Source organism: Mixophyes fleayi, chromosome 1 (genome assembly GCF_038048845.1).
Source record: "Mixophyes fleayi isolate aMixFle1 chromosome 1, aMixFle1.hap1, whole genome shotgun sequence".
Classification (NCBI taxonomy): domain Eukaryota; kingdom Metazoa; phylum Chordata; class Amphibia; order Anura; family Limnodynastidae; genus Mixophyes; species Mixophyes fleayi.
Genome location: NC_134402.1, coordinates 105,672,098 through 105,816,276, shown reverse-complemented (window position 1 = coordinate 105,816,276; position 144,179 = coordinate 105,672,098). Strand labels below are relative to the sequence as shown.

At 39.4% G+C, this 144,179-nt stretch overlaps 1 protein-coding gene across 1 annotated transcript; it reads left to right on the top strand.

Moving 5' to 3' along the window:
• The first annotated feature begins 84,989 nt into the window (after positions 1-84,989).
• Positions 84,990-136,449, top strand: EDNRA (endothelin receptor type A). The gene is made up of 8 exons (XM_075198995.1): positions 84,990-85,182; positions 90,457-90,908; positions 114,497-114,624; positions 120,986-121,184; positions 128,245-128,397; positions 129,744-129,877; positions 132,373-132,481; positions 133,449-136,449. Exons 2-8 carry the CDS (start codon positions 90,519-90,521, stop codon positions 133,584-133,586), a joined length of 1,251 nt encoding a protein of 416 aa, XP_075055096.1. The 5' UTR covers positions 84,990-85,182; positions 90,457-90,518; the 3' UTR covers positions 133,587-136,449.
• Positions 136,450-144,179: the final 7,730 nt, after the last annotated feature.

Sequence of the window (144,179 nt, the reverse complement as noted above, 5' to 3'; positions counted from 1 at the left end):
CAGGACACTTTTATTCCAGCATTAAAATGAAAGGAAATTTACAAAACTCAGTAACTCCTGGGGCTATAAAGATGAAACAAAATTATATTACAGGATTATATTATGTATATATTTTGCCATCATTAGGTAAACATATAATACAAACAACCTTACATGGAGAAAAGCTTTGCACAGTTGATACATTCCCAGGACCAAGTTATTGACAAGAGACTTTCAATCACAATCATAACAAATAGAAGTTACTGGACCTACAGAGCAGCTGGGAAAGCAAAGGATTATTCCATCATGCGGCTGATGAGTAATCGGCTAATTAATGGACTTTAATTACATACAGTACTTGGTGAAATAAAGAAGGCTTTTCCTGTTATGTCTACAATTAATAAGAGGTAATAATGCAGCATTCTTGTTGGCATTTACTCAATGTCATTTAACACTATTAGTGTAGCTTTATTTGAAGATTTTGGGGTTAATGTAAACACTGTTTTGCACAACTTGTTTTATTATTGCACATAAAATGGAGCCGTTGTGGCGTTTGATTTCATTAATACAGTGACAAATTACATACAATGTGTATTTTTTTACCCTTTGGAGTTAAGAAGTATGGTAGACAGCAGCAGCCTCAGTGAAATACAATCTCTAAAGGAAGAAGATAAAGCGTGATATTTTCATTTCTTTACTGAACTTAAACTTTGGATATTGGAGAAAAAAAGAAAATGGAGGGGGGGGGCGGAGCATAAGCACATCATAATTGGTGCACTACAGTGTAATGGAATCTTTGCAATAGAAGTTATATCAATGTAGATAATGAAATCATCAAGCGTGATATTTTTATAAATATTTTTATTTTCATAAAATAAACCCAAAATCATGAGGGTCCATGTTTGCCCTATTCTCCAGGCAGCAGTGCATGGAGAATTTTAATTCCAAGTTGTTCTCTTGTTAGTGTCTTGGAAAGGTAATTGGAAAATTGATTGATTGGAAGACCCAGAGCAAGACCTTATGATTTTGCTAGATGGGGAGCCTTCTTTAAAACAACATTATATCTGTAATTATGTAAAGCAAAGACTGATTCACTGAAGATATGATGTGTTGGAGCAGCAACGGACAACAGGTGGTATGCGTTCCTTTTGTGGCCCACCAATTTTTCTCTTACGACCCTCCAGCCGGCTGCTCCCGATCTTATTAGAACAGGGACAGCTGACTTCCGCATCACATGACCTCCTCTGCACAGTGCAGAGAGGTCACATGGCATACCTGGCGGAGAAGGGAAGGCATTATGCTCTCCCTTCTTCTTGTGTGTAGCTCCTGCTGCCCTCCAGCTACTTCATGTTCCCTTCATTGTGTTAGAAGTTACTGAGAATAATTTTGTAAACCAGTGAACTTTAAATGTAAATGTTTAAGTTTTAAAATTATTCTATTTGGACACGTAATGTGCTATCGTGTAGCAAACATCTATCCATTTTAAAGCATTGCTACTATTTAATATTTACTGGTAAAATATTAAAAAGTACTGAACACTAAGTAATTGATAACCCAGACCCGATTAAATAAACACAAAGAAATTACCGAGTAGAAAATAACACAGCAGATTTAATAAAACCTACCAACAGAATAATGTAAGCTCCAATGGGGTTGGGACTGATGTGACTGAGTTCTCTGTACAGCGTTGCGGAATTAGTGGCGCTATATAAATAACTGATGATGATGATAATGTAAGTTCCCAGATAATACAGTAAATTATTATTATATAATATAATGTTTCTGTGGGGTTCCAGAACCATAAGTAACACTTATCGCTCTGAATACCAATTCTCCTCTGCCACTGCACTAATAATATTAAATTGCAGCCATAATTAACTTTGTATTGTCGCAAACAGCATTAAAAAGGAACACTCTACACCACAATAAGCTTTATGTTAATCAATAGGTTTCAGATTTGGAGGGGCTGAAAACCCAACAAAACCTCTGTAACTATACCATGCCAAGTCCTGTTTTACTATTCACATCTTCAATTAAAAATACCCACATTTCCCAAGTGTCTACAGTATACATAAAGGCTGCTTTAATGTATCTACATATCAACAAAATGATTAAGCTGTGAAAGCTAATCTGTCTTTCTAGCCCTGTTAAATACCCTTCTGATAAGATTTGCAATTCTCCATGGTATCTAATACCATCCAGTACATAGAAATATTGAAACATAGAATTTGACAGCGAATAATAACCACTTGGCCCTTCTAGTCTGCCAAATTTTTATCCTATGATAACCTCAAACCTTATTTGATCCCTTATTCTTTATAAGGATATTCTTATGCCTATCCCAAGCATGTTTAAACTGCTCTACTGTATTAACCTCTACCACCTCTGATGGGAGGCTATTCCACTTATCCGCTACCCTTTCTGTGAAGTAGTTTTTCCACAAATTTCCTCTGCACCCACTTCCCTCCAGTTTCAGTGCATGTCCTCGTGTTCTAGTACTTCTCTTTCTTTGAAGTATGTTTCCCTCATGTACCTTGTTCAAACCCTTGATATATTTGAAAGTTTCTATCATGTTCCCCCTTTCCCTTCTCTGCTCCAAACTATACATCAGGCCTGTCCAACCTGCGGCCCTCCAGGTGTTGTGAAACTACAAGTCCCAGCATGCCCTTCCAGCTATCAACTGGTTGTCTACCGGCAAAGCATGCTGGGTCTTGTAGTTTAACAACATCTGGAGGGCTGCAGGTTGGACAGGCCTGCTATACTTATTAAGTTCTTTTAGTCTTTCCGGGTAAGTTTTGTGCTGTAGGTCATGCACCATTTTAGTTGCCCTTCTTTGTACAGTTTCTAATGTATTTGTATCCTTCTGGAGATATGGCCTCCAGAACTGAACACAATATTCTAGATGAGGCTGTACCAATGACCTATACAGTGGCATTATTACTTCTTTCTTTCTGCTACTGATTCCTCTCCCTATGCAACCAACCATCTGACTTCCCTTCCTCATTGCTTTGTTGCATTGCTTATCTGCCTTTAATCACCTGAAATAGTGACTCCTAGATCCCTTTCCTCCTCAGTAGTATCCATTATAGTGCCATTAATATTATATTTAGCCTTTGGGTTTTTGAGACCCAAGTGCATAATTTTGCATTTTTTGGCATTAAACTGTTGTTGCCACTTTCTTGACCATTCCTCTAGTCTACCTAGATCACCAATCATTTGTTTTAACCCTCCTGGTGTGTCTACCCTGTTGCATATCTTTGTGTCTGCAAAAAGGCATACTTTCCCTTCAATACCATTTGCAATGTCTCCAATAAAGATATTAAAAAGCACTGGTCCAAGTACAGATCCTTAGGGGGTATTCAATTGTTAGCGAGACGGGTGAAAATCCTGCGCTCGAAAAAATATTACCGTTAATACGGTAATTTGTGCATAAATACCGTTAATATGGTAATTTACTCGCTGGATTTCAGCTCGCAGCTCAGGGAGTAATTACCGTATTAACGGTAATATTTTTCGAGCGTGGGATTTTCATCCGTCTCACTAACAATTGAATACCCCCCTAAGGGTACTCCACTGGTAACATTTCCCTGTGAATGTACTCCATTTACTATAACTCTCTGTTTTCTATCCTGTGATTAACATTTTATCGATTCCACCATCTTTGAATCCAATCCCAAGTTTTCAAATTTATTTAACAGTCTGCAATGAGGGACAGTGTCAAAAGTCTTACTAAAATCTAGATAAGCTATATCTACAGCCCCTCCTTGATCTATTACTTTAGTCACCCAGTCAAAAAAGTCAATAAGATTTGTTTGACATGATCTCCCCCCAGTAAATCCATGCTGTTTGGGATCCTATAAGTTACTGGATTTGAGATATTCTACAACTCTTTATTTTAAGAGTGTTTCTATCAATTTCCCTACTACTGATGTAAGGCTCACTGGTCTGTAGTTGCTCGCCTCTTCCTTGCTTCCACATCTGTGTAGTGGGACTACATTTGCTCTTTTCCAGTCCTCTGGAATTACTCCTGTAGTTAGTGACTGATTGAATAATTCTGTTAATGGTGTTACCAACACCCCTTTAAGCTCTCTTAGTATCCTTGGATGTATCCCATCTAGCCCCATTGATTTATCCACTTTCAGTTTTGAGATGTCAGTTAGGACCTTCTCCTCTGTAAATATACTTGTTTCTACCTAATTTTTATGAGTATACTTGCAACTTAACTGTGATCCCTTCCCCGCTCTTTCTGTAGTGAACACTGAGCAAAAATAATTATTAAGATGATCTGCTATTACCTTGTTTCCCTTAACAAGACTCTCACTGTTTTTCTTCTTTCACTTATATACCGAAAAAAAGTATTTCCCCCTTTACCCACTGACTGGGCCATATTCTCTTCAGCTTGTGCCTTTGCACATCTGATTACCTTCTTAACCTCCTTCTGTCTAGCAAGATACACCTCTTTGTCTTCATTATTATGAGTCTGCTTATATTTCCTAAAGGCCATCTTTTTTTCTTTCACAATACTTGCTACTTTTTTTGCAAACCACACTGGCTTCCCTTTCTTTGTACTTATCTTAACCCTTTTGATACAAAGGTCTGTTGCTTTAAGTATTGCACTTTTAAATGTTTCCCACCTCTCCTGCTCTCCTTTCAAGTTCTTCCACTCTGCCAAAGAGTCACTTACACATTTTCCCATCTCTACAAAGTCAGCCTTCCTAAAATCTAACATCTTTGTTTTTGTGTGGTATGAGTTGGTCTCTGTCTTTATACTAAACCATACTGTTTGATGCTCGCTGGATCCTAGGTTCTCACCCACATTTACATCAGATATTCTGTCACCATTCGTAAGAATTAAGTCTAATATTGCATCTTTGCGAGTGGCCTCCCTCACCATTTGCTTGAGGGATGCTGCTTGCAATAAATTCAGAATGTCCTTCTCCCATGATTATTACCTCTCCTTTTAAAGCCATCTTATTGATGTCCTGCAGTAAGTTCCTGTCCAGTTCTTCTTCCTGACCTGGTGGTCTATAGATCACCCCACTACGAAGAAGTGCTCTGTTCCTGACTGCAGTATCTCCTACCAGCATTACCAAGTGCTCTGTTCCTGACTGCAGTATTTCCTACCAGCATTACCAAGTGCTCTGTTCCTGACAGCAGTAATTTCTACCAGCATTACCAGGTGCTCTGTTCCTGACTGCAGTATCTCTTACCATCACTAACAAGTGCTCTGTTCCTGACTGCTGTATCTCCTACCAAGTGCCTCCTCCTGCATCCATCTCATGCACTTCACTGTGGGTTCAGTCTCCCATTGATTGCTTCACCGGGTGCCAGTTCTGAGCCTCCTGTGTTTCATTCCAGCTGTACGTTCCCTGTAGCGGGTTCCAGATCTGTGCACTCGTGTTAAGGTCTCAGTCCTGGGTGTCCCATTACCGATTCCAGCCCTGAGTTTGCTGCTGCAGATACCAGTCATGAGCTCTATGGTTCAGAGTACAGTTCTGGGGTTTTTGTCTCAGGTCACCAGTACCCACAGAACCCATGTTACTCTTCCGCAGTAGAGCAGGAGATTCCTAAAGGCTTCCAGCTTCAATTTCTACTGTGCCACCTAAGCCCAAGGGTCCTGATCAAATCTCAAAAATCTAGTGTTCGTAACATATACTATATAACTTGTTATGCTCAACATGGAACTAATGGCTAGACAATTGGTTAATACAAAAAGAAAATGAAAAACAAATGATTATTTAGCTCTAAACGTTCAGCCTATTTTATGGTACAGCAAAACTTCATTGACCAGATTATAACAGCTCCAAATCAAAATCATTATATAGCTCCAATGTCTTACATTATAAGGCCAGCATAATAGTTAGACTAATATTTAGACATATTATACAGCCTTAAATGACCATTATACCGCCCCAGCCTGGCACATAAATATAATATACACATTACCAAACATATATTGTATAAAGTCACACCTGTTTTTTACAGCTACAGATGGATAAAGTTTATATTAGAGATGCTCAAGTTTTTGGAGTTAGTTCGAAATTTGTTAATTGAACTTATATTTGGTTAAGCCAATCTCGAAAATATAGAAATGTGTCTTTGGTTTGACCACCGTATTATGTATTTTATAACTGCTAAGATTTTGAAGTTTTAGTTTGTAGCTCACAGTTAAAAGACATTCAAATAAATTATAAAATGTTTGGGTTCCACCACATTTGTGCACGTTCATACATAGTTGAGCTTGTTTAAGCATAAATTGCTACATTTTATGGTGTTCTAATTTATTTATTTTTAAATATAGAACATCAAACTTTCTGTATTTGAGTTTGAAGTTTGAATTTGTCAATTCCAAACAAAAATACTGTCCAAGGTTCAAACATGGTTAAACCCATCTATATTATAAATTCTTTTGAAACAATTTTGAGCATCTCTGTCTTGTATTTGACAAACTGGGGGTCTATGACTTGGCGCATAGACTGAACTTTGGCTTCTTCACTACTCTTGATAAGCACAGGAGCAGTTAGCAATAAAGTCTGAGCACAGTTTGTGGCACAATGGGAGTGTATTCCATGGTTTTGGAGGGAGGGAGTCTGATTGTGCCACCTGTCTAAACAAATATTTCCCCCCTCTCCCTTACTGCTCTATGCTATTCTGCTGCTAGTCCCAATATGTCTGCAATAGTATATCCCCAGTCCTCTACTTGTTCCTCAGTGTGTAGGTGCTGCTAGGGCAGCCATGTGGCATTATTGCGTCACAGTGACCATCACTAATTGGATGGAGTGGTGACGGTGTGTACATAATTTTTTTCTACTTAGCCGTCCCCCACACATCTAATAGGAAAAAATGAACATTGCATCATTGACAGCTCATTGGGGCAGAATAATTTGAAAGACAAGTGCACAAATAGTTGGTAAATAAATAAAATGAAGTAGCATGAGTTAGTTTAATTTGCTAAGGAACACAGCCATTAGGTTCTGGACAAATGCTGAAGATTTGTACAACATCCACTCCTATAGAATGATGACTGACTATAGCTAGTTTACATATCTTAGCATCTAATCTGCTTTAGGCAACACTTTTCTTGTGTTTTCCGTTACATACTTGTAAACTCATATAATGAAAGGGAAGGGGTCTTGGAAAATAGACTCTAGAGTGTAATCCATGTGTCTTTTCTTAGTTATATATGAATTATACTTTACTGTAGCTGCTTAAAAGTAAAACTATTTGGTATTTCTTCACCCAGACCAGTGAATTAAAGTCATTTGGCTGCAGTCACTACATTGAGCTCCATATAAACATATTAAGTTAGTCTGAGTACTGTCTGATGGCAGAAGTGAGCAATAAAATGGAAAGATTACATTTATCTTTGTCACAATACAATTACTCTAATGAAAAAAATCAAGCCTACTGTGCATCCTGCCAAACAAACCACTAACATTATTTATTCATGATAAAATATAGTTTAATACAGTTACAGTAATTTTTTTAATTTTAGAAAAATGTAATAAAACAAAATAATAATGCAGCATCACAATACACTATTATTATGTATTAAATATAATTTTATTTGCTCTAATAGCAGTTCACTAAAGATAATGCACACGGTAGGAAAACAAAGCTGGCACTTTCTGAGAGCACCACCAGCTGAAATATTTTGTAATTATTTATCTTCACTTTATTGAATAAATACTGTCTGGCAAGTTCAGTAATTCCTCAGTGTACAGTTTGTTTGAGGTTTTGAATCGATTCACAAAACAAGGAAGCTTGCCTGCATTTTGGACAAATTACTTTTTCACTAGAATCCTGACATGCACCGGTGGTACAGCGTAAACATATAATTTTATATTTAAAATTAGACAAATAATGCAACATACACCTCTCTGAGTTTATTCAGTAACAAAGTGGAAATGTGCAGTAACTAATAGCAATCAATTAGCAATTAGCAATTATCTTTAATTAGACACATTAGACAATACCGATAATTTCCCAAAGTGAAAATGTACAAACTCGCAGTGCAAATGTTCTTTTGTGATGTCACACACCTGCTTTTGTACAATTTCATCTAGTTTTATGGGCAGATGGATGGACAGGTGGTCCAAGAAAGCGGTATCTGTGGGGGTGGAAAATATTGCACTGTATGGGAGGAAGTGAGCGGATCAGGAGCATTCCTTGCTGAGTATGGATTACGATCCTGAGAGTGCACTACCCACTTCATTTTGCACAATATGATTATTTTAATGAGATAAAGGGGTGAAGAGAGCACAATTGGCGGTAGTCCCTCCTTTGTAGGAGGGATCACAGTCTTTTTGACTGGCGTGGTGGAGATTGGGTCTCATAATTTCAATGGGATATATATATATATATATATATATATATATAGACACACACGTTGTATATCCACAGTGCCAGGTGCACTTTGACCAGGGGAGGGCTGGCGAATTTTGCCCCGGGGGACAACTCTCCATTTAGCATCCTATTTTAGAGGGAAAAAATGGAGGTGGCCCAGTGACCCAGTCCAAAATAACCCACTGTGGGACTGACCCAAGGGGCAGATGCCCCCCTGCCCCCCAGCCCAGCCTGCCCCGAGTCTTTGACACAATGTAATAAAGACATTCAAACACAAAAATAAGTAATAAAAACAGTCTCTTCACCGTGCAGATTAGCAGAAAAATGAACCACTCAAATGAATTAAGAGTCCTAAAGTGTTAGTAAGTTTGACTGATAAGATGTTTCACTGTTCCTCCATGTGAATTTTTAAGTGGATCTGCAAACAAACAGAGCTATCACGCAGCTTGATTTTTCTGTCGTTTCATGGACTGGGAAGTTGACATGTACCTTGAAATGCGCTAGATGGACAAGTGGGCACATTTTTATTGTGTAGTAAAAGAGCCTAAATGCCCGAATGCTTGCTCTTGGTAATTATTATACATTTTTTAACATATTATTGTAATAAAAATAGAAATAAAAAAATGTGTGCTGCTATAAGATAACTTTACGGTAACAGTCACTGAAGGTAAAACACATACAAGTTTCTGATTGCCCCATTGTTCAATGTGTATTACTAAGATATATGCATTTGTACAGTATCTTCCTTTGATTAGTTGACTGGAGAATTTACCCTGACCAGACAAAATTGCACTTTATTGGATGCATTCTTTTTATTGGTAAAAGCTTTTTTCTTGGTCTCCTCAAACAATTTCATATTGTATAAATATCCTTTTTTTTATGAGCATATTATACAGTAGGTTCAAGCAAAGTAGAAAAAATTGCACTTTTCAATGACTGTCTCCATAGTTACTGCAATTCGTGTAGCCCCCCACCATCTAGTCATCTGGCTCTCCTGAGTGCAGATATACCAAATATGTGTATATTATTCAAGGTCTTATATATTAATATGGTTCAGATAAATTTTTATTTTAAAACTTTTTTTATTTGGGGGGTGAAGAATTTTAGTTGGGTTTGGGATAACACATGCAACATGACATTTACGTATTGCTGCATGAGTATTGACACCTAATCAAAAGCATTTGTTTCATGCAATGGTCATGATTATGGCCTAATCAGGCATTAGGAAAATAATATATTAATATGGTCAGGATTACTTCCAAACGTATCTGAGAAGTCACTAAACTGGGGGTTTTGGATGCTAAATCTAAAATGGTCTGTGTCCTGTTACACAACTAGTTATATTTTGGAGATACCTGAAACCCAGCTGTAAGATAAGAGTATTAACATGCCATGCGTGGTTTATGGTACAGCCCAGATGCTGTGAATACAAAGATCACTAGTTGTGGTCACTCCCAGTGCATTATATATTGTATAGGATAATTACATAAATGAAAACAATACTTTTCATAGTTCTTATTTGAGAAGACCACTGAACATAATTGTAATCAGTGAAAAGAGCTGCATACAATTTGTCATCCATAAATGACAGCTTGATATGGAACATAGAAGAATAACATAACTTCCCAAGGAAACCATATTTCATTATGATGTTTCCTATGTATGTGTGTAAACTCATATTCTATATATTTATGTAATATTATATGTCTATAATGTTCCCAAAGAAAGATATCCTGATTATAAAGTTTCTGGCCTCAAGTATTCGAATAAAAAGGTTGTAAAACTGATTAGCATACCACACTGTTCTTTCATTAACCTAACGAAGAAGTGATATTTTGCGCAAGAAGGGAATGTTTAAAATTGCTAACGATGATGTTAGAGAAAAACTAATGATGTTAAAAACTGTCAGTTCTTGAGGCTCAGTCTTTCTACTGATGAATTGTCCAGTCATTCTCACATTACCCAGTTGGCAGAATTTGTGAGTGTACTATGATTGTTTCTGTTTTTATTCCTGTTTTATTTTAGATAATACTGTTTTACGTGTGCATTGCTGTATGTTCGTCTCCCTGGGAGGGGGGGCACTGGTCTGAGGCACCCAGTAAGTGAAGGAAAGAGCGCAGCATGGGCAGGAGATGTTTCTTGATGTTCTGGACACAGACTGATTTCACCTTAACTGGCGTATTATGATCTGATACAGGATGCTGAACAGCAGAGAGCAGCCCCCTCTCACGGCAGCTTCTGTTTCTTTACCATCATGCACAACTGTCAAAAAGTGCATAGACTGGCTGCTCTATGTGTCTCCACTACTTCAGATTCCTTATTGTACTAAGTGGGTAATGTGACTGGATGGATTTACTTTGCCACCCGGTCTGTTGGGGGGGAGAAGGATGAAGGGATCTTCTTCTTACACAGTTTACCGACCCACTCCTAATGGTGTCGCCTTGCCACAAGACACTTCCTGACTGCGAATGCCAACTGCGCAACAGTTGTAGGAGAATCTCACTGCCACCACTAGTCTCCTTCATGGCATCCAGATACACTTTCTTCTGGGTAATTGGTATAGCTGCTGCAGTGCTTCTTTGCAATGTATTTCCTCCTGACCATTTACTATGGATCAGGACTGCTGGGTTGTGGGCAGAGCGTTTACACAGAAATGTTGGGTTCAACATAGGACAGCCGGGGAACAGATTAGAATGTAAACTCTTATCTATACGTCACAGGATATAGCAGGCAATAGGCATTAGGCAGAATTTTGAAGCAGTGATGTTTTATTGCTCAAATGTCCTTACACGGACAAAACACAGTAGTTAAAGGTACTAATGATCTTCCAGAAGTTCAGATGATATACTACTACAGTTGAAATACAAAATACAGCTCTTATATACTGTTTTTCACTCACATGTTGGCATGAGACAACCCAGACCCCTAATCCTAGCTGGCACCACAAGGTCTGAGATATCACATCCGATTAGCATTAGAATGCAATATATTCTCTGAACTTGGATTTAATGTAATATAAACTTAACAAACTTAATATCAATCTGTGATCTCCTAAATCACTAGCTATTACATTATTCAAATAGTTTTTCTATCTCTCTAAGACTCAGGATGAAAGGCCAACGCCTTTCTCTTTGAGCATGTTCATTGACACACTAGATTGTCGGCTCGTGTGCACAACATTTTGGTATATGTGTTGCAGTCAAGCAGCAGGATCACTGACACTACAGTGACATTAGCCTTATGTGTGCAAAAATGCATGAGGCTAACATGGAGTGAAACAGTAGTGTAAGGGATGTTTCTGTGCAACGAGAAAACCCCCTAAGTGTTCGGCTGTAATCCATAACAATGTTCTTTTAACTAGTCTATTAATCATTGTTTAAAAAAATGTATACATTTCTAATGGTCCTAATGATGATGACTTCTATTTACAGTTTTGCACAGTGCACCTCTGGAGATGTATCTGCCTTTTCACGCCATGAGGTGCACTTCTAGATTTCAGATGTGTCTTACAAGAGCAGTGAGGAGTCACACACCTTAAAGTGCACTGGACAGACCATCTAATTGGACTGGTGCAAAAATATTACTTTTGTGCTGCGCATTGTGATTATACTCAGATTTCTGCAAATCAAGATTCAAAAGACAGTAAGATATATTATAGAAGAGCAAATAAATGCGGACCGACACGACTTATTTCTTTACATAAGTGCACCAACCTTTCTCGCTATCACATTTCAAAATGCACTATTATAGTACTTCTCGGCCCAGGGAGCTGTACCTGGAAAATGTTTAAATATGTAATTATGGTGGGTGTACAAGAGAGGTGTGAGCTAAATGGGTGTAACCTAAAATGATAATTTTTTTATATCGTAATACATCTTTTTTATACATTTTATTAACAGCATCTAGGCAAACATACAAAGTGAAAAGACAAAGGTGCTTCCTTCGCAGAGGGTAAGATAAAGAAGTAAGGTGCTATATAATATAACTAAACAAGTATAACTACAAACACACTTTTTACATACAAAAAGACTGCAGGATTTCAGATGCCTGGTTTTAATTTTAAGTGGTGAAAGAAAAAGAGAGAAGGAGGAAGGGGAGAGGGGTACAAGAGGAAGGGGACCTCTTGAGCAGTGAAGTGTTGATAGAGGATTGGTAGCCCAAGGCAGATTTCTTCATAGAGAAGATTGGAATTAAAGGACAGGACAGGGGATATTGTTAAGTTGCCAAGGGCTCCAGATTTTGTAGAATGATACAAATAAGTTCCTTAAAATACTGGTTATAAGCTCTCATATGTGTACCAGATTTTTTCCATAGCACAGATATACTTGGAGGGGTTTGACTTTACTAAGAACTGGCTATTAAACAAGTGGCTGCCAAAATGTATGTATTTTATCCTCAAATGCACCATGTGGTTTCTTAGATTGTACAAGAAAATTACATTTATTTTATTTCAGGACAAACAGGGATTTCTAGCAAATTAGAATACGTATATGTAACCCCTGGGGATGCTGCAGTTGGACTTGAGCACCCAGGGGCTACTAATCACAATTGCATCAGTAAGAAAAGAGATGGACATTGTCATTTACCAGTTCAGGAAGAGAAACATCTCCCACAAGGCTACTGTGAAAAGGGGGCGGGGCCTAACAAGACTGAGAAACCCCAGGGCAGGAGTTGGAGGGAGGATCAGCCTAAAAGAGACTGAGCTGTGTGACAAGACCGGATAAGGTGACCATAAACATAAGGGCAGTGGATTGATGGTCTGAGCAGAGAGAACAGACAGTCTTGAGAGATATCAGAGCAGAGGGGAGTGGTGAAACAGAACCTGCTGGGAAGTCCCAGTTTAAAGCTGTAGGAGGAGGTTTGCATGCACCTCTGAAAAAGGACATTTTGGAGGGAATCAAGTTCAGACCCTGGGACACACACTCGTGCATATAAGTAACTGGTTAATTTACCTATCTGTTATAGGTTAAGTGGGGTTTGGACTATATCTGGCCACAAGGGCTGAAGAGTCAGGGATAGAGAGGTGGGCAGGTAAATGTACAACAAGTGTTGTTTAATCAGCATTTGAGCTTATATCATAAGGTGATCCCTCTGGTGTTAACATAAAGATGTGGAACTCAAGTCCCAGGATACAAATAAGAAAGGATACAAGTTGAGGATTTTACAGTTGTTGCTACAGGAGGGTTTGCATACTGTGACAGGGCTGCCAAGAAGAATTCAGGGCCCGGGTACAACAAATTCATGGGGCCCCCCTCATATTCAAGTAAGCCCCAAAATTTTTTTGCGCCGCCTTACGGCGGCGCAAAACAATTTAGGTGTATGATCATACATTCAGGGGCGTGGCTAGCCAAACAGCGGTGCAAAAATTTTGGGAGGTGTGGTCATGCATTTGGGGGCGTGGCAAACGTGCCATTGGGGCGTGGCTAACATAAAAACCACTAGGCTCTCAATTCGCCGGAGCGTCACATATGTTCAAGCACTCCTGACTTTCAGGACATCTACCACCACAGTGTAGTATACAAACAACGCAGTGTGTACACAAACAGTTCAGTCTTGGCCTACACCTTACATTGGGCACAACATTCACCAAAAATTGGTATTGTCCCTACTAGAATCACAACATTTCACACACTGTGCTGCTCTCTCCTACCTGTTCTTCTCACTTTCTCCACCTGTGGCTGCTGGTTTCTTTAGTTGTGGCTTGTCCGGATCCAGGAATGTTGAAGGACCTATTTTGAAAAAAAAATGGCTACATTTAGAAAATTACAGCCAGCCCCGGCGTTAAATCAATAGCACCCACAATTAATAATTAGGCCTTCCTCCAGCCCCAACATTAAAATAATACTATTCACATTTAATAAATAAACTTCCTGCAAATAGCCCCAGCAGTACCTATTTCTTGCAACCATCACTGCCATTAAATAATTCAGTCACATTTAATAAATAGACCTCATTCTCCCTAAACTCACCCCAACATTCAATAGCCCCCAAAACTTTTTTTCTCCTCTGTTCCTCTCTCCTTTTTTTCCTCCACTGTTCCTCTTTCCCACTTTTTTTCCTCCTCTGTTCCTCTTTCCCACTATTTTTTCCTCCACTCTTCCTCTTTCCTACTTTTTTTTCTCATCTGTTCCTCTCTCCTTTTTTTCCTCCACTGTTCCTCTTTCCCACATTTTTTTCTCCTCTGTTCCTCTCTCCTTTTTTTTCTCCTCTGTTCCTCTTTCCCACTTTTTTTCCTCATCTGTTCCTCTTTCCCACTTTTTTTTCTCCTCTGTTCCTCTTTCCCACTATTTTTTCCTCCACTCTTCCTCTTTCCTACTTTTTTTCTCATCTGTTCCTCTCTCCCACTTTTTTTCCCTCCTCTGTTCCTCTTTCCCACTTTTTTTTCTCCTCTGTTCCTCTTTCCCACTATTTTTTCCTCCACTCTTCCTCTTTCCTACTTTTTTTCTCATCTGTTCCTCTCTCCCACTTTTTTTCCCTCCTCTGTTCCTCTTTCCCACTTTTTTTCCTCCTTTGTTCCTCTCTCCCACTTTTTTTTCCTCCTCTGTTCCTCTTTCCCACTTTTTTTTCTCCTCTGTTCCTCTCTCCTTTTTTTTCTCCTCTGTTCCTCTTTCCCACTTTTTTTTTAATTCCTCTGTGGCTCTCTGCTTTTTTTCCCTCCTCTGTTTTTCTCTCCCCTTTCTTTATAGTACTGTCCATCTCTGTTTTCCTCCCCTAGCCTCTCCGTTTCTTTACTTACCTTTTGTCAACTTCTTTCCTTTCTTTTCTTCTCTTCTGTCAACTTCTTTCCTTTCTTTTCTTCTATCTCCTCTTCTGTCTTCTTTCTTCATGCTGGCTGCAGCGTTCCTCACTGACTGACGGGCGTGACTTGATGACGTCACGCCCGGCAGTCAGTGTGAATGGAGAAGAGGAGAGGAGGGACACGGCGCCGCGCGATCACGTGAGTATCGTTTTTTTTCTTTTTCTTTTTTTCTTCCAGCTCCCCCCACCAACGAATAACCCCCCCCCGCCCCCCCCCCCCCCCCCCCCGCGGGAAAAAAAATAAAAATAAATAAAAATCGCAAAAAAGAAAATTATAAAAAAAAAAAAAAAATTTAATTAGCGGCGAGGGCCCGGCCCGGGCCCCCTGGCATGGCCGGGCCCGGGTAAAATGTACCCGCTCCCCCCCCCTCTCGGCGGCCCTGTACTGTGACTGCTGTAGCTTACTGCAAGCGATTTAAAGACCTCTAAAAGCTGCAAACTGGGCACATTCTGATTCCATGCCATGCTGGCATCCACACAGAAGGGTCATAACTTGCAGTGCAGTGCTCCATCTGTGTGATGTGTTTGAGTGCTGCCAGTGTGTGTGTTTGGCAGTATATGGTAAAATATAAGTAACTATATAGGCAATTACCCCTTGAGATAATTCCAGTATCAGGAGCCAATAAGGTTAACAATTTGGGAACCTCCTGGAAATTTCAGGAGAGTGGGCAAGTATGATTTTAAAAGCTTTTAACACCAGGTATTTAAAAGCTGCTAATGGTGGCAGCTAGCATAGCAGTGGGGGCTGGATTTTATACACAGTGCAAACAATGCCCTGTAAACTGTAGATAAGGAAGATCCCTACGTAATTTTGTATTGCAATTAGCCGGGGTGCATATTAGCAGCAGTGGGATGTACCTGGCAGAACAGGGCGACCAAAAATTGGATGTCAGCTGCTGAGCACCCTGACCAATCAGAATGAATTCCAGTGAATTTGTAAGTTGCCCCCTTACTGCCCGCTACTTAGAACATGCCCTGAAGGTGAGTAATGCAACGACAAAAAATCTTCCCCATGTACTTCTTCAAGCTATTGAAATGTTTGCATATATATTTCTGAGTTTTAACTAAACAAAGCAAATGCTTTCATTTAGGTAAAGTTTTCCTTTTTTAAAAAGGGCCATTACCGTAAACCCTACTTTTAAAAATATTTACAGTTTTGCTTCTTTACAAAGAAATCGTACATTACTGAATAGTCTCACAGTAACTAATGTAAATAATGAGGTTCCACAAATGTATAACTTTTCATAACTAACATAATAGTTTATTTTTATAACGAGAATGTAAGAGATAGAATTCAATCAGCATATTAAAAACACACTAACAATAATATAACAAGAGCTGTTGGCATGATAAAAATAAATGGCTTCAATGAAACCAAAACACTTATTAATCACTGAGAACATACACATTGACATGTGATTAATGGGCAGCCATTAAATTAACATTGTTATGTGTTGAAAAAGTAAATAAATTCCTGGTCATGTAATCTTGGACCAAGTACTTGATAAACTACCATGTCAAGACTAGTTAGAGTGGTTATGCTTCATTAACAACACTAGTATTTGTGGGCCCCATCAAGCTTTAAGTGCTGTAAAATGTGAAAGAAACATATGTTATTGTTCACCTGGTGCAGAAGACCTTCCTACCAGTAGTGACACTGAATGAAAACTACTATCTGCACCTACAGTATATGGTATATTTGATTTACAAATTATTAGGGTAAATATGCAAAGTATGTATGTATTCTATCAGGTAATATAGCACAAAAGCATTAATATAGCATATTTATAAACTTAATGCAGATACATACAAAAACGCCCTTGCGTCACCAGCCCTTATTGTAGGGACGTTTTATCAATTTAGTGGGCCTGTGTGCCCCCTCCCCCATATTAAGGAACAGGAGAGAAGGGAAGGGGGAGAGCAGTGAAGAGAGAAGGGAATGAGCAGAGATGAAAAGCAAGGGAACCAGCCAGACCATTAGGGAGCTTCAGCAGATATCAGCTCCCAACCCAGATAGCCTGTCTACTAGGAGAGAGTGTTACTTATTGTGGAGTGCAGGCTGTTGGGGGCAGCCGTGATGTGGTTTCGCAGCTGTTGTTCTTGTAGCTGATTGATTTGGTGAGGTCGTGGTTCATGGAATCAGGGTTGTCTTCAGGCGTTAAACAAACGGTCAGGTGCAGGGCGACACAGTATAGGGATAGCCTGTGTGGCAAGATGAAGGAGACAGTGGTGCAGGACCTAACTATAGGGAAGAGGAGAGAGAAATGCTAAAATGGAAGTAGGTAACTAGGAGAGTGAGATAAGAGAGGGTATATGAATGGGGGAGCAAGGAGTGGGGATAGAGGGAGGATGTGAGTCTATATAGGGTGGTATGAAACCAAAAGAGGTTCCTAAAAGGTACAGGTAAGGTGAGGAGATAGACCCTTTGGTGTGAGAGTTTTAAGTTTGTATATACATTTGTTTTTTAGTCTGGAAAAAATCTTTTGTATGTCCCCTTTCCGTTCTGTGTATATTCCTACGAATTGGAAGTTGTCAATTTTGTTATGCACTGTTTGGAAGTGTTCAACTAGATTTTGTGTTGTTTTGTTTTTTTGGATGTTGTTCATGGTTTCGAGCATCCTGACATTTAGCTATCTCGCTGTACATCCGACATATTGTAGGTTACAGGGGCATGTGATGAAGTAGACAACGTTGGTAGATTTGCAGTTCATGGTTTTTGTTATTTGGGTTAGTTCTCCTGTTGATGTGGATGTAAATGTGTTGCATATTTGTTGAATGATTCACAATCTTTGGTTCTATGTGATACTGATTTACATAATGATTCACATTAGGCATTATGTATTCTCATTGCCTCTATTTTCCAACCATGCATTTAGAACCAATAATTTACTAGTATACACATAATTCAAGTGCAACAGTTCTAATAATCTTGCAGTCCTGCCTGGCAGATTGGCAGCCTTCAGTGGTGCCCTTCTCATCTCTCACAAACTCTCATATTTGCAGTACTCAGACTATGTTGTCTGTCTTCCACAGCAGCTCTAGTAGTCAAGTACTGTGTAGACTCAGCTTCTCTGACCAGCTTCAGTACTCTTAAACATGTAGCAAGCACATTTGTTGGGTGTTTCCCTACCCTTTGCAGACTCCTGGGCCCCATCCTTCCTCCTAATGTAAGCACTTACATGCTCTCTTTCACTCCCATCCATGCTGTGATTATGCTTTAGTAAGTATAGAATTCTTACACATTAATTGGATGCAGTTGATATTTACAAAGTCAAGTGTGTTGTCAGCACTGAATTATATATAAAGAAATCATCATTGTCTACACATTATTGGAGAGAGTGAGATCATTTATAGAAGACCACACACAGACATTTCATTCATGTTATCCTAAAACATAATACCTTTTCCTAGTACATTCCTTATTGAGTCTGTCAAGAACGTTTTTGTTTTCTAATTTTAGTTAAAGCACTTTTCTTACAATGCCATACAAATTGCTTTGATGCTGACATTGTATTCAACTCTGAAGTCATTAAGCGAGTCTTTCAGGGTCATCTGGTACAATTTTCCATATCCTTACACTTGCCTTTTTAACACTGAATTGTACTTGGGGTTTACATTATTGGACAAGTGTGTTCAACATTATGAATAAATAAAAATTGATTATTTCATTTTTTTGTTGCAGTAGTTTTCCTATATTGTGATTACAAATAATTGAATCAGTTGAGCAAAGCTAAAACCAAACATTTCAACATTATATGCTCTAGCAGTAATATGCAAAATAGCAAATGTAAAATATACATATACTGTACATAAACTGCTTTTGTTATTTTTGCAGTACAGTAGTGAAGGTCTTCTATACTGATGCTCATTTCAGGCACTGCAACAATCAATACTTCCTTTACTTATTTGAATAAATATAGATGTCAAAACATTACTACATTGACATTTTTAAAGTGAAAGACTAGTAATATTTTTTAGAAAGGTGGAATGTCTTTCACTTGGACAAATGGAAGACTAAATGCTCCTGAGGAGGTCACATTAGTCCCACCTAACATAATCCTCTATGTGAATGCTATGGTGTGGCAAGATATACTCAGTACACTCGGTGTACTCCATAACAGGAGCCTAATCACAGCAGTTGTTGAAACACAAGGCTCTCATAAGTACTTGCCTGCACTACACTGACTGGAAACTTCAAAATCGTTGTTACTGCACTGTCTATCCTAATAGTAAAAACAATTTCATGACAATAAAATTGTCTTGCAATTGTTTTTTTTTACAATTTGGCTACTTTTAATACAATGGTGAGGAGTTTGTATGTTCTCCCAGTGTTTGCGTGGGTTTCCTCCAGGTGCTCCGGTTTCCTCCCACATTCCAAAAAAATACTGGTAGGTTAATTGGCTGCTAACAAATTGACCCTAGTCTGTCTGTCTCTTTGTGTGTGTTAGGGAATTAGACTGTAAGCCCCAATGGGGCAGGGGCTGATGTGAGTGAGTTCTCTGTACAGCTCTGCGGACTTAGTGGCGCTATATAAATAAATGGTGATGATGATGATGAATGGTAATACAACAGAAGATACAGTGGGACTGATTCATCTTTAGACCTAAGTCCTGTTCTATGCCTTATCTTGCGTGAAATTGCTCTGTGCAACGGAGCTTATGCCAGTGAATGTCATTGCATGCAATTCATGTCCAAATGAAAATGACATTTCCGACTACCTACGACTTGCAGGGCGGGACAAGGGAGGGAAGGGGCGGACACACGTAGGCAATGTACAGTAAGGATGTGCCGAGGTTGCGCACATGCACATTCATCTGATTCAAGTTCTCGCCATTTCATGCCCATCTTTTTTAAATGGAAATTGCATTCACATTGAGTTCCAAGATGTATCAGGCCCTGCATGTAGATTATATGTTGAAGAAAATGGAGAGCTATTATCAAACAGAATCTAAAGTACTATAAACAGTACAACAAATTATAATCAATATGTGATGTATAGCCAGTCCTAAAAGCAGGTATAATACTAGTAAGAAGATAGGAGATTGATGTGGATGACTAAGGACTCAGCAAAACAATCTGCATAGGGTTTAGAAGTCAATCAGTCACAGCTGCCAAGTTCTGACAACTGATGTATACCACGAAGAGTCGTGTAGGTTTTATTATAAAGGAAATATAATGGATTTCTGCTCTGTGCTTTGGAAGGAAGCCTGTAAAATATTTAAAACACATTACACTTTGTGCACAGTAAGTAGAAATCAGAATGTGTTATTATTATTATTATTATTATTACTATTATTGTTGAATTTTTTTTTTCAGACACTTTTATGAACAATCTTTTTTTAAGTATGTAGGTATTAAATGGTGATGAGTGACCTAAAAAATTGTCTCTACTCCTGAAACCAAGTGTCCATTTTTCTACCTTTTTGGGGAACAGGGGTCCAAGCAAGGGGCATGAGTACTTTGTTAGGATTATCTGTATGGTGAACAGCTAGCTCTAGACTATCATCAAGATATGGGGCCTGATTCATTGAGGAACTTAAATTAAGAAGTTTCTTATTTAAGTCTTGCATTGTAACCATGTTCGGCTTCAGAAAAAACTGTTAAGGGTCCCTGTTGTTTTGTATGAAGAGAGAGGGATGGGCTCCATGCAAAAGGCCCAGTCTGGGTCTTCTGGTCTGCAGGCTCACAGCAGACTAATTAGGAGCTGTAACTGAGTGATGTCTGTAAAATACTGCAGCTCTCCTTCAATTTCTCTCTCAGACCTGGGGAGGAAGTTATTTGCCTCCTGAGAGACTCTGCTGTGGGGAGCAATAATACGTGTTTGATTTGTGTGTGGGACATAGGGTCCTTCACCCTTGAAAAGGGGTCTACGTGAAATGTGTAGTGTGTGCTGGACAGGCAAGGTTTTTATTTATGTTTTTGTTTATTTGAATGTGCTACAAAAACTGACTGAGGTCAGTTACACGAAAAATAATGGAGTTGTATGACTTTATTGCTGTTGTCTGCTGCCATCTACCCCAGGAGATGGTACCTAGTCCCCTCACATGGTCACAATTGTTTCAAAACAAGTTAAATCTCTTTGTCTTTCTTCAGGAGGTAGGGACATAATGAAATGTCTCATTTGAAAATATTAAAAATGTTATTGTGTAAAGATGGCCAGTTTTCATGTATATTAAGATTTTAGAAAAATCTTATTACCATTTGAATTCATCATTTTAAGTGGGGGTTGTAAGTTTGAGGGAAAGTCAATAATGCCCCATCTAAGGAAGATAGAAAAAATATAGAGAACAATTTAAATTGAGATATACATGAGGCCTACAATTTTAAATGATATTTAAGAAAAGGGACTAAGTTAATTTGAGTGGGGTTTTTTGTTTTAGAAACATCAAATAAAGGTGTAAGAAAATTTAAGTTAAGGAAATTAGGTTATTGGAGAATCTGCCATTATATATACATTTCTGGAAAGCTACACTATATGGACAAAAGCAGTCGGATGCTTGACCATTACACCAACAGGGACTGTAATGACATTGTATTCAAATACATATACTTTGATAAGGAGTTGGTCCTCCTTTTGCAGCAATAACAGCTTCTACTCTTCTTGGAAGACTTTCCCCAAGATTTTGGAGTGTTTCTGTGGGAATTTGTGTCCATTCATTCTGTAGAGCATTTTTGAGGTCAGGCACTGATGTTGGACGAGAAGGCCTGGCTCGCAATCTCTGTTCCAGTTCATCCCAAAGGTGTTCGATGGGGTTGAGGTCAGGACTCTGCGCAGTCAAGTTCTTCCACACCAAACTCATCGAACCATGTCATTGTAGTACTTGCTTTGTGCACTGGGGCACAGTCATGTTGGAATAGAAAAGGTCTTTCCCCAAACTGTTGCAACAAAGTTGGAAGCATAGCATTGTCCAAAATGACTTGGTGTGCTGAAGCATTAATAGTGCCCTTCACTGGAGATAAGGGGGGTAGCCCAAACCCTGAAAAATAGCATCATACCATTATCCTTCCTCCACCAAACTTCACAGTTGGCATAATGCAATCAGGCAGGCAACACTCTCCTGGCATCCGCCAAACTCAGACTCAAACATCTGACTGCCAAACAGAGAAGCGTGATTCGTCACTCAACAGAACACGTTTCCACTGCTCCACAGTTCAGTGTCAGTGTGCTTTACAGCACTCCATCCGATGCTTGGCATTGGTCTTGGTGATGTGAGGCTTGCATGCAGCTGCTCGGCCATGGAAAACCATTCCACTAAGCTCCCGCCGCACAGTTTTTGTGCTTACCTTAATGCCAGTGGAAATTCGGAAGTCTTCAGCTATGGAATCAGCAGATTGTTGGTGACTTTTACGTACAATGCGCCTTAGCAGTCGTTGACCCCGCTCTCTGTGATTTTATGCGTTCTTCCTCTTTGTGGCTGAGTTGCTGTTGTTCCTAAATACTTCCAATTTCTAATAATATCATTTACAGTTGACCGTGGAATATCCAGCAGGGATGAAATTTCACGAACTGTCTTATTGGAAAGGTGGCATCCTGTCACTAAGCTCTTTAGAACGACCCATTTTATATCACAAATGTTTGCAAATGGAGACTGCATGGCTAGGTGCTTGATTTTATACAGCTCTGGCTACGAGTCTGATTGAAACACCTTAATTCAAAAATTAACAGTTGTGGTCAAATACTTTTGCCCATATAGTGTATTAGAACCTCTTTAAAAACTATATACATAACATTCATAGGAAGGGGGATATAGGAGAACAGGATATGGGTCTTATGGGTTTGGATAGGGTCAATAAATGGGATTATCTTTGACCTAAGCTAAAAGCACAGAAAAAACATTTGTGTTGATAACATAGCTAACTGACTGTTTTAAGAAAAATAGTCAGAAAAGTTGTTCTAGGTCATGAATTGTACACATTGTACTTATTGAAAAATAATAAATAAGAACTTTAGTTTTTACAGCAAGTGTTACTAGGCACAAATAGCTTAATTCAGGCTTCTAAGATAGAAATGATAAAGAGGGCTTTTGTGTTAAATAAGATGGACTTGGCTTACATTAAACAATGTAAAAGAGGAAACAATGTAAAAGAGGAGGTAGGTAAATAAATGCTAGCAGAAGTAGCCCTAGTAGCTTGTTCTATGAGAGAATTATCAGAATAAAGCTTTTAAAAAACAACTTGCAACTAACTTAGTGTCATAGTAAAGATTAACAGGTGAGTTAAATTGGCCGCATTACTGCCAAAAGTAACACAGCCTGCGCTCTATTACCGATAATACAGTAATTTTAAACCAGATTTCCCTGAGCCACGACAGAAATCAGCATTAAACACTACCATACTAACGATAAAATTGCGCACTATTACCGTAGTAACGGTAATAGTGCGCAGGTCACATTACTTTGGAAGCAACGCGGCCAATTGAATTCCCCCCTAATAGTGCAAGAAATGTAGTTGACTTGTTTGAAACATAAAAGTATTCAAAAGTTGTGCTCAAATATTAAGTTATTTGTTATGTGCTTAATGTGATAAACTGGTAACCACATTATTAATTATAAACTGTGATAATAAAAAAAATGACACATCTAGAGTGAAAGTGATTAGATATTATCAGAGATTATAGTGTGAATTAAGGGGCCTTTAGTTATAACTAAGAAAGCCCTTGAGAAAGGTACAAAACAAATTTAACTGTATTATTTAGGATGATTTCACTCTTGTGTTGGTCAGTAGTCATCAGGACTTTAGACATGATAGACACTGGGACATGTCCTTTCTTTGTAACTTGGTAGTACATTCTCTGTTAGGCCTCAGGCTGTCAGGCCTTTCAGGGGGCCCTGCTGAATTCTAAGTAGTCTGTGGCACCTCTGGGCTTAAACTAGGGAGATCTGGACTAATAAAACAGCTATTTTTTTAAGTGTGTGTCCTATGTAGAAGTTACAGCAGATTGTGTGTCTAGGGTGTATGAGGTCTCTCTTGAGGAGTCAGCTTGTAATGCCTGGTTAGACCACTAGGCCATGCCTGTGGTGAGAAGTACTTTGGTACCCACTGATTTCAGGATGAATGGTTGGATTCTGTTTTGGGCACTGCCATCTCTGACGATTTCAGGGCCAGCTATGGTGGGTGGATCCACCACTATCTAATCCTCTGGCATGGTGTCACAAAACTAAATACGCCTCAGTCTTATATTGCTGCTTTTGGCCTGTTCAGATTATTTTTCTAGAGAGATGTATAAAATCGGTAGCACAACAGGGATCCGTGGGCTGAAGGAGTCACTTCTACATATGTCTTCGTCCTCAGGAGGAGGTGGCAGCCCCAACAAGAGGATTGTGGCCTTTCAATAATTCAATCTGACAGGATGATCTCCAAAGTGAAAACACAGCTTCTTTACTCTATAGGGTGTAACAGTAAAATCTATGTATATTATCAGGTGATTCTCTGTAGGAAGGTCTACATTTGGTATTGTGGTTATCACTAAGTTGCTACATATATATGCAACCTTGTTAGGATGGACTGAGCAGCACCACAGATAGGTGATGGCCACCGGATTTTCTAAGTCCACCAAACTTACTGTTTTTAATATTTTAAAGGACATAGCAGTCAGCTATTGTTCATCTGAAATGGTGGATAACATATTTTGCATTCACGTACTGTTACAGATGGAGCTATATTCTTCTGGGCAAACAGCATGATTTAAGCCTTATAGCAAGGTGTGATGTTCATGCTGCCCACCCCGGGAGGCCTTGCACTCACATATTCTTCATTCCAACAAGCACTGGATTGTGGCATTTGGGTCCATTTGTGTGATCTGTTACATGTATACTGTATGCAATTTTACAATTGTATGTTAGGTTTAGAGACCAACTGACCAAACCAGACAAAAGTCCAGAACTTCAAGGGGCAGTTCCTATTTCCAGAGGCCACCTTGCATACAGAGTTTAAATATTTGGAATCGCAAAATGCTCGGACAAAGTACTAAAGTATTTAAATATTTGAAAAGTGTTTAATGTGATAAACTGGTAACTACTTTACTTCTTATAATCTGTGATAAGTAAAAGAAATGTAAGTCATCATCATCATCATTTATTTCTATAGCACCATATAAGTTGGGCCTGTATTGCTGTTTACCTATATATGGCATTGCTACTATATGTTATTGCAAATAATTGCAGTAAACCTGATATTACATTACATATATGCTTGCTTCACTGTTCACTTATTTCACTGTAGATGTATTATTGTTATTTGGTATTTAATTCATGTTTAGTAGCGTGTAGGGACTCTAATTATTGAGTTACAGTATATGTTTTTATTTTACCATAGCAGCTGCACACTCTTATAGACTTGTTTACTTGAAACAACCTGTTTTGCAGGCACACTGCTTGAATCACTTTTGTAGTAATTGTGTAAGAAGAAGAAAAGAAAGGAAGCATAAAATAATGGGAGAAGAAAATGTAAACTTGAGTAATCAAAACCAAGTGGATTTCATGCCGAGACAAGCAGCTCCACAGTCTATTGATCGACCATGAAGTCACAAGAGCATTTACTTGCAGTACACTGATGGTTCGTAGGATAAGCTTCTATTTGCAATCAACTGATGAACTACTTTAGAAAAGCAAAAATGAATCTATAATTGTATTTCTCCATGATTTAACATTTACATTTTTTTTTTATTTAATTCATGTTGTAAATGAGCTGGTTGGGTGTCATGACCTTAGTAGAGGATGAAATCATTCCAACAAAACACACTTCCTTTCTTCTTTCTTTCTAGCAACTGAAATTTATGCTAGTGTCTCAAGGGGTGACATATTAATGTCTATCTGTGGTGAATCTAAGATCACCTCAATTTTGTACAATCAGGTATGAGAAAAACAGAAATAAATACTTTATTTCTCCCTCTAACTAAACTGGAATGGGGCAAAACTTATGTAAAAATATCACCCCATCAGTTGGTAAAGCAGAATGTAGGGACAAAATGTCTCGTTGAGAAATCTTAAGGATCATTTTAGGGATCTCTGCTTCAACGTCTCATATATTTTGCTTGTGCACCAACAGAAAAAAGTGGCAAGAAACTGTTATATCAAATACGATAGTCATTCTAGGTTCTGCTGTAAAACTGAAGATACCAGTTTGACCTTGATAGCCATTACCTCATCCATAGTGTTGCGTTCTGTTGACTTGAGGACCCCATTCCAGAGGCATTAGGGGCCTGATTCAGAGTGAGACATACAGCCGTTTGTGTAGCGTATCTTTGCATTTTTTTTGCACTGCACATGCTCAGAAGGTGACACAACTATGGCTATTCAGACCTGTGACTTTTTGGCACTTGTAACTCCTTGTGTCTGAAGAGGCGTGACAGGCGAAGGGGTGTTCTAAAGTAAGAGCATGTTTGAGCAATTGAGTGTGTATTCAGAACAAGCAAACTGCTTGTAATTAGAGGTTTGCAAGTGATTCGCAGGCGCTTATCGAGACTTTTTTTGTATTTCTGTCAGGAAGTTGTTCTTGCTGTATTATCTGGGTTACTTTAGTTTAAATGATGCTTCAGAGCAATTGCTGTTGTATCATATTGGGTTATATTTAATTAGCCATGATGTTCCACTGAGCATTGTGGCTATACTCATTTTCAGGTACTACGCTACCTCAACATCATAAATTTTTTCTGGCACCTCTATGGGGGAAATCCACAACATTACATCGCAGCAGAGACCTTCATGACCGTTACGGAGGCACTCCGTGGCTAATTGAATACCTCCTATATAGTCAAAAGTGTTTGTACATGTTTGCAAGTTGGACGTAAGTGTCTGAGGGGTGTGTCTGTTGAGGACGCATCTGCTACCCATTCAGACCTAGAAGCATCTTCAACTCTGAATACAGTGTACATACACATACACTTGCCTACAGCTTTTTCAAGTTAAGCTTTACACTTGTATTCCACTCTGAATAAGAACCTAGGTGTCCAACTGTTCTTGCACTTGTCTGTTCCTATCTTGTTGGGCTATTCCATAGTAGCACAACTATATGAAGAGGTAAGTGTGTTCCTCTTTACTTTTATAGCTTTGATGCATTTGAACCACTGCACATGAATCATAACTGCACAGTGACGTCAATGAGGTTTGCTTTTAAACTGCCACTTTCAGTAATATCTTGACTAGGCCACAGGTGTACTGAGCTAGTAAACACTAAAGATCATTTACAAAATGGTCCCTCATTGGAAATGTTCCACAAGTTCCATCATTATGACATAATGGTATTTTGTTTATGTTATGGCTAACGACTACCGACATAAACTTTTAGAACTGATGGTAAGAGGTTCACCTATAGCAGTGGCCTTTTGCCTTGAAGAGCTAGCCGCACTCTCAGGTACTCGGATATCCCTGAGTCTTAACTCTAGCATAGTAAAATGTGCAGCTGCTGTAGCGCAGAGGTAGGAGGCAGAAAACCAGAACACAGCAGACAGACACCAGGTACAGGACAAAATGTTGTGGATCAGAGGCTAGCAGGTTTGTCTGGGACAGGCCAAAAGTTCAGTGCATGTTGCAAGCAAGGAGAATTCAAAAGACAAAGCCAAGTGTCAGGAGCAATCAGAGATCAAGCAGGGTCCAAAAACAAGCCAAGGGTCACTATAGTAATCGATCAGAATCTGGGCAGAGTATCTGCAGGAACCTGGAGCAAGTATGTATGGCACAAACGCAATAACCATCAGGAAAGCTAAAGCCTCCTTGCCTTAGACACAAAAGTGGGCTAATCACAAAGCACAGCAAGAACCTGCTATAATCATCCTCAGGAAGATGTAAATAAATTAAACTATGCTGTGCACGAGTGCCTGGCTGTTAGCTTGCCCGGCGCAACGGCAGTACAAAGACCATCCTGGTTGCCCTGGCAACAGCCGGAATGCAGAGGCCAGATGTGACTTCCCGGCAACCAGGGCAAGAGCCGGGATGCGCCGTAACGGCTAGCATAGTGGCTAATTACAGTTTAATGGAATGAGAAATGAGCTGCCAGTGGATTAGGTTGTTCATATATGAAGACTAATTTTATGTGGCGTCCTCAGGTTTTTAAGCCTTGTAAAATGACCAGAAACTTACAACAATCTAAATGTTGTAGAGAAGGCACCATGGAGCAAGCACTGGTTGAAGTGGAAATTTAGAAGTGGCGGTAGGGAAATTTAGAAATGGCTGAAAAATATAATGGGAATGTACACCTCCACTTCGATCACTGGGTGAAAGTATGACACAAAATAGGCACAGTTCACCTAGATTTGCAGGTGTAAACCAATATATTTAAGAGAAGGAAATTAAAATAATTGCCACTTTGAAAAAATTAACCATGAATTTGGGTGAAACGAGCAGTATATTGGGTAGCCATTAAACTCTGCCCTGAGTTATCACACATATCTTGCTGGTGGCAAAGTCAGTCCATGTCTTAAAAGCCCTTTTATATAAAATCGGCATACATGCTTGGACACAGACTCTCACAGGCAAAGTGATATCTGTTTTAGATCTTTATACCTGGCAGACTGATCATTTCAAGAACACAAATGGTAATTTTCAAAGCTGCAAAAATGTTTCCTGGGGTGACGGTTTGTGATACTCTGCTCCTATTTTTGAAAAAATTTACCAATTTTAAAAAAGCCCATGGATTAGCAAGCATCTGCGTTGAGTGCCAAAGCTTGTATTTTCTGGTGAAAATTGCTGTTTGAAACTTGGATTATTGGGGTGTTGCTTGCTGAACCAACATGCTAAAACAAGATTTAATGTTGCTCCAAAGAATGGAGAGCGTACATTCATGAAATGTTCCTAGGTCAGGGGGTGCCACAGAGCCCTTTTCACATCTAGAGAGGTATTGAATTTTGGTCAATTGCATGTCTTTTGCATTTTTCAGATACACATAGTATGGGACGTCACTTTTATAGGAACAATTCTACCAAATATTTACATGTCTGACAATGACATAAAGACAGTCATAAAGTCACCTCACTCTCATTACTTATTTAAGGCTTAAATGAAGGTCAGATGAGCACTATTTTATGAAAATAAAGGAAATGTGAAATTACTGAAGGTGGAAGGTTCTAACATGATAGCAAGCAGGACTTTGAAGTGAAATATTTATTCCCACCACCATGCATGGACTCACAATCCTGATAAAGGACACACTGATTGTTTGTTGGGGGAAAGTTCACCAGAGCAAAATGGGGTGTGCACTATGTCTTTACAGTGGACAAATAAGCACATTTGGAATGTGCTGTGTGTGCTAGTCTATTGTTATTGGGTGAGTCTTACTGTATTTCTCGTTACTTTCAAAGTATATACAACAAGAAAAGGAAACAAAATAACCAGCCCAGCACTAAACATCCATTATTGAAAAAGTTAATCTAAGGGATAGATTTCCTAAAGTTTCTAAAAAGGAAAAATGGAGGTGTTACCCGTTGCAACCAATCAGATTCTAGCTATCATTTTCTAGAATGTACTAGATAACTGATAGCTAGAAGCTGAATGGGTGCTATTGGAATACCTTCACTTCTCCTTTTTAGAAGTTTTAGCAAATCTATCCCTAAATGTTTGATTGTAGTAGGTCAGAGCTAAATATCCTGATTTTACTTTTAATTAATCTGTAAGAACCGGTTTATTTAACATGCAATAGTACAGTTACTTATGTACTAGTGTTATATTATGTGCCATAATTATACAATCATTTTTTATTTTATGCTGATGAAAAAATGTTTTGATCTTGTATGTGTTTGTCATTCTGTTTTTGTGTTGAGAGTTAAATAAATTCACAGTGCTTGGTAGGACCATATTATCAATAGGACTCAACTGACTGCAATGAAATATACAAGCTCCATCAGCCAACTTACTGTCACGAGCCGCGGCGGTACTCACAGCCGCCGCGGCTCGCTTCCTGTCCGTCACCATGACGACCGGGACGTCACTTCCCTCCAACTCCCGACAACGGCCGGACGCCTCCTCAGCGCCGCGTCTCGGCGGCCGGGCGCACATGCGCACTAGAGGCAAGTAATCATATTCAGCCTGTGTCTGAATTAGCAGGTATTAGCCTGCAAGTGGGGATTTCAGGGCTAAGCCCTGATTGGTCTTTCTAAAAGTATCTGGCAATTAGCCTGCAAGTGTGGGACAGGTTCTGATTGGCTCTTGGCTGTATTTAAGGCAATGAGGTCTGCTGCCTCATTGCCGGTTATAGCTTCTGTTCCAGTCTGCTGACCTGCTCTGTGCCTTGTTCCTGTCTCTTGAAAATCCTATTGACTACCCGTGTATGACCCCTTGCCTGGATTTGGACCCTGCCTGTGTTTCTCGTGACCTTGACCTCTGGCTTGTATACCGACCATCCTGTCTGCTCGTGACCCCTGACCCCGGCTTGTTTATTGGATCTGCTATCTGCTGCCGGCCCTGGACCTCTGCTTGGACTCCACTCCGCTTGCTTGGGTTCTCCCCAGCCGGTACACACTTCACGACCCTCTGTCAGTCTGCAGCCCAGTCTGTCCCCACCATCAGGGGCTCCAGTGAACACCTGACTGGCAGAGTAGATTCCGGGTTGTGTTGTGCCGGCTGGAGGGGTTCCTAACACTTACCTTTTCTTTTGATCAAAATAAAAAGTACAAACATTTTATTAATTCAATCTATTTTTAAAACTTTGCATAGCTACAAATTAAATGCGTGCACGTAACATAAGAAAAACACTGGAATCCAGCCGACCAAGGAATGGTAAGGTAAGCATAAGGAAATGGACAGTGTATGAGGACACCAGCATGTACCTAGTAAAAAGTAGCAGATGTAGCACATGTAAAACAAGAAGTATTGCAAGCTGCCACAATTAAATTACTATCTGCTGACAAGGGAGTAATTTAGAGCCCTAAAGGCATCTGATTCCATAAAAAACATCCAGCTTCAAAAGGCTATTGGTTTGTGCCATAAGTTCCTCTATCCTCATAATGTTGAATACTACATAGGGCCATTCTGTCATGGAGAAAGGAACATGTGGTCAACAGTGGTGCAGGGTCCACCACCTCTCCACTTCCTTTATCAGTTGGAGTATCATAGGGCTCAATCCAGGGCCCTCTGCTCTTCTCTCTCTCTCTTTCTGTATATATATATATATATATATATATATATATATGCGTATATATATATATATATATATATATATATATATATATGCTGATCGATATACCTGGCGTCGCCCGAGTTGAAATCTTCAAGTTATTAAATTATCAATGAGTTGGATGTAATTGTCAACATTTTAAAAACAATTAGCACCTTAACAGCTTTTCCAACACACCTATGAGGTGGCTGCCCAGTGTCGGTTTTGTTTTTCTATTAATTGTTATCCAAATCCATGCAGTGAAAAGCCCAGAACATGCTTCCCAGTTCAAAGGGAGGTCTAACCGGGACCTCAACCCCCTAGTATGCCTTCTGGGATCCAATGTTACCAGTCTGTGATGTTTTTGTCCAAATTCTGAACAGCGTACACCAATGGGAGTCCGACTGGGACCCTAATCCCCAAAAACCTTAGCAGGATCCAAATGGACCACCTCTCATTGATTTCATCCCAATCAGTGCAGGGGTGTCAGAATGCATAACAGGACAGACAAACAAACCAAATCCATCTGTTACGGTCACTGAAGGAAATTATCAATCAGGATTGGTGCAAGCCTTCCTGAGGCACGGAGTTTAATGGACCTGCAGCCCTCAGGATAAGCCCCTGATATGATAGAGGGAGGGTAGATGCAGCTGGATAAACCTAGGCAGGTACAGAGGTCGTGGTCAATATACCAAGCCAGGTTGCATACTTTCTGAAGTACACAGAGCTGAGGACAACCCAGAAAGAGAGGTCAGTAAACAAGCCGGTCGGATTCACACTGAAGAAAGCAGCACAAGGTTTTATCCAAGAATGTAGTCAGACAAGCCAGGAGAAATTCACTAGGAGCCGAGAACCAGAAAGCACAGCGGGTGTCAGGAGCAGGAATTAGCAACCTGTTGCTCTGACACAGACAGTGTGTCGGAGTGAATCTTATATAGTGCAGGGAGTTTTAAACTATCCACCCAGAGTCACATGATTGCAGCACCAAGCAGGAAGTAAACAAGAGAGTGCTGTGATCAGGAGCATTGAGCAGGTAAATTTCTCAGACCATCCAGTGGAAGGCCCAGAACAGAAACATGGGTCTCCCTCTCTGATGCTGCTTCCACTGCTGCACTCTCCCATGGGACTCTCTCCTTCTCCCACACTCCCCATCCTGGGGACCACCAAGTAGGTGGTGTAGGTGTCTTACTCTCTCCTGGTTACACCTTTAGTGTTATTACCCCTGAACCCTCCCTCTCCCTTTCCTTTCCACTATTGAAGTTCACTCCATCTGCCTCTTGTTCCCTCTCCACCTGTCATCTATCATGCCGTTGGCCCCTCTTCACAGTTTGTTGATAATTTCGCTGCCTGGCTTTCCCATTTCATCTCTTCTGATCTTCCCTCTATTATCATTGGGGATTTTAACATCCTTAGCGACTCTCCTATTACAACTGCTGCCTCTAAACTGCTAGATCTCACTTCCTCATGGCCTCTTTCATTGGACAACTTGTGGACTCTTCCAATGGACAACTTCCGCCTACAACCGCGATGGTCACTCCCTGGACCTAGTATTCTCCCATCTATGTGACATCTCCAACTTCTCCAATTCTGTCCTCCCCCTCTATGATTACCATCTCCTTTCCTTTACCCACTTTTTACCCCCTGTCCCCCGTCTCCCACCCAAAGTTGCTCACACGCTGCATCCCATCAACAGCATTTACCCCATCATGTTTGCGTCCTAGCTCGAAACCTTACTCGCTCCCATTTCTTCCCTATCATTACCCAATGCTGCTGTCTCTCTTTACAACAACACACTCTCTCACCTCCACCTCCTCCTTCATCGTCCATTAGCGTTCTTGACACGATGCCACCTACTTCAAAGACAAATTTGACTCTATCCACAATTATATCTGTTCTTGTCAAACTCCCCCACCTGTCCTATCTATCACTCACTCTGCCACCCTTGACTCCTACCTGTTATGATCTTACCTGTTACCCGCTCCGCTGCGCTGTCGGTGATGTCTGGCAGCTTGTCCTCTCCGGCGGTTAGCGCTCCCTCTGATCGCGCCTCTGCACTTCCGGGTTCTCACAGTGGTGGTCATGTGACTCCTGGGCGGGAAATTCAAAAATTACATATTCTCTGCTCTGACACGCTATCTGTGTCAGAGCAATGTGTTTCCTGTTCCTGGCTATCTCTCCCTGTGTACCTGACTCCTGTGATCCTGCTCCCTGTGTGCTCCTACATTTCTTCAGACTCCTGTGTACCGACCTGGCTGCGTCCTGACTATTCTTTGGCTAATCCCTGGCACCGTGTATTGGACTGACCCCCCGTGTACCGACTTGGCAGTGTTCCTGGCTACTCTCTGGATTTCTCTCTGGCACCGTATATCTGATGATCTCCTGTGTACCGACCCGGCTGTGTTTCGACTACTCTTGGACTCATCTCCTGTTTAAGGCATACAACAGATACCATGCACCAAGCCAGCTTCCGCTTCAGACCTTCAGACCCTGGAATTCACGGTTAGTGCGTTATTATTTGCACCACCCTGTCATATTTTCTGCTGTCTATCCATCACTTAGAGCCTTTTCCCTTACGTCAGTAGGCTAACCTGGGGACCGCGACCTGCGGTTCTTCGGCAGCAAAGCCCATCCTACCTTGCGGTGGTTCTTGGTGAAGACCGGAAGGCCGTTAGACTCCGCGCCCTAGATAGGCCTGCGAAAATACTGACTAAGGTACCTGAACCATAACACTACCGTTGTGTAACTGTGCCTTAGATCTTCTCTCTTCTCTCCTTCTTTTCTACAACTTGTCTTCTTGATCCTGTCCACTCCAAGTTCCACCTTGTTTATCTCTTTAACCTCTCTCTCTCCACTGGTATTTTCCCCTCGGTCTTTAAGCATGCTCTCATCTCCCCTATTCTCAAGAAACCCTCCATTGACCGATCCTCTCTCTCCAACTATCGCCCCATATCTCTGCTTTACTTTGCTTCTAAAATTCTCGAAAGACTTGTCTTCAAACGTCTGACTCACTTTCTCTCTTCCCACTCTCTTTTTCACCCTCTCCAGTCTGGCTTCTGTCCCCTTCACTCAACTGAAACTGCTCCCAATAAAGTAACAAATGATTCACTCTCAGCTAAGTCCAAAGGTCACTTCTCCCTCCTCGCACTCCTCAACTTCTCTGCTGCTTTGACACAGTCGATCATTCTCATTTCCTCACCACTTTTCACTCCCTAGGTCTTTGCGAAAGAGCTCTCTCCTGGTTTGCCTCCTACCTCTCTGGTCATTCTTTTAGCGTGTCTGCTTCCGACTCCCCCCCCCCCTCTTCCCCTTTCTATTGGAGCACTAACTTTGGCCATCTGCTCTTCACTCTCTACACCACCTCTCTCGGTGAACTTATTCAATCAATTGATCTCCAAAACCACCTCTATGCTGATGACCGCAAATCTGTCTTTCCTCCCCTGACCTCTCTCATGCCTTCCTAACCCAGGTATCTAGCTGTCTCTCTGCTGTCACTACTTGGATGTCACAGTGCTTCCTGAAACTCAGCCTCTCCAAATCTGAGATTATTATCTTTCCTCCTACCAATGTTGCTATCCCTCTCAATATCTCCCTCTTGGTTGACAACATTACTCTTTCTCCTGTCACCCAAGCTCGCTGCCTTGGAGTCACCCTTGACTCAGCCCTCAGCTTTACCCCTCATATTCAGTCCCTCACCAAATCCTGCCACTTCCTCCTCCGTAACATTGTGAAAATCCATCCCTTCTTCTCTCAGCAAGCCATCAAAATCTTGGTCCATTCACTCATCATTTCTCGTCTCAACTATTGCAACCTTCTGCACACTGGCCTTCCTGACTCTCACGTGTCTGACCTTCAAACCATACAGAATGCTGCAGCTAATGTTCCGCTCCCACTGCACCGCTTCTCCTCCACTGTATATCTTTTCATTGGCTCCCTATCCATTTCAGAATTCAGTTCAAACTCCTTACCCTCACTTACAAAGCCTTTACCAATGTTTCTCCCCTTTACATCTCTGACCTTGTCTCAAGGTACATACCTACCCGCCCACTCTGCTCTGCCTCTGACCTCTGCCTCAATTTATCTCTCATTACCTCCTCCCATGCTCGCCTCCATGATTCCTGCCGTGCTGCTCCTAATCTTTAGAACTACCTACCCTATCTCACTCGACTCCCCCCCAAACCATAGTCCTTTAAACGCTCACTCAAAATCTTTTAAAACTCACCTATCCTACCACCTCCTAACCGTTCTATCCATCACCTCCTCTTCCTCGTCTGCCATCTTCATTTTCTCCCAGTTGGTCTTACTGTCTCTCAACATCCCTCCCTCTAGAATGGAAGCTCTCATGGGCAGGGTCCTCTTTACCTATTGTCACACGTCTGTCTTCTCCCTGAATTCTTTGTTCGTCCCATCATATCTTTTGCTGCACTCTGTGTGAGTCCCATAGCATTATTCACACTCATCTGTGCTACTTATATGTATTACCTCATCTATTTGTTACTTGCTTCTGTATCCAGAATCTGTGGTGCCTTATAAATAAATAAATAATAAATAATAATAATAATAACAAATAGACTACAATCAATAGCTAAAAAACAGCTAAATAGGTTAGGGTGGTTAACCACTGGTGTTCAAACACTGTACCTGACTTGCATTAGTCACACAAAGTGCCATGCATGCAAACACATCTAAAAACAAACCCATTCAATTCTTTGTGTTCATACTCATTTGCCTTCATACTTCTATCTGCATGGGTTTTTGTTGCAGCAAGGTTTGGTAAAAAACAAACACTGCTATCGCCGGTGAACTTCCAACAGTAAAAGATTGCCTTTGCATGAGAACGCATATTTAGCAAGTATCATGGCTTGATCTGTACCACTGCAATACCTATTCTTTTATCGCCTTCTCAGGCATTGAGCCTGCTTACCACTGTCATGGCTAAGGCTAACCCTGCCTACACTTGTTTTGGTTCAGGGAACATGAAGCCACTTTCAGAAATATTTCCAGGGCCACTGGAAAAAGATCCCAAACTGTCCTAGGTTGCTTGTATACCCAGGCTGAGTGACATCACAAAGCCATTGATGTAAGGCAATCACATGATATGCCTAATGAAAGCAGTTAAATCTCAAACTGTTTGCTTTTTTAGTAGCTGAATGAAGGGAAAAAATATTCCAGCTTATGACATTTTAATGTATATAAATACTTTTACATATTAGATACTAGTGAATAATACTAATTTGTATTGCCAGCAATAATTGTTTTTGCAGCCAAATATGAATTTCATGCATTATGTACAAGTACATGGTAGTTGCTGAAGCTGAAGAACAATTTCAGTTAACAGTAATGAGCAGTGATGCAAACCTGTTGGTGATTTTGTTACTCGAAGATAATTCAAAATTTTCAGTATTTTAAGTACATGGAAAGAACATTGTATTGTAGTAAGATAATGAGAATAAGATACTATTTTATAATGTTTCATTGTATGCTTCTAATAATACACAGTGCTGGATCACCACAAGGGACCTTCCTATTTAATTCAAGCTATAGTATAATGCCAGGTGGTAATAAACTGACCAGGTGTACCTGTGAAATGGAAGTGATGATTAGTTTACAAAAACATGTGATCAAATTACTAAACCTTCCAAGCAAGTTAATCCTATATCAACATTTACATTTGCAACAATATTACTAGGATAATATAGTTCCTCACGTGCTTTCTTTCAACAGTGCATCAAGAAGGGTAATAGCACCCACTTCAAAACCAGTTAGCCCTATGGTTAATCCAGCCCTGGGCGGTGGTAATCATTATGTTGATTATGCTAGCTCTGACAATAGGTATAGCGACACTAAAATGCAGATGAATTGAATCCCGAAATGTAGGAAATACATACTTACTATAAAAGAGGCAGACAATATTTCTGACACGCCTCATATAAATACCGAAAGGAGAAAATGCCGGATGTGTGATTTTCGTAATTTAAAATGGTGATAGTCAGATTGCCGGTATTAAGGAGTCAATTCCAGGACCTGCCATTTGTATAATGTAGAACCCCTAACCCTAACTCTAATCCTAACCCTGATCCCAACCCTAACCATAACCCTAAACCTAAACCTAACCGTAACCCTAAATCTAACTCTTTTTAGATTATACAGGTGGTGGGTCCTGGCATTGCCCCCTTAATAGCGGCATCTGACTATCGTTATTTTAAATGACGAAAATCTTACTTCCAGCATTTTCTTCTTTCGGGATTTATATGAGGCCTGTCAGAAATGTTGTCTGTCTCTTTTATAGTAAATATGTATTTCCTACATTTCGGGATTCAATTCATCTGCATTTTAGTGTCGCTATACCTATTGTCAGAGCTAGCGTAATCAAAATAATGATTACCACCGCCCAGGGCCGGATTAACCATAGGGCTAACTGGGCTACAGCCCAGGGGCCTCGGGCATCCAGGGGGCCCTTGAAAGTGCTCAGCAGCAGTATTGATCGGTCGGGGGCGCCCCTAGCCCGATCGGTGCACTTTCACTGCAGTACTTCCCCGGCGCTCTGTAGTCTCCTTACTGAGGAGATCTCGTGAGTCTCACTCTCACGAGATCTCCTCAGTAAAGAGTGTACAGCGCGCCGGAGAAGGAGGTTAGTGTCGGGGGGGCGGCTCGGCTCACTGAGGAAGGGGGCCCTCACAGGGGAATGGAGGCCCCCTTAGCCCAGGGGCCTCCATTCCCTTAATCCGGCCCTGCCACCACCATGTACAGCAGTAGGGAGATGATTGATCTTGTGTCACTGCTATACATGCCACCTCATAGAAAATGTGCTAAATAAGAGTATTATTTATCCATACAGTTTCTGCTATTTTGGAGAATTAGTTTTATTGACAGCAATCGAATAAAACTAATGTTTATCTCATGTGGCTAAAACTTTACATATATTTGCATGTGTGCGAATCAGATTTATACACCAAAACACTTTAATTACATGAAACCTCCTGCAAAGTATATTTCTACACAACATATGGATTTCTGTCAACAAAGAAAGCTGCAACACTTTTAATCACGTTTCAGGTCAGTACATAACAAATGTGACTCTTGCACGTGATGCATTTATAATTATTTGCAGGTTTCCTGTGTGACATTTAAACATATGTTGAGCAATTATACTCATGGTGATTTATAGAAAACAACTTTACAAGACAGGAAGAAATGAATTCTGATTCTTTTCTACAATGCATGGGATATAACGATACATTTTCTTTATTTATTTTATACTATGTTTTATCGGCTGTTCAATGTAAAACTTTGCCTTGAACGGTAAAACACCTGGATAGTCTTAAACAGAACACAGGATATATCTGTAAACAATAAAGGTATATGTAATAATGTATCATAGATTATTTTCTATGCAAATAGTAAATATCTAAAATGTTCTCAACCTGAAATCATAACATATTTATATTTTTTCCAAGCCAACACTAGCTACAAATTACTAAACAGTTACAATCCCAGAATGCTTTGTATCCTCGTTCATAAAAAACCAACTTCCATTGAATCCAGAGCTACAGCAAAACCATCTTATCCAGCATAAATGAATAGGAAAGTGAAAATGTTGTAAAAAAAATATTACACTTAGATTGTAAGCTTTTCAGGTCAGAAACTTCTTTCCCATTGTATCACGATGTCTGTGCTCTCAAACTGTTTGTCATACATGCAGTAAGGTGTTGGGGCATTATTTGGTGCCAAATAAACTTATGTCAATATGCATACAATGGAAAATAGTAAATTTTAATATAAGTTTATTTTATTTTTAAAAGTCCAACAAATCATTTAGGCACAAACCATTGAAAAGAAATAGGAGCTGCAGGTTCTAACGGAATAGAGCCCCCTAGTGACCAAATTATCATGAAACACTACCTTGCTTGCTTGACATTAACTGCAATAGCATGTGAACAAAGCATCTCTTAAATACACTAGAGGCCCCTTTTACAAGATAAATATTGTTTGCAGTGTAAAGGGCTTTTACTGTCAAGTTCCTCTTTGGAAAGATACCTGCTGGACATTAAAGTGCATCAACACTCTCTGTAGTCCTAGGGGTAAATTTATCAAGCTGCGGGTTTGAAAAGTGGAGATGTTGCATATAGCAACCAATCAGATTCTAATTGTCATTTTGTAGAATGTACTAAATAAATGATAAATAAAATCTGATTGGCTATAGGCAACATCTCCACTTCTTCAAAACCATTTTGATAAATTTACCCCCTAGTGTTGTTTCTAGTGTCCTTGTGTTGCTATTGTTTTAATTTTCTGTAAAGTATTTTCAAATAATTAATTCTGTTTAAAAAAATGTTCTCCATTCTGGAATGGTTTGCCACTGAAGGTTTGCTAGGCAAGTTCCATGCCCAAATTTAAGTTTCAGCTTAAGTCTCACTTCATTGACTTCGCAAGTTAGAACTGCTGCACTGAATGCATGAAAAATTCACTTATTCACTCTAGTGTGTCTGTATGCTTTCCTTTTTACATAGATTGTATGCTCTTTCAATTAATTCACTGTAAACCGCCGCAGCATATGATTGGACTAGGCAAATATTCTCTAAAGTGAGTGTGTAGATGCAATTCCACTGCTAATATGGCTTGTATTTCAGACTAATAATGCTTGTATTTCAGGCTTATTTTATACACACATCTAACACTTGCCATCCAGTGTGCTCGGAGAGTGCAGATCAGGGGTATTCTCGTGCAAGTGCAGACTCAAGTTAAGTATATCCCTTTAGGATGAATCTTATTTTGGGTTACAGGTATCTTTGTAATATGTTCCTTACCAAACATTAATTCTACACCTATAACAGATAGGTGTAACTTTTCAGTTGATGATGATGATTGGTATATAATTGCTCTAGATACAGCTATATGCGAGATTTAAGGCCTCATTCACTAATGAACATAAATGCTGAAACATGCCACTTTGTATAAAATTGCTCTGCACATTCTCAGGAACGGACTGTATACAAGTGCATTCAATTCATGTTGGAACGCAAAGGACACTTTAAACAGCCTACGATTTCAAGGGCAGAATGTGGGAGGGAAGGGTCGTATGCACAGAGGCAATGTACAGTAAGGCATACTTGCCAACTCCGGAAGAGTGTGACAATCTCCCTGATCTCCCTGAATTCTGTTCAAACGCCGCGATTCATCGTGAATTGCCAAAATGATGCGATTTTCGGGGCCCCGCCCTCTACACGCCCACCTCCCCCTGGCAGCTCCCGGAAGAACAATATTAAATATTGGCAAGTATGCAGTAAGGGCGCACTAAGGTTGAGCGCATACACATCCATCTGATTCAAGCTCTGGGCAACTCTCAGGTACGTGATTTTTAGCCGTATTACTTGCACCTGCTACCGGTAAAGACTGATATTGATGACGGTCCCATAAGCATGGCAAAACATGTGTTTGCATGCAAGAGCAATTGTATAAATGCATTTTATGTACAGTAGGCATTAATAACATCCTGATAAATGTATTTCATGTATAAAAAAGAAATAATTTTTTCAATGTATTTTCATGAATTGTTATATTATTAACAGGAGTTAATGTATTTCAGCTTTTTTTTCTCTGCATTCTCATGGGGCTTTCTATTGCACATAAGCATTGTTCTTATCCTGAAGTATGTTGTATCTGTCTGCATATAGCAAATGCTATATAGACAGAGCATACGTAGATCTGTATTGAACAAGATCTTGAGATCCTCTTCTTGTTGAACATGGGCATACCTGCTTGCTTGTTTCGTCCATTTTAAAAAGGCGCAAATTGCGTTCACTTTGCGTCCCTTCATGAATCAGGCCCTAAGTGTGCAGTTGCATATTTGAGCATACACAAACTGCCAATATTTTCCTTGACACTCTAAACCATACCCACAGTGTAGCGAAAGCACTGTAATCCCTTTTTATTCTTCAAATGAAACAGAAAAGCAACTTATTTTTTGGTAGTAGTCCTTGCAAAATATAATACAGCATAAAAATACACTGCATAATGTGTAGGAGAACCTATGAGAACACTCAAGCAAAATCAATATTTATAAAGAGTACTTCTTTCTAAATGTAGACAATGTAAGTTTAGGTTGATTTAGATGTGATATTTTAGCAAAGGATAAGTATGGATGTCTTTTCAGTCACACTGAGCCAGAGTTTTATTGTCGCTTTGCACATTTAATCAAAATACTGCATCAATCAGTCTAACAGCATCACACCAGCAAGCACATGTAAAGTGATTTGTGATTTGTAACTTTTAAGGTGAAGCTATGATAAACAAGGACTCTTTTACGTATCTCTGGAAATTACATACAGGTTCATGCTGGTAGGTGTAAAACTATTATGTCCTTCCATGATGTGATAGTAGCTTGACAATTTAATAGAAATGGATGATCATCCATTTCAGCTACGTCTTTTATTATTATTATTATTATTATCATTTATTTGTTAGGCGCCACAAGGTTTCTGCAGCGCCGCACATAGTACAAACAGTAGACTATACAGGGTATAACAGTACAGAACAATAAACAAAAGTACCAATACTTCAGAAACTCCAGGCAGGCAGATGCAATAGACACGGAGCAGAAGAACGGGTAAGGAGACAGGAGGGAAGAGGGCCCTGCTCAAGCGAGCTTACATCCTAAGGGAGGGTTAAACAGACCAGGCACAAGAGGAGCCAGTTGAGGGAATGGGAGAGAGGGGAGAATGAGTGGAGGAGATGGGGGTTAAGTGGATGCTTGGTAGGCTTTGAGAAAGAGGTGAGTTTTGAGTGCACGTTTGAAGGAGCACAGAGTAGGAGAGAGGCGGATGGAGCGAGGGAGGTCATTCCAGTGAAGGGGGCTGCACGGGAAAAGTCCTGGATTCTGGAATGGGAAGAGGTGATCAGAGTGGAGGAGAGGCGGCGGTCATTGGCCGAGTGCAGGGAGACCTCACTGGGATTTAAAATATCCACTCTAACGCATACAACTATTGATATCGCATATTCTAAACTAGGACAGTGATGTTTTTATTTTTGGAAGGGTTGTGCAAAGGTCATCTGTTAAAAAAATTGTATATGCCTTCCATATGGTTACTGTTACTGCATAGGTGAAAGTGAATTTAATTTAATTTTTTAAATTTGGTAATGTGTTTTATGTTAGATACATAGCTTGGAAAATGAAGTGCTTCTTTATACCTCTATACCTTACAGTATGAGCGATCAAAGCCCACAGATGACATGCGGTGGTGACATTATTCCTACATACAAAACAAACAATGTTTTACATTAATTCTGTTTTTCTCTCTGCCACCATTCCACAATATTTTTTATTTGCAACGGTATATTATTTTATATATTGAAGTGGTACATCACAAGGATACAGAGAAGTATATCATGGAATCACAAAAGTGTGTAGACACAGCAAACCAGAATATCTGAACCTGAAGACATGAAGAATAGATTACCTTTACATTTTACAATGGGAAAGGAGGGATTGGGGAAAGGGGAGTGAGTGTATGATAAAGCAGAGAGGATGCTTGGTGGGGCCCCAGATCCAACGAGGGAGAGATATGGTTGTACCTGGAATTAGGAAGGTATAAGCCAGAAAATCTAGTGGATATGAAACCTCAAATGAAACATTAAAATTACCTACCCATGGGAGCCAAACTCTATAAAATGATACTTCAGAGTTACAGAAGCTGCTTTTGATGCACGCAATGTAGTAGGCATTCCATAGCCAGTTGATCATAGAAGCAAACACAAGGGGTGGAGATGTGTCCAGGAGGTATTTTGGGGCATGTTGCTAGGACATGCAGGCTCTTTTTGTAATAATGTACTTTGAATCCATCTGGACCAGGGATGGAAGCTGTTTTTAGAGTCTTAATGACTTGGGATCTCATTTGGGCATAATATCAGCATGAATGAAAGATAGTTAAGTTTGCAAAAACTGGGACAGCCTGCACAAAATTAGGTCAATGGTATATGCTAGTTTACAAGAGCTTTTTCTGAGAAAAGGGTGCTCAGCTGGTCATTGAGGGAGGATAATTGTCAGGCTGTTTGGATGCTGCTGATGCTTGGTGGTGAAGGTATTTATTGGTGATTCTATGGATGTTACTTTCTCTTTGGTGTGCTTTCTCCAAGCCGCATCATTGTCAATTCGTTTACTTTGAACTGTAGCTTTACGAGCAAGAAAAACGGCAGCAAAGGATGTCACAAAAAAGGGACATATTGAAAAGGTACACAGGTCAGGAGCAATTTGCAGTAAACTCATTAAACTGACTGTGAACAACATAAACCTTTACAGGTACACAAGGTGACAGAAAATGAGTCAGACTCAACTGACAGTCAGGAATCAGAAAAAGTTTTATCCTGTCTTGAATTACACATTAGAGGGTTTTGCAAGTGAACCATATGTGTTTATTTACATGTCAGAGAAAGTGTATTATAAATTCATGGCACTTAGCCCCTCCCCACATCACCTTGACAAAGACTCATTTAAAGAGTTGAAACGTGTTGGGTAAGTGAGGCTGTGCGGGACTTAATCCGGACTAGTAGATTATTGATTGAGAGTGACACGGACTAGTAGAGTATTGATTGAGAGTGACATTCTGGGAGCTCGTTTATTTCCCCATATTTTGGAACATTATACTGTATGTACTTCTTTTTGGAACATTATATGTACCTTTTTCTCCGTTTGTTATATGGTGTACATTAGAAGAGGAAAAAGAGGTGATTAGGAGCGTGGAAGGATTTGTTGGATGCCAGAATAGAATTTTTATATGAACAAACTGTACCTGCGTATATCATTGTGCATGTGAGAGATTGTATTGCTTGATACATCCTTTATAAGTCTATTTTAGTTCCTATGTCTTGACACATAAAGTTCTTACTATTTTCACATTGTTAGTTTTAATACCATTGGAGGCACTTGGTTGGTGATGCATTGTGTGAAAGTTGGCTGCATTCCAGCACCAGGTGGAAGTATATATTTATTATTGAACAGAAGAGGAGCAGATAATAAAGGCACTCAAATGTGAAAATAAAGAATGTCACTATATGTGGGATACAGTGGGGCAAAAATTTCAAAACCCTACTCTATACCACCCTCATTGACAATGCCCCTATAGCCGCTGGGAATGATTTACCAAATGGCAGCTACTGTCACAGGAGATAGTGGTAATCTCAGAGTATTTAAAGAATCTATTTTATTTTATGATTCTTTCAATAAAGACACTCACCAAGCTCAGGTATTCCAGTTCTAATGACAGTGATATTTGAGCTGAAGAAATATGTTTACAAGCTCGTAATTGCAAGGATTTTGAATATTCTTGGTGGCCACCATCGGCAACAGGACATGTATCATTGACAAGACTCCCACTGCTGGCAATCACTGGTCTGTGTTTAGGACTTGGTGCCGCCAGCTCTATCATGGTTTTTAGGTATGGAGTTTTATGATTAGTCCTGGTTACACTGTTTGCAATAATACATCTGCTTAATAAGATTTCAAAACAAGAGCAGGGATATACCCTGCTACCACTAATTATTGGAGTATTTATCAGGATATTCAGCCCTTTTTGTGCTTTGTGCTGAATTTATGTTTTTTTTTAATAATATATTTAAAAAAAAAATATTTTAAATTAATGTTTCTCAACCCAATTATTTGTAATAGTAAATTCTGCCAATACATTATGTCACATCTTGGTAGAAGAAAGCTATTAGATTCTATAATAGAGATATATATTTTTCTTTAAATTGTATATATTTTTATCACATTTTTATGGAACTATTTAGCGCTGTTCAGTTTTTGTTTGTCTTTTCTCTGTATGAAATGATGTCACCAAAAATGCACTACTAACCGACTAATAAATATGAAGATTTCTACTCTGTGTTAAAATAAATATGTTGCATATAAATCAGTTTGAATTTCTTTTGGCATGGTTTTGTGAAAATTTGGCACAAAAAAGTAGTTTGTGAGATGAGAGGTTTGACTTTTACAGCGCACAAAAAAAAATAAAAATACTGGATATATTTGTTGTCATGTTCAAATCTGCAAAATAAAATAATTATTTAAAGGATATCTATTTCTACTTGTGTTTTGCCCTCAGCTGTTTCTACTTTATGAAGTACAATACAAAGAAAGAGCTGAATAACTCTTCAATCAATACATAAAGATTATTTTTCATAATGGCTAAATCAATGGAGTCAATAAAAAATAAAAATAAAATATTGTATCTCTATTGATCGCTATTCATTTTATTTATATAAATCAAGAATATACACTGTACTCTGTAAGTAGGGATTACTTTTATTTTGTTTTTCTATACACATTTGAGCAAAAGATTTTTTTCCTGCACAGACAATTATAGCTCTAGGAATAAACAAATATCAAAAGTAGGAGATATCATATTGATTCCTTAGGAATTTTTAAATAAACTCCATACAACACATGAGCAGTGTCATACATAATTAAACAAAAAAAGCATTTTATACAAAAACAATATTTCATAAAATTGCAATAGAAATGTTAAAACGTGCAATTTATTTCTCAAAACCTGTTTTATAATAATAACAATGAAGCATACTTTTAATATAAGGATATTAGACATCCCACTAAAGTTCTGTAACCTTTGTAAATGTGCCATAGTAATAAAGTCATTGTCAGGTTTTTAATAGTCATCTTTTTAATAGTACAAAGAGTCCAGCTGCAAGGAAAAAAAGAGTTAAATTAAAAGCAAAAGCGAGGGCTTAGAAAGCTAAACTGTGCACAGGGATGCTATAAACGTCAAGGGGTATATTTACTAAACTGCGGGTTTGAAAAAGTTGGAGATGTTACCTAAAGCAACCAATCAGATTCTAGTTATCATTTATTTAGTACAATCTACAAAATGACAGCTAGAGTCTGATTGGTTGCTATAGGCAACATTTGCACTTTTTCAAACCCGCAGTTTAATAAATATACCCCCAAGTGTGATAAGGTTTTACTGCAATGAAGCAATTGTGCAAGGAAGAAACAATTTATAAGGTTATGGACACTGTAACCTTCCAGATGAGCAATCTGGAAATGTTAAAACTGAATACAGCAAGGTAATGACAACCAAGCCTACACAGAGGCACAGATTTGTAGCTAAATAAAGCATTTAATCGCTATATTTGCTTCTATTATAATCAAAGTGGATCATGGGTTCCTTTCACACAAGAGTTTATTGTTCCACAGGAGATTTGTTTGCTCTAATAAACAATAATGAGAGAGAGGCAGTAGTTCAAAAACAAAAAGAATGGATTTTTTTTTTATTTGTAACAGCAGTGATAAAACAGGGTATAGATAACACATAAACCAATATATGAAATAGCAAAAATAGGCAATAACAGAACTTCTATGAGAGGCTATGCAGGGTCCCTCCAGCCAGTCTGCAGGGACTGAGAGTTTGTAGATGTTCAAGCAAGTCCTTAATAGTAAATAGTTTAATTAAAACAATGTATTTATTTTTTTGTAGGGTGATATAGGTATCTCTCAATACCCACGCACAGATAGGCTTAGTAAGAGAGGACACCGGTGAAGGGGACATGATGGGGGCACGGGGGTGGGGGTGAACTATTATGAGATAATAAATGTGGTACATAATTTATAATTCAAGCGGGGTTGATTTGTGTGATGACTTCTGCACTCAGAGAGTTATGAGGTTCCTGTAAGGTTCCTGTTGTGTGGAGATATCAGGAATCCCAGATTTTGTGGAAGGTTTTAGCTGTGTCCTGTAGAAGACTAGTTATGTATTCCATGGAGGCTGCATTCCAGATTCTATTGGTAACAACATTCATGGAAGGTTGCCATGTTTTCTTCCAGTTTCTAGCGATTTGGAATTAGGCTGGTTTGCAAATATGGCAAATCAGTTTATCCAAATATTTAGTTATTAATCTAATTGGTTGACACATTAAAATGATCAGTATGTCTTTGGGTTGATGAATATTGGTAATTTGTTTGCTGAAATATAATACATTATCTCAGAATCTAGAGATTATTGTACAGACCCAAATATGTGTAGGAATTGCCTCCTTTGTCTGCAAGTCCTCCTACATAAATTGGATGTTTGGGGAATCATGTACCATCTGGTGTAGTTTTTGTAATTGTTCTCCTTTATGGCTGTGTTGATTGAGGACTTTGCTACAAGCTGATGTATGCGCGACCAACCTTCCTGACCAAGAGAGGTCCAGAAATATTGTTCCCAAGTTAGTAGAAATGGTTCCACAGATTGGGAGGGTAGAGGCATTTTTCGGAGGATTTTTTATGTATTTTCATTCAAATTTAGAGGGACTCCTGAGTTTGGAAGACTTTAACTGATTTTGAATAAAGCTTATCATTTGTAGGAAAAGTGGAGTGTACCTTTCGTACAGATCCTAAAAGGTGTTTGGGGTGAATTGACTCATACTGTTAAGGAAATTGTGTATGTTGTCCACAATCCGGGGTTATGCATAGGTAGCAGTGAATATTGGGTTGAGCGGAGAAGGGTATGACTGTGGATTAACATCTCAAATTTCCAGCGCAAATTGAACAGTTGGGAAATAGGCTGATCCAAGACTCCTAGGAAGAGGTAAAAAATGTACTCCCTGTTCTTTCGATAGAGCATCCATGATATCAACCTATTTGTTTTATACTCGGGCCAATATGCAAAGAAAGAATATGGCTCAACACGGTTACATGGAAGTATTATTTTAATAAGTGAGAGAAAAAGCTAGTGTTTTGCAGCTGGTGTTATATTATCCTTAGTTAAAATGTATTCTACTGGTTTGTGCTGACATTATGATTCTTAATGCAGCCCTTATAGGATAACAACACCCAAAACTAAAAGTTCCCATTACGTTGAACTTGTAAATCTTTAATTTCAAATTTGCTCAGTTAAAAGATGAATGATGGATTAATTTACCATATCATTCTACCCTGGAACAGAGGTATATTTGTCAAGGGTGCAGCTAGAAGGAGCTGAGCTAAACTTCATCCTGGACACCCAAAGGTTAGCTAAGATTAGTTTATTTTTGTTGCACTTAGATAGAAGAACACGGCTCAGGTCTGTATACAATGTACAGACCTGAGCTTATCTGTTGTCATATCCATGGGAAATTAAAATTAACTTATCTGCCCAGATAATAGAATAATCTTAAGGTGGAGATCCCCTTTAAGACCAGTTAAATCCCAACCTTTCTAATTGATCCTAAACAGCCAGAAACTAAAATCAACAACCCTTATACATTTATGGGTCGGTGCCCCTGCCTTTATTTTACTGGCAAATAAATACATTTTAATAGTGCATACAATGTGCCTAACTGGAGTTGTCATGTCAGAAGTGGATGGTGTGCCTGCCATACTGGTTTCAGCTGAAATGGAGGCAACCAGTAAGCGTTCCATCAAATGCAGCTGCCTTTTTACAGTAGAGTTTAGCTCTCTGACTACAAAAGTTCGTAAAAGCATTTATTGCTATTTGCAATAAGTGTAACCTTATCATTGCTCTCCATATCATTTGTATGCCAATTGTGGACAGTAATGTGGATAGTGAGTCATTTTACTACCCCTTTAAGTTGATCATTAATTTAGCTCAACTGCCTAGTTTTGGTTTAGGAGTGCCGTCATGGGCTTGCTTTCTGCAGGCTCAACTTCCACCAAGTGCAAAGTGATCAAGTTATCTTCTTCTTCCTCAGCAAGTGATCACTGTAACAATCTGAGAAGCAAGATTCCTTGTGTTAAACTAGATGGGCACTGGTCGACCAGGAGTGCGGAGTCTAATGGATTCCCCGGTATTCACCAAGAACCGCCGCAAGGCGGGATTGGCTTAGCTGCCAAGAACCTGAAGGTCGCGGTCCCCTGACCTGCCGCTAGGTGTAACACACGATACAGAACACAGTAGGAGAGGGAAGAAGCAACTTACAACAATCAGACTGAATTGGTACATGAATGGTTAATAATGTAATAGGTACTGGTGGCAGGTAGAGTATTAGAACAAACTGGGGTCTGGTACACAGGTGGACAATGGCAAACAGTGTCAGGAGGCAGATGGATCCTCAGAATGGAGTCGGAGTCTATTACACAGGAGGGCAATGCGGTAGCAGAATCAGGAGGCAGATAGAGTGTCAGGATGGAGCCAGGCTCTGGTACACAAGTGGTCAATGAACATTATAGCAACTCAGGGAGCGAAAGCACAGGAACCGAACAAGGACCGGGTGTCAGACAAACTGAGACACTTGTTTTTCTGACACTGCTATAGTATCAGTGAGCTTAATATACTCTGCAGAAAGACTATGCCGCCTCCCAGCCACAATCACCAAATGCTTCTGATAGTTCCTGCTGCACTGGTGCTAGACGTATTTCCGGGCACCCCTCCCCTTAAACATCTGTCACTTCAGAGTACTAGGGTGCAAATTGTTGTTGACTGGAGTGGAGTCACTGCAAACATGTGATTTTGGGTGGAGCAACACATTAGCCTATTCCTGTATGTTTGTTCTCTTAATTCAGTCTGAAATCAGCCTGTTTTATTAATTATCATTGTAAAACCATCCTTAAAAAGACTATAAATGTGTTTTAAATAGAAAAAAAGAAAATAATAAATAATAGTAATAAAAAAATAACATTTTTTAATGACTAGCATGGGCCCAGGGATAACCTCTGTCCCCATTTTATCACACTGGCTCTTCTCATTTGCTCCTGCCTGCTCTAAATCTTCTTGACTCTCCTGTGCCCCATTCAAGCCCTAATTGTCTATCTTGCTCATCCGCACTTTCACTCTCTTTCCTCTCTCTCCCTCAACAATACACAAAACACTAACAACTACACAAGATAACAAAGCACCTCTCAACAATGTCAACATTCAATTGTATTGACTGCCAACCAACTCCCCTATGCTCCTCCCCTATCACCTAGCTCCTCAAACCCCAATCACAGTTAATGAGGAAGTGGGCAGTCTTAGGATTTCACCCAGTTTTTGTCTGGTATATTGTGGGGCATCAGTAAATTTTCTCCTAATTTAATTTCATATGACATTTTAATTTTTACTACAATAAAACATGAGCAGAATCTATTGGAGGCTACACACCAAGTATTATTCATCAAGTTCATGCTAATATGTGTATTTGTATGTTCCAGAATCTCAATTTCTATGGTATTTAAATTCATGTTAGAAGGGTGAGTGCTCACAAGGGAGGCTGGGCCACTATTGCCTTGTATGCCACTTTTGTTTCACAGATAGGGGTTGAAACTAAGAGGTTAACAGGATTACTTCTATGCTACAAGCAGGCGAGAGTGAACAGTCACTTTGAACAAGATTAGTTTTAAATGTATGTCACTAGCCCGTGGGAATTGTCATGAAGCAGATTTCACTAAAATGTTTCAGAAGAGGAAATAATCATGAATAGTTTTGAGTAAAAAATTACACGTGTAACATTGTAGGTATGTGCGGCTGATTTGTGTAGCTCACAATTTAACAGTAGTAAATGTATAACAATCTTGATTAATCCTACCTTAATAAAAAAATTCTCAATAAAAGTCAGGTACAGGATATAAATAGTATAAAAGAACACAGCACGCTGAGATCATCACAGCGAGAGACATAAGAGACAAATATGGACAAAGAATGAGAGATAATGCAGACATCTCTGTTGCTAATATTTTGGTGTTAAGTGACGAATTTATTGAACATGCTATACATATTTCATATACCGTTTTATATCCTCAGTTATAAGTCTGCAACTTGGAAAATTATACACAAAGGCATGTAGTAGAAACAACTACGCTTGACTGATTAATGTCTATATATCTGTGTGAACTCACTTGATAGAATGCATGACCACATCTGTTAATGGTGGTTAAGCCTACTGTACATGCAACAAGCAGGATCCAGGGGCGCAGGGAGGATTGTCGGGGGGGGTTCCCCCCGACCCCCAAAAAAACCCCAAAAAACAACCCTAGAGAGAGCTGCTGCGCATGCGCATGCGCAGCAGCTCCGTTTCATCAGCTCTGTCCTATACAGCAGCCGCGGCGCTGTCTGACAGCGCCGCGGCTGCTGTATAGGACAGTGGCCACTTAGTTAGCGCAGGGGGGGTTTCTAGAGACTCAGAAACCCCCCCTGCGTGCGCCACTGGGATCAGCCCCATTTCAAGCACTGCCTGGGCCAATCTTTGTGATGGCATGTTTGAAGTGGAGAGATTACCAAATTCATCACCCAAATCATGTGATTATAGGAAGGCTGCAGGCATTTGGTATGCCCTCAAGGCATACCAAATGTCTTGAGGGCATCTTGCCTTAGGCAAGATGCTGGTTTGGGCCACACACCCTCACTTCCATCTATACATGCCAAAATGTCTTTCCATTGTCAATCCGGTAGTATTTCCTCTATACCACTCTATTTACAATACTTACCCTATACAGGTACTCCTCACTTAACGACCGAGTTCCGTTCCTACGACTAGGTCGTTAAGCGAATTGGTCGCTAAGTGAGTACAGTACTGTTATATGCACCTACATGTATTGTAATCATTTTTATTGATTCTGAATGAAGAAATAGACTAAAGAAAACTGTATTTTGTTAGTTTGCTTTACATTACATAACACTGCATAACAGAAAATAAACATGTGTACAGTGAAGCTCTACAAACAGCAGCAATTATAACAATGAGGACCCAGGGAGAACCTGGTCGTAACTCTGAGTGGTCATTAAATGGGTAGGTTGTTAAGTGAGGAGTACCTGTACATGCCCCTAAAATTATTTCTCATTTTAACTCCTTGAGGTTTATTTACTAAACTGCGTGTTTGAGAAAGTGGAGATGTTGCCTATAGCAACCAATCAGATTCTAGGTATCATTTTGTAGAGTGTACTAAATAAATGATAGCTAGAATTTGATTGGTTGCTATAGGCAACATCTCTACTTTTTCAAACCCGCAGTTTGTAAATATACCCCCTTGAATTTAACATTTTGACACATGCATACATTCATACAGTCCTCCAGAAAGCTAGCACTGAGTACACTAATATCAGAGCCGTAACTAGGGTGGTGCGGGCGGTGCCGTTGCCTCGGGCGCAAGCCTGAGGGGGCGCAGCAGTCGCCCGCTACCTTTCCCTCTGTGTTACATAGTAAAAAATAAAAAAAATAAAAAAAACCAAAAACAATCGAAAAAAAAATTGTGGCCCCTACCCCGACTCGCGGCACCCGCCCCCGCGAGTCGGGGTGCCGAGAGTCAGGGGAAGGGGGGCCCGCGAGAGGGGGGAGGGGCTAGTGTGGTGGCTGGTCCATGGAAGGACTATGAAAAAAACTGCTGGCTCCCTGTCACTGCAGCATCACTGATGATGTCACCATGCTGTCAGTGCAGAAGAGCCAACACTGCAGGGAGCTGAGAACAGACCTTAAGTAAGTGAGGGGGATCTGTCAGCTCCATTAGTTGTTCTCTCCCTAAGCACTGGTCTGTTATATCACATGCTGTGTGTTAGCAGCTCTCTGCTTCCAGGACTGCCCCTCCCAGCATCCCCAGCTCCTCCTGACAGCCCTGCGTCCCACCAACACTCTCACCTCTGCTCCTGATAACTATGACTCCAGTGCCCCTCCCAACTCTCGGTACAGTACAGAGCCCCCATCATTGACCTTTCCTTGCCCTGCATATCAGTTCCCTCTGTTTCTATCCAGATATGTTTCCCTTCCTTCTGATCCCTGACACCTGTCAATTCTGACTCCTGGACCCCCGAAATACAGCTGTAACCTCTGCACCCTCTCCATCACAGGAATGCTCTCTGTATAGTATGGTGGTCACAGGAATGCTCTCTGTATGGTATGGAGGTCACAGTAATGCTCTCTGTATGGTATGGAGGTCACAGGAATGCTCTCTGTATAGTATGGTGGTCATAGGAATGCTCTCTGTATAGTATGGTGGTCATAGGAATGCTCTCTGTATAGTATGGTGGTCATAGGAATGCTCTCTGTATAGTATGGTGGTCATAGGAATGCTCTCTGTATAGTATGGTGGTCACAGGAATGCTCTCTGTATAGTATGGTGGTCACAGGAATGCTCTCTGTATGGTATGGCGGTCACAGGAATGCTCTCTGTATGGTATGGCGGTCACAGGAATGCTCTCTGTATAGTATGGAGGTCACAGGAATGCTCTCTGTATAGTATGGCGGTCACAGGAATGCTCTCTGTATAGTATGGCAGTCACAGGAATGCTCTCTGTATAGTATGGCGGTTACAGGAATGCTCTCTGTATGGTATGGAGGTCACAGGAATGCTCTCTGTATAGTATGGCGGTCACAGGAATGCTCTCCATATAGTATGGTGGTCATAGGAATGCTCTCTGTATAGTATGGAGGTCACAGGAATGCTCTCTGTATGGTATTGCGGTCACAGGAATGCTCTCTGTATAGTATGGAGGTAACAGGAATGCTCTCTGTATAGTATGGAGGTCATAGGAATGCTCTCTGTATAGTATGCAGGTCAGAGGAATGCTCTCTGTATGGTATGGCGGTCACAGGAATGCTCTCTCTATAGTATGGAGGTCACAGGAATGCTCTCTGTATAGTATGGCGGTTACAGGAATGCTCTCTGTATAGTATCGAGGTCACAGGAATGCTCTCTTTATGGTATGGAGGTCACAGGAATGCTCTCCGTATAGTATGGCGGTCATAGGAATGCTCTCCATATAGTATGGTGGTCACAGGAATGCTCTCTGTATGGTATGGAGGTCACAGGAATGCTCTCTGTATTGTATGGCGGACACTAGGAGGCTCTTTATATTGTGTGTGTGTGTGTGTATATATATATATATATATATATATATATATATATATATAATAATTTCGTGTGGTGGTGATAAGGGGGCACAATGTGATAAAGATGGCTTCATGGCACGGTGTGATAAAGGAGAAACTGTGATGGAGGGCACAGTGGGATGAAGTAGCAGTGTGATACAGATGGTACCGTTACAATTATGTTTTAATTTGTTTCAGTGAGTTTTATTTAAAAAAACAATTCATTTTCTATACAGCTAGCATGTGACAGCTGCATTTAAAGTACTTTGATTCTATGGAGGCTTATTACATAAAGATCCTTACAAAGCCAGACCGTGAAGAATGGGGAGGGAGGGGTTTCAGTGCAGTTTAGAACTTGTAAAGCGCTAGCCATGCCCCCGCAGTAGGTTGACCACGCCCACTCGACTATTGACACTCCCACTTAGATGGGGGGCGCCGGTGCCCTGTCTCGCCCAGGGCACTAAAATGTGTAGTTACGGCACTGACTAATGTCCCCCCACAGTAGCATAAACATAGAATTCCATCACTGTCTGTCTTTATCTAATCCTCAGACATAATTTCACTCACAGATAGAATAGAAATGAATTCCGATCTGCACCGACTCCAACTGGTAAGTCAGTCTGACATCTTCACATTCTCAAAAAGAAACCTCTCCAACCCACACCAGCGTGCTCTAGCAGTTTTGGGATGGCAGGCCACTGATTTCCAGGCATATTGGGGCTTCTATGTTCTTCACAACAACTGAAGGGTAACAGGTTGCATAGCACTGGTCTGTTTAATATGGCTACAAATAGTTTCCCAATCAAGTATTATTAAAAATGCTATATCGACCTCTGCTCCCTGCAACTCTCTCTATTGATCTTGCAGTGCTGGGGGTTGATTGCAGTCAGATACTGATGTCAAAGCCTGCTCAGTGATCTCACTTTGAGACGCTGAGCTTTAGTCATGTGTGGCTGAGCAACTGTTAGAGGAGCATGTGCCGAGTCCTGATTGGAGGAGCTCAGCATGTAATAACAGAAGCGTTGGGGCGGTACAGTACGATATTACAAATGGAAATTCAGAGAGTGGAGAGCAAACGACATTGCAGGATTGTGCAAGAATGTGAAAAGGCAGAGTCCAGGAGATAATGCTGCTATAATGAACAGTACACAGAAGAAGGGGGGGGGGTGACCTTACTACTGTAACTGTATCTTGGTGATGTCCCTGCTTTTTACAACTGTACTGTGTATAAATTGTTCGCCTCTGGCTCTGGAAACCAGAGCATGCTCATAGAAGCTTGTGTTAGTGCTAATAAGCATATGCGTATGCATTCCAACCTTTGTCTTGTTATAATATTGCGAATAAAACCTATGTGCTATGGAACCACAGCTAACGCATTGGAGAATCTGTATTGCAACCGATAAACAAGGATATAACAATAAGGAATCAGGCCTCATATGCTCAGAAGCACTCAATAAACATACTTCACCCTCTCGGGCGACTTCACTCAGCTTAACATTCCATAACAAAATGTTCAAGTAAATCTATAGAGGTTTAACATGCATTGAAAGTTTTTGATTCTTTTTTATTTATACACCAAAAACATCTCTGCATTACATGTTCTGTGCTGTAGACTAATTCAATATGTATTCATCACATAAAAATTCACCTCATAATTTATTATGTTTATTTCAGTATTGTTTCTTTTGAAATGATTGATTTAGTATACAAATGTACATCACTGATTTGTATTTGTACAATATTATGTATTCAGCATTTTTAATAGTGCTCAAAACAAACAACAACAAAAACCCTATTTTCATTTGAATTACAAATGTTTTTCATTTAGACAATAAGGCTCTGTGGTGCTTTCAGTAGATAATATAGGCCAGAAATTATATTTCCATTGGCCTTCATTGTGTCTAGCTTTATGCCTGCAGTTAATTAGTAAATTACATCCAGATGTTTCTCCTGCTGAAAAACTTCATCATCAATATTTGTGCAACCAGAGCTAGCCTACGGCTACAAGAGGCCCAGTGTAGGCCTTTATAAGTGGTCCACGCACCTCTCTTGAGCTTGAAGGCTTACCAAGAAAGTACAGGCTCTGAGATGCCTCCAGGGATTACACCTGCTACATATGGGTCTAAAGTTCAGTGTCCACCATCTGCTGCTGAATCAACTGAGTTGAGAGACAAATTCTCCTTGTTTGCATTATTATTATCATTATTATTACTATTATTATTTCAGTAAAGCTGCATCAGGAGCGTAGTACTACTATTACTTACTTTGTTTCCTTGCAAATGTTCTTGATGTAGAATTTTCTTCTTTACCCAAGTGTGCATGGTTCCAGAAGGAGTTACCGCAGCTTCTCTGTAAATAGTATAATTATTATCACAGCATAAGTGTCACGAGCCGCGGCGGTACTCACAGCCGCCGCGGCTCGCTTCCTGCTCCCCCTGGTGTCCCGGTCACTTCCACCCAGCTAAGGCAACGGTCGGACGCTCCCTCAGCGCGGCGTCCCGGCAGTGTAGAGTGCCGGACGCACACGCGCGTTCTTCAGACCATTCATTAGATTCAGCCTGTGGGCTGAATTAGCAGGCATTAGCCTGCAAGTGTGCATGCCAGGGACAAGCCCTGATTGGTTATCTGTATAGCAGGCAATTAGCCTGCAACTGTGCATAATCCAGGGGCAAGCCCTGATTGGTCCATCTGTGTACTTAAGGCAGTGAGGTCTACAGCCTCACTGCCGGTTATAGCTTTTCTGTCACAGTCCTGCTGACCTGCTTGCTCCTAGTTCCTTTCCCTTGGATACTCTGTTGAATTTCCCGTGTATGACCCCTTGCTTGGATTTGGACCCTGCCTGTTTGCTTGTGACCCTGACCTTTCTGGCCTGTATCTTGGACCTTGCTACCGTGCCTGTGACCTCTGACCTCGGCTTGTCTATTGGATTCGTTTTCTGCTGCCGGCCCTCGACCCTTGCCTGGACTTCTCTCCGCTTTCCTGGGTTCTCCCCAGCCGGTACACATTTCACGACCCTCTGTTAGTCTGCGGCCAAGTCTGTCCCCACCACTAGGGGCTCCAGTGAACACAAGGCTTTCGGAGCAGACTCCGGGTTTTGTTGTACCGGCTGGAGGGGTTCCTAACAATAAGCTTAATATTCATCCCATACTTTAGCACTAAGGGTCTTCCCACACACCTAGTGCACACCTAGTGCAGGGAGTGTAGGGTAATGTAGTAAAAAACAGAAACAAACAACCTTTTGGTCTGTAGCTCACTAAAGGTTCCATTATATCCAGGACGCCATGAAGTGTTTGGGCATGCTTGCCCTGGTAACTAGGACCCATTACGACCTGTGCACCAGGGAAAAAATTTAAGAAAAAACAACATGCACACTATTTTAAAAATAAATGTATTTAAAAAAAACATCCATAGACTACATTCATTCACCCTCTTTATTGCTCATCTACATTCATGATGGCAGTCACGGCACCCTCTTCATTTGTAAAAAAAATCCCCAACCATAATGGATGCAGAGGCACTAGCTCGCTAAGAGCTTCCCCAGTGAATGAGCTCTTAGTGGCGGTAGACTCATATGTATAAGTGGGGAAATTCAATGACCTGATCTCAGGCTACTTCCCCCTCTATATAGTACATAAGACAATTAACATGTCCTTACTTTACTATACCTACACCTGCCTGTCCACTACCTCCCTCATTATGTCTCTATAAGCGTAAAGTGGTGCAAGGGGTAGATACATTCAACTCTACATGAGGCACTATCTGCGTTCTCACAGTGTCTTTAGGTACTCCAGTTTTCTCCAACAGTCCAAACAGTCCAAAAACATATCAGTAAGGTAATGTTATATGTCACACTTGCCTACTCCCAAGTTTCGGGAGTTTTTCTGGACCCCCGAGAGAGTAGGCCCTCCTGCCTGATCCTACCTGTCCTTCTCAGCAGGCGGGACCATGTGTGTGTGGTAGAGAATTTAGTCTGTAAGCTTCGCTGGGGCAGGGACTGATGTGAACGATTAAAAAAAGTGCAAAACTGCAAGTGCACAATTATTTTTTTATTCTGAAATGTAGCTATTTATTCACCCTATTTATTCACCCTGCATATATAAGAGGACAATTGAAGATTGACACCTTTTCTCTAAAAAGTACTGTCCTTATTATCCCTGTTATATTTCTGCCTTATTAATAACATTGATGCCAAATCCCATTTTTGTTGGCAAGACGTCAACCCTAAGTATACATAGGTGCACAGCCACATTTCACTTTTGGTTACTGCTCCTGTAAAATCCCTTTGTGCCTTTTTTCGCATGGTTGCAGGTCTGGATGGAAAGAATATAAATATCAGTTCATCAAAAGTTCATCACAAGTTCATCAAATTAGTACACAAAATGTGAAAATTCAATTTTCTCAATTTTTTTGACGAACTAAAATGTCAAGTTAAATTTAGGAAAGTTGAACAGGTACGGCCACGGTTGACTGCTTCAACCGTGCTTGAGCCTCTTCAATCACGTTCCAGCTGAATGGCACAGTTTGCACATGATCAAATGTGCAGACCAGCTTGAACACATTTGCACTTAGACCGATACATACCGGTATTATGGATTTGTAACTGCAAATGGTGAACCTGGACCCTGAACGCCGAACTTCATTACATAGTATGTAGTGTTTGCAGTTCCAATTAAAAAAAAACGTAAAGTTGTTTTTAAATATTTAAAACTATTTTTTAAATACTTTTTGGTATATTTTTATATTAAGTGCATAATGTAGGGGGAAACAATAACAAAGGAATATATACTTTCAACGATTTTGCCTATAAATACTTTGAACACAACCCCCAAATGTACCCCTAAATGAATCAGTTACTTGTCCTGAGTATAAAATATCATAAATGTAACAAACAATTGATGCTATATAGTATATAAGTAATCTTTCAAGGTATTTTTGAATTGATAAAAAGTGGAGATTGGAGAGTCTTGGAAGATGATTAAGAGTTTCTTCAAATGCCAGAACTAACAGAGTAAGCGGGCAATGTATCAGATGTCTGTTTTGTGTGCGGTTTGAAAACCACCACATATATCGCATGCGGTTTTCAGCCCCAAGCTACAGATTTATTTTCTTTAGGCTTGGAGAAATAAAACTAAAACCACATGCGATGTGTGGCGGTTTAATAATTCCCAAGTGCCATGTAGTTTCTAGCACACCATAAGCAGTTTTGGCCAAACTGCCAGAAAAAAATCTGTTTATGTAAACAGGAGAGATAGTTCAAACCCCATCTTGCCAATCACATGGGGGCAAATCAGTAATTATTAAATAAGGGGCAATATTATGTTATATTTATCTTATGGTGGCAATATTAATTTATTATATAAAGAGGGCACTGTAATGTTCATTTTATTGCTACCAATAAACATTGTCCATGCGATTATTGTGCTTCCAATGCACAAAGAGATTAAATAGCAAAGAAAGCAGGATTTACAGCAAGGCAAGATAATGCATAGAAAGTAAATTAAATGGATAAAATAGGGTGGGAGCCTGGGGCACTGGTATGGCTTGTCCATCTTATAGGGGTTGGCCCTGGCTCTGAGATTATTCCTGGCTGCTGCCTCTTCCCCTGCTCCTTCCCTCCCCATTGCTCTCAACTTGGGCTAGCTCACCCTCCATCCTTTAGTGCATGTTGGGCTGGTGCCAACTCCCCACCTGTGCAGAGACAGAGCAGTCTACCTCCCACAGCTTTGAAGCTCTGCAGAGCAAGTAGATGTGATAGTGGGGTTTTGTTATCAATTTTATGTGTGCGAGGGAGTAGTGACATGCTGCATTGCGGGTATTAGTGCAATCTAGTGACTCTCAATGTAACTCTGGGGCTATATATGTAATGTGACAGATGATTAGGGATATAAATGTAATGTGCGCACACACACAAATAAATATATGTGTATGTATATATATATATATATATATATATATATATATATATTGTAACAAAGGAGGCATTTAGCTGGCAATATGCAGAGAAAGCAGGGAAGTAGAGTAAAACATTTGTGCAGTAATGCACCTAGAGTGAAGAGTGAAGACTTATGTATGAAAAGCAACAGTTTAAATTTGGTTAAACTTACATGATCTGAAATCCTTCCTCTCAGCAAACAGACAGGGCGTGTCTGGTTGTGCAAACAGAGCCTGTGATGGGTGTTTTCTTTTAAAGAGAAGGTGGGTGTGTCACCTGTCCATCAAGCTAAGGCTGGGGGAGGAGCATCAGGTATAAAAGCTTGTTTGTTTCATTTGTTCAGGAAGACCAACGCTGGGATAGCTGGCTGGTCCTGAGAGAGAGCTAGTCTATGTATAGCTAGCGTTTAGGGTCTCCATGATTGCTGTGCAAGTATACGGTGTCAAAATTTACCATCCTGACAATAAAGCCCCATAAAAAGGAAGAAGTTGTTCGCGTGTGCTTCTGCAGTAGCGGGCTCTTGCCACAAGTGGTGTCAGGAGTGGGATACTCCGGGAAGCAAATTTCCGCTACCCAACCCGCGCAGACGTCAACATGGAGGAAGTACTGAAAACCCTTGTGAATGTGGCCGCTGCGCAGCAACAGCAGCAAGCTCAGATGCTACGAGTTGCCAAGGCACAGGTGGAAAACACAAGGCTCTTAAGGGAAGAGTTAAGCCAGGTGAAGCATGACAGAAATGAGCCACCTGGTCCTGTTCTCCTGAAAATGTCGCCAGGTGATGACATAGAAGCATATCTGGTGTCCTTTGAGAGACATGCAAAAAGGGCAAAATGGCCTCCTAAAGATTGGGCTGAGAGACTGGCGCCATATCTGACTGGTGAAGCTCAGCGAGCTTATATGGATCTAGATGAGGAACGGGCCTCTGATTATTTGTGCCTAAAGTCTGAGATATTGGCTCGCATTGGAGTTTCTGGGCCAGGCCGAGCCCAGCGCTATCACCAATGGCGCTATAATAAAGAAAAACCGGTCAGAGAAATGGCTGCAGCCTGAGGAGAATTCGCCTTCTCGGATTATTGAAGTTCTGGCGATAGATCACTGCATCCGGGGGCTGAACCGCGATTTGCAGAGGTGGGTGTTGCAATCAGACCCACAAACTTATGAAGAGCTTGCCACCGTGGTAGAAAGGTTTTGTGCGCTACAGCAAATGACTAAAGAACCTGCATTTGTGCCAAAGACGCTGCCACGCCAAAAGCCAGGTTTGACAATCCTTGCCACAGGGCCCAATGGCAAAACTGCTACGGACAGAGGGCCAGGTGCAAAGCTGTCTAATCTGAAGTGTTTTGAATGTGGTGAGCCAGGCCACTTTAAGGCAGAGTGTCCTAAACTACAGGAACCCATGGACAGTTCCGTGGCACATATTGGGCCTGCGTTTCCAAGCTGTTTTACCATGAGTCCCACATCAGGAAGTCCTTGTTTGTTCCGGGTGACTGTGCTAATCAACCAAAACCTTGTTCTGGCCTTGGTTGACTCGGGGAGTGAACTCTCATTGGTTTCCAGCTCTGCCTTACCTGAAACCATAACTTCTCGGTTGCCTATTATTATTATTATTATTATTAATTTTTATTTATAGGGCGCCACTAAGTGTCCGTAGCGCCGTACAGGGACAAACAAGTACAATACAAAGTGGGACAGCACGGTACAGTAAACAATAAGCACAGTAACTCAGTAAGCTCAAAGCACAGCTAGAGAGAGGGGGAGGGAAGACCAGCAAGCGCTGGAGCCCAAGAGGAAGGGCACGGATGATGGGGAGACCCCCAGAGGGGTGGGGGGAAAGGTAGCTGGAGAGCAGAGTTAGAAGTGAAGGAAACAGGAGGAGGGATGGCCCTGCTCAAGGGAGCGTACAATCTGAGGGGAGGGGTAGACAGACAGGGATGAGAGGGAGAGAAGGGGGAATGGGGGCAGAGTCAGGGGAGGGGGAAGAGGGGGGAGAGGCAGAAAAAGGTAGGAAGTTAAGTGGGAGACTGGAAGGCTTTGAGAAAGAGGTGGGTTTTTAGAGCCCGTTTGAAACTGGACAGATTAGGGGATGTTCTGATGGAGGGAGGGAGCTTGTTCCAGTGGAGGGGGGTAGCGCGGGAGAAGTCTTGGACACGCGCATGGGAGGAGGTGATCAGAGGGGAGGAGAGTCGACGGTCATTGGCAGATCGGAGAGGGCGGGATGGAGCGTGAATAGAGATGAGATTGGAGATGTAGGGAGCAGTGGAGTTGACGAGGGCCTTGTATGTGAGAGTAAGGAGCTTGAACAGGATTCTGTAGGGGAAGGGTGAAGGGCTAGGTAGAGGTGGGAGACAGAAGAGGAGCGGCGAGAAAGGAAGATAAGCCTAGCGGCTGCGTTAAGAACAGAACGAAGGGGAGCGAGATGAGAGTGGGGGAGGCCAGTGAGGAGAAGGTTGCAGTAGTCCAAGCGGGAGATGATCAGAGAGTGGATAAGACATTTGGTGGCATCTTGGGAGAGGAAGGGCCGAATGCGTGCGATGTTACGCAGCTGGAAGTGGCAGGATTTAGCAAGAGAGAGTGCCTAAAGTGAAGGTTCTTTGCATACATGGCACGACAGAGGAGTATGAAAGAACAATACTACCAGTCACACTCAAAGACAAAACTGTTATGGTGGTAGCTGCCATAGCACCTAAACTCCCATATCCACTCATTTTGGGGCGAGACTTCCCACTGTTTAATGATGTCCTTGGTGAGCGGATCCGGCCGGACATGCCGGCAACCGATGCAACGGTCGGAAGCCCGTTTTTAAAGGAACCGCCTAAGAATCCACAGCATCTGGACATCGATCTTTGGGAACCGCCAAACCGGAATGCCATCCTTGGAGTCATAGCAGGAGTTCCACAAAAGCATCCACCTGCGGGGAAACATGGACAGTCCAAACTAGCATTGGTCGGTGATGTCGCAGATGAGCCCACCCCACCTGTCAGTGAGGATTCGGACTGGTTCGCAATACCAATTTTGTTTCCTCTGCAGGACTTTGCTCGAGACCAACTTAATGATGCCACTTTGGAACATGCTTTTAAAAGTGTGACTGAGGTAAATGGGGTAGCGAAAGCAGCCCAGCCTGCAGAAGGTATACCATATTTTATTGTTAAAAACAATTTCCTGTATAGAGTTGCTACTGTACAGGGGGATAAAGTAGAACAATTAATGGTTCCTCAGGTCCATGTAACCCTAGTGTTAAAAGCAGCACATAAACATGTCTGTGGGGGACACCTAGGGGAGGATAAAACACGGGAACGAGTTCTGCTTAGGTTTTACTGGCCCGGTGTACACATGGCAGTGAAAAAGTATTGCCGGTCCTGTCCCATTTGTCAGAGAACCTGTCCCAAACCCATGTACAGGGCACCTCTCATTCCAATACCAATAGTACAAGTTCCCTTTGAACGGATAGCTATGGACCTTGTGGGGCCACTGGAAAAATCCGCACGTGGGCACCAATATATACTAGTGGTGCTTGACTATGCAACCAGATATCCAGAGGCAATTCCCCTACAAAACATAAAGTCCAGCACCATAGCTAAGGAACTTGTATTGATGTTTACATGCTTGGGAATACCCATAGAAATTCTCACAGATCAGGGTACTCCTTTCATGTCTAAACTGATGAAGGACATGTGCCAGTTGCTAGGGGTTACGGCGCTTCACACCTCTGTATACCATCCACAAACAGATGGCTTGGTGGAACGCTTTAACTGCACATTAAAGCACATGCTCAGGAAAGCAGTGGCTCAAGAGAAAAAAGATTGGGACACTCTTATTCCCTATTTGATGTTTGCCATCCGTAAGGTACCTCAAGCTTCAACAGGGTTTAGTCCCTTTGAGTTATTGTTTGGAAGACAGCCCAGGGGTATCTTGGATATGTTAAAAGAAGGCTGGGAGCAGCAAGGTCCCAGGGAGCCAAATCTGGTACAATTTGTGTCACAAATGTATGAGAGGATAGGAAAGATAGGGCCCATTGTGCAGCAACATGTAAAAGAGGCTCAGGAACGACAGAGAAAAAGTTATGATAAAAGTGCTGTTGTTCGATCTTTCAAGCCTGGGGACAAGGTCCTAGTCCTGGTTCCCACCCAGGAAAGCAAACTTTTCGCCCATTGGCCGGGTCCATATGAAGTTCTAGAGGCTGTCGGTCGTGTCAATTACAGAGTCCGCCAGTTAGGTAGGAGAAGGGAGGAGCAAATATATCATGTCAACCTCCTTAAACCTTGGCATGTTGAGGAAACCTCTCCTCAGGTAGTGAGTACTGCCATTGAAAAGTCTGAAGTGCCCATAGAGCCAGCTTTGTCCATTCAGCAGAGACAACAGACTGAAGAAATGAGTTACCGAAACAGGGATGTCTTCTCTTCCATTCCTGGGCGCACTACCTTAATCGAACACGACATTGTCACTGCGCCAGGAGTCATTGTAAAGCAGAAGCCGTATCGTATTCCAGAAGCCAGACGGGTGGACATGAGAAAGGAGGTCGAGAAGATGCTCCAGTTAGATGTGATTGAAGAGTCCACTAGTGAATGGAATAGTCCCATTGTGCTTGTCCCGAAACCCAATGGGACAATTAGGTTCTGCAATGACTTTAGGCGCCTAAAGAGTATGTTGCAATTTGATGCCTATCCGATGCCACGTGTGGGTGAACTAGTGGAAAATCTTGCAGGTAGCAATTATTTAACAACCCTTGATCTAACAAAGGGTTATTGGCAAGTTCCCCTGACTTCCACGGCAAAGCCAAAGACTGCATTTTCCACCCCTGATGGTCTCTATCAATATAAAGTCCTACCCTTTGGGTTGCATGGGGCACCTGCAACCTTCCAAAGGGCCATGAATTAATTGCTGCGACCTCACACAGCTTATGCAGCCGCTTACTTGGACAATATAGTGATTTATACCCCAGACTGGGGATCACATTTAGCCAAAGTTGAGGCGGTCTTAGCTTCATTAAGGTCAGCAGGGTTAACAGCTAACCCAGAGAAATGTGCCATAGCCATGAGAGAAGCCAAATATCTGGGATACATTGTTGGTCGAGGGCATGTAAAACCCCAGCTAGACAAAGTGGAGGCAGTCAAAAATTGGGCAAGACCAGAAAAAAAGTCGCAGTTAAGAACCTTTTTAGGCTTAGTAGGTTACTACAGACGGTTTGTAAGCCACTTCGCCACTAGAGCTGCTCCACTTACGGACATGTTAAAAAAAAGTTGTCCAGATAGATTAACCTGGACTGATTCTGCAGAAACCGCCTGGTCTGATCTTCGGTTAGCTCTTTGTTCCTCCCCAGTTCTACAAGCACCGGATTTTACCCGGAGGTTCTTCCTCCGAACTGATGCTTCTGGTGTTGGCTTAGGTGCAGTCTTGTCACAGGAGAAGAATGGAGTAGAAAATCCTGTCCTGTACCTAAGTCGTAAGTTGCTTCCAAGGGAACAAAAATATGCCATTGTGGAGAAAGAATGTCTCGCCATAAAATGGGCTACAGAAGCTCTGCGCTATTATCTCCTAGGCAGAGAGTTCACCTTAACAACAGACCATGCACCATTGAGATGGATGCAGAGCAATCGGGAGGTAAATGCCAATGTAACCCGCTGGTTCTTGGCACTGCAACCTTTCAAGTTCTCAGTAGAACATAGACCTGGGATTCTGCACAAGAATGCAGATGCATTGTCACGAAAATATGCGCTCCTCGCGAAGTCCGTATCCCCCTACTTGGAGACGCTAGGGGGAGGGATATGTAACAAAAGGAGGCATTTAGCTGGCAATATGCAGAGAAAGCAGGGAAGTAGAGTAAAACATTTGTGCAGTAATGCACCTAGAGTGAAGACTTATGTATGAAAAGCAATAGTTTAAATTTGGTTAAACTTACATGATCTGAATCCTTCCTCTCAGCAAACAGACAGGGAGTGTCTGGTTGTGTAAACAGAGCCAGTGATGGGTGTTTTCTTTTAAAGAGAAGGTGGGTGTGTCACCTGTCCATCAAGCTAAGGCTGGGGGAGGAGCATCAGGTATAAAAGCTTGTTTGTTTCATTTGTTCAGGAAGACCAACGCTGGGATAGCTGGCTGGTCCTGAGAGAGAGCTGGTCTATGTATAGCTAGCGTTTAGGGTCTCCATGATTGCTGTGCAAGTATACGGTGTCAAAATATTTACCATCCTGACAATAAAGCCCCATAAAAAGGAAGAAGTTGTTCGCGTGTGCTTCTGCAGTAGCGGGTTCTTGCCACAATATATATATATATATATATATATATATATATATATATATATATATAAATGGTTTTTAAATAAGGCAACTTGTTATGTTTTATGTTTAATGATCCTGCTCACAAAGTGGTTGTCACTGTGGTTAGCCCCTTACTGACGTGTGGAAACGCCTGGCTGGTATATATTTTCAGGCATGGACCTAGCAAGAGTTATTCTCATATATTTATTTTTAAAGACAGTCTGACAGGCACAGATTTCATTTACTTAACACATACAATCAACTCATAGATTAAAGGATTCAGACTCATTTATCCCACTCCTTTATCAGTCTAGTGCAGTAAGATAAGTTTTTTATTAGCCCTGCATTTCTAGCAACTGTCTGATGGTAAGCGTCAAAATTTAAATTTTGGCTCCAGTTCAAGATTTGACGATATTAGAGATAGCTAGGCACAAAATTGTGTTGATAGATTAGAATAGACCATTTCATTTTGTTGCCTGGATTGAAGAGGCATCATTTTATATGGTATATAATATAAACATATATTCGGGGAGAAAAAAATCACACACAGTGACAGAAGAGAAACAAGTCTAATATTTGCTTTTAGTTCTACAATATTTGTTTAAATGACCATTAAAGCCCTAAATTAAAATTTTCAGATATGAACCATGGTGGTGAAATACATTGCTCAGTGTTAAACTAATTGGCAGAAACCTATTATCAGGGCAGTTGTGCTGTTATATGTAATAGGTGTCAGCGACGTTGGTGGTAGATGTAAAACCACAAAAGCTTTTAGACTTAACCAATTGTTTGGTTTTATTTCAGAACTTGCAACAGATAATATATACATAGAAACAGTTGCTCACAGTTGATAGTGACTGTCAGCAGTATAACAAGCTTATGCAGTTAATGTACTTAACTCTATTATAGTACAATTTAAATGAACACTAAACTACAAAATGTAAACAATGCTTATTTGGGCATCACGCAAATAGCTATATATTCTAGACATTGTCTTGCAAGCTATAAGAAGAGTTAAGGGGTTGTGTCTACTAACTTTTTGTATGCCCTCTACTATATTTTAGTCCAACCAGGCTACAGCTCTTGTGATGTCAGGCATACGACTTGCCAATAGGCCATACCCTATAATTATTTTATTGTGAGATAATTGTCATACCTCAGTTAGATTGACAGTCAGGCTCTTGGAGTAAGTTAAAGGATTCTGTGGAAGAGAAAGAAAAAAATGGACTTATAATAAATGGTGAGCTGTGCAAGTAGTCTCACTAGTAGCAACATAGAAAGTAGGTTCAATAACAAGAATATTTTTTACAATTACATTAAAAAAATACAAAAAATACAAAAAATAATAAACAGTTAAGTAGCAAATATGAGCTACAAAGTACTATTAATATTACCTTTATTATACCGCAATGGAAAAATAAAACACTGCAGACTATGGTACAAGTTAAAGTATGCATTAAGCTCAGACTGAAACTGGGCAAGAACAAGCCTCTGGTCCCAACTAAATGCTTGACACAAGGAAAATGTGAAGAAGGTGATCTATGGTTCCAGTAGGTTTCTTTTTGTATAACAATTGAATGCATTAATGCTCATTTAAAATGGTAAAACATGCACATGTGTAGCATAGGTGTGCACCATTCCTACCCCTGGAAATACATGGCACAACCCTTTGTTGGCTTATGATCCAAATGGAATTGTGCATGGTATAAAAAGAAAGAAAGTCACTCCCAAGTCCTGCTTACTACAACTTTACCACAAACTACATAACTTCTACTTTTTCCTTTTTTTCTCCATAAATACTAGTCTGATTGACCTTTTTTATATCTTAAATAAGTCTTTATTGTTTTGTAATTGTTTTATATTTTAATGTTTTTAATTACTTTGCTAGAAATGTGCATAAATTAACTGATTCAAAGGGAATTCCATTTAAAGTCTAAAGGATTCCCAATCTCTGCCACCTCCAAGCACATGTAAACATCATATAATTTTGCATGGCTTAAACACCTTGATGCCACCCACTAGACTGGCCACCAGTAACATGTAACCTCATGTTTTAATATAGCAGCAAATGGAGATACATTAGCGAGCATAGCCACATTCAGCATTTGCCCACTCATCCCAGCTTCAGCCCTCTTCTCCCATTAAATGTACATTTACAGCACAACTTACAGACACTGCCATCTAGACATGCTAATGTAAACAGGCACACTTGCCCATAAATAGAAGCATGGCATCATAAAATGTCATTTTTATTATGGCTATGCATTTTTTCTACTTTGATCTCTAGAAGAATTTTTGTCCCAATTATTATCTTATATTAAAATTCAAGACATTGGCTCAGCAAAAGTGGTAAGTTAACTCTTACTGCTCCATGCCAGTCTCGCCCAGGCAGCTGAGTATCGCACAGCTGCTTCAGTGATTCTTTTTTGTTTAATTGTGGCAATATGTGATTTTTTATTGCAGAGATCTGGGACATTATAAATGTGCCCCTCTGTTCTACAGAGCCATGTAACTTTGTCTGCTGCCATTGATGTTTCTCCACGAAGAAGTGTCACATGATTTGAAAAATGCCAGAGATTTTCAGCTTAAAACATTTAACTGCCTATTATAATCTATATACATTTTATATTCCTTTTTCTGCTGCCTATGTTTCTCCCCCTAAGAGTAGTGTCACATGAGTTGAAACATGCCAGAGATTTTCAGCTACAAAAATGCAGCGTTTAATCTATGTATTTAACTGCCTATTATATTTATGTACATTTCTGATTCCTATCACACACATTGCTTTACTTTAGCTGAAAAACTAAGGCCTCGTTTACAAAAGCACAAAAACTGCCTGAAACTGTTTGAAAAGGTGCAGCTAGATACAAGGGAAGATGATGGTTTTTGTGAAGTATTAGATGTTTGCACAGGCCAATGGTAACAGTTGGATGGAGTGAGCTCTGTCTTTGCTAAGCACAGGGAATGCGAACTTGTATGCCTAGGGTTGAACATTACAAAAAGATTTTATATTGTGGATCGAGTTTATTGAAATTAGATAAACGCGTGGAAAGGGTGCATTTTTGGAAGTGTTCCTTGTTGAGCTGACGGGTGCACAGCCATTTCTAGTTCGATTTTGCACAAGTTTAGAAGTGGTGGATATTGGGGTCTGACCTATACTTTCAATATGGTGCATTTTGCACCGTCAAACTGCACAATGTGTTGTGTACACTTTTACACAGCTCCTCTTCCCTGTAAACCTAGACGCTTCCTGCTATGGAGGTGTTTTATGGGAGCGGACAGTAGTCATACTCCTTTAATTCCATTGGGTATACAAATGCAAAACCAAAGTGTTTTGTGGTGGCTATCCAGTGCGCTTCATAAATTAGGTGTTCTGTGTTTTTCAGCTCATATGACTCTACCCTTATAAGCAAAACAATGTTTAAGTAATGTTGTTGGAATAGCAGTGGTTTCTGTGACAGTATGAGGTGTGTTCCAACTTCCTATTGTTCCATGGGAATCTACAAAATCCATATCGCTTTTCTGTACCTATTGACTGTCAAGATTTATTTCATCCAAGCTTTTTTGGATGCTTGAACTGCTCATTCTGCAAAGTTATTTGAGGCCAATTGATAAGGAGTCAAGCTATTCTTAAAAGGGTGGTCCACTATTGATAAAAAGACAAAACTGGGGTGTTTTTAAGCCATCTACAGAGTCATTGTATGATTGAAAAGAGGTCCCTAAGACCTAAATATTATATTATACATCAGTGATGTACAATTATTCAATACAATAAAAAAATATCTATCATGTTAATCTGACAAAAAAGTGAAGCCATTGAACATGGTCAAAATAAATAAAACCAAAGTTAAAAGACTCATCATAATAATGATGATTTATTTATATGGTGCGAAAGGGTTCCATAGCGCCTGACATATCTGACATACATGAGAACAATAAGCATAATGTAAGTTACATGGGTATAGTTGAGCTCAATATTAAATACAAGGATGCACTTAATCGATGAAATCGCTGTGGCGAACAGGAAAAATTCTGCATCAGACATGACAAGAATAAATAAGAAGTTGCAATAGGAAAACTCCCTCCTATAATTAACACAATGCCAGATGAGTCAATCACACACTGCTCTGATACATGCTTAGAGGTTCAGAATCGTTCCATCCATTACCTACGGATCTGGATCTATATAACTATATAGGACTATAATGTTAAATATGAAGAAGAAAAAGTTTAGTGTTGAATGTATTATAAACTGCAGCAAATACATGTAGCTGTTAGCACAGCAGCCAAAAATATTGAACAAGAACTCCCTCAAATAGATCTTATAATCTAGATAAATATTCATCGTTCAATACAAAAAGATCTTGGTAAAGAAACATTTTGTAGTGGGTCACTGTAAGTCATTTGATATTTTAATATATGTTTAATTGTCTTATGTTAAATTAATAAGGTTACAATATTGATCCCAGATCTAGCTAATGTGTGTTAAGTGTGTGCTTGGTCTACAGCTTCTCTTGACCCCTTTTACCTTATGTCATTCATTCTAAATAGTTTTCCTAATCAGACTACATAACATTCCCTTTTCAGGAACCTACAGGCAAGGCAATAAACAGGTTATTGCAATAAAGAGTGGATCACTCATTCAACACAATACATTAACATCTAAATTATTGTCACATCGGTTATGTTTTCAAATTGTTTTCTAGTAATATTTACAACATAAATGGCAGTACTAGGGGTATGCAGAAGACTGAGGCAACTGACTTGGGTGTTGAGAGACTTGGGGGCTCAGATACAAAACTTAACACTCTTAGTTGCTCTACTTCTCAAGAGGATAAACACATTTCTTAGAAGGGTTGTCAACTTTCGAGAGCCACCCCAAGGTTAGGGGAGACAGTCAGTTAGGGATACGAGATGTGTACAGTAAATGTGTCACCTACCTGAATACTGGTCACATACCACATTCACACGTACCTCCCCTACTGAGCTGAAGTTCATGGCCTCTCCAGTCAGTCTTTAAAACTAGGTTCCTACAGTTTTAATTTCATGCTTTAAAACACTGTAGACCAACGAAGATTACTCAGTAATGCAGGGATTCCAGGGACGAACCCATATGGAATCGCTAGACACGATATTCTCTAACCAGGAGATGGGGGTTGTCTTAAAGTTTTAAAGGGTACCTACAGCTGCATAGAGATATGTTTTTCAAATACTTTTTAGATTATGCAGCATCAATTCCACTATCTTCAACTCCCATGGTGACATACCTGTAACTCATCAAGAACTAATGCCAACAATTGTGTGGATGTAAATTGGCCAAAGTATTAATTACATACATAGAGAATGCAGTTAGTATCATATGTTTATAATCAGAATCTGTATATACATAATATTAATGTAACTTTATATCTAAATGTAATTTAACAATTTAAATAAATAATTAGTGTGGTTGCTATATTATATGAAGTTGTGGTCGCCTGTTTGCATTACTTAATTGGTATTTACATTTGAACTGTGGCAGCAAAAAAGAATCCTATTTTATGGGGGAAAACAGATTTTTGTATTAAATTTAATTTCATTTGTATTTCTGTTTGTACATGAGCGATTTGTATTCTAAGAAATCTGACAGATCCGGATTTTGGGGTACTGAGTCATGTTCGAATTGAGGCAAAATGTAATTTCCTGTAAAATGTCGGATCTTGTGAGTTTTGAATCGATAACTTCTATATATAGCCATCCCTCTAGTTCCAAGCTGCCATTTTAAAAGGAATAGCATGCATGTAGGATGTTTGTTGCAATTTTGTTCTCCGATAATCTCTTGTAGAGGGTTGTACAGGGTGGAAGATGCAGTTTATTTATATTTCAATAGCTGTGATATTACTGTACAAATCTTAAGGGTTTATTTAGAGATTAGTCTGCTGGATTTGTGTGCTGATCAATTGGGTGTGAGAGTGGTTAGCAGTTTTGCCTCACAGCACTTGGGTCATGAGTTTGATTCCCGACCATGGCTTTAGCTGTGTGGAGTTTGTATGTTCTCCTCGTGTCTGTGTTGGTTTCCTGATGCTGTGGTGTCCTCCCATATACCAAAAACATACTGGTAGGTTAATTGGCTGCTATCAAATTGACCCTAGTCTGTGTGTGTGGTGTGTGTGTGTGTGTGTGTGTGTGTGTGTGTGTGTATGTTAAGGAATTTAAACTGTAAGCTCTAATGGGACAGGGACTATTGTGAGTGAGTTCTCTGTACAGCGCTGCAGAATTAGTGGTGCTATATAAATAGCTGATGATGAGAGAGTGAAGAGCAGACAAGCAGTGGCTACAGGTATAGCATATTATAGTATTAATAGTATAAACATCTGACCTATTTAGTGGGGAATAAGCAGGATGATGTATGACTGTGAGTAGCACACCCTATAAAACAAATATATTTTTTGCTTTTAAAATCCCAAGTGTTTCAACCTGAAAGCAATTGTGTGAGGGGCAATATCAGTGGCACCTGAACTGTTTAGTGGATATAAAAAAGGGTGCTCTTTGTCTCTAAGCAGCACACCTCCAAAAAATATATTTCTAGCTTTTAAAATCCCAGGTGTTTTAATCTGAATGCAATTGTGTGAGGGACAGTATCAGTAACATAACTAATACTAAGTGGCCAAAAAACAGGGTGCTCTTTAAATCTGAGCTTCATACCCCCTAAAAAATATAATAAATTTACTAAATGGTGCAAACCACCCTTTAGTAACGTGAAAATGTGAAACCGCCAGTTTTCAGCAATTTTTCTGGCGGTTTCAAAACCACTAGATTTACTAAAGCCCAAACCACCATTAAAATGGCCAGAATTGATATTTTACAAAACCACCACATTACAAATAGCCATCCCGATTTCAACAATGATGAACATACAACCGCCAGATTTACAACGATGGGGTTTGCAAAAACACCACAAAACCACTTCTCAAATGGCCAAAATAAAAGAGGTTGTTTGTGAGTGATGCGATTGCTCAAACTGCTGCTGTTTAAGCTTTTTTTGCCATTCAGAAAATAAGAGGAAGCATCATTGACATTCAAATTATTGGGGCAATCATTATTTTTTGATTAAAGGACAGAATTAATTTAAAATTTACTTATAGGGCAATTTTTTTTCTTTATTTTGACACAATTATTATTATTTATTATTTATTATTATTTATTGTATTATATAATGGGGGAAAAGTAAATATATATTATTATTAACTGATTGTTAATGGCAGATATAATTATTTATGTTGCACAATTTGGCATTACATAGTGCCCAAATAAGTTAATAATTAAATAGTTTTTTCCTTTTAATATAATGAAAAATAAAATTTGTCTCATAAGTTAATTTTTAGATTAATTTGCCCCTTAATCAATAAATAATGATTGTCACAATAATTTAAATGTCAGTGGTACTTCCTCTTATATTCTGAATGGCAACATGTTTGAGCTATCAAGCCATTCAGAAGCAGATATTAAAAACCTGTCTTTTGAATGGCGGTTTTGATGGTGGTTTTAAATAACCGTCGGTTTGGAGTAAGCCACCAGCGATTTAGGTGTTTTCAATCTGCCACACATCACCAGCCATTTTACATTGCAGCCTCAAACTGCCCTATAGCAAATGCAGCGGTTTGTACCATTAAACCATCGGCCATGTGTGGCGGTTTAAAACCGCTACTAAACTTGAATCTTAGTAAATCTAGCCCCAAGCGTTTCAATCTAAATGTAATTGTGTAAGGGGCAGTATCAGTCACATTAGTACTAAGTGGCCAAAAATTATTTTTTAAGATCCAATTCTCTAAATTTTAATTATATTGTGGAGCATTGTCAGAAGAATTCTAAATTAACAATCCCGCCTTTCCCTCATTGGGCATTCACCTGGTGTGGTGGCAGCTACAAGTATCTCCAACTTCAAGAAGCTTTAGTCCTCTTGTCAACCATGGCTCAGTCTACAGATCAGAAGTACGCCAGTACCAGTACTGGCAGTGGAAGTACTTTTTCAACCTCTACTAGTAAAAAGGCCCATGCAGGAATGAAGTGTAACAAAGCCTGCTCAAAACCCAAACACTGTTTGTCAAACTCATAGAACACATCAGCTCTAGATGAGAGGATTAAGGGAAAAGTTCTGATGAATGTGATGATTTGTCCAAAAAAATAAAAATAGCTAACATTCCATACACCACGCGTAGTGGTAAGAAAAGACTCAGACCATGCCCAATTTCTGCTACTAGTGGTCCTGCTACTGCTGGCGCACATACTAGAATTCCCACACACCAGTGCATGAAAAGAACACTGAGGCTGAAGAACAACATGGGCACTCACAGAACCTGAGGAGAGTCGAAGGGTATTCATGAGTGCTATATGTGAGTCTGACATTTCAGATTCTGACACTGTAATTATAGAGCAGCCTCCTTCACCAATTTCTCAACCATTTTGAAATGTGAGGATGAGCAGTAATGATTTAGACATAGAAATTGAGAGTGCTACTTTGGAACTTGCCAATATGCAAGAAAATGAGAGGGATATTTGTGGATCTGAAAATGAACGTGTTGAACCTGAACATGATATTAAGAAGGATGGTGATGATTGTTTCTAAGTAAGTCAGTCGCCAGTGGTACTACCTCATGCCCATGATAAGCATCTTGTCATCCAGGGCATAAAACCAAAAAAAGCACCTCTTGTGTATGGAAATAATTTTATCGCAACCCAGGCAGCATTTGTCACGGCATCTGTAGCCTTTGTGACACCACAATAAGTAAAGGTAAAGAAGTTCATTATGCACCTCCTCCCTGTTACGTCATTTTCAGAGAGTTCATTCAAGTAGTTTATCAAAAGGTGGAAAATTGTGTATAGTAACAAGCAGTCCAGTGTCAGCTAGCAGCCGAATGGATAAACACTTCATGCAATCTTCACCATCAACACCTTCATCATCAACCTCCTCATTACTAGTATGCAGTCCAGCAACCAATTTTCAAAATCAAACTGACTCCCCTAGTGCAATCCATGATTTCCAAGAGGCCTCCTTGTGCGCTACAGCTGTTGCTACTGCTGGACTTGAGACTTCTATACAGAAGGGGAGCAACTAGAGTAAGGATAATTTTAAACAACAAATGACTGTGAAGCAAGTGTTTTAAAGAGGAACCAAGAATGACAGCCAGCATCCTGCTGCACAGCGGGGGCACTAAAGCCATGGCAGTTAAGTTAGCATTGAATGTGCATCAAAATTCTGTCATCAATGCATCAGGTTTTAGCAGATTAGTTGAGGTTTTTTGTCCATATTACCAAATTCCAGCTCGATTCCATTTCTCCCAAACAGCAATTCCTCAGCTGTACAGGGAGGTTAAAGAAAAAGTAATTCAGTCCCTATAAAATGCCATTGTGCCAACAATCCACTTAACAACAGATATGTGGACAAGCGGTACTGGTCAAACAAAAGACTATATGACCTTGATAGCCCACTAGGTAGATGAAAAGCTGTCAGTGATTTTGTGTGTATAATCCCCAAATTTAATCTGCGCATGCCCAGAACCAGACCATACGCAACTAAACACAGCAACGTTCAATTCATTTGCGTATGCAAAGGACACTTACTACAGCTTACGATTTCTGGGGGGGGGGAATGGGGGGTAACGTTTGCCCATAGTGAATGTACAGTAAGCATGTGTCAAACTCGAGCACCTGCAGCCACATTTCATTCAAGTGTGGGGCATCTCAAAGGTACTTCTTTTTCTGCTGTACTCTTGCTCCAGCTATAAGGCTATTCTAAATCCTGAATACTAGTGTTGACAGTCGTGTATACATGCTCTAACATGTGTTTGCAGTCAGGAGCAACTGTAAAAATGTATTTTATGTTCAGTAGATATTTCATGAAAAAATAAATATATATCTATAGCTATCTCTATATCTATCTATCTATATACACACACACATATATATATATATATATATATATATATATATATATACTTTAGCTATTTTATCATTATTGCCTAAATTATTACCAAGTGGTACAATTTGAATTTGTTTTTATGTACATTTTTTTGTAAATTTATATTTCAGCAGGCCTACACTCGATTTCATCAGCGCACATATCTTCAGATCTGCTCCTTGTTGAATTCAGGTGTGCTTATGCCTGAATTCCGCTCATTGATGAATCAGACCCTGTGTGTGCATAACTGTCACAAACACGCTCCCAGCTGCCGTCACTTTGGGGTGTTCGCTGTATGAGGTCACACACGATTTCAGCCCGCAGTCTCTCTACCTATCACAGAGGTTATAGACCTACGGAATCGCCCCCAAACACAGCGATCTCAAACCCCCAAGCATTTCAGGTTTTGCCACCACCTACTGAAAATGGGCAATAGGACCCCAATACACTGTTCCACACTGGCACACAGGTTTTTCTCTATCCACAAACTAGCAAGACCTACACCAGCACGCACAGGGTTAACTCTTCACACCTCCAGACTGTTACACAAATGTAAATGCAAGCACACACAGCTTGTTAATCAAATGTATCAACAAATCACACACTGGCCTTTCAAGGGTTAACTTGGTCGAGCAATCTCTTCTTCTAATATGGTAATGGATTCGTTAGAGTATCAAGGACGCAACTTATTAAATTATAGATTTAATATACAAAGATACAGGGCATGCAGATAAAAAAAATAATGAATAACAATTAATTGACATAACAAGCAAAAACAGTTTAAAATAAAAAGGGTTATATTCAGATTTGCACTTACATGAATTGCATTCTGGCCAAGGGAATTTGGCTAGGAAGATGGACAGCTTGTCAATGTGAATTGATTTCCCAAAAAGTCTGACAGTTTGTTCCTTCAGAACACAGGTTTATAAGCAACAGGAAATGGGATGGTCTTCACAGGGGCAGTGTTTAATGCTAATAGGGAGTTGTCGCTTGTAACACCTTTTCAATCACCATTTGCAAGTTGCCTGATTTACTAACCAATTCTACTATGTGATATAACTTTTTTGTAGAGGGTGACATCGATCCCATTTTATAAATCCCTTATAACTCTGTCAATCTTTTGATACCAAACATGATGACCTTTGACAATGTGACATACCTTTTTCCAAAGATATGTGATTTCAGTTGTTCACGGATACCACCCGTACCTGTCATTCACAACCCTGGTGTGATATCGGCTCCTCAGTATGTAGTGGCACCAAGATTTCCCAAAATATGAAAAATTAGTTAATTTCCTTCCAAGTTCATATTTCTATATGCCTGCATAAAGACCATACCGGTTTTATACAAGAGTCTCCAAGATTCTCACGTAGGTATATGGCTCACCAATTTACACCTAGTGGTTAGTTTGAATTTACAACCCTATTGAAAGGAAGTAAATTAGCTAGGGAAATACATGATCAAATACAATGGATGTCTATGATCTGCATATCTTAAGCTGGTCTCTTCACAAAGGGTTTGCTTAACTTAATTACATACTACTGGGCTCATTGTTTCATTTAAAAAAAAAAAGCATTTGGTCACACATTTATCTGAGTTGAAGATCTGGTTCATTTGTTTGTAGCCATGCAAAGTTTTATTTGGGCCCTGACATCCAATATTCTATTTCATCATATCAGATTTATGCTCTCATCCTGACAATAACCACTGGGTGAATTTCAAAATGCACCATGCTTTGCACACACAATAACCTATGTAGAACATTGCAGCAGTGGCAAAAAAAATATCATCTGCCATGCCCCCAACTGAAGCAAGAGGTAGTATAACAAGGTGGAATTCGACACTTTTGTATACTAGAGGGACAGCAACAAGCTATCAGGACCTACCCATCTAGCCATGAGATAGGGAGAAGGGGACATGTTACTTTACTCCAGCACACTAAAGGATCATTTCTGTTTCATGCAAACTAATCAAACCATTTGAAAATGTTAACAAATGAAGTGAGTTCAGACGCTGCCAGCATCACCAAGACAAGTTCATCCATAGAGTGGTTGATAAGGGTGGTCTAAAGGACAGTGAGAGCAATGAGTGTCGTATGAAGCAATTGATGAGAGGGGCATTATCTCTAGATCTAGTTACACTTAGCTAAGGAGGAACTATGCCGGAAGACCCGCTTCTACATTTAATCATCTGATAAGTAAAGTCATGGAAGAGGAAGCTGTAGCAGATAAATGCCAACTTGTTTAGCAAACTAGCCCAGTGATGCCGAGAAGTTGTCGGAAACAATTATCGAGAAAACTTAATAGTTAATTCAATTTGTTTGTAGCCTATGAAATAAAAAGAAAGAACGGCGAATTCCAAATAAGTTTCATTACAGATCATTACTTCTGATGCATGTTTCATAGGGAGTGACGCTCCAGAAAGAGTCAATTGTGGCTATATAAGGAGATGACACAGTGCTGCTACTTTCTCTGTTGATGATTCGGATTTAGATTATGCTCAAGGAATAGAGCAGAAGTTCAAGCTAACAGATTATACACCCTTCAGAGAACGTTCTATGTGACTGGCCCCTGCAGATTTGGATGATGTCATGGTTGAGTCAGAGAGCCCTTATTCATCACCCATTTTAGTGGCACGTAAAAAAAAACCTGAGACAATAGAATTTGAGGACATTGAGTAAATGGACCCTGGTGGACCAGTACACAGTACCTTGAGTGGATGAAGCACTGGACTGCTTACAAGGAAGTCAGTGTTTTTCTGTGTTAGATTTAGGGAGCTGCTGTTATCAGATACCCATAAATGCAGAAGATTCTGCCAAGACAGCCTTTATATGTCAAACCGGGTTCTTTCAAATTTTGTGAATGCCTAAAGGAATCTCAGGAGCTCCGGCCACTTTCCAGTGGTACATGGATAACGTGGTAGGTGATATGAACTATCGAGAGGTATTAGTTTACCTGGATGACCTTATAGTATTTGGCAAAACATTAGAAGAACATAATAGTCGATCTACCTATATACAGCATATATATTTATAACACTATAAAAACAGTCAACCAAACTAGAAAAACAGTTGGAAGAGATGTCTAATTGTATGGTCATTTAAAAATATTGAAAAGCCAATGCAGAGAAAATCCTATTTTAGCATTAACATTCATTTCCAGTCATTTCCAGTCTATTTTCTAATGATCCCTTCACAACAATCCAAATTTTCACCAATGTTAATCAAAGCCTACAGCGAGCTGTCTTAATGAAGGACTTTGAAACTTTGCCATCATTAAATTTGAAAACATTGCAAACTGAACAGTGTTGATATCTCCCTTTCATTGCACACAAACTTCCTTCACATGCTCAGATTTATGATTACTGTAAATGAGTAAATAAATAACCACAGGGACAGCAATGTAAATTTGACAAAAGGTCACAGTTTTTGTTTAAACAAAAATGCTGGCATAGAGAGCAATGCGAGTCAGCTAACAACTAATAACAAAACCAAGTAGTAGAAGGTCAGATTGCTATTATACCACTGGTCTCAGGATATAATCCTTTACGATGTTACGGCTTCCTATTAACTCTCGTAAGCTTTTAGAACTTGAAGGAGAGGTCTTCAACTATATCAGCCATCTTTCCCATAGCGTTGGATGCACTCACAGGTACTTGGATGCCCCAGAACTCAATGTAGCAAAAGCTAGGAAAAGCAGAAATTGTTAGCACGGAGATAGGAGAAATGGGGCCAAGAGCATGCCCCCCACTTCCCCTCGAGGCAGCAATAATTTAATTACAGCCGTGCGCCATGGCTGCCTGCCACTAGCCAAGGCGCAGTGGCAGTGTGAGGCTTCCTAGTAGCCCTGGCATCAGAGTGAGTACACCCCTTCTTGGGGATCGCCTCTACTGCAAGTATCGGACAGTCCCCATTTCCCCTGGGGCAAAGAAGGACAGCATTATGGCACAGAGCATATAAGGATACTATTAAATTGACCTTCATCTCTCTCGGTCTGTGTGTTTGTCTATGTTAGGGAATTTAGACCATAGGCGCCAATGGTGCGGGGAATGATGTGAGTGAGTTCTCTCTACAGCGCTTCTGAATTAGTGGTGCTATATAAATAGCTGCTGCTGCTGATAATATAAGGAAAACAAGGTAGAAAAGACCTGCTCTTCGCTACCAATGAATCCACTGGCAATGTATTGTGTGCCTAATCTTTGAATTTTTGCAGCATGGGTGCAGGACAACTACATTTATTTACTTTCCAAAATGTCTAACTCTATTAATTCATACCATTGTCCATCCAATGACCTCTGCCTGTTACTTTAATTACAGCTGTGCGCCCCAGCTGCCTGTCACTAGTTGGGATGCAGTGGCAGTATGAGGTGTCAAGGCTGCCCTGGCGTCACAGTGAGTACGCCCTTCTTGGGAACCGGCCAAGTCTCGGGCAGTCCCTGTTACCCCGGGGTTGGACGAAACTTCCCCAGGTGAAATTATTTTTTCGCCCTCCCCCCCACATATTGATTCAGAAAGGCAGCAGTATGGCACAGATGTACTTCACGCCAAGGACAATACCATCTTTAACATTGTGCCCTCTAATTATATTTTAAATGTCTACTAATGTCACAGTCCGTAGTTGTCAACTGTTGTCTTAATGAAGGATTTTGTACATCTTCATCCGGTGCATTTACTTTCTCCAATTCATTTCTAAAAATAATTAACCATACTTATATAGTATATAGTTCTCTAACTCCATCAGATAGTATAAATCATCATCTATCATATCTCCATCTATACATGTATTCTTTGCCAGGTCCAAAATCTGTCCTGTTAATTTCTCAGAATGTGGACTTTTAATTGCATTGTCAAGACATGTTTTGGACAACCAAATCTGCATCAATGTAAGTATTATATGGGCAGCACGGTGGCCTAGTGGTCAGCACTTCTATCTCACAGCACTGGGGTCATGAGTTCGATTCCCGACCACAGCCTTATCTGTGCAGAGTTTGTATGTTCTCCCCATGTTTGCGTGGGTTTCCTCCCATACTCCAAAAACATACTAGTAGGTTAATTGGCTGCTATCAAAAAAAATTACCCTAGTCTCCCTTTTTTAAATATAGATTTCACTGAATGACCCTTCCAAAATATAAATGTATTGACCAACAGAAAAAAATAGAATATATAGCATTTTTGGGGGGGAGGGGGGCTCCAGCTGCGTGCTGACCCTCACAAACAGCCTTCTTTAAATATAAATTTCACTAAATGACTCTTCCAAAATATCCAAGTATTGAAAATAGAAAAGATTAGAATATATAGCTTTTTTTGGGGGGGGGTTGCCACTGCTGATGAATCTCACATGCAAATACTCATTTTTTTTCAAAATTATTTAACTGGTCACTGCCCCACATAAGATTACTTTACTTACCTAGAAAACTTTCGCTTTTAAAAAAGTAAATCTGTATGTTTTTTGTATTCTGCTTCTAGTAGGCTGAGAGCAAAAGCACTGTTTGTCTCAAAGAATATACTAGTTAGTTCAGAATGATATCTATCCAACTCAGTCTGTAAATACCATCTATTACTATTAGATATATGCAATGCAATGCAGTAACAGCAACCAGTAGCCACTGGCCTGTCGAAAGTGTATTAAGATTGAAATTAAAAGCAATTTATCAGCAAACTATTCTAGCTGACTATTCACTACAGAACTGCTTTATAACTATGCCCCTGGTTCACCCTGAACTCTATTTTTGCAGCAGAGCAACCTCCTTTCTACATGCTGTCTCTTGTAATATGGCACTTGAGAGCATGAGGGTGGTCTATATATACAAAAAATGGCGATCCAAAACTTATGAGAGTTTTGAAAAAATAAATCACGTAAATGATGTTTCGCCTCGTTTTGAGATTCGAGTTCGGCGGGAGAAACTGAGTCACGACTCGGTTTCTCCCACAAAACTCGGATCACCAGCGTCGGATTTTGGTGGATTTCACATAATGCAAACCGCTCATCTCTAATATATATATATATATATATATATATATATTTATATATATATATATATATATATATGGGTTTAGATCTAGAAAGGGCTGGCTTGCCACATTCAAAAAGGCCATGCATAGGACATATAGACAGCTGCCAAGACAACACAAGGCAATATTTTGCTATAAACCCACTAAGCCTGCACTTGGTTAATCCCATTTTATATATGGTACTACCTGCATAGCAATATAAATGCCTTATATATATATATATATATATATATATATATATATATATATATATATATATATACATACAAAACAAAATTGTTGTCTGCACTTGTCCTTAATACTTTATAAATGTGTGTATCTAGCGAAATGAAAACATGGGGTATTGGTTCAAAACATTTAAGCCTGCATCCCAACATCTAGGGTAACTCATTGTATGCAGAACCTACACTGACCTTTAAGCGTCAGCCACCATTAAAATGCAGTTAAAATCAGATGCACTCACCTCCCAGGTATAGGGGCTTACATCTAGCAAGGGCTGGCTTGCAGGCCACATCCAAAATGGCATGATTATATATACCGTATTTGCCGGCGTATAAGATGACTTTTTTGACCTGAAAAACATGCCTCCAAGTGGGGGGGTCGTCTTATACGCCGGGTGCCAAACTCAGGGGTCTCAGGGGTGCCGCGGGCCAGCCATAAAAAAAACCAAACAGAAACACTTACCAATCCGCGCGGCGCCGGGACCCAGCATCCTCCTCTCTCACGCAGCCTGTCATATCAGTGACAGGCTGTGTGAGAGAGGAGGATGCTGGGTCCCGACGTCGCGCGGATTGGTAAGTGTTTCTGTTTTTTTTTTATGGCTGGGGCGCGGCAGAGGGGGCAAAGTGAGAGAGGGACAGATGAGAGTGACAGGAGGGGGACAGAGGAGAGTGACAGCAGAAGAAGGTAAGTGTTATTAGTATGTGTTATGTTATGTTTGTTTTATGTTATGTCATGTCAATGCAGAGTGTGTGATCAGCATATATGAGTGTGTGTGTGATCAGCATATATGAGTGTATGTGTGTGTGGGGGCCAGTGACTTCATGCAGTGTGTGTGGGGGCCAGTGATTTAATACAGTGTGTGTGGGGGCCAGTGATTTAATACAGCGTGTGTGGGGGCCAGTGATTTAATACAGTGTGTGTGGGGGCCAGTGATTTAATACAGTGTGTGTGGGGGCCAGTGATTTAATACAGTGTGTGTGGGGGCCAGTGATTTAATACAGTGTGTGTGGGGGCCAGTGATTTAATACAGTGTGTGTGTGGAAGGTGTGCGGAAGAGGGGGTAGTCTTATACGGCGAGTATATAACAAACTCTATAATTTTGAGTGGAAATGTTGGGGGTCGTCTTATACGCCCAGTCGTCTTATACGCCGGCAAATACGGTATACACAATGCTGTGTGATTTGATTGTATAAGTATTTCTAATTTCACCCATTATATATGAGCCAAATGTAGGATAGCTGAACATTTTCAGATGTATAAATAAAATCTAAGACATCTATTAAGTTTAATCAATTTTGGAATCCGTAACAAATCTCTTCTGGATTTCAATGATGTTATATGATAGGTGCCACAGTGTAAACCTGCTCAGTAATCTCATCCCATATTCTGAGCTTGGTCTCAGCCTTTAGCTGCCTGGTGTTATTCAGCAGCTTCTCAACCACATTGTTAACCAGTACCTCAACTTCAGCACAGCATAGCTGGAGTTGGGTTGTCTTCTTACTGGGTCCTTCCTGCTGATCCACATTTTGGGACATAATTGTTTATGAATGATGACACCCCCTCAAAATTATATCTCACGCTCACTGTTATTTACCAGTTTGGCACTACTAAGATTTGGTTCCAAAGTTGACATTTTAAGGAACTTTTCAGTTAGTCTTGTCTCAAATATAACATTTGTTGCATTTTTGTTGCATAGGCGTCCAACTTAGCATCAGGCCCTAGGTGAGGATCACAGTAACTGACAGCAGGAGGGGGAGGAAGAGGTACTAGGTAGAGAGGTCTGTTCCTCTTCTTTCTTTGTACCTAGTACAGATATGTGTCACCGTATACTGCTGCAGTCACTGTAGGAGCAAGAACTACCAGCATAAATAGAAGAGGAGGAAGGGTTGATGACATATAGCTCAGGCAGCATTGGTAGCTGGATCACTCCTGGAGTTGAGGGTTTTATGTTTGTTAAATAAAATGTAAAGCATATGTCCAGCTCCCCCACCCCCAAGATTGCTAAAATGGAGGTTGCACAACCTTATTATGCAGTCCCTGCTTGATGACCCTTTGTGGGGGAGGTGGAGTCCAGCACTGCACAGTAATGCTTATTTAGTAACACTATTTTTCATGTAGCTACAGAACATACCACATCTAATACCATTTTGTTTTCTGCACTGGTTGGGTTAACAGACCAAAATCTGTTTCATCCAGGAAAGTTTAGTGATTCTGGTCTTCACACAAATGTCTCTGCCGCAGACACTTTAGTGCCCCTTTCATGTCAGCAAATGGACACTTTGTATGTGGTATATGTATTGTGTACTTATTTGTATTTAATGCACACATCTGGACTGGTGTTCTCCTGTAACTGTATTTAGCTTAAACATATTTATGAGACCAAGCACCAAACATTTTTCTTTCAGCACAAGTCCTGCCTTTTATCTTACCCCTCTTACCATTAATTATCCATGTGTAAACCTCCTTTCCTACATGGGAGAAAGGAGAGGCTGTCAGGGTTTAACAAGGCAGAGTGAGAGCGTTAGCTAGAGAGGAAATGGTTAAGAAGCTCCGTCCTTCCTATACCCCCAAGGCAGAGTCTTTTTGATGTATGTGCTTGAGGTTGGCAGTGGATCAGCGTTCTCTGGATTTTATTTTTCTCAGTTCTGCCTCTTTTGTCTTCAGCAGGAGGTGGAGATTATTCATCCCACCCAGCCAGGGTCTGTGACAGGATAGCACAGATGAAGCAGTGATCTCACTGAAGTTCAGTGACTGAGGTGCAGTGGAGAAGTTTGGATACTCCAGTTCTCAGGCTCACACTTCCTCACGATCTCGGATCTCTGAATTCACAAGGAATATCTCAGACCTCCATTTACTCTACCTGGTAATGCTGCATTTTAATTTCTTAACTGGATACTGGCTTTGTGTAAGCTTGACGGTGAAATACCAGTTGCTGTCTGATCCGGCTCTATAGACGTTAAACACAGCCATAAAACTGTTACATCTTGTTTGCTGATTTTGAATACAACTTGTTTTCAGTATGTCTTACGGGGTGTAAGCTGCGGAAGTAATTATTCCTAAATTATCTATCTTTATTTTTTGGCTATCTGAAGCAACTAAAAAAAACAAGTAATCTCGTAATTGCTGTCATTAAGTAATCACAATTAAAATATTTGTGTCTTTGGAATATGCATGTTTTAGAGGTGTGTGCGGATAATGATAGAATGTGAAATACTTTACATCCATTAAACTTCAGCTATAAACTAGTTATCCCCTTTGTCATTGGTTCTTCAAATTAGTTAAGATCATTCTTATGAATGGGCTGTTTTTTTTCAATCAGCTTTTATGATATTGTATTATTCAGATTGGCTCTGTAGTTTATAGATTGTATTCAAAAAATAAGTTGCTGCAATACTCTGGTAAGAATAGAATGAGGTATGACATCTGCACTACATTTTTGTGTTATTTTTCTTTCTTTGTCTCATTTGACTTTATAGGCAATTTATAGCTATTGAGTGATGTATTATATTATTATCTTATTAATAAGGCTACACAAGTGGTCCGCAGCACCATATATTATATTATAATGTAAACAGTTTACAGTGCTGTTAGGATCATTGCATGTTAGGACTGTTGAGTATAACATTGTCACTTAGAACTCCAAGCTAAGGTCTGTAGCCCTGTATATATGTGTAGTTGCTGATTGTCTCTCATCCTGCACTGAGGGATATTATCCCCTCAGCCCACTTTCTTACATACTCACAATGTCTGAAATGTTCCCTTTCCTTAAGATTGTAAGCACATATTGCCAGCGATCTCTATACCGGTTGTTTCTGTGCTTGTGATGGCTTTGTATTATAAATTGATCTTTTGTACTGCACTATGGAATATGTCAGCACTTTATAAAGATTTTAAATACATGCACAAGATCATATGTCTGCTTGTGCTTAGCTATTTTAAATTAATGCTATTTTACTTCTAAAAGAAATGTTGCATATTTAGTCTAGTGTGTAATAACATATAGTATAGTAATTTATAGTATAGTGATTAAGTTATAACATGTAGAAACAGAAGGGTTACTATAACATGTGTCTGTAGATAAAGTAAAATTCACATTGCATAGTACAAAAGTAACAGTAGAAGGCAAAACATTAGGGACGTTATTAGTGTGAAGAATACACTTTAGTGCACTGTGAGGGCGAATACCTGAAATCTACCCAATGTCATTTCTGTTCTAGACATCCCTGCTCTCTCTGTGCTCATCCCATGGGGAACTGCTTTCTCAGACCAGTTTACTCTGGAGTGCTGCTTATAAATAGCCATGTGAATACGTTTTAGCCCAATATGAACGTGTTTCCCAGAGTCACAATCCAAATATTTAGTTTGTGCTTTACAATACGGCCTTAAGGAAAGGGCAAAGGTGATTAATAAAACAGCCTGTGCATGTTCCTTTTGGGTATTAAATAATAATGTATAATTTGTCTTTCATGCTCTCTGGTTTGATTTAGCCTTCACAAATATATACCGCAACACATGCAGTATGTTGAAATGGGTAATTTACAAGTGTATTCCAGACAGAATGTAAACAGACTATGTACACTTATGTAAACAACTCTATGTTTAAACATGACTATGTTGTCGTTTTGGTTAACACATCCTTGTAAAGAACAGAGTTGGGTATATTTTATTTATTTACTTTATTTGACATTTTAATTAGAGTAACCTATAGAAATGCCAAAGCCTTGTTTAATTTACAGTCAATGGAGTAATCCCGTTCTCAAAAAGTATGACTGCCAAAAACACGTTATTAAAGTTCTTTCAAATCTGAAGCAGAATAAACCACAGGATAGATCAAAAATCTTTTACTAGTAAAATACCTTCCCCAAAAAAGGGTAGATGCACATAATGGTAAGAGGTAGACTTATATTAAAAAAATTAAAGGAATCTTCCAAATTAGATATTAATTTTACTTAATATCTTCCCTTTCCAATGACAGCCTTCTGGTGGAGTACCTACCTTGGGACCCCTATTGTTTGCTGTACCTATAGCCTTGGACCTCTTTCAATCACCTATAGTCTTACTTGCCTACTTTTTGGACCTCTATTCCAAGAGATCCTGGAGGTAAGGTCCAAGGGGCAAGTGTGTGTGTGTGTGGGGGGGGGGGGGGTCACAATAGCGCGATTTAAAACATTATGGCCCTGCTTGGCATCAATGGGGTTGGGGGCCATGATGACTCGATTTGTCCTATCAGCCCTTGCCCACTTCTGTATGGTGACTCACAAATTGCCTCATTAAGGCCCTGTCCCACCCACTTCTGAGGAAAGACTACTCTCCTGGGAGGAGTCAGAGGCGCACGCAGGGGGGGTTTCTGGTTCTCCAGAAACCCCTCCACTGCGAACGAACGGGCGCTAAACCCTGCCCCTACCAGCAGCACTGTACTGTACAGCAGCCGCGGCACTGTCAAAGAAGCATCGCAGTACAGCATCGCTGAAATATATATCTTTTTTTTGAGGGGGGGGGGTTGGGGAGGAAACCCCCCCTTAACAACCCTGCGTTTGCCCCTGGGAGTATGGGAATCATTGGTGCTTTGTGGCTCTCTCCATAGCATTGAGATGCAACACAGCAGTTGTAATTATTAAGAGCCTTACAAATGCTGTGTTGCATCTCCCTAGCTATGGTGAGAGTGAAACAGACAGCTATATGTAAGTGCAGATACCCTTGCAAAGTCCAGCAAATGGTAAGTATCCTACGAGAGGGACACCCACAAAAGTACTATCTTTGGGATCGTCAGGGGAGAAAGTCAAACTTAGATTAAAACACCTTTAGGTAAAATAGTCACTTATTAACTGAACCAGTTGAGTTGACAGTCGTATGTTTACATATATAGGTATACATGTACAATAATAAATGCTTTTTTTTAAAATCCCTGTTGTTTAGATTTTGGGCAAAACTAGTAGATACATTGTTTTTTATTACAAAACATACAAACTTTGGATATTTTACAATTAAGTCAAGATCTTCAGTTTTAACCAATGTTGTTACATGATAATAAAATGGTTATATACATACTACACCTAGATAAACAAGATTGACCACATATTAATACTCTATAAACAATATAGTTATATACTGTTATATGCTATAAACTATATTGTTATATACTGTCGCCAATACAAGAGGTAAAATAAGTACAGCTTTGACTTATTTTTATGAACCTTCAAAAGTGGTGAAATAAGAGTAAGCAAATAGTTAATATCTTACAAGATAGCATGTGGTCATGCTTAAGCACAGATATATGAGTTCATGCTGCTCTACCACTGATACTTTTTGTTTGTGTAAATTTCAAGAAATAGTACTACGGTGATTCATTACATTATCATAGCAACACGCCCCAACTCACTGTTCAACTGTTACTATTAATTGTACCCACAATCAGGTTCTATGCACAAACACCTATAACATGCTATAGACTACAATGTCACATGATACCAAGACAAACACCCTGGGCCTGATTCATTAAAGAAAGGAAAGCAAAAAGAAATGAACAACTTTGCACCTTGACAAAACCACGTTGCATTGGAGGGAGATAAATTTAAAATGTGATGGCAGATTTATAGTTGGGGTAGGGTTAAATTTCAGTGTACAAATAAAGTTATTAAGTATTTGTGTGCTACATGAATAAACAGCCAGTATTTACCTTGTATTGTAACATGGTTTTGTCCAGGTGAAAACATACTCATTTTCTTGCCTTACATTCCTTAATTAATCAGGCCCCTTATATTTCTCATCGTTACTGTTAGATAAATACTTTACATTTTTGATACATTTGTTGCTCTTATTGGCATTATTTACATAAGGAAATTATTTAAAAACAGTATCCATTTTCCAAAATGTATGTATTTGACAACATTAAGATAATATGTCATAAACTAAGTAGTTATTTAATCTCGTTACTGTTTGAGGTGCTGAAGTTGCATTGTAGAGTTATTTGTGGACAGCCCTGACACAAACCAGGGATAATGGAACTAAAGGCTAAAGGTTTTCATACTGCAGGGTAATAATCAATCTGCCCGATGCTCGACATTGACATTTCCCACCATTTCTCCTATAAAAGCTTCCACCAAACAGTTTTCAGTGTCAATTTAAAGCTTGAGTCTATAAATGCTAAGGTAGATTTATTTTGAAAATCATTGTTTATCACTTAAATTACTGCAATGACTAAATATTGTAAATAATATAGAAATGCTGTTATTGCAATCAATTGTAAACGGAAGTCACAAAAAGTATATTGCATTGCTTGGGGTTTATCCTATACAGTGGTGTGAAACAAAAATCAATTTCATGTTATATACTATTTATATGTGCTTAGCATGGGCTGTGTATGACATAAACATGGACACATAAAGGCCAAAATTTTTAGTATGTTTACAGTGTTTTACATTTTGCACTATAAGTCGACAACCTACTACATGTATTAACAAGGGTGTGATAAAAATGTATCCTTTTGTTTATGTAAAGCAGTTCTAATAGCATTGCACAATCCTTTAATCTCAAATTAGAAATACCAATCACTTGGTAATATTACATTCTGAAGCAAATGATCTTCAGCTCCAACCAATTTATTTGTCCAGGAAATTACTAAAACACATCATTGCCCTAAAAAACAACTGTAGAAAACATCCGAAAAAGCCAGAAAATACTCACTGATTAAATTACACTTTAGTGTTGCATTTTGTGTTGTTGGAACCAATGAACTTGTTCACTTGCTCCTCAGATTCAGTACATCATTGCACCAGCAATATCATATTTTATATCTAAACTAAAATTGTTCTATACTACAAATTTCCTGTTTATGGCTATCAATTAAAGGAAAGTAAAAAGTTTTATATTTTGCACAAATATATTATTATACAGTATTTAAACAGCAGCTACATTTTAAGAGGAGCTATAATTAGCATAAGGCATAAAAGACCGTTTGCCATGTTTTGTCATTAGCTGGTCTTTCATTTTATTCTTTGGTCTCTATAAAGATAAAGTAGTTTATAAGTCGTGTGAAAGTGATGTTTGCTATATTTTAATTATGCATAACATAGGTGAATATAATATGAATTGTAGACTCATGATTATATTTGTAACACATGTGTGTTCATTGTTTCAGATAACCAGTGAGTGACTCTCTAGAACGTATTCTGTATCAGCTGCCGGGTGATCAGACAAAACATGGGCACTGTCAGCCTAAGAGTCGCTGTGCTTCTGGCATTAACTGGACTCGCTATAAGTAAAAGTGCTGGGGATTACTTCCAAAATATAAGTGATTTCAGTACAAACTTCACAATGATGAATAGGAGCTTCTCTACTCTGCTTCCTATGATGCCGAACAGAACTGTCAACTTGTGCCCTAGCAGGACTAAAATCAATCATGTCTTCAAGTACATAAACACTCCATTATCTTGTGCTATTTTCATCATTGGGATTGTTGGGAATGCAACTCTACTCAGAATAATCTACCAGAACAAGTGCATGAGGAATGGGCCAAATGCTCTGATAGCCAGCCTGGCGCTCGGAGACCTTATCTACATTGTCATTGACATTCCTATTATTGTGTTTAAGGTAAGATTGTACTTGAGTCATTTTTCTCTCTTTTTTTCTTAAGTATCTTGTTTAAGTAGGAGCCATGTTTTCTAGTGATGCACTATGGTACTCACAACTATAGAATTTTCTAGTCATGTCCATTTCCAGAAAATTGTTCAAATGAAAGAATATTTTGGTATCCACATACGTATTTCTTTGGTTTGCAGTAGAATAAAATACAAAAAACAGAAACATTTATTAAGTCTTAGCTTATTCCACACAGAAATCCTAAACTGGGCTGGATGAGTTTATTGGCACCTTTTTAAAGGTAATTAAACATAATTAGATTTCAAGCAGGTGATTCTCTTTCACTTTGGAACTGAACTCACCTGTCCATATTAGTAGGTACCTGCAATATAAAAATCACTCATTAACAAGCTTGAATAGAGAACAGGATTCATTCTCCTGTTTTGTGTCACTGTATGCACTGCAATGAGCATGGAGAAAAGAAAGAAACCCAGAGAATTGTTTGAGGAGGTCAGACAGAAGTTTGTAGCCAAGCAATCTCAAGGCTACAGATCAATTTCCAGAGATCATATTGTTCACCTTTTCACTATACATAGTGGATTCATTAAGGAAAGTAAAGCAAAAAAATGAGTAACTGTGAACCTTGCCAAAATCGTGTTGCATTGGAGGGGGAGGTAAATTTAAAAAATGTAGGGACAGATTTATAGTTTGGGTTGGGTATGTCCTAGATCAACTTTAAATTTCAGTGTAAAAATAAAGATATCAAGTATTTGTGTGCTAGATGAAAAAAGTATGTGCAAATTAATAAACTAATATGCACCCCTTGCATTTAACATTTTTTTTCCCAGGCGAAAGCTTACTCATTTTTTTGCCTTTCTTTCTGCAATGAATCAGGTCCAATGTTATTAGGAAGCTTAAGACTCTGTAGTAGGCACTGTAGCCAACCTCCTTGGACAGGACAGGGATAATGTTATCGAAGATTGCAGTGCAGGAATGATCATACATGATAAATGGTAGAGAAAACACCTAAATCAAATACCAAACCGATTGAAGTTGACCTTCAGACACAAGGTATAACAGCTTCAACTTGCACCATATGTCACCAATTCAATGGAGATTATATGGTAAGAGACCCAGACGGGCCCCACTGGTGAAAGTGAGAGACATAAGAAAGTCTGAATGGAGCTTGACAAAACACACCTGAAAAGTCAAATTCCTTCTGGAAGAATGTCCTGTAGATAGATGAGACCAAATTAGAGCTGGTAGAACACATCATCCCTATGTTTATAGAAAGCAAAATGAAAAGAACACCTTCCAACAGTCATACCAGGACATTTTGGAACACAATGTTGAACCCAGTGTCAGAAAGTTCGGGGTCCATCGCAGTTCATGGGACATCCAGCAGGATAATGACCCTGTGAGGATTCACAACACTAGCTTTAGATGACAGCTGCCTGAATTCACTTACTGTGAGGATTCACACACTAGCTCCAAATGACAGCAGTTAAATAATTATTCACAATGATAGCTACAAACACCTTTTCACAATTGGTGTAATAGGCACCCTGCTAAGAGCAGCAATCTAGCTAGTCACATCCCTACCAGTCCTCTAAGGACTTAGTGGCTTTGCCGGAAGTGGTGTGTCTTTGATAGCTACCCTAGCTGAGTGCTTCTTTCCTGGGATGTCAAACACACTTCAAAGAGCACCCAGGAATGGTTCAAGAAAAGATGCTGGACTGTTCTGAAGTGGCCAGCAATAGTCCAGATCAAAATCCCATAGATCACCTATGGAGGGATCTGAAAACAGAAGTTCAGAGAAGGCACCCTTCAAATCTGAGAGAACTGGAGCAATTTGCAAAAGACAAGTAGACCAAACTGGCAGTAGAGAAGTGCAGGAAGCTCATCCATAGCTATAGGAAAGGCTTGATTGCATATATCTTCACCAAAGGGTGCGCTACCAAATATTAAATCTAGGGTGTCATTAATTTTGTCAATGCCATTTCTTTTCATTCTCTGATTTAAAATATTATACTGTATTAAATTCAGAATCAAAAATAGAGGTTCTCTATATTAAAATAGAAAGAATTGTGTAGACCAAATACTGATGTTAATTTTAACTTCCGTTAGAGGAAATTGTGAGTTATTTGACAAAAAAGTACGAGGGTGGCAATATTTTAAGCCATGACTGTTTATGGTGATGGGAACCTTTTAGACAAGCTGGCCCAAGGATGTGTTAAAATATGGAGCATTCAATAGCAAAATTCCACTTACATAACCTTCAATGTTGTCACACAGAAGATTACTGTCATGTCACCATGAAACAAATTGAAGAAACACTACTGTAATTAGTGTGATCGTGGGAACCGCTTAAATTATATCAATTCAGTATTAAAACATACTTGCCTACTTTTTCAGTCTGTGCTCCGGGAGATCGGAGTACAGTGATCATATGATCATGTGACAGAGGGTAGGAGGGGTGTGACAACGTCATTACGTCACTATAGCCCCGCCCCTATCATAAAATACAGAAATTCAAGGTATTGAATAGTGTGGGGCGGGGCTTAATCACACCATTAAGCTCCTCCCGAAATTCGGGAGCCTCCCGGAAATTCCTGGAGAGTAGGCAAGTATGTATTAAAGTCATTTTATAATATTTAGCTGATGTTCCAATAAACTAGCAGTGCAAAACTACACTGTACTGCAGACTCTTTAAATGTATGTAAATTATTATAGGGTTATAAGTTTACAGTACTTAGTTTTTTATGTTAATGTATTTTTTCACTATTTATGTGTACTGTCTTGTGAGTAGTCTTGTAGAAATTAAAGTTGAGAAATACCAAGTATGGTGTTTATGAGGGCAGAGAGCGATGCAGATACAATCTGAAATGTTTGTTGAAAGGAAAATATATCTGACGATCTCACAGAAATAAAAGTGCTATATTTGTTTTGTCTCACCAAATGGAGAGTTCTTGACATTACTTAGATAGAAGGCTATGGGGGAAGCATCTATATAGTGACAATGAACTTATGCAAGTATGGACACAAACTAAGCTCAATTTTGAGCAGAAAGAAACAACCCTTTTACTGCTTTTAAACCAAGATAAATCAGAGATTTTGCACTGAAGCTGTGAAAATGTTAACTGACTATTTAAAAAAAATAATAATAGGAAAAACAAACAGAATAATTAATGCAAGGTTGCATTAATTAAAATATAACTTTCCAATAAGGCTTGTGGAGTTTCTGCTGTGATATTGCCATATTTCTTTGCCTTTAGAACTATGGAATAAAACATATTGGAAAATCTAGAAATAAGAATAATTCTGTCTTTATGACACTTTTATTATAAAATTCATTTTCCTCACTGCTCTCTCATTATAGTTGAATTGAAGTTTGGGCAGTGATACATAAAGGGAGAAAATAAAGTAGCCTGAGACAGAATGGAGCAGAATGAATGAATGAATGAATGAATGTATGAATGAATTATAATCTATGTCAGACTTCAACTGTAGATTCCACAATGCCATCTTACCACTTTGTAATATAATAATATTGATAAGATCATTTGACATGTAGGGGTCTCTTGCTAAATTACTGAGGACCCAGGGATTTTACAGAAGAACTCCGGTCAATAGGGTTAACAAGCCACAACAACAGTCCTAATGTAACACTGTCTCCAAAGGCATCTCACTCTACTCACCTGCTTTATCTGTACAGGTTCATGTCCTGTAGATACAGATTTGCAGTTTAAGTGTTGTTGTTTTTTTGACATGGTAAATGCATTAAGCCAATTTTTATTTTCATTTTTTTTAAATTATATTATTATAATTTATATATCAGTACACATTGCTAATTGTGTTTACCACAAGAAACTTGGTGAAGTTGCATTGTAAATCCATGTAAATGCCCAGGTAGGTATGGACCCCAATGGGTAGAATTTGTAAAATATTTAAAAAGGAAAAGTGGAGATGTTGCCCATAGCAACCACTCACATTCTATCTATCATTTATTTAGTACATTCTAGAAAATGATAGCTAGAATCTGATTGGTTGCTATGGGCAACACCTCCACATTTCCATTTTAGAGGTTTTAGTAAATCTACCCAGAAGTGAGGTTTTAATAGAAATCAAATCTCAGTTCAAACTATATTTCAGCCTTAGGTAGTGAAGTCATGCAAGTAGTAATAGTGTCTTTGGATATATAATAAGTCACAGTACAGTCTTTACACGGCTCCTTCTCACTTGATATAGGAGTGTAATCAGAATGTTTATAGCTGTCATGGTTTTGGCCATAACAGTATCGTTTCACATCTGAGTATATGACAAAACATCATGTTAAGATGAATGGTCACTGAGGTCACATCTGCAATAAGTTAACATTCACCTAACATATGGAGATCATTTTCATCCAGCATCAGCTGAAATGTCAGATTCAGACTTATTGCAGCCCCCTCTTGAGAAATGTTCTCTTTTTGTTATTTGGTAGAACATACATTATATTTATGTTTATTTCTTATGTTTAAATAACTTTGCTGCCAACAATTTAGCTGTATCAAGACAAAAAACCCACGTGCTTAAGAACGTTATTTAGACATCTGTAGTTTATTGGATTGTACAAGATCTTATTTACTTTTTACTAAGTTTATTTTTCTGGCTTCTGTCTGCGTTTTTCACAAGGCTTATATATCATCCAGGCAGAGCTATTGGGTACAACAGAGTTCTGCTCTTTGATTAAATTAGTATCCCATGCACAGAGTAGATGTAATCTGTATTACATCCAAAAGCAGCACAAATAAACAACTTTTCCTTGCATGAAAAACACAGTTTTGAACAGTAAAGCAATGTATTGCATAAAAGTCTCAGGAGGGATGTACAAACAAAGAAGTTAAAATTTCATGAGATTGGACAGATAGTTTAACCTTATTTTGTTATTTTTGCTTTATTTATTCTTTTAATTACTTCAAATTAATCCCCAATTTGTTTGGAATGTGAAAACTTTCAGACCAGAAGATAACTCTATTTAACTAGTCCAGTAGCAAGTTAAACATGCAAACGTTACTGATCCAGTGAACATGCAATATTTAGATATGCATGACACAACTCTGATGTGATGCATACCTACTGACAATGCAAACATGCATAATAAATATATAAGTACATTAGTGTACATACATAATTTTCAGTATACTAGCCTAATACATAATAGCAATTGCTACAGTAGTCAACTACTCTCTGCTGAACATTCATCAGCAAAATCAGAAAAAAATACTTAAAAATTTTTCAAAGAAATTAGATAAGTTACAAAATGTTTTCAACTTACAAGGAACCGTATAAAGGACAACTAAACCCCAATACTGAAATTTTTTATATATGAACCATAAAGGCAAAATACATTGTTCAGTGTTAATCTGACATTCCATTGCAGCGCTGTTAAAACATTAACTAATGTATCCGCAGTTTACTACAGACTTCTTGAAGCTCATCCCATGTCTTTAGGACCATGTCCTAATGGGATCTAATACAAGTCAAAAATCTGATTCTGCAGGTTTGAGTTGCAGTGAAATCACTTTCTCTACCCGGCATATGAACCTGCTTATACACACAATGGACCTCATTTAGAGTCAGAAGCAATTTACACTGAAAAGTGTAAGTTGCATTGTGTAATTTACACAGTATTTAGAGTGGCACAGATCTTTGGATCCATGCGACTTAAGCGAATTGCACAAACACGACTCTTTGCCTTATGGGCCAGCACGCAAGTGTATCATGCAAAGTGCCCTGTAAAGCAGACAATTAAATTAATAAAAAAAAAAAATATTCTTCCCCCCCAAACAGCACAAGGGTTGGTTATGCTGTTTGGGAGGGGGTGCAGACAATTTTTTTTTACTTTGTTTTTTAATACATCGAGTTCTCTAGCACCAGCTGAAAGCACCCGCCATAGATAAAATAACATGTAAAGAGCGTTAACACACCTTTACATTGCTAGGCTCACTCACTACCTCCCCCGTTCCACCTCTCTAAGTGCAGAGAGGTGCAATGGGGAGATCCGTCCCAGTCGGAGTGCAAAGTGAGACAGATTTTTGGCCAGAAGTGCTTTTTGCACTGAACAAAAGGACTCTAAATCAGACCCAATGTCAGAGCCATCTTTTCCATTGGGCACGATGGGCAGCTGCCCGGTGGCCCCACGTTCAATGGGGGCCCCATAGGCAGGGCTCTTAATGAGAATAAATAATCCAGAAAAAGAAAAAAACCTGCAAAAAAAACCTTCAAGGGTCACTGAGCAAGTACATCTATCTATCTCTATCTCGATCTCTATATATCTATATCTATATCTGTATCTGTATCTGTATACATCTATATATCTATATCTAGGGGCCCCGGTGTACTGCTTTGCCCGGGGGCCCATGATGTTGTTAAGATAGCCCTGCCCAATGTATTTATACAGAGCAAGCCTGAAGAGATGTCACTCACACCGTACATATTTTAAGTAACTCCCCCCTAACAGGGCAACTTTCTGCAGAGTAGTAAAAGAGCATAATTTACTTATTTAGTTATGTAAAACCCCTTCACTTTTCTGTATATTATGCAGTTCAGTATTACACAGCCTGTGATGTTTGCCAACGTCAAATAGTGGCGTTACTTGTTTTCTATAGTCTTGTTTAGAACAAAGTTTTATGCTTTATTTGAAAAATAAAAATACCAATAAACGTTCTGCAATGTCAGAAGCAAATGCATGTTTCTATTCATTCAGCTTGTGCTGGAAATAAATGTTTGAAGGGCACTGTTCTTAAAAAAAAAGATACCATCCATACCTTATTTTGTTGTCATTTATAATGTATAGTCAATGGGTACCAAATGTGAATGAGTTGTTAAGTTTGTTTCTGTATTTTTCTTTGAGAAATCCTAGAAAGATCTGTGTTAAATTGTAGCTCTAAGAAGCACCATCATTATTTTGTAGGCTACTCTAGTCATTCACAGAGGAATTTTTTGATTAAGAGCTCTTGAACTCTTTGTCAAGTGGTAGGTCACATATTTGTTACTAGCAGGCTTGATGGACAATTCCTATTAAAACGCGTTGTAATACAATAGAGGCCTGTTTAATTTTCAGCAAGTCTGAGGAACATAAAAATTTCCATGCCCCACCAAATGTAGACTGGTCAAGAGTTGTTCAGACTTTACTTATATAAAACACAGAATCTTGTGGCAGTAAAGACCAACTAGCTAATCTAGTTTGTCCATTGTGATTCCTTCTTGGTGTTTTTGACTAATCGTTTATTTCTATAGCCAAATGGTATGTTCTAGTTACATTTACTTTTCTAATCTCTGTTATATATATTTAGAAGGATATGAGGGTGGAGCCAACATTATGTTATGTAAATAAGGCTTCCTATTTTCTATCTGTATTTAGTAAATGCATTATTTAGTGTTCCCTCCTCCTTGTAGTATTTTGTTTATCTGAGAGAGGAGAGTTGTTTATGGTAATTATTGGCAGTGTTTCTCTGGAACAGAACGTTTAGAAGCAGACCGGCTGTAAGAATGTTTCATGAGTATTTTTTTATTCTTCAAGTGCCAATGTATACAGTGTCAATAGGTTGGGACAATATTGTCCAACTACATACTATACAGTATATCTTGCATGACATATGTTAGTAGAGCAAGTTAGTGTTGGAATTAGTAATTTTCTTTCCATGTCGTTAGTATTATTGCTGCTACAATTGTTTTACATGTAGATAATAATTACAAGCAGTATGAGTAGCCAAGCCAGACATCTATGCATGTAACATTTTCTAATTGGTCAAAAGTTTTAAGTGGAGTACCTCAAATTTCCATGCTGGGTCCACTCCTTTTTAATATATTTATTAATGACCTTGGCGATGGTTTAGAGAGTAAAGTTTCTATTTTTGCAGGTGACACTAAACTCTGTAAGGTAATAAAATTAGAGCAAGGTGTAGCTTCTCTACAGAGGGACTTAAATAAACTGGAGGATTGGGCGGCCAAAAGGAATATGAGGTTTAACATAGATAAATGTAAGGTTATCCATTTAGGAATCAAAAACAAACAACGCAATCTTTAAACTAAATGGAATTAATTTAGGAGAATCTATAATGGAAAAGGAATTGGGAGTGCTTGTAGACAGTAGACTTAGCAATAGTGCTCAATGTCAAGCAGCAGCTGCAAGGACAAATAAAGTATTGGCATGCATAAAAAGGGGCATAGATGCAAGGGAAGACAGTATAATTTTGCCACTGTATAAATATTTGGTAAGACCTCATCTTGAATATGCAGTACAGTTCTGGGCACCACTCTATAAAAAAGATAATAAGGGTTCAGAGAGAAGGGCGACAAAATTGATAAAGGGTATGGAGTCATTAAGTTATGAGGAAAGGTCAGTCAGTTTAGGGATGTTTACTTTAGAAAAGAGGTGTCTAAGAGGGGATATGATTACTATGTACAAATACTTTAAGGGTCAATACAGAGAAGTTTCATGGGAACTTTTTACCACAAGGACTATACACAGCACACGCTGTCACCCCCTAAGGTTAGAGGAGAGGAAATTTCACAACCAGCAAAGGAAGGGGTTCTTTACAGTAAGGACAGTCAAGATATGGAATTCACTGCCAGGGAAGGTTGTGATAGCAGATTTAATAGATATGTTTAAGAAAGGGTTAGACAAATTTTTAAGCGGAAAAGTGTATCCAGGGATATGACCGTTAATTAAAATGAAGGATAGTAGTGGATATAGGGTAAAAATAGGACTGCAATATTGAGTCTGGGGGGATTATCACAATTGAAACAGATTGGCGGTTGCTTACTCTGGATCAATTTCAAATATAAGTGCAGGATCGCAGGAGATCCAAAATAGGTTGAACTTGATAGACTGGTGTCTTTTTTCAACCTCATCAACTATGTTAATATGTTACTATGTAACTCGAACTATTGAATAGCAAGGGTTTCAGAGCGTTCAACATAAAATAGTTACTAAGAACAATTAGCTCTATGTCCGCCTACTTTACCATTGGTAAGGAAGACAGCCAGAGACCACAGGCAGAGGAGCTGCAGCTGGCTCACCTCTCTAAAGAGCAAGGAGAGCTAAAAGGGGCCCAATCAAAACTTCTCGCCTTAGACCTGGTTCTAACATCCCTATCAGAGTCATCCTACTAAAACATACTTGTGTATTCTACCAGGAAAATCCGGGACACGCCCAAATTCCGGGTAGTTCTCCTGAACTTCCGGGACAGCAGGTCACTCTGCCACATCCAGCCCGCTTCCTAGTGAAGTGTATGGGATGGGGGGCCTCAATAACATGTTTTGCATCAAATTGCTTCACACTCCCCAACACAGATGTCACCCAACCTCCCCCCTGGGATCTCCCGGAGGAGAGTCAGAAAAGGTAGGCAAAATATGTACTAAGATCCTTACCCATCTCTATTATCAGCTACACTACTTGCTTAACTCTATCTTTCTCCAGACATCTGCTTCTGTGATACAGTTACTTACCCATTCCCATGCTGCTTAGTATTGCAGAGTCCACAGCAGCCAGCTTCTCACTGGACAATGTCCCGGGCACAGTATTAGGAGCCAGCTATGTCAGCCTGGAGGATCCAGAGAAATTAGGTAGTTCTCCTCCAACTGTCCACAACAGGTCACCAATGCAAGTATACCTGCTTTGTGTAAACCGATGGACTCTAGGAAAAAGGGGAGTGTTTTGGCAAGAAAGGAGTGAGGTCATCGGCCATCTTGTGAAAGGAGAGTGAGGAGAACGGCAGGAAGAGCACAGCTCATGGATAGGAGTTGAGCTAGAAAAAAAGAGAAGAAAAGAGCCAAAGAAAAGAGAATTCTGTGGGGAGCTATAAGGGCAGACAGACAGATCAGCCTGCAGGTAAAACCTACACACTCAACTAAGAAAAGCACAGTGAGAGATCTACAAGCAGAGGAATTACCCCACACAGCACCCAAGTTACAGCAGCAGTAAATGCTAAGTAGTGTTCATTTATAAAAAGTTCTGGCCATATGAAATTAACCCTAATGCAGTTTACACAGGGGCTATCCTGGATAGGGCTTACATGTAAGCCAGGGAGCATTTGTTAAGAGATAGAGATGTTTTATCATCATTCTCATAGATTATACAATAGTATTTGCAGGGATACCCATGTACAGTTATTGTCGATATATCAGTGCAATCAGTAGAGTAATTGTTTGTAGTTGTAAAGTAAGTGATTCCGCCATCTTGTATTACCGTTTATGTGATGACTGTAAATGTTACTGTGATAAGATGGACCACCTATGCTTCCCAGTCTGTTGTTGCTGGGAACCGGCTGGGCTTACTTTGCCACCGTACCCTTTTGTTATCCCAAACGCACCCTCTAACCGCAGTAGGAAGGGCTTACAAATACTGCCACCACTGGACTCCTTACCAGCATCCAGAACCGGGTTTCTTCTGGGTTACTGATGCTGCTAGTGTACCCCGTTACTGGTGTACCTGGGCTGGTGCCCCTGACCTCTTCCTATGGATCAGGGTTGCTGTGGATGGATCTCCCCTGGCCTATCACACTGACCAGAGCTGTTGGGTAGTGAGCAGAGCGGTGGTACCGGAAAGCTGGGTCCAAATCTCAGAACAGCCGGGAACGTATTAGAGTTAGGTCTAATCTGTAGGTCACAGGAATCAGCATAGAGAAGTTTCCAAGCAAGTCTTTGAAGCAAGTGGTATTTATTTGGTTGAAGGTACCAGTGATCAGGTCAGATGAAACAAGAAGAACAACTTTAAATATAAAACAGAGCCTTTTTTTTACACATTTGGAGATTAGTTTTAGCAGGAGGTAATCCCTCCTCCTGTCCCTTTAACCAATCTGAGTTGATTCATGCAGCCGGCATGTGAATCAACCCAGAGAGTTTAACACCTTTTAACATTGCTGCTGATGGCAGGGAGGAGTATACTTCCCCCCTGTACGCGAGCTGCCAGAGAAAGGGGGGCTCAGCCCACTATCCTCCCATGGTGCCTCTCTGTCTGGGGCGAGAGATTTATCTTTTAAATCTCCCGCCCAAAGTTGCTTCCAGGGACCCTGCTCTGGGGCAGCAGTCCCTGCCCTGTCGCTACTTGAAGCTCTTGGAGCTCCAGCTAGGGACCTAGCTACCTGGGACCCCAAGGAGGAGCTGCACCTCCTGGACCCATTGGATTCCAGGAGGCTGGTTTAGAAGTCCCTCTAGCAGCCACTGAAGCTGGCTGCCGGGAGGGTGAAAGATCCAGGGCAGCTCCTGCAGTCCCCACTGGACCGAGGTGAGTGCTTTTTTATTTACTATATATACGCATGCCCTACACATACATCCTACATTTAAACACATTTACATTTAATGAACATATAGTCACACTCGCCTAGCACCGGGAGTTAGCCCCTCTGGTGCTGCACGCCAGTTAACTACCGACACACTAAACATTTACATTTACATTTATTTTTATTTATTTATAAAAAAAAAAATGCCTCAACTATATATTTATACACTAGGCGCCGGGGTTTAACCCCTTATATGCTGCAGCGCTGAGTGCTACCCAGTCATCACTGCAGCACACACATATAAACTTTTTTTATTGAATACATTTTTTATTAATAATTGTTCACGCGGCGCCTAGCGCCAGTGATTTAACCCCTCCGACGCTGGGTATTACCCCTCCCAGTGCTGGAGCCCATTTTAAGATGTACGGCGGACAGTACTCAGGACCCGGCCACAATTATATTAATTGATTTATGAACTGTGATTTTATTTATGAAAGCTATTTGCAAAGGTTATAGTCTGACAAGTAAAACATTGCTTGATTTAAATCAGCACTTTGCCTCAGTCTTGTTTCTGTTTGGGGTGACCTTTCACTCTTTGTGGCGGTGAATCTCTGCAGCGGACTGCACTGAGGCAGGGAAAAGCCTGCTACGCGGTTAGTGCCAGAGTCTACAGGGCCACACCACTTATGATAATCCCACGTCTCCCAGGGCTATTACATTGCTGTATTCCGTATCATCCACTATGTTTCCCAGTATTACACCTCCTGCCAGTCTTCAGATGGACTCGGTCTCCTGGCTGGCATGTACTGGTGCTGTGATTTTGCATGTGACATTACAGACGCGCCAGCGTTATTACGCCAGCAATTTTGCTACTGTGCATGTTAGTTCCCCTCCTCTTCCATGCTGCAGTAACAGTTTCCACCACCATTTTGGCAGTGGGGTTATGAAAAGTAGACTATCCCTTCCTATGGGGCTTTATAGGGGCTGCAGACAAGCCAAAAACATACCACAGCTGAGATCACATTTTTAGTGAAGGAAAGCATTATTTTGAGTGAGTAGGCACACTACTCACATAGTGTAACGATAAAAAGGGTTATCTCTACTGGAGGCGATCATTAATGTATTTCTTGTATTCAGTACAAAGTCGACATGTCCAACTATGGTTTATCTCCATGAACTATTCCTATGTCTCCTTGTGTTTGATCTGTGAAAGCTTGTATTGTATACAATGGTGAATCGGAGTATAATAGGACTTCTATGCCAGGGCCTGTGAGAATGGCCTACTTCTCTCACTGTGAGCACATTTCTGTTTACAATACTTTTCAAATTACAAAAACCTTGTTATCCTACAGTAAATACATTTGCAGAATAGTAGGAGTTAAAAAGGTAATATAGATATAAAAAAATTGAGTTCAAGTCACAAGTTTTTGATCTTTAAATGTGAATTAATAATGTGACTTTCTTAAACTGTCCTCTATGTATGCAAGTGTCAAAGTTTCTGACATAAGGATCATTTTCACTTTGTATCAGACCGTCGAGAGCTGTCTTGGTTTCCACTGCTTACCATAGTGATAGAGAGAGGTATGAAAATGGCATCAGTGGCTAATTTGTTTAAACATAATTATCTTCAATTAACATAACTGTGAATTAAAATTAAACATTGGCTTTGAATTTACACTTTAAAATAAATAATATATGTAATATTTATGATAAATATGTTTCTTTTTTCCCACGTTATACAATTATTTTTTAAAAAAAATAATGTGAAAGGTGGAAAAGTAAATACATTTTGAAAACACATGCTCTTCCCTCACATCTACTATTTTTTGTTTTGATTTATTTACTTTGATAAAAGGTATATTTTTAAAATAAGGTTAATAACCTAAATATAAAGGATTATTGTTGTTTTGAACTAAAAACAAAATTGTACAGTCACAAGCAACAACCACATCTCTATACCCAAATATACACGAAACCCAATGCCACATTTCTGCATACATTGTACTTGTAGCTATCTTACTTTGCTCCTTGTTCAAAATTATCCATCCAATCACTGCTATCATTCAATAAATCATCTTCTCTATTGCAGATGGCATTTAATGCACTGCAGCCAGTGGTATGCAATATCACATACATGTGCTATTGCACATGTGACATGTATAGTGCCATACCTTCTGCTGGCTGCTGTGTATGTACTGCTACGTACCCCACTGGCTTTAAAATTGTGCATTCAAGATGTGTTTCAAATGCAGGTTAACAGCATGTAAATAGTTACTTAAATGAAATTGATTGCACAAAATGTGACCATACATATCTGCATTTATACAAGCGTTCGCCTTCATTTCAGTGAGTCTGATGTACAGTAATGCAATTGAAAATGTAGATTCAAGACAAAGAGAACGCATTGTAAATACAATGAAAACATTTACATATTTGTTTCCACATGCAAAATTAGTATAACTTTAATCGCAATAAATTATTTGCATTATATTTGTTTAGAAAGACATTAAAGGGAGAATTCAATTCCTAGCAATATGTCATCGGTGCTTTGTGTGATGCGGCATCGGTGGGATGTTAGGTCAGTAAAACATCGCACCTTGCAGTGGTGTGAGCAAAAATCAGTGATGTTTTACATACATTAATCATACTTGCCAACTGTCCCAGAATGTCCAGGAGACTCCCGAATTCTAGCTGGGTTCTGAGAGTATGACAGTCTCCCGCATCTGCCCACTTCCTAGTGAAGAGGGCAGAATTAAATCCAAAATGCCGCGATCCACCGGGAATTGCGGCATTTGGCCCCAAATGACGTGTTTGCGTCATTACATCATGGGGGTGGGGCCAAAATGACACAATTTTCGGAGCCCCGCCCCCTGCACGCCCACCTGCTCCCGGATCATGCCATAAGTTGGCAGGTTTGATATTAATACCCGCAGGCGCACATCAAGCGAGGCTCCGACGGGGGTTCACATCGAACTGAATGAGGCAAATGCAGACAATTAAGAACCTGAAGTGCATCAAGGTTCAGGGGTGCACTTAGGGGGGTTTTCTGTTGCCCAGAAACTCCCACACACTCGAATCATGACAGTTCTTTGAGGAGGAAAAAGCTTCTGGTGACCTCCCAGTTAGTGCCTCTATTAAAAACTATAACACATTTCTGATGCCAAAAACTCATTTTTGTGTAAATCTGCCTATGTTTTAATGAACTTCAACTTCAACAAAATGGCCACCGTTATTGTTCTTAATTATACTTTGCCTGTAGTGTGTTTTCAGTTATGTTTTGGCTCTAGTGTTTTTCAATGACTTTAGGAAAGGCAAGTGGTTTTTTTTTGTTTATTTTTGCTTTGTTCCGAAATCAAGCATTTGAAAACCCCCCCTAGAGAGCCTGCTTTTGCCCCCGAGATTTAAGATAATCTCAGATTTCTAGATTTAAAATAATCTCAGATTTATTTTCATAGATATAAATTCTTATAAATTCTTATAATTTCTTTTAATAGAGATAATATTGCCATAGACTATATTTATTATTCTGGACTCTTAATGGTGTCTGATATTGAATGGCTGCATAATAAAGTTTTTATACATACATTATAAAGAAAATATTTTTTTTGTGTGACTGTGTGCACTTTATATAACTTATTATTTTGTAATGTATAGCATTTCTTTAGTCCTGTTTAGTCAGGGTGACCAAGGGCGGGCCTCGTTTTTAGTTATTATTGGTTTATTGGATAAGATGCTTTGTTGTGTTTCCTGTCATGACATGAGATTAATGCACTGTATTGTCATTTGAAAACGATACTGAGCAGATGTAACATTTTTACAAGCTGCTTGATATTGCTCTTCATTAATTTTGCTGTATTCCCAGGCATGGTGGATAGATTAATGCCAGTAAAAAGTATTTTACTGAAGCATATAACCATACTTTACATTACTTTGTTCAGCGTAAAAATAACAACTAGAAGGGGAATGGCTTACCTCCTATTTATCTGTAGTTCAAATAGAAAATGCTTCCGTATGCTTTTACCATAAGACGTCTCTGTTATGGTAAACTTATTGTACATGGCTGCTTTTCATCGTGGCCGAGACTTCATGTATACAATGACTGTAATGCCTTAGCGTGTCTGCTTTTCCACCATCTTTCTTTCATCAGCTTAGTGATTAAGGATATTATGATTTCAGATTTCCCTTTGAAATTTAGTCACAATGATGTGACCATTGCCCCAAAACTACAATATTCTTTCTACCACAGATCCTTAGTTTGTTTTCAGTAAAACAGTAGAGTACTTATGCAAATAAATATGATTTTCTTGGAGATTGTATGGTGGAGTAAGCCCTGAAAATCTCAATAGGCTGTAAAAGACTGTGCAGCCCTTTCTGTCCAGTGTGTTATTAAAAACAATAAGTACAATAAAGCCTTTTAAAGAATAGAAACATTACTTTGAAGGTCTGTTCACACAGAATAGATCATACTTGCCTACTTGCCTACTCCCGGGGGCGTGTCTGAAGGGTTTGAGGGAGCGGGGCAAGGCCCTGCCTCCACAAAAACGTAATTTATGGCGGGGCCAAAATGACGCGATTGGCCTCGTCCCACCCCCTCCCACCCTCCAAAATGGCGTGATTCACAGAGAATCGCGTCAAATGACTTGATTCTCTGTGAATCCGGGATGCGGGAGAAATGCCAGCTCTTGCGGGAGCCCGGGAGACTGACCCGAATTTTGGGAGTCTCCCAGACTTTCCGGGAGAGTTGGCAAGTATGGAATAGATGTAATCTCTACAGCAAACCAATAAGGTAAATTATACCGTCTACCACCATTTTGGACAGGGCAGTCAGATCCCTACCAAATTCAGCATCAGACTTTTTTTTTGCATTCTCAGCTAGCAGAAGAAATGATAGAATACTGTGTCTTTCTCAATACCCTCATCACAAATTGTGTCTTTAAATTCTCAACATTTGGTGAAATATTGTGTATTTAAAATCTTAAATCCTTGCTACATAAAATATGTATACTTTTTTCATTTCCAATCTTGGATTTGCCACGATTTGCATCATAACGGCCATGCTCCCCGCTGCACAAGCCAAGATTTACATCATTGCACAGCGGGGACAGGGCCATAATGACTCGATTCGCAGAAAATCTCGTCATCAAGGCCGCCGTTCCGCCCACTTCCCCAGGAAAGTGGGCGGGATGCGGGATGGTGACATTCTTTCCCGGGAGAGCTCTCAGAAATTCGTGAGTCTCTCAGGCGTTCCAGGAAAATCCGTATGAAAATGCATTTTCCCATATAATTTGTTAATTGGACTTACAACATACCACAGTCAAGCACAGTCCACATAAATATATATATATATATATATATATATATATATATATATATATATATATATATAGTAAATATGCAGAAAAGTTGTGTTTTCTATATACTATATAGAATAAGCACACTTTTTTTCTGTCGGTAGAAAACAAAATGAAACCCTGCTTTTAAATAGTGCATATGCTTCTTCTGAGAATAAGAAATTACAAAATGACAATGGGATGAAAATGATAGAAAATATAATAATATACCAAATTCCAAGAAAATGGAAAAAGTGGGCTTCCTATTTACATTTATATATGGCATACTTACCGACTTTTGAAAGTTTTTTTCCGGGAGCCTGCCGGGCGTGGTGGGCGTGATTGGGGGGGGCTCCAAAATTGCGTCATTTTGGGGCCCGATGAATCGCCGCGTTTTGGATCTAATTCTGCCCACTTCACTAAGAAGTGGGCAGAGCCGGGAGATTGCCACATTCTCCCGGGCGTCCGTGAGACTCTCGCGAAATTTGGGAGTCTCCCGGACATTCCGGGAGAGTTGGCAAGTATGATATATAGTATATAAATATGAACAAAACTATGGTGAACACTATGTATGGAGCGTATGGAAAGAACATGTATATGGATGTTTTGTCATTGCTTGATGTTGATTGACTAAACTGTGCTTTCACTATTTACTTAGCAAAATGTTAACTCCAGACATCAGCTCAGGGCATTCTGGAGCTCTGTGTTGTAATAACACAATCCTTGAAGAAGTCACTTTACAACAACAAGGATAATTCTTAATGCCTTGTTATCTGAGTCAACTAGTGATATTGTATTTAACAAAAAAACAATTACCTTTTGGGCTGAAGACACATATGGCAGCACAGATTAGCTCATGTCTGTTGCATGGAAACACTTGACAAATAGCTGTGATACGCAGACAAGTGTTATTGTCATAAATGCCTACCTGGCTTATTGTCAGGAATTGAACATTGATGAATCCCAGCCACTGTCTTTCAGCAAGTTGTTGTAATCATAGTCCTACGGTAACATGATACCCCCAGAATGAAAGCATTGCTTTACTCTCTACTTTATACTTTTGTCAATTTAGACTTTTGCAACAAAAAAAGGTATTTTATATTTTTTACATGCAGTCATTATTTGAAACTTATTTAAGAAAGGGAGAAAAGCCCCTTTTCTGACGAAAATGAGAGTTTTCGCCGGCTTTAGGGCTTCTCCCTATTTACAGAAGCCAGACAAAATCACTGTGACAAGCAGAGATGGAAAATCTTTCATATCGCCGGGGTTTGATAAATAGACTGCAGCGGCGCACGGAGGATTGTCGGGGCCGACCCAAAAAAAAACAAAAAAACAAAAAAACGAGAGAGAGCGCAGCAATACAGCACCACCGCGGACGCTTCTTTGACAGCGCCGCGGCTGCTGTATAGGACAGTGGCCACTTAGTTAGCGCAGGGGGGGGGGGTTTCTAGAGACTCAGAAACCCCCCCTGCGTGCGCCACTGGACTGATATAATACTGACTGTCCAGAAAAACAATGTAACCCAGAAGGTTATATCCACTTCCCATAACTTGCTGATAATGTGGCTCTACCTTCTCATATATTCATTTATTATGTGGTCATAATAAGCATTGAGAAATAAAATATTCAGTTGGTTGACTATTTTTGACAAACAAGTTGGAAATGTATATGAACTGACTAAATAGAAGCACAATGTCAACACCACAGTGGAATATTTTATTTGCACATAAATGCTGCCAATCAACGGTTTATCCAATGTTGTGGCAGCTTTTACAAAACTATGTCTGATCATTGAATTACTTTGTTTGTGCAGTGCGGATTGAAGACATCTCTTTTTATTCCCTTAAAGTGGCACATGAATCCATTAGCAACAGTGGAATTTACAAAGTAGTATTTGTGTAATTTACAAGAGAGCTGCAGGATTTGTTGATGAATTGAATGCTTCAGGGCATAGGTGAAGACCTTCAGTTAAGAAGGTTAAAAGGTTGATGGGAGAAAACTCTTTCTGTATTCTGGCCCCACTGAGAATCTCCCAAGTTACAGAGAATTTATGGATATAGAGCCCACAAATCAGTTTTTTGACTTGTTTTAAAATAGTGGAAACAAGGTTATAAAGGAGTGCAAGATAGATGTTGCTGCAATTCGTGCAAGAATAAATATTAATATTGTATGTTCTACGTATTGTGAAAGCCTTCTCTCAAGAATAATCATTTTATGCATTTGTAAACCTTCTCTGAAATGTTTACTAAAGAGGCAGTTTGTGTATGTGTCTCTGATCATGTTTTCAAATGTCACGAAGCATAGCGGTTTCTCTGTAATATGGTTTCCGCTTTGTTGTTTTCGACAAACAAGTTGTATTTATACTTGAGAAGTAATTCTTAGGATAGACGTCTCCCCTGCTGTGTTTCTGCCCTGTGTAATAGATGTGTTTGTACCTCACTGCATTCCATGGGGCGAGAGCTGTTGAGCAGATGTCTACAGTTTATCTACACACAATAACCAAGATTGTCTAATTTGTGATGAAGTGGATAGTTATGTAAAAAAAGCAGAATAAGTAAATTCTACAGGAAAATTAATAAGTTCTAGAATATTTAGAATATTACAGTATTATAGATAAAAAGTAGTTATAGAAGTATCCCACATTTATGTAGAATCAAAATAAAATCCCTGTCTGCAAACACATATTTATAGTTAAAGTGGATTACAACCTACTATCCATAGCTTAGTATTATTATTTATTTATAAATAAATAAAGCTTCTTTCCTCTTGTCTTTATACTTTTTGATATGATAATTTTATGTTTAGATCATAATTTTATTTGTAAAGCACCAAAATATTCTATACCTCCCAATAGCCCAATTCTCGGCTTTACGGCAGGCTCCACTCATCAAGGGCTGAGTGTGGGCATGGTTCTGACAGATCGTGGGGTGGCTTGTTTTGTTCTGATTTTGCCTTTTTTATATGTTATGAGGTATGATATTCTGCAGTGCTTCAGTGCCGTTACAGTGTAACATGCATTGACCGCTAATCACAATTACAATATAAGAGCAGGGGAAGTGATGGCCCTCTTCGCAAGATGCTCAAATCATTCGAACTAGGAGCCTTGAACGTTTTGTGGTATTTGGGCTTACGCGCCAAACATAACTGCATTCATACTTGAAGTTCAAGTGGAAAGCCATTAAAATAATTATACATTGTAGCCATTTAGGCTAGAACATAGTTGAACTTGCTCACCTTGCTTCAATTTAGCTAGATTTTTTTGTCTGTCTTGAGAACTAATTGCAATTTTTTGAACTTTATAGCTGATTCAATGAACTGGTTTGTAAACCATTTTGAAACTAATTTGAGCATCTCTACCCATATTACAATTTGATCAGATACAAAGGAGTGGTACAGGAGGTACAAGTGGATGTTTTGAACAATGGACCGTCCACATTGTATAAACTTGTATCATCCACAGCCTCATATCTTCTGTTTTTCTGAGCCATCTCTTTACTTTTTAACTGAATAATCTGTCAATTACAATTTAACTTTTCTACAGATCTGCATGCAGAACATTACAGTAATCCAATTGTTTCTTCTATGTAACATATTCAAATATGTTTTAGAGCATTTGTGGGAGATCTCAGAAATGTTATGTGTCCCCAGCCTCCTTGACAAGCAGAGCTCTTAGTTACCATGTTACCAGTTTTTAAATATATGTGGTCCTGTGGTTGACAAAATTATGTAGAATTTTGTCAGTCAAACCTAGTAGCCAGCAGAATCTTTTAAGCTAGTAAACATGTGCATCCGTTGACATCACTAGAAATGACTCCCAAACGTTGGTGGATCCCAAGCTTTCTCAGTTTAAGGCACCCTTAGGGTCTCCATAATTTTTTCAAGGCACTCCTAAGTCAAAATAATTACCAAGTGGTCCCCCTCTTTGCCTACCCCTGTGAGATCGGCGCACAGTTTGGGAACCACTGCGATAAGCACTAGCAGTCAGTTTTTAGATGCTCCTGGGATTTCTCCAATCATAATTAAGAGGGCTGGACTTTTATGCCTGGACCCATGGCAGGGTTATCCTACATTTCCAGTGTTTGTTGTACATATGTGTGCACTGGAAGGCAGTGTAATAAAAAGACAAAAAATTGAAATGCAAAATCCATGATATGCAGCGGTCTATTTATCACTACATGGCAAAGGCAACTATAGAATATCTCAGCTCCCCCGGCTTTACTGTCTGACAGCAGTAAGGCTGAAGTTACTGCTTCGATCGGCCAGTTTGGAGGCATATGCACATGGGTGCACTGGATTGCAAGTTCACGAATGCAAGTAGAACTCAAAGATCCGGCTCACGGTTTTGCAGGAGAAGGGGACTTCTCTATTTCATAAATAGGCCCCACACACCCTTTGTCCCATTACTTTTCGTAATGTACTTTTGGGTATGTTGCTTTAATAAATGTGTAAAAACTGACAAATGTATGCCCTTTGTGGGTGTGCAAAAGACACACAAAATCACAAAAGATGGTTAGCTGGAGTGCAGTGTGTCCTCAAAGGATGAAGCTTTCCAAGTGTGCATTACATATTGTTGTACATTGGGGTGGATCAGAGAAATTTAAAAATATAACAAGGTAGGCAAATTTTGCAAGCCTGATAATCAAATGAGCAAATCTGGAGTGGACTGAGCAATCTGAAAAATAGGTTCTTCATTTGCATTGGAGCTTTTTCAGAGTATAAGAAAGCTTCAGTTGAAACCTGAGCACAGTTCAATGTGCAAGGAAAGTACAGACAGGATAAAATTAAAATTAAAATTTTAAAACTAACCTTGTTTGACTATATGAGTGACACATCTTTGAGTAATAGTAAACATTCTGCCAGTCAATAAATATTCACTTTTCCTCTAACATACAAGAGGCTGCAAATCCGAGTGGAGCGCCAGATACTCAGAATCTGTTTTTGTATCAATTTACTTTCCTTGCCAAAACAGGTCATTAATACATGTTCTAATGTATTGTGGTCATCCGCTTCCTATAGTTTTTATGGGAGGGTCATGGCCAGAGAAATGCTTTGGGTGACCTCATGAATAGACCTACCAGTTCCAATGGCCCACCATCTGATGGGACTTGCATCCCAATATTGTTACTTTTCAAATAGGGAGAGTGTCTGCACACACTCGCCATTAGCTGGCATGGTCATGCCCTCTAGTGGTTTGGCTGCATCATATTTGAAGTGCTAGTCTGTCCCCAAACTCCCTCCCTCCTTCCCTGTGAGCAACAGTGGCAGATGCATGCGGAATCTGCTCACCACAGTGAAAGGTACACACCTCCCAACAGTCACAAACGTCCTAATTGTAAGGACAATGGAATAGTCCACTCAAATAGGCTCTGTCCCACTTAAATCTCTACAGTTAGAATGTGAATGTATGGGAGTATTTCACAGATTCACCTGGTAAGGAACCCTCACTTGGCATAAGCTTACATATATTGGGATAAAATTTCACAGGCATTGTTCTGAAGTTAGCTAACTAAGATAGTGGCTGCAGAGAAGTAGACTTTGCACAGGCTGGGGGAAGGATTTGGGAAAAGTGACGGTGTTCCTTGGTAAGTACAGAATAAGTGCACAATGATCCAAATTTTTAAAAACTGTGCAAAAAATGGTATTTGTTTTAGCGGCGCAAGATTGATTAAACAAACTGAAGGGGAGGAAAGGTGTAATTATAACTGTGGCCATTTTTGCTCCACAAAAGGACTTAAACTTTGCATTATCGCAGAGCTGCCAGCCTTCAGGTATTGTTCTATACTTATAATGGGACCTTTGTGCCTTTATGTTGCATTGTCCTGGGAGAGATGCGCATTTCTAGACTCTGAGCTATGTAATAAAAAGCTTTTATTTAGATTTTTTCCATGCTTGGTAAAAATACAGGAGAAGAAATAGAAGAAACCACAAAAATCAAACTTGTTTGGTTTATACTGATCATTATCCTGTATTATGTATACCCACTTAGACACTCATTTGTCACGTCTGTGCTTTGTGTGCATATGGGCCAAATAGGATTTAATAGTTGAAAGCATAAGAACACTAGCCATAATACATCTCCTGGCCACAAATGTGTTTAACGTAGAGCAGCTCTAAAACTGTAATCTAGCAGCATAAAGTAATGATTCTTCTATATAGACTCAGAGAACAAATTTCACATCAGCAAATATGTCCTATTCATCTAATAAACAATTAAAGATTGAATTGTGTTTTCCTGCTGCACCTGAAATATAAGATAAACACTCATAACAATACATCATTCAGTACATTAACTCAAACAGGTAACTCAGGTCTAAGGGGACAGACTTTGCAGCATGCTGAAATGGCTCTTTGGACGATCAGTATGTGCATATGCATAATAAATGACAGGAGTACCTTGAGGAAACATTAGATACATTTGTACCATTTGCATCCCCATTATAGAGATTCTTCACTTCCTGAGACATTAGCGATTCTGACTACTTTAAAGATATGAATGTAGACTTTAGAAAAACATGCATTGTGTTGGACTATTCAGTATTATGTTATATAACATACTCCAATCATACTCCTTATAGATGTATGTTTGCCAGTAGTGGTATAAAATAAAATAGTAATGCATGATTAACTTACTGTATAGAATATTGTATAGAATATTGTACACTCCCATGTTTATTATACAAGATATACAGTATATGGAAACATAGCACTTTATAGGTAGTCCATGAATAATGTATAAATGTATGCTTAGCTTGCTGTATAAGATGTCATAGCAAATTAGATGTAGTACATGATTAATGTATAAGATGTATGCTTAGCTGGCTGCATAAAATAAAATAAAATAGTAAAGTATGTGTACTCAATGATTATTGTACAAGGTATGTGCCTAGCTGGCTATGTGAAGCAAAACAGCAATGTGTGTGTGCTCTATGTTTAATGTCCAGATATTTATTTGGAATGTATAAATGTTTAATAAAAATCTCGGATGGTGTGTTCTTTTCTCCAGCTTCTTGCCCAGCGATGGCCCTTTGATCAGTCCCCGGTTGGAGAATGTCTTTGCAAACTGGTTCCGTTCATACAAAAGGCTTCAGTTGGAATCACAGTGCTCAACCTGTGCGCTCTGAGTGTAGACAGGTACGTTTATCATTTCCCGTTTCTAAAGGCAGGCCATCCACAGTCATTCACCATTACTCACAAATGTCATGTAGACCTTTTTCTTCTTACAATAGGTGATATGATGAAAGTCTACAACACTTTGTGCTATGCAGATCAGCGGTAAAGCTTGGTCTTTTGCATTTGTTGTTCAACTCCATCATCCAGCATGCTAATTTAGAAGCCAACACCCCTAATTTAGAAGCTCTTGCTTCAGTTATTGCTTAATGTTTCCAGAGCAGATGTTTTTCCCCTTGCATTGCATTGGCAGACTGTTAACATTGATCGCTAATACCCTATTTATTGGAGTTTTGAATTCTGGGTAATTCCCAGTAAATTTAGTAAGATGTCTATTTTCTCCAAATGCATCAAGATAAAAACATGGTGCTTTACTTAACCATACTGTGTTATTCTTTACGGCTTCTTCTGAAGAGGATTCATGATGGGTTTTTACAGGAGGTTCAAAAGAACAAGTTTTAACCAGAACATTTCCGACCATCTGTTAACACTCAAACAACAGCTTCTAACATGACTTTCAAGAGAGCATAAACATGAGTAGAAATGATTTGGCAGTGAGACATGCATAATGACATTGAACTAGATTAACTAGTGCCAATGTTTTAAAATGTTATTCTTTTATTTAGCCTAATTAAATTACATTTGTATTAATCAATCTCTTTCAAATATGTTCTTTTTTTAAAGAAAATAGATAATTATCCCATAAAGTATTTTGTTCTTTTAAGCAATATCCTTCCAGATTGTTACATACTGTGTAAAGTCCTCTTCCGTATTTTTTGTCAGTTTATAAACTACCTTGTCTATCTTTGTGCACTATACCTGGGGATCAGTGCCTTGTGTGTTCAAGTAAATGATCAACATTTAGGGGAAGTTCATAGCTTCCACTGGCCCATACCTTACTTGATTAGGAAGTGAGTTGTGAAGGGGAAATTGGAGCTATCCTCAACATTCTGTGCATTTGAAATGTATGTTTAAAAATAACATTTATACACTACTATGTACAGTGGTGGAAGTGGAAATGTATACGGTGGTATGCCAAACCAACACCTCTTCTACTGCCTTCATTATCAAATTTCTTTCACTTACATTACCATGACATTTTTCATACCATCACTTCAAAATTTCTATTTCGATCACTGCAGTGCAAACAAAGTGTTCCGTACAGTGATCATTAGATTACCATTTTCATGTGAGTATAGGCAAGGGTACAATAGATAGCTGCAGCATACCAGTGGCTGCTGTGCATACACCTACCTTTGTGTATACACCAAGGCCAACCACCAACTCTTTAGGAGTTACTTACCTCTAGTTGTTGTCAACACTCTGATGGAGCCCCAGTTAGGGTCAGAATTGTCCATGCTGTTATATCTTGGAGAATATAGTGTCAAAGGGCATAGGAGTTCTGGGCCTGGGACATCTATGCTTCTACTAGTTTAGGGGTTCAGGAAAAATAATAATTTTGAGAGTAGATCTTGGAAAGTAAGAAACATAATATTTTAGGTTTCCTTTTATGTATTACTTAAACCTGCATTTCATGTACACACCACGGGACACTGCCTTCCCTGAGCTTTGAACAGACCCTACCTAATTACCTTTGATCTCCTTAATAGGAAAACTATGTGTATGGTGTATCAGGTGTAGCTTTGGTTTTATCAACATATGGGAATAATAAAACAAAAAGAGAAGAAAAGCAAATACTGTAGGATTTGAATTGAATATACAAGTAGAACCTTAACTAGGAGCCATTCTGCCAGCATGAAAATGGAGATTTTTATACAACTTTGCAGTCTCAGTTTCCCATTTACACAATGAATGGCTGATGATTTTAGTAAACATTACACATTGAATTTAGTCATTTAAAACACCACATTTTAGAGGGATTGGAATTAACTTTTCTGTTTAGCAATGTCCAGGTCCCACTGTTTTATATTACACATAAATAAAGCAAGTGTTACCATCTGATACATTTGTTAAGAATTTGGTTAAAGATTATTAATGAATCCGGTAACCACAATTCTTGGACACTAATTAGAAACAGGCAACAGAAGACATGAATCCAACAACACTTCTGTGATCTTTATCTGCTTACACTGCAACACAGATGACATCTGCTTACAGAATGTGTATTACTGCTATTATAATAAAACAAGCAGATGTGGATCAGCACTAGACAGAACATCCTACACAGCTACCAGTGACCTCATTTCCCAGAAGACTCAAATACTAAATGACCATCAAAGCCATTGGTATAATCTTCATTAATGCAAAGCAGCAAGTACACAACTACAAACGGTGATTCCCAAAGGAAATTCAAGATAAATAAAAGGTGATCCTATATGATCACTTTGTAACTCTTAATATATGTGAAAGTTCCAATACACCAGTTATTCCTTTCATACATACAGGTTATCTGTATTCACACAATGTTCTAAGTGACAAAAGCTGGTTGTTGTATCAAATTAGTCCAATGATAAGAAAAAGGAAAAACAGATATATGAACAGTATTCATAAGTGGTGCATTTCCACCATAATAAGCCATGCTGAATACAGTAACAATATTTACAAATTAACGTATCAACTGAGGGTTGTAGATTACAAAGCACTATAATATTTAAGATGAAATGCTTTTTCATAGTCTTACATTTCATTCACAACCAGTTCATATTTGGTACAGTTCTTCACAGGAGGATGAACTTATAGCAAAGGTGATTAGAAGAAGTGGTGAGAAGTGTCTGCAGCCACAATGACCAGATTTGTGCATTATGGCTCTTGGCATATATAGCTAAATTACACACAGATCGTGTGTTGGTTTTTTTGTTTTTAGCTATCTCATCATCACAGAGATACTGTTTCCCTTTTCCTGATAGGGCACTAGATATTTTACTAGAGTATTCTCTCCTTTAGAAAAGATGGATTTATATTAATCAATACAATGTATATTTCAGAAACCGTATTAAGTTTTTGCTGAATATAATATAGGAAATTCACTGATAATGTTTCTGATTCCTGATGTTTTTTTGCCTTGATCTTCTGAAGTACACCTATGTGACCGACATATATAAGTAGAGACAAAACACATGTGGGTATATTTACTAAACTGCGGGTTTGAAAAAGAGGCATTGTTGCCTTGAGCAACCAATCAGATGTTAGTGTGTAGGAGCGCTTTTGCTGTCTCCTGTATGTTGCTATAGAAATGCTTCTTTTCCCCGGTGGTCTAGGAGGAAACAGGAAGTGGGTCAGGACTTCAATGTCTGATTTGCGCTACTACGCATGCTCGGACCTCTGAAACCAGAAATTCGCCTTTTTGCGCCGCACTTCCATATAGCCACCGATGAGACAAGTCACAGCAGTAGGAGCTGTGTGCCTACAATAATATAAATCCCCCAAAAGAATTTAATAGGTCACCGGAGGTGCCCTACTGTATCCCTCCATAAAATAGGAGAGTCTGTGCCCACACCAACAACAATAAACTGCACGGCTGTGCAGTACAGCCACCTGCCTGCATCATACATAAGAGTGCATCACCACCAGAATAGGTATACAAGTGTGTACTGTATATGCCTGAATGTTGCAACTGTTGTTACTGCTGAATACTGCTGTACTACAAGCAACTGTGAGTAACTGCATTCATCTGTTGTTATCAGCTTTAAGTAAACAGCAACCTATTTAAGTTACAAAAGCGTTGTGGCTTAACATCCACATTAACACCGCTGAACACCTTTAGTAACATCAGAAGGTATAACCAATATCAGATTCTAGCTGTCATTTTGTAGAATGTGCTAAATAAATTATAGCTAGAATCTTATTGGTTATAGGCAACATCTCCACTTTTTCAAACCGTAGTTTAGTAAATCTAGCCCATTGAGGCTCTCATTTAGAGTCGGATGCAAAGTCGACCAAAAAAATACTATCATGCATGTGTAGCAAGCGCCATATCCGCCTGCATCTTGGACGCAATTTACACTTGCGACAGCTTGCGGCTCACTACGAGAGAAAGGGCGGGACACAGAATTGTGAAGGCGTGACCATGTAAGTAAATCCTAGAGGCAGTGAGGCGTAACACACGTCTAAAAAGGGCTAAAACTGTGTGTCAGGAATTAGGTGGCGCAAACAGCTAGCTGCAAGAACCGCTCGTAGCTCGGTAGGGTATTACGAGTGAGTCGCACATGGGGTAATACCCTACCAAGATGTGGCACACTTCCACTGCTGCATGTCTAACACACATTGCGTCTAACTCTAAATGAGGCTCAGACTGTTTTTAATAGTTCTAAAATTAGAACATATCAGACAATTTCCCCAGTCTTCCCAGATTATACCCCAATCCACCCAGACCACCCACAATATGTCCCAACATGCCTCTGATTATGGTATGAATATTTAGGACTGTTAGGGGTTATGTATTATCTCTTGGTTTTTGTCTGCTACCTTTAGCATCAGTCAGAATAGCACATACATAAATCCTACTGTACATTTAGGGCAGTGGTGGGATTCAAATAAATTAACAACCGGTTCTCTGCCCTAATGACTGTTTTAAGTATACAATAAGATATACCGATAGGTAGTTTAATATTTCATGCATTTAATACTCAAATTAATATGCATTTAATCCATATTAATAATCAAATAATAAATAATTTAATACTCAAATAATATTTTATGCTGCTAATATCAAAATAATAATAATAGTAATGAGTCATGTTATGCCACACAGTAGTGCCCCATTTCAAATTATTCCACAGTAATGCCCCTCTTCATCACACTCTGCAATGCTGCTTTTGCCCCTCAAAACACTCTGCCATGCTGCCTTTGCTCCCCCTTCACACTCTGCCATGTTGCCTTTGCTCCCCCTTCACACTCTGCCATGTTGCCTTTGCTCCCCCTTCACACTCTGCCATGCTGCCTTTGCTCCCCCTTCACACTCTGCCATGTTGCCTTTGCTCCCCCTTCACACTCTGCCATGCTGCCTTTGCTCCCCCTTCACACTCTGCCATGCTGCCTTTGCTCCCCCTTCACACTCTGCCATGTTGCCTTTGCTCCCCTTCACACTCTGCCATGTTGCCTTTGCTCCCCCTTCACACTCTACCATGCTGCCTTTGCTCCCCCTTCACACTCTGCCATGTTGCCTTTGCTCCCCCTTCACACTCTGCCATGCTGCCTTTGCTCCCCCTTCACACTCTGCCATGCTGCCTTTGCTCCCCCTTCACACTCTGCCATGTTGCCTTTGCTCCCCCTTCACACTCTGCCATGCTGCCTTTGCTCCCCCTTCACACTCTGCCATGTTGCCTTTGCTCCCCCTTCACACTCTGCCATGCTGCCTTTGCTCCCCCTTCACACTCTGCCATGTTGCCTTTGCTCCCCCTTCACACTCTGCCATGTTGCCTTTGCTCCCTTCACACTCTGCCATGCTGCCTTTGCTCCCCCTTCGCACTCTGCCATGTTGCCTTTGCTCCCCCTTCACACTCTGCCATGCTGCCTTTGCTCCCCCTTCACACTCTGCCATGTTGCCTTTGCTCCCTTCACACTCTGCCATGCTGCCTTTGCTCCCCCTTCGCACTCTGCCATGCTGCCTTTGCTCCCCCTTCACACTCTGCCATGTTGCCTTTGCTCCCCCTTCGCACTCTGCCATGTTGCCTTTGCTCCCCCTTCGCATTCTGCCATGTTGCCTTTGCTCCCCCTTCACACTCTGCCATGCTGCCTTTGCTCCCCCTTCACACTCTGCCATGTTGCCTTTGCTCCCCCTTCGCACTCTGCCATGTTGCCTTTGCTCCCCCTTCACACTCTGCCATGCTGCCTTTGCTCCCCCTTCACACTCTGCCATGCTGCCTTTGCTCCCCCTTCACACTCTGCCATGCTGCCTTTGCTCCCCCTTCACACTCTGCCATGCTGCCTTTGCTCCCCCTTCACACTCTGCCATGCTGCCTTTGCTCCCCCTTCACACTCTGCCATGCTGCCTTTGCTCCCCCTTCACACTCTGCCATGCCGCCTTTGCTCCCCCTTCACACTCTGCCATGCTGCCTTTGCTCCCCCTTCGCACTCTGCCATGCTGCCTTTGCTCCCCCTTGCTTCCGTTCGTTCACTTACCTTTTCTATTGGCTTCTTTCTTCTCTTCTCTTTTCTTCTCTTCTTGCTTCTTGGTTGCAGACTCCTCTCTGCGCTGCTCCTCACTGAACAATGGGTGTGATGACTGTTCTAGTACATAGCTAGAATCTGATTGGTTGCTATAGGCAACACTTCCACGTTTCCTTTTTAAAAGTTTTAGTAAATCTATCCCACAGTCTTTGCTTGTTAAACATTTCAGACTATAACGACACATTTTATATTTCAGGTACAGAGCAGTTGCATCATGGAGCCGAGTTCAAGGCAATGGAATCCCTCTTATCACTGCCATTGAAATAATCTCTATTTGGGTTCTTTCATTTGTCCTTGCAATACCCGAGGCAATTGGATTTGTTATGGTGAAGTTTGAGTACCGGGGTGAAAATTACCGAACTTGCATGTTCAATGCTACATCTCCTTTCATGGAGGTATGTATACCATGGATATGATTTGCACACATAAATAATTTCAGAAATGTTACACAGAATTACCTTTACTAACAAAGTCTGTAAGATGGTTACACTTAGGACTGTCTTTAATTAACACAGATCTCTGTCACATCCTGAAGAGAGTAAATGGTAGTAGCCATGTCTGAATTTGTATAGGAAAAAAAGGTACAATAATTTAGGTACCTTACAATTTAAGTTTTTGGGGATGAATCAGAGTAATGTTTACAACTAGGGGATCATTTAACGGTTTTGTTGTCTGAAGCAGGAACTTAAATGGTGTCCTTATGATACAGAATGAAAATCAGCAAAATCATTTATTTTAGTGGAACATTTGCTATAAGAGACAAATGCTATTACTATATTTATTATTAGATTAGTTATCATTATATATTAGGCACTATATCACATGTCAAGAAGAAAATATGCATTGATTGCCTACCATGTATTGACCATAAATCATACAGACAGAGAGAAGTGTCTCAGGTTGATTCATCATAAAAATACTGATCACCATAGTTGCTATTGTTTGAATGGAATTTCCAGGGACACTTAGTTTCCATTGGGTGTTACATTAGTGTATACTGTATATGATACTACACCCAATATGATGTGATCAGTGGACTTGATCAGAATGCAGAATGATTCAAAAACTGAGTAAATACATAATGTATTATAGCATACAGTATAAAAGCGTATACTGAGAATCTCAGAATCAGTATTCTGCAGTGGATCCAGAGGTGGAGGTTGGGGTGTATATGGTGCTATGCGATACCTCCACTTCTCCTACTGCCTTCATTGTAAAACTATAACATTCCATTCACTTATCATTTTCCATAACACCACTTCTAAATTCCCACTTCAACCAATGAGTGGATCAATTATTTTTTTTAAATGCTGGGCACAAATCTAGGGACCAATTATGGAAATCAAGTACAGTTGTCATTGTCACTACTAAATATCATATTCCTTGTGTGTGAATCCAAATCTTAAAGGACAACTTTACCTTTAGTGGAGTTGTGCTTAATTAAATGTCCCCACATACAGCAAATAGGGCGGCCCCTCTCTGAGAACTATCCATTTACATGAAGCTAAAAGCCTGATTGCTCAAAAGCCATGTTCAAAAAGGAACACACTGCAAAGCACTCTATGGAACACCTCCTATAAATCTATATTGTGGAACTATGGATGGTTGCAGTGAGCTGCAGCGTGAGCCAGCTTCAAGTAATTTACTGTATCCAGGGGCCATATTTATGTAGCAACAGCTTTACTAAACATGGAATATTTTTTTAAATTCCATTGCAGTGTACACACTTTTCATGTAATTCACTGTGCTGTACATAGACATTCATCATGTTCAGAGTGTAGCTTATAGCACAGTGTCCATCACTGTATTGTATCTGGCTCACACAGGATTATGAAAAATGTGATTTGAATTTGTGACATGGGAACTTAACAAGAGGAAGATTCCCAGTGACAATATCTCAGTTGGCATTTTAATAATACTGCCATTCATGCTATACTTACAAATAGAATGACATATAAATACAGGACAGATTCATGTACTACATATTATCAATGTGAGACAAGTCTTTGAATAGATCCAGTGATAGTGCTTAACCTCAGTCTAGTAAAGAATATAACTGGTATAATGTTCTTTTAAGTTCAGCTTAATATTCTCTTTTTAATATTGTCTTCAAAAGAAGAGGCTTAAAGCGCTAAACATGGAAAGCACATACCGCACTTTGTGGATGACAATAGTACAACTTTTTAATGATTTATTGGAACATGAAAGTTTTCTTTCTTTGTAACATTTAGTAATATGAAAGGGTAGATATGAAACTCAACAGAGTTTACTTTGAAATTTTAATAGACAACCTCATTATTTTCATTGCACTCCAACACCCAATATTAAAATGTCAAACAATACACTATATTACTTTATGTAAAAGGCAAAGTGCTTAGAAATATTTCTTCGGAACACACCACAACATAAAATAATTCATGGAATGCAAGTGACTCAACTGCGTGGGTGGTCAGAATTCAAATTACAGCGAGTCAGTTACCTATGTAAATGTAACTTAACTCATCATTTTCACATGAAAGATGAAAAGGTAGAAGGCAGGTCTACTGTCACTTGAGAAAACCTGCCGCTGTCATCAGGACCCTACACCTCCTTAATCTATGTCCATCTCTGCAAGTGTTCCTGCTACTCTCTTTGACTCCTCTCTCCAGAGTCCTCCATGCATACCTTTGCCTCAGTCTGTCCCGTGCTATCACCCCACAGCTGATGATTCTCACCCCACAGCTGATGCACCTCACCCCACAGCGATGCACCTCACCCCACAGCGATGCAATGCCTCCTTGGACTTGCTGCTCATGTTCTCTTCATGGTTTGCATCATATTTTGTCTACCTCTGCCCTCTCTTTGCAAACTCCAGATTCCCCTCCTGAACTCTGTACCTCATTGGATTTAATATGATTGAACTAATTTTTTACCCCATTTCAATCTCCTATTCTGTCTGATACCTTTTTTCTCTGCTTTTCTTTCTACCCACTTCACTGGCTTCTCAGTGAACTTCCTTTCTCATCCACTGTTATGATCACCCCACTGTCTTGGGGAAAATCCAACCCTCTAGCTCCATGCTGACCTGATCTGCAAAAGTGTTCTTGCACAACTAAGCACTGCTGTAGGAAATCTCGTTCTACTGCTGATTTCCTCCACTCAATATTTTGTCATATAGCTCTGCCCTCTCTCCCACTATAGAATCCTATGTTAAGTCATCCGAACCCTGTCACCTCTTCACCACCGTCAATTCCCACCACCCACTCTCTCTCAACAATAAACTCAGTGGTGGGAGATGGTTATAAAAACTAGTGTACAGGATAAAGGGGCTGACTTATTCTTACTGACATTTTAGTAGTGTAGAAAACAAAAAGTCAACATCTAGTTTCTTGCTATGGGTTACAGCACCTTTTCCTTTGCACAACTTTATAGAAATGTCCCTTAGTCTGTTCTCACATAGAAGGAAGCACCAATAGGCAGGGCAGCCAAGAGGAATTCAGGGCCCCGGTACAACAAATTCATGGGGCCCCCCTCAGAGTTGAGTATGGTAAAAAAAAAAATCGGGGGTGTGGTCATGCATTTGGGGGCGTGGCAAATGTGCCATTGGTGCGTGGCTAACACATCAAAATCACTAGGCTCTCAATTCGCCCGAGCGTCACATATGTCCAAGCACTCCTGACTTTCAGGACATCTAGCACCAAAGTGTAGTATAGAAAAAATGCAGTGTGTACACAAAGAGTTCAGTCTTGGCCTCCACCTTACATTGGGCACAACACTCACCAAAAATTTACATTGTCCCTACTAGAATCACAACATTTCACATACTGTCCTGCTCTCTCCTACCTGTTCTTCTCACTTTCACCACATGTTGCTGCATGTTTCTTTAGTTGCGGCTTGTCTGGATCCTGGAATGCTGGGGGCCCTATTTGGAAAAAAAAGCTACATTTAGATAATTCCAAACAACCCTGGCATTAAATCAATACCATCCACGATTAATAATTAGGCCTTCCTCCAGCTCCAATATTACAATAATGTGCCCCTTCATCATTGCCATGCCTTATGATCACACTGCGCCCTACATGCTGCTTTTGCCCCCTTCATCTGGCTCCCCTTCATCACACTATACTATGCTGCTCCCCCCCATTTTTTCAATTCCACTGTGCCATGCCTCCCCCTTTTTTAACCCCACTGTGCCATGCTGCCCACCATTTTTTAACCCCACTGTGCCATGCTGACCCCTGTTTTTTAACCCCACTGTGCCATGCTGGCCCGTTTTTTTTAACCCCTCTGTGCCCACCCTCATTTTTTAACCCCTTTGTCATGCTTTGCGTCCGACTCTAAATGAGGTCCTATATGTTATGCAAAATGCAAATTTACAAACACAATGTAGAAGGGCATTCTGTGGAATAGTGAAACTAAAACTGATCACCGGAGCTTCGTACCTCTGTGACATTGCTTGTTCTGCTGCAACTATGTGTGCTCACCACAGTTTTGCTCATTTCTACATAACAGACACTTATATATGGCTGGTAAAAAAAAAAAAGACTGCAGTAATGCTATAATCTACAGTTATTTGATGGCATATTACCGTCTACAGACTGTTTATCATTGCTCCTTCTTTGCACTGAACTTTTTACTGTTATCAAAATGTAAATCCATCTAGGGACAGTGTTCATAGGTGTTGAGTTTAGACACAGCAACAGATCTACAGAAATATGGCATGGGCATGCATATGCATATGATTGTGCCTTGGTATGAATATTTACATTGAGCGCCAATGTTATACAAATAATTAAAGAGAATTCAGAGTTTCACTCACATTGCCTCAAATGTTTGTAAATTCATATTCTTATTTGATCATATTCACTGAAATACAGCTACATAACATGAACTGTTGTTGAACAGTGCTTATCGCTCTTTGAAATCAGCATGCTAGACTTCTAGAAGTATTGTGGTACACAAGGAAGCTTGCTTTAAATGCACACTTCCTGTTGAAAATTATTAACATCTGGACCTGCGGGAAAAACAAAAGCACTTTTATTCTTCTCAATCAAGCCCTGATGTAAGATGAGAGGGACGTCCTGTTTAATACCCGTGTTTAATCAGTCACAGGCCTTCCATATAAACTTAATTCCTTCATTTCTGGGGACAGAATTACATTACAATGTTTTAATTCAGAATGGCATAATCATATTTTTGATCCTATCTTTATATGATTTATGGGTTTTGTATAACTAGAATTGTTTTTATAACATTATTATATGAAGTAAATGGATCAGTTCCTTCCCACATAAACATGTTATAGGTGAGTAGCGATACTGACTTAGAATGATGAGGGTAAAAGAACAATGGACCATTTGTGGCCTCCCTGGGAAATGATCTGATGTAGTGATGCCCTGAGATCACCATCACTACATGCACTGTGACAAGCCACTCTGACTTAATTAAGCATGTAGTTATCTTTGACCTCTGTTACATGAAGTGGCACTTGAAGGACAAGCTTAGCCTTAATCCCATAGTGTTGTGCAACATGGTTTTCTAACAATGATGCTCTTTGCCTCTGAGAACAGTAAGACAAATACAGACTTCAGACAACAAATAAAATTTTAACTACGTTTCAGTTGCCACGTTTATTTATAAGTGATTTTCAAGTGCAATGCTCTGCAGTAAATGTTTCTAGTTTACATATTATTTACTAAATTTTAATTTGTATTTCATTTGTATTAGAATTTGGAATATGTGTTTGTATTTAAATACATTGAATATGCAACTTTTGCATTTATTAATAGCTGTCCAGCCAATATTCTCTCTTGTCTATGTGACTCTCCATTACATTATTATATTGTGTACAAATAGATTAATGCGAATTTAGCTTTCACTACTATACTGTATACCGAAAAACAAAAAGAAATGGATCAGGTGCACAATATTTCTGATTTTACAATTGGTTGAGACTGGAGAGAGATAAACATAAAACTTAACTTTTATTAATTCAAACAAAAAAGCGAAATGATTCCGACTATGCTAATTTAAAAACAAGTGTGTGTGTTAAAATCCACCGATTGAGTGGTTGAACCTCTATTAATAAATATTAGGGATTGTTGCTAGGTAGTGATCTTATGCTATTATAATGCCTTCATTCTGCATGGGAAATAATAAGTCTGTACACTGTAATAGTAAATTTCCGGTATAATAACCGCTTCCCATCTAGTAATGTACAGCTAGAGGTAGGTTATACATGCAAGCTCAGCTGCAATAGATGCCTACTTAATGAATATAGTGTCTTGCTAACTACCTAGCTATTGCTCCTTCTGACTTTGGATCTAATGGAGCGATGTGAGGAAGATTCCTATCAAATTTGGCTGGCTACCTAGTACTTGCTCCTTCTAACTAGAATCTATTGGAGCAATATGAAGGATCCCAATAATAACGAGAGGTAAGGCACTCAATCAGCGGAACGCCGACACGCGTTTCGCTATGTGTGCTTAGTCGTGGCTCTCTTTCACTGGTGCGACAAAATTCTTTTTTCGTATATTTCAATACTACTATACTGTATGCCTGACGTACATCGGGTGCAAATGCTAATCTTTTTGAGCCGCGCCTGAGTGAACATATGCACTTAAATATGCTTTTTTAAATGTGTCTTTTGCTACTTACAATTGGAACGTAAGTGACCCCCATTATGTCCGCCTATTGGGACGTATGTTAACAGGGTTGGGTATTATTTTAGGATGCTGGATATCCCGACACTACTTCCCCAAGCAGGATTACAGTGAAGACCGCATCGCCGACTCACGGGAAACACAGGCAGCTTGAAAGGCAGACTTCACTACATTGCGGCAGCTGAAGAGCCGGCAGCGTCCGATGACATCAGAATGCTCTTAAGGTACTAATTTAAGGAGGCGCCGTCTGTGCAATGCACATGGCTTAGTAAAGAACCTTATACAGGCGGAGCCTCCTTAGTACATTAAGAGCTCGGATGACAGTTTGGCTCTTCATTCTGACGTCATCGGTCACTGCCGGCCTCTTCAGCTGCCGCTATTTAGTGAAGTCTGTCTTTCAAGCTGCCTGTGTCTCCCGTGATGCGGTATTCACGGTAATCCTGCTGGGGTCAGTAGTGTTAGGATATCCAGCATTGTAAAAGTTAGCACCACTGTTTTAACAAGTTACTAGATGAATGGATCTTTCCATCTGGATAATTCTGATTGCATCAACTTGTGTCTGTGGTCATCGGCTGAGAGGTAACATGGGTTCCCTTGTGATCCATTTATTTAAGTCCGGATCTGCCTCATTTGAAGGTAAAATGTATGGCCACATGTGTTGTAAAATGTATGTACATCTTCGGTCAACACATGTGGCTAGCTTTAGGGATCTTCACTTTGTTAGAAATGAGAGCCAAACGACTTATAACGTAAATCAAGTAGCAAAGCTAAATACGTCAAAACAAAGTAGAATGTATTTTCTTTTTCTTTTCAGTTTTACAAAGATGCAAAGGATTGGTGGCTGTTTGGCTTTTATTTCTGTGTGCCCTTGGCGTGTACTGGAGTGTTTTATACACTAATGACATGTGAGATGCTACACCAGAGGAAAGGAAGTCTCAGGATCGCTCTCAGCGAGCACCTTAAACAGGTAATTATAGCTGAGTGACATTCCATTATTGAACTGTATACTTTTTTTTTTATCTGAGGATGTTTCATAAAATAAGAAATAATAGTAGTCTGTACTAGGCATTAGTTAATACATAACAAAAAGTTTAAATAAAAAAGAGGCGAGCAAGCGTAATGTTTAAATATTTTTTTTCTCCCGTTCTAACATAGTTTTAACTCAAATTTCAATTAAAAGCTGAATTTGTCAATTTAATTCATTACTATCCAGTGCACATAAACATTCACAAGAATAGCATCTTTGTTCCTTGAGTTGGCTCAGTTGATTACTGATAAAATGAGCAGATAAATGACAATACTTTGATAAAATTGCTTTAATGAAGTGTGTAGGAAAAAACTATAAATGTGGTCATGACTTTGAACCTTTCACCCTAAGTCACAGCTATGAAAAGTACCAATCCCATCTTACATGGCAGAGCACTGGGACATTTTAGTACTTCGTGGGTATGCACAAACAAAACAATATCGAAACATGTAGAATGTAAACAGGGTATACAGATCTCATACTGGCTTAGTTTACTATCATTTACCCTTCAATTACCTCCTCTGGCAGTTATTCAGTGATAGCAAGCCAAGTGTCTGGTCTCCTGTGTGATGCAATCATCTGCCTCCTCCAGTCAGCAAACTGGCATACTGCATACGGCATTGGCATGTTCAGAGAAGAATACTGGTGCCACAAATCCCCCATATAAAGAAATATGCCCAAACTATCATAAAAAAAACTAAAACCTAACATAAAAAAACAACACACAATAGCACTTATGACCATGGATTGTGCAATGTAGTTTGTAGACACTACAAGAATAGGAGACACTTGTCACAATTATAATATATAATTGTGTGTCCCTGTGATAGTTCCCATTTCATTATACATTTTACATTTGAACCCTTCCCCCTTTCAAAATCAAGTGCTTATCCTTGTACTGGGTGACTCCTGGTGATGACCTAGGCTAAACATAACAGCAGTAATGGGCTACGCTAACAGTGTCACATACACATGATCCAGGTCACATGCTGCTGTCTTATGTTTTGTTCCTTCATATAATTTGTATATCCCAGGTATGCTCAGCTCATAGTGAGAAAATATAGCTGATAAAGATAATTCTTCCAATACAAGCAATTGAACACAGTATATGTCTCCAGCACTGCGTGCAATATTTATGGTAACAGTTTCAGAAAAGACAGAATGTTAAGAGTTATGCCATTTGTGTAAGTTTCACACCAGGATATCCAACACTATAGTAATCAATGATATCTAAGCTATTGCTGTTAAAATATAAATACAATTTACTATTTAATGTCTTTACACAGCGGCGTGAAGTTGCAAAGACGGTGTTCTGCTTGGTAGTGATATTTGCCCTTTGCTGGTTCCCTATGCATCTAAGTAGAATCATTAGGAAAACAGGAGACATTGAAGGTGATTTCGGACGATGTGAGTTTCTCAGGTAATATACATACATTGAATTACTGCATTTATTTCACCACACAGTTAATAGTTGATGCTATTGATGACATTTTGATGACCAGAAGGCTCCTGTGTCAGACACTTCCCCCAGCTGAATTGTTTTTTCTGGTCTAGGGATAGTGTCAGCCAAAGACTTGTCAGCATGGGAAGATATTCAGCTGCATAGGCTGGGACAGAACTGCCTGAGACAAGAGCTAATTCAGATCCTTTATGTAGAAGAATTTTACGTTTTAATTTGATTTCACCAAAGTGAAGTAGTTTTCTGTTAAACCTGTAGAACCAATAATATGGCCAATATATTGGTATCTTACAATTATCTGCAATTTTGTAAATGTCTATGAATGTCTAGTTCCAATAACAATGTATTAGGAAAGTAGAGTTCTTGCTGACTGATGAGTTTAATTTGCTTAATTTGTCCTGTCACACCCTTAAATGCATTAATTTAAAATGTATTTAAGAAACAGTAAGTCTATGCAGTTAAATATATGAATCTAAAATCTAGAGGTGAACTTGTTTTCTACTCTGCTAATATGTCAGCTGCCTCTGTGTCAATCTTCTCATTTGCATACATTGTCAGAGGCAAATGACATAAAGGAGATTGATGTCAAGATAAATATCTAAGAAACTAAAATAAGCTAACGAAAATTTTTGGAAGGTTAGCTTTTGATATGTATGTTATTTCCTTATTAGAGTCTATGGGCTAAATTTACTAAACCTGCAGGTTTGAAATCGTGGAGATGTTACCTATAGCAACCAATCAGATTCTAGGAATCATTTATTTAGTATATTCTACAAAATCACAGCTAGAATCTGATTGGCTGCTTTAGTAAATATACCCCCATGTATTATTGATTTATTTCTTTTTATTTCATCAAATATAATAAGCCCATTAATTAGAAAGTACATTGGATTAGTTAATAAAATGATGTAAACTGGTTTCCCACCTATAGGCTACGTGTACACGAGAAGACTTTATCCACCAGTGCTGCATCTCATTTCTCTTAAAGTAGATGGAAGAGAGATGCCTACACACCAAGTATAATCAATAGTGCCAGCTGAATGTGGGTGTGAAAAAAAGGATATGGTGATGGCACAAGGCAGTTTGCATTAACCAGATGCATTCACCTTTAGACTATATTAATCTATTTTTTTTTATACTTGCCCTCCAACAACTTTTGCTCAATATATCATTTTATCTTTTCTTCTGTGGCTTTCACCATAGCATTTATTTGATCTATTTCCTTTTAACTAGGTTGTTCTATCCACAGAGCAGCTTTATATCAAATCTAAGGGCAATGAAAACACACAACTGCACCTAAATAATATAAAGACTTTGGGAAAAAAACACAGAAGCAAAACAGAAGACTATAGCAATATATTTAGTAAAAGTTATTTAGTTGCAAGAGGGTATATTTAAGAACAAAAGGGTAAATTTATCTGAAGATGGATTATTACTTAAGCAGTTTACTAAATCCCCTCCCAATAATAGCACTTTGGTGAAGGTCCCTCCTCTAGGATCCCCAGCATTCGCTCTATTTAGTATGGTCCAGCACTCACATGTAGCTGTGACCTCTGCTGTTGACCTTTGCCACTGCTCTGCTCTCTCTGTAGCAGGCCACATCCAGCACATTTGCTGCATGGCTTACAATTAAAGCCAGGGCACCTGAGCTCGTCTGCTATGGACAGACCTAAAACCTAAGCAGCACCGAATGTGATCAGCAGGGATCATATATATATATATATATATATATATATATATATATGTGTGTGTGTGAATGAATGGAGCCTGCTAAATACGGCAAATGGCGGGGGATGGGGGCAATGGAGGGATTAAAAGTAAGGGCAGTCAGGATATGGAATTCATTGCCAGGGAAGGTTGTGATGGCAGATTCAATAGATATGTTTAAGAAAGGGTTAGACAAATTTTTAGCGGATAGGTGTATCCAGAGATACGACCGTTAATTTAAAATGAAGGATAGTAGTGGATATAGGGTAAAAATAGGACTGCAATATTGGGTCTGGGGGGATTTTCACAATTGAAACAGATTGGCGGTTGCTTACTCTGGATTAATTTCAAATATAAGTGCAGGATCGCAGGAGATCCAAAATAGGTTGAACTTGATGGACTGGTGTCTTTTTTCAACCTCATCAACTATGTTACTATGTATTACCACAGAAGTACTGTTACTGGGAAGGGAGTGGATTTAGTAATATTCTTAAATACATTGACAAACCTCATTGATGCATTGTCTGGAACTCAGTTTTACACTTCATTCTAGAGATGGGATGTGTTATAAGATGATGTAGTCTGTGCCAATAACAAAAATACAGATTTTAATACTGCTATGCATGCTTTACATCAATGTCTTTCTGCAAGCATAATAAAGTGTTGAGGTCCAGATAGTACTATTATAGGACTATACATAAAGTTTTACACAGACATTTCAATGTATTCATTTATCTTATGATGTCTAGTTTTCTGTTGGTGACGGACTTCATCAGTATGAACTTGGCGGCACTAAACTCCTGTATAAATCCAATAGCGCTCTACTTTGTAAGCAAGAAGTTTAAAAACTGTTTCCAGGTAAGAGAATTAATAAATCAGCCATGCTGTTACACCAACTTTCTGATACACATTTGCACATTGTCTGTGATTGTTCTAATAAACATTTTATGCATAATACTGAATGAAAACATGACATCTTTCTCATGCTTACTTAAAATACCATTGTAGCTATATTGGTCCCAGGCTTTCTGGCCACAAATATATTATACTGTTCATATATTATTATAGAGATGTTACAAAAGAATACAAAATATTAAACAAGCAGTCAGGCGTCATACAAATATGTAAATATTAAGTTTTAATTGCTGTCTTGTTATATAGTATATATACTAAAGTATTCCTTGTGAGGGGAAGGACTTAATCTTACCAAGCAGTGGAAGTACAGATAACTACTAATTGAATGAACCACATTTTAAAATGGTGTTTGTCCTGCTTGGGACATATTCTACAAGAGTCAACAACTGTATTGGAGGGATCTGGAGCCATTCTTCCATGATAAATTCCATTACAATTTTGATGTCAAAAAATACATTCACAGTTGCAGCTCCAGACTTTCTCTCTTACACAATTTCCCCTGATTGATTATATATGTCCGTCAGCCTTCCATGCCACCAGGACCTTAGCCACTGTTCCTCATGAAACATCAGCAAGTGTTGGAAGTAGTCATCATAGCGCCTTTTAAACGTGCCCCAACTTTAACACCACCCTCAAGGTACCTTCCTCCAGATGCCCAATACAAACTATTGGGCATCTGGGGATGCCCATTGCTTTCTGGCTTGGCCCTTATATTACCTCAAGTGCCATACCTGTGTGAAAGTACCTACTTTGAATATACTTTGTATCCTCCAGTCTTTCCTTTATTTTGGTAGTTACCTGTGGGTAGGACAAATTCATTCAGCGTTAAACTTGCTATTGTGAAGATATAGGGTGTGTCATTTTTAACACCATTTATAATAATACATATATGCATTTATTTTTATTTCAGTCATGCCTGTGCTGCTGTTGCCAGTCAAAGACTCTGACAAGCACTTCTCCAATGAATGTTACCAGTATTCAATGGAAAAACCATGACCAAAATTACTATATTGCTGACAGGAGTATCCACAAGGACAGCATCAACTAACCACAAACTCAAACACAAACAGCACCATGAATCACGTAATAGAAACCAAAACTGGCTGCTTTCTCCAAAAGAAAAACTTCTCTTAGAACAAGATAAAAATAATATCTGCAGTTAATGATGAACTTATCATTCCATTTTAGAGACTAACTGAAGCACTGTCAAATCAGAGTTACAAGCTCATGTTTTATATTGGCTGTAATACAGTCTTCATGTTTCATACTCGGCAATGTGCGCAACAAGGCCATTGGCATTCTACAAACGTTCCAGACAGGGAAGAGATGAACAGAGACTAGCATGCAACATTTAACAATGGTGGAAACCCTGAGGAAAGCTTAGGGCCAGTAGTTGTTAAAGTAAAGGCTGGCACCTTCCCATTATGGAGGTTCAGAATGTTATTGAATGTACTACAGGTCCCACTGTCTGCACAGAGGGTGGATAAACCAACAGTATTTCTATGGAATTATTATATGAAACTATAATTACTTTGTATATATCAATTTTTATTTAACATTCTATCTCTAAAATATATATTTTTAATCTGAAAGTATAGAGGATTGTGAGGTATTGTATAATAGCATGTGTTGTACTAGCATTTTTTCCAGGGAAGTCAAATGTTAGGCATAAGAGATGTATTTTGTGGCACTTCATTATTTAAAGCCTCACCATATACTGTATGTGCAGATAGTGTTGCTGTTATTGTCGTTGTTTATTTTAATGCATGACAACTTGACGCATTTCAGTGTGTTTAGTGCACTGAATAATTTTGTTTAGAGGTATATTATTCATAGTTGAACATCAAAGTCAAATGGAACATATTTCTCATGAAATATGATTAAAAAGTATTTTCCCGAAGCAAAGAAGGGGCAATTTACAAAAGTAACAGCACCTTTTGGAGTGCAGATATTTTGTTATTAATTGAAAGTAGGAGCATAGATGGCAACGTTTGAAAATAATTTGCAGGAACACACTGCAGCTGGGTAGGTGTTTTTTAAGCATGATATGCATGCTGCTATAGGCAGACCTTGGTGTATTACATTTTTTACCATAACATGATTAAAGAACATCTATGCAATATATTTTTGCAGATTTTAAATCATTCATGCTTTAAGAACTAATAATACTTATTCAACTTTGGTCCCTTAATATTTACTGTCCATTGTAATTGGGGTGATTAATCCTTGAACCCCCCCTTACCTGAAGCCCAGAAATTGATGTTACCATCACTCACAATAGTGCAAGACTCGGTTTGTTCAGTCTTATTTAATAGAGCTCTAGTGATAAGATCTAGATTGGAAATTCATTTTTGGGGAAACCCCCTGTTTACTACACGGGGAGCTGGTTATAGTACGTGGTTTTCCAAAAGTGGACAAACTATGTAATAAGTGCTGCCACGTGTGTACAGAAAAAAAGTAAATTTAATACACAGTTGATCAGTATCGAAAAATATGGACAAATGTAAAACATGGGATTGTGTTGGCTGCTTCAGTGCCTTAGCACAGACAATGGTACATGGAACCTCAGGAGCAGCAACTCATCCATTTACTTTACTAACCAGTGAGAAGAGAAAAAGGACATCTACAGATGAAGAATTTTGAAGGAATTGATTCCCATGAACATGCCCTACTACAAATTTCTCTAAACACATTCAATAAATGAAGCCATCTGAAGGAGGACAGTCCCTTTAACTTGTTAATAATGTATTCCTAATCTGGACACAGATGAATAAATACTATATTTTAATATCTGTTCTGAGGTAAGACCACCTAATTTGTTTAAGAAAAAAAAGAGGAGAAAGAAGGTGCTATATATCATATGTCATTATGTTCAGTGAGTTTCCAACAATGCACAATGGTAGCCTCACACTATTCTGCCCATGCTGCATTAAAGTCTACTTAATAGCCACTACTACCCAGCCTAACTAGGAGCAGACTCCTGTCTCGTCATGGAGCACTATTGTGGTTAGTAAATGACCTCCCATGTGTTTCCTATTAAATCTAGCATATATTTACAGCTATATGAGCATATTAAACTTTACTTTGTGGATGATATTTTGCAGCTGTGTAATCAAGGAGGAACATCCTTCAACAGTGCTACACAAACCTCACATCAAAGTGAAAAACAGAATAACAGTCACCATCCTTTGGGTAATTGGTTGGCAGATCTATAACATTCATATGAAATATGTAAACATGCTCTCGGTATTGAATTATGACTGTTTACAAAGTTGGTACATTTAGGCATGCCACATACTCTTTATAAAATCAGTGAGATTGGTTCCATGCTCACCCACTTTAGCTGAGACAGAAATGTTAGTAATATATTATAACCTTCTTTGGATTGTTTTCCAGTGAAGGCTCAGTTAAAATATTCCCACTTATTTGAGTAACAGTAGAAGCAAAAGTGTAGTCAACTTAAAGGTCTACTTTAAGACCACTAATCTCAAAATACATATTGCCTAATTCAGAACAAGCTACTAGTTACATTAAATGTTTCAGGATCCTGTCAGAACAGAAGATATTAAAATGAATATGATTGGAGACAGTGGCCAGTACAGTTCCTGTCTATAAGCCTAATGAAGTAAACTGTAAGCTGCCTATCTGAAATAACTGAGAAAGGAGAGCAATACTTTGCACTCAGCTGTCAAACATATCAAATTCTGTCAATGTATGGTAAGTTTTACGTGACTGTGTTACAAGTTCCCCATTTATATTGAATCCGCTCATATTTTAATTTGTGTCCCAATACAAACATGATACAAACACCATATATTTACTGTAACTAATAGCAAACCTGAAATGTTCTTAAATATGCCTATTAGTGTTATTCATACATATGACTAAACTTATAAAGCATGACTTGGAAATTGCTGCAATTCCTTATTTCTCTGATTTCATTTATAAAATGCTGTGATATTGCATCCTTGTCATATTGCACACAAGACATCAGAATACAAAAAATAAAGTTTGTGCATAAAAAAAAAAAAAGAAATGAATTCTAGCGATTTATGAATTCCTAATTTATGCCAAATCATACTTATAAAATATAGCGGTCCTGTCAGCAACTATTTACTTATGTATAAAATATATTTTGTAATTTACTCTCTTGACATTTTAGACTTGTGTAATTATGTATATACGTATTTGATTCATTTTGTTAGTGTTAATATTTAACATAATTCTAAATAATCTTTAGTCAATTCTTTGTAATAATACGCAGGGCATGTATGTGTAGTAACCCAATCTATTTATTATTAGAGTATTTCTGAGCCATTTCTACTAAGTATGTAAATATCATAACTAAAGTCCTGATTTTATGGAACATTACACATGATTACTAAGGATTGGATTCATTTATTCACTCCCCTATAAATATTGCATTTCCAATGCAGCCATCCAATAAGCTTCAACAACAACTCTCCAAATAGTGCGGTTTTCTTTCAAACTTCTCTTGGCTGTCAGCAAGCGATGAAGAAGTTACTGATAGGGTTGTCATCAAGTGTGAGTGCTGGCATGGGATCCTCTTCATTCTGCTAGTGGAAGACAGGGTTAGTTATTGGAAATATTCTATAAAATTCTATTTAAATCATTCTTACTCTCGGTCAATATCTGACAAATGTTTAATTATGGCTTAGTAATTTCTGCTCCAAAGCCACATAGTATTAAGTTCTTGTATGTCATTTCACAAATAGTTCTGTTACTTTTCAGCGTATTAGTTGAAAGTATGCAAAATCTAGACTCCGCAAACGAAACCCATTGTGCTTTTTTCTTAACTTGTCCAGTTGGAGAAATGGTTATGTATGATTTCATGGACCTTTGGTCTTTCAGAAAGTATTTTGCGCCAATAAAAATGAGAATATAGGCTGTGGTATATTATTTTTCAGCTCCATGTGTTTTAATAATGTGGTTGTTCTATAAACAGCATGCTAAGGTATGTTGTGTATTGAAAAATATGTTTGGCTTCCTTAGTAATCACAAGTATTAATGATTTTTTAAATTCTTACTATGCAGGGAAGGATACATAATTGTTACACAAGATAACCATCTATCAATATGCTGAAAAATTAAATATCAGTATTAATTTTAGAAAGTGCAGGCAGACCTGTATGACACAAGAACAAATTCAAGATGAAATGCTCTCCACAGTATAATGTGACTACCATGGCAACCATAGTCACATGGCACATTATGTAGTGAAACAAATAGGCTTTCAAACACCCCTCTAAGCTCGATTTTCACTGAAAAATCATTGTCACCATTCACTATTACAGCAGCAGTGGAACTTGGGCCCAAACCAGCACGACTGCTTGTATTGCTTCCTTCCAAACCCTGTTTCTTAATGAGGGAGTTTCCAGACCTTTTGTCCAACATGTACTATATTTCCTGTACTCTCCAATTTAACTTTTTTGGGTAAGATCAACATATGGGTACTCAATCTATCGGCATAGGAGGTAATGGGGGAGATAGTGACCCAGAGAATCTTTGGCAACTGCCTTCTCTTAGTCCTGATCCTCTCCTAACATAACATCAGGTATAAAAATCACTTGTAATTAGGGACTGGCTGGGCTGGGGTGCAGGGTGGCATCTGCCCCCCGGACCGGTGCCATAGTGGACTGCCTTGGGCTGGGTCACAGGGCTACCTGCACTTTTTCTCCTTTAAAATAGGCTGCTGAGTCGAGTCTTGCCCCCCGGGTTAAATTTGTCAGCCCTCCCGTGGGGACAAGCATTCAGGACACTTGTTGTACATGGCGTATGGCTCATCTGATATCTATGGTGATCACTGGTATTCTAGCTGTTCCTCTCCAGTTTGTCATTCCCTGTAATGGTTGCTTACCATGATCAGTCAGTGTCTTTGTGCTCCCTTCTTGAGTGTATTCTAAGGAGTGGAATTCTCTATAGACCTGGTTATTTAACAAGACTATAGCTTGTGAAAGAACCTTGAAATAATGTAATGTGCGTTTTTTGTAAAACGGAAGTACATCTGGCATACACGTCCGTATTCAACAAGGACCCGATCTGAAGATACATCTGTTGATGAATACGGGTCTAAGTCCGCTCTGCTCTAACAGACAACACACTGCAGGATACGTTCAATACATTTGTGGAATATAAAGTCACAAAAGAACGTACAGAAAAAAAAACTAACTAATGTCACATGTTAATAATATAGTCATTAATGATAAAACATTAAAAAATTAAAAAAAGTATATATTCCCCCCCTCCCCCCATACAATAATTTGTTTTAGGATGTTATGAATGTTTACTGTACATAAAATGCATTTTTACAGTTGCTCCTGACTGCAAACATGCGTCTCGGTATGTTTACACAGTTGTCATCACTAGTAATCAGCACTAACACCAGACTTGTAGCTGGTGCAAGTAATATGACTGAAAAACACGTACCTTAGAGATGCCCAAAACTAGAATGGAAAGCTGCTGCATGTACTCGAGTTTGGCACGCCCTTACTGTAAATCAATTACGCACATATGTCCAGTCCCCTCCCAATTCCTGAAATCATAGCCTATAGTAAGGGTCCTTTGGTTAGTTTCTGGGTATGCGATTTTGCGCAAAGTACAAAATCAGGCCCTATGTAACGGATTAATGGATAACACTACTAATCTTGATTAGTGCTGGCTTACTTGAGGTGCGGAGTCTAACGATCTCCCCGGCATTCACCAAGAACCGCGGGATGGGCTTTGCTGCAAGGAGTCGCAGGTCACGGTCCTCAGGTTTGCCCCAAGATGTAGTACAGCGGAATAGGAGCAGGATGATAATAGTCGGGCAGGCCCGGTCGGTACACAAGAAGGCAATGCAGACAGAATCAGGAGGCAATCTTGAAGTCAATCAAACTGGGCCAGTACACGGGTCACCAGAACTGAAGCGTAGTCAGCTAGCCGGGTCAGTACACAGGAATGCCAGATAAACGTGTAGAGAGAGGAGCATGAGGCAATCCGAGTCAGGAGCACAGGCAATCAGAGTGGTCAGCAAGCTGGCTCGGTACACAGGAGAAACGGAGTCCAGAAAGGTCAGCAAGCCGGGTCATACACAGGAGGTCCAATACACAGGGAGCAGGCACAAGGAGGAACAGGAATCAAAAGCCAGGAACTGGTAAGTTGCTCTGACACTCCTAAGGTGTCAGAGCGCTGTTTATATAGGAAGCCCCTGTTTGAATTCCTCTCCCTTGGTTCTTGCGGTAACGTGACCGCCGGACCCGGAAGTGCGGCTTCCGGGTCCGACGGAGCGGCGGGGGAGGGAGGAAGGTTAAGTATCGTTACACCCTATAAGTCTAGGAGTAAGCTTACAAATTCGTTCATTCAACAAAACATTCTTTCCATTGCACCTGTCAGCTTGATGATGGTAGGCAATCTGGAAGATCCAGTGTACAACATCTACTTTGCCCAATATTTCATTTGGCAGCCTGAAAAATGCCAACCATTATCAGCTTGAACTTCTTGAGACACCCCACATCTCAAGTTTTTTGTCTGTACAATTTTAATGTAGTCTTTTGGTCTGCATGAGGCTGACAAGGAATAATGCATTACATTTGTCCACAGCTGTAGCACAGTACATTTGTTTGTTCTGTCCTTTAGGTAGGGGGCTTACAAAGTCAATTTGCAGCCTCTACAGCAAATAACATAGACCAACTTTTCAGTTGCTGATCAGTGTTGCATAATGTCTCTGGCCATTCTTTGGATAATAGGTCATCCCTTTGATGGGCTTGTTTATATGTGGCTCCTGCACCTCTGAGATCTGCTATATATTAGCTTGCTCATTAAAGTTCATCAACATGCTCATTGTAAACATCTCCAGTGTGAGTATTTACATTACTCCATAGTCCACAGTCATCTGCCATAACCCATCTGAAGTCTATGGGAGGAATTCAATTCCCCCCAGAATACCGCCACAGTAGACCTATTACCGTTAATACGGTAATTGTAACACAGAGTTCTGCTAGCGCCTCAGGTGTTGAAATTACTGTATTGACGGTAATTGTGCACACTATTACCATAATATCGGTAATAGTGCACAGGCCGTGTTACTTTTTACAGTAACGCGCCCAATTGAATTCCCCCTTTATGGAAAATCCTGAGGAAATAAATAGGCTGATAACTGTTATAACCACCAGATATTTGAGACTGCCTGAAGTACACTGATGCGGTGGATGGAAGTATATAAATGCCACTTGGCATTCCCTCTCACTATAGGCTTCACTGCAAAAACTAAACATGTTATAATACCAAAAGCAAATATACCTTGTTCAGTTTAATTTTGTGTCCCCTAATAATACCCATTCCAAAATTATTATATGGTAAGTCACTGAATACAATATCTGCTTCAAATATACCTTTACTTATAGCCATTCACACTATCACCACATAGGCCACCCCAACCCCAAAAAACCCCTCCACTTTCAACTCTGTGTAAAAAGGAAGTTTGTGTTCAATGAAAATGCTCATTTCAGCACCATGCTTAAATGTGTCAACTTACCTTGGGGACTTGCCTAATTCCTATGCTTCTATCTACAGCATCTCCCAATACTGTGTCTGGTAATGTTTTAAAGCTTCCTATACGTCTTTGTATGTGTCAGACATGGACATGGGTGGAGCCAAAAGCTCAATCTCTTTGTCACTAAGCCATACTTGCCAACTGTCCCGGAATGTCCGGGAGACTCCCGAAATTCGGGTCAGTCTCACGGACTCCCGGGAGAGCTGGCAAGTCTCCCGCATCCCACAACTGTGGGGCTAAAGTGACACATTTGCCCATGCTCCGCCCCCTCCCACCCTCTAGGCACGCCCCTTTCCAGGATACAACTTGGCAAAAGTAGGCAAGTATGCACTAAGCACCCCCTTCTTGGGTCTGGCATTTTCTACCTTCCCTTTCTGCCTTATTTGTTTTCACATCACTTACAGCGTGGTTGAAAGAATTACGCCAATATCTGTGTTTGGTACACCAGATTGCAATACATTGAGAAACAGGCCTCCTAGTGATCTCATTTTTTTCTTTTACAGCACAATTTTGTTGGGGTTTTTCTGCAGGTTTAATTCTCAAAGCTGATTCAACAGGGAAGTTGCTGCATGTACATGTGAAGTCTCAAGCATACCACTAAACATACTGGAGCCTTGTAATAAAAAGGAACATATTTCAACAGTTTTGATTTATAAGTTGTATAAAACCATGACATATCTATCCCAGGCCATAGCAATGATTTGTGCCCATTTTCTGGGAATAATGCATGTACACACTCATATCCTAAATTCTCTGACATGCTGAATTCTTTTACTTATCTGTGTGCCAAGAGATAACTCAGGATCATGTGATCCTTCCTGTAGTAGCTTCCTTGGTGTTCTAAGCAGGTCAGGAGTTAAAGCTCTTTCACCATGTCCTGCAATCAAGGACTCTATATAATATGTCTGAGTGTGACACTCTCTGCTGAATCCTTCTGTTTAGTCTACCTGGAGTGTGCATCATCCTGGTTTTTCCTGGGCCTAGGTCCTGGCATGTTTCTGCATTGCTGTTGCTGATTGCCTCTCTTGGACTTTTTCTTTTCATCCTGGCTTGTGACTTCTGCTTGGCTCAAGACCTCATGTGACTATTATTTTGGACTTTTTGTAATTTCCAGCAATAAGCTGTTATTTTTTATTATATTTCACACATTATTTAGCATTGTAGTTTGTTTTGTGCTCCGTCTCTTGCGTACAGACTCATATATTCAAGTTTTGCTCTGACACATACAATAAACATCTTTTATTCATGTTTTCTGTTGTGTCAGACCTGACAATAATATCCACAATCTCAGAAGGATTCTGATACACATGCATTACTAAATTGCACAATATCTTACAGTGTACTGTTTTGTGACGTGTCTCTTATTCGTCGCTTTGTAAACGTGAATCTTTAATTATTCTCCCCAGAACTATAGCTTCCTGTGGTGATAGCAATATTTCTTCTCCTCCCAGATCCCAGATTCTGAGAAGGCCCCCCTTTTTCTGCCCATCTCTGTTTCCAGCACGTCCGTAGTGGAATGAGTGTCTTCTATGGAATACAGTGTGGGAAGGTCAATAGCAGATTGTAGTAGTTTCTATTTCTCTGAATCTGAGTCAGTAAAATAGTTTATTTGTAACCCTTCCTATATCTGTTCCTGAATCACAGTACATATTCTAGCAGTCTTTACCTGTCTCCTAGCCAGTTTCTAATTTTTCTATTTACAATATTTACAAGTCTGCAAATGTTCCCTTAGTTATTTTCTCAGCAGACCTAAAACACTCTTTGATGAGAGACAATTGGTCATGGACTGCCTAGGGTGCCAACCAGGCAACCAATTCTCTGCGCTAGACACTGTCTGATCAGGTTTCTTATAGTGACTCAAATACAAGTATTTCTGCTATTTTATATATTCAGTGCCGGAATTACCATCGGTGCGGCATGCAGAGGGGCCCATGGAAATAATGGGGCCCACTGCATGTCAGATACAGAGGATCAGGGGCCCCGGTTCCCTCCTCCCCACACCAGGACCAAGCGCCTCCGCCCCCCCAAACTTCTTCATTAATAAACATTTTATGATTTCTGATACCAACACAATGCAAAAATAGTTCCCAATATGACAACAAACAGTACAAAGATGATTTAACCTAAAGTAATCACCCCTAGCCACAGTTACAGAGAGCGCCACCCCGCTGCTGCTACCAATTTGTGTCATGTTGCTCAGTTGCACCTCAGTAAAAGCTATGGAGAAGAACGGGGCCACATACACCAGCAAATTATTTTTACAGCACAATTTACAACTGAGCTAGGACAACCCGCCCTCCAAACTCTAAATCTGTCTGCACATTTGAAGTCCTTCTTCCCCATCCAGCAACATCACATTGCCAAGGTGTAAAATTGCACCTTATAGTTGGATTCACACCTAAGTCAAAATGAGAAATGTTTTACTTAGCTTTGGGTATAAAATCAGCATACAAGAATAGTAGCCATCAGTATTGAAAGAAACCAAAGAGACCTCCCTACCCTACATACATATTATCTTTCTCACTGCAGCAAAAATGTGACTATTCATCACTGATGACGTAGTAAAAAATTTGGCACCTAGCCAATAATAATCTTTATTATCTGTAATGTGCTTACTCTAAACAAGCATATATCAGGATAATAGCACTTCAGACACTGTGTATTCTTAAAGTGGTTAATCTTAGCATAAAATGTGTCCAGTTCACCAGGCACACACATAGCATAATTCGCTGTTCACTGTTTTATCATCTTACGCCATTTAAATTATTTATATATAAATGCACTCATCATTTTAGTCACTAGTAGACAGTTTATTAAACAATAGAGATCATGGTTTCCAAATCCAGTCCTCAGGGAGCCCTAACAGTGCATGTTTTCCACATTTCCTTGCTGAAGCACAGCTGTATATATTACTGACACATTTAGGGTTCCCTGAGGTCTGGATTTGGGAAAGTCTGCCTTAGACAATAAACATTTTAAAATTCTGATAATATTTATTATTATTATTATTATTACTCCTTTAAAGTAAGTACAAATATTGACACAGAGTGTAAAATGATTTGCGTGTATCCCCATGTTACATCTCCCAGC

What these genes read in the sequence shown, in the direction of transcription:
- EDNRA (XM_075198995.1), top strand. Translation starts at nt 90,519, where the DNA reads ATGGGCACTGTCAGCCTAAGAGTCGCTGTGCTTCTGGCATTAACTGGA. An exon ending in TTCCTATTATTGTGTTTAAG is followed by an intron (nt 90,909 to 114,496) that starts GTAAGATTGTAC and finishes TCTTTTCTCCAG; the next exon opens with CTTCTTGCCCAGCGATGGCC. An exon ending in TGCGCTCTGAGTGTAGACAG is followed by an intron (nt 114,625 to 120,985) that starts GTACGTTTATCA and finishes TTTATATTTCAG; the next exon opens with GTACAGAGCAGTTGCATCAT.